We start from the raw sequence: 139,003 nt of genomic DNA on the forward strand, positions 1-139,003 counted from the left end.
CCATCTCACAATAAGTCCCCGGTCTCTCTGAGACCAGGGTGCCGCAGTCAGGACACAACACGTGGGCCCGTCCTGCCCTCGGGCCTCCGGACAGCTGCTAGCAAGGTTCCCTGTCTGTGGGATGGCCTCTTTTCCGGGTTCGGGGAGCCCTCAGTTCTCCCTCACGGTCGTCACTTAGGCGTCATGTCGTCTAGCCTCTGGCCACCCGAGGCCCCGCCCCTCACCCCAGGACCCCAGTTCCTCGGAGACCCGGGTGTCAGGAAATGCCGCCGGTGCTCACCCTGCCCCAAGGCCTCCAATGTCCAACACTGTCCCCGGGTGCAGGAATCCTCCGTTGTCCCTCGGGGTCCTCACTTTGACTCAGGAAGCATGTAGCCTCCCCTTGGAACCCCCGAAGCCACGCCCCTCATCCCAGGACCACAGTCCCTCCGAGACCCGGATGTCAGGAAGTCAAAGCCCCACGAGTGCTCATCACACGCAGGCCCTCCCAGGGCTGACAGCAGGGGAGGGATCTGTTTGGCCACTTCTGTCCTCCGTCAGGGTCCTCAGCTTCAGCCCTGGCGGTTGCTGGGACGCCCCCTTGTTGACCCGAGCCCACACCCTCACACCAAGGCCCTCACTGCCCAGAGACCCCCAGGGGAGTCTGTGGACTCACATCAGGCCACCAAGCCCAGGGCTTCCCAGGACCGTGGACGCCAGGGGCTGAGATGGATTCCCCGGGGGTCCCTCAGCCCTCCCTCTGCTCCCCACCTGGGCTCCAGGCTGGGCCTGGGCCCCTCCCTCTGCCCACCTCAGTTTGCTCCCCTTGGACCCAGGCCCCTCCACAGCCTGGACCCCCGAGAGGGAAGCGGGGGTGGGGGTTGGGGCACTGATCCCCGCCACCCTGCCTGCGGTCTCCCAGGGCTGACAGCGGAACCGACCTGGATTTATCGTGTTCCATTGATCTGTGTCCCTCCACACGGTTCCACCTTGACTCCTGGCAGCGCTGGGCTCCTTCCCTGTGCAGACCTGAAGCCGGCCTCCCTCACCCAGGCCCTCACCTCTCTCACCCCCCAGGGAGGGGGCATCAGCGCCCGTCAGATCCGGACCCCGTGCCCGGGGCTCTCCCAGGGCTGTCGGGGGGGCCGGAGGTGGATTCCCTGTTTGGAATTCAGCCTCGGTGGGTGTTTCCTCCCTGCGATTTCCAGGACCATTCCTCATCTATGGCTTTGGATTCTGACCATCGAGGGGAGCTGACCCATCAGTGTAAGTGTCCAGCAGACAGTTTCCAAGAACACACCCCAGTAAATCCTACCCCAAGTTTGGGGCGGTTTCCAAACCTCTTCAACTATATATGCCAAGACTGAGTACACTGTGAGCCACATTAAACGCCACTCCTCCCTGCAGTTGGAGCATTCTGAGTGTTCTAGCAGCTCAGGCAGGATAAGCAGGTCTCTAAGCATCCCTGAACAAAGTACACCTTCCCTTCTCGCCCAGGAGATGTATCCACGATCCCAGAGGGCTTCTCAGAGCAATCTCCCACCTGACACGTTCCTCTCACCACTAACAAGTGCCGTCTGCACGTCTGCCTGCCGCCAACACCCAGCTTCATTACCATCACCTCCCACAGAAGGAGCCCCGCCCTCCCCCCACCCCAGCTTCCCAAAGCCCTGAACTGCCCTGGCGCTGGGCACTTACACTTGGGTGCTCTCTCCCGGACCCCCACCCCCTCGCCCTATTTTCCTTTGCCCTATGGGACTCAGGAGACATGTCACCAACTTCCCGATGTGACTGCGGCTCCTAGACTATCCTAGGTGTGGGCTGTCCTGCTTTTCCGAGTGTCCCCACTGCTAACACCGAGCCCTCCAGAGAGCAGAGGCTCGGTGTACGTCTGCGGATGAACTGAGATGGTGAGCAGGGATCCTATTGATTCAGGTTGCCTTTCTCCTCCTTTCTTAACTGAGCCAGACAAATCCAGGTTATACACACATAATTATAATTTTATAGACTGACAGAAGAAAAGGGAGGAGGAGCCAATAATTAACTATCTTTCACTTTTACTTCTCTCTCTCTTGACCCCACCGAGTTTAGTGCTGATCACTCTCACATTTCCAAGTAAATTTCTATTCCAGTGCGGTGTTATCTACTTTGGCATCGCGAAGTATGATGGAAGCTTTCCCAATTTGTTTTACAAAATAGCAAAACTCAGTCTTGAGCTGCATAAGTACCAATACATGCGTAATCAATATCATTCACAAACTAAGATACTGAAGCTTATTAAATATTATTATTAATATACAGAAATCTGTTGCATCTTATACACTAACAAAGGAGCATCAGAAAGAGAAATTAAGGAAACAATCCCATTTACCATCACATCAAAGAGAATAAAAAAATCTAGTACTAAAGCTAGCTAAGGAGACCAAAGACCTGTACTCCAATAACTACAAGACACTGATGTGAGAAGCTGAAGATGACACCAACAGATGGAAAGATACACCGTGTTCTTGGATTGGAAGAATCAGTGTTGTTGACCATACAACCCAGTGGCCGTACTACCCAAGGCAATCTACAGATTCAAAGCAATCCCTGTCAAAATAACAATGGCATTTTTCTCAGAACAAGAACCAATAACTTAAAAAAGTGTACGGAAAAGGAAAAGAACCCCAATAGCTAAAACAATCTTGAGAATGAAGAACAGAGCGGGAGGAATCATGCTCCCTGACTTTAGACTATACTACAGAGCTGTAGTAATCAAAAGAGTGCGGTACTGGCCCCCAAACAGACACACAGATCAATGGAACAGGATAAAGAGGCGACAAGTAAACCCACACACTTACCGTCAATGAATCTACGACAAAGGAAGCAAGGATATTGAATGGAGAAAAGACAGTCTCTTCAATAAGTGGTTCTGGGAAAACTGGACAGCTACCTGTCAAAGAACGAACTTAGAACATTCTCTAACACCATACACAAAAATAAACTCAAGATAGATTTAAGATCTACATTCAAGACTGGATACTATAATACTCCTAGAGGAAAACATGGGCAGAACCCTCTCTGACGTAAATTACAGCAATAACGTTTTCGATCCATCTCCTAAAACAAAGGAAATAAAAGGAAAAATAAACAGCGGGGACCTAATTATACTTAAAAGCTTCTGCACAGCAAAGGAATCCACTGACTAAATAAAAAAAACAACCTACTGAAGGGGAGAAAATATTTGCAAATGATACAACTGACAAGGGAGCAATAACCACCATATATAAACAGCTCATACAATTCAACATCAAAAAGACAAATGACCCAACTAAAAACGGGCAGAACAACAGAATAGACATCTGTCCAAAGAGGAAATGCAGGTGGCCTGCAGGCACGTGAAAAGATGCTCAGTATAACTAATCATCTGGGAAATGCAAACCAAAACCACAATGAGATATCACCTCATACCTGTCAGAATGGCTACCTTCAAAAAGAACGCGAAGAGCAAATGTTGGCGAAGATGTGGAGAAAAGGGATCCCTCCTACACTGTTGGTGCGGATGTGAATTGGTGTGGCCATTGTGGAAAACAGTATGCCGTTTCTCACAAAACTAAAAATAGAACCACCAAGTGACCCAGCAATTCCATTCCTGGGTATATATCTCAAAAAAAAAAAAGATACTAATTTGAAAAGATACACGCACCCAATATTCATAGCAGCGTTATCTACAATTGCCAAGATGTGGAAGGAACCTAAATGTCCATCAGCAGATGAATGGATACACACAAACACACACACACACACACACACATACGGAATACTAGTCAGCCATAAAAAACAAAATTTTGCCGTTTGCAGCAACATGGATGGACTTGGAGGACATTATGCTAAGTGAAATAAATCAGACAGAGAAAGACAAATACTGTATGATATCAGTTTATACGTGGACTCTAAAAAATACAACAAACTAGTGACTATAACAAAGAAGCAGACTCATAGAGAACAAACTAGTGATTACCAGGGGGGAGGGGGGAGGGGCAATATAGGGGTGAGGGAGCGGGAGGTCCAAACTATTGGGTGTAAGCAAGGTTCAAGAACGTATTGCACAACAAGGGGTATATAACCAATATTTTCTCAGAACTGTAAATGAAATGTAATCTTTAAAAACACTGTATAATAAAATAAAGTATATTGATATTTATTAAAAGGAATAACATCTGAAGCATCACTAAGGGAAATGAAGATGAATTTCCATATCATTGTAGAGAACAGGAGCCCAGAGATGCTGTACACCGTGTTCCCCCCCACCGGCCCTGGCCCTCACTACCTAAAAGGCTGACTGCTTGCTCTTCAGACACACAGTGAAGAGTCAGCCTCACTTCCTGCCCGGCGGGAGAAGCTGCCGGACAGGGGCCTAGAAGGAGCCCAGCTGCAAGTCTGCCTCAGGCCCCCTCTTCCTCATCACTCACTCGCTCTTCAGACAGGGATGGGAAAGAACTGGGACCCCTTCTATTGACCCTGAGGAAATGTTCCAGGACTTGCAGCTTGCTGGTCTCCGTGTAGGCCCGGGGACCCCACAGGAACTCGTAGCGAGCGGGATCGCTGTTGGCCACCTGCCGGTACTCCACGTACCCCTCCTGCACCCACACGTTGGTGATGAGTTCCCTGGGCTCCCCGTAGATGAAGTGCTCCCTCCCAGCACACAGCCCCATCTTGCTAAGTGCTCGCCAGACTGCCTCCTCAGGAGCAAAGTCGCCCTCCAGGACAATCACACCCAGAAGTATCACCAGGAGGCCAGTGTTGGGCATGCTCTGCCCGTCGTCCTGCATGCCATCGTAGGTGAGGCCCAGGGTGGGGACCAGGACATACAAGTGCTCCCTGGGGGCCACCTCCTTCACATCCACCCCAAAGACCAGCTGCAGACACTCAGAGGCTTGGCTCAAGACCACAGGGAAGTGGTCCTGGTCATCTCTGAGGACCGCATTCAGCATTTCCTCTTTTGAGGTCGGCTGCTTTGTGCGGTACTTGTGGAGCAGGAAGCCCATCAGTTCAGCCATCATTAAGTGTAATGCATCTTGGAGCCGGGACTCGGCATCTGCCGGGTCCTGCCCGGAGCTGGGCCCCTCCTCACCTTGGCTTCTGAGGCCATTGTCTTCCGACTGGCTCCATGGAGGGGCTGCCACGGCTGTGGGGGAGGGGCAGACACCCTGAGGGCTCTGCGTGGGACTGGGTGTCCCAGAATCAGCCGCCTCCTCGCCAGTGCCCAGGAACAGGACTGAGTAGGAAGACGACGAGGAGGAGGAGGAGGGAGACAACGGGGATGCGCCGCCTTCCTCCTCCTCCTCCTCCTCCTCGTCCTCCTCCTCCTCGTCCTCCTCCTCCTCCTCCACCCAAATGTCCTGCTCATCCATGGAATCCTCAGCCGCTCTTGGGTCCTTAAAGTCGGCTTCAGTGTGGTGGAGGTCACGCATCTGAACGGGAGGCACGGTGAGTGGTGTCGGGCAGCTGAGAGGAGCGAGGCCAGGGGTGACAGATGGGGACCCACGGGCCTGGGGAAGAAGGGAGTGTCAGCGGCCCGGGCTGAGAAACCCACCCTGGGGGGCTCTGACAAAGGCCACTTACAGGTCTCCTCTCCAGGGGTGCCCTCGGCCTCACAGGGGCTCTCCTCCTGGTGGACGGTCGTCTGTGAACCTGACGGGGGAAGTAAGGCAGCTCCTCAGGGTGCAGCCGGCACAGCCCGAGGCTTTGGGGGCGACAGGGGGTGGGTGGAGTGGACGTTGGCGTCGTGGGGTCCCCTCTGTTCCAGGAGCCCCCGGGCACACACTCAGGGCCCACACCTCACCTTCAGTCCTGACACTGCCGGCCTCCTGTGCTCTGTGACCCGAGGACACGTGTCTCAGACCTAGGCCTTCACCTCCCGGTGTCTGGAGCCCCTGGGAGAGAAAGGAGGGGAGACCTGGGGTCTACACTGTGGCACAGCCCTGGACCCGCGTGCTGGCAGCAGGCCTGGGCTCTGGCAGGTTCCCACTCTTCTAGGGTGGGAGGTCCTCTCCGCGCTAACTCAGGGTCCTCACCGTGACTCCAAGCGGGACCTGGGATTCTGCGCTCCAACCACCTGAGGGCCCCGTCCTGATAGTAAGTCCCCGGTCTCTCTGAGCCCTGGATGCGGAAGTCAGGACACACCACGTGTGCTCATCCCGCCTGGGGGCCTCCCAGGGCTGACAGCAGGGGCAGGATCGGTTGCGTCCCCTCTGTTCTGGGGTTTCTGGTCCCCTCACTCCTCCCTCAGGGTCCTCCCCTTGACTCCTGGCAGGAGCTGAGATTCCCCCCTCAGCCCACCTGAGGCCCCGCCCGTCATTCCGGGACGCCAGTCCTTCCGAGACCCGCATTTCAGGAACTGCTGCCCGAGGTCCTCCCGCCCCATGGTCTCCCAGGACTGGCTCTGTTCTGGGGTCCAGGGTCCCTGAGTGCTAACTCGCGGTCGGCACCTTCACTCCCAGGCGGCCCTGAGATTCTCTCCTCCGCAGACCTGAGGCCCCCGCCCTTTCACTATGTCCCCAGTCTGTCTGAGACTCGGATGCGGAAGTCAGGACAAACCACGTGGGCCTGTCCTCCCCTCGGGCCGCCGGACGGCTGAAAGCAAGGGCGCCTTTCTGTGGGGTGGCCACTTTTCTGGGTTCAGGGGCCCCTCCTTCCTCCTTCAGGGTCCTCACTTTGACTCAGGCGGCATGTAGCCTCCCCTTGGAACCCCCGAAGCCACGCCCCTCATCCCAGGACCCCAGTCCCTCCGAGACCCGGACGGCAGGAAATGCCGCCTGTGCTTGTTCCGACCTGTGGCCTCCCAGGACCGACTGTGTTTTGGGGTCCAGGGTCCTCACTGCTCGCTCACAGTCATCAGCTTCACTCCCAGTGGGACCTTGGATTCTCTCCTCTGCAGATCTGAGGGTCCCCCCACCCCCCATCTCACACTAAGTCCCCGGTCTCTCTGAGACCAGGGTGCCGCAGTCAGGACACGACACGTGGGCCAGTCCTGCCCTTGGGCCTCCGGACAGCTGCTAGCAAGGTTCCCTGTCTGTGGGATGGCCTCTTTTCCGGGTTCGGGGAGCCCTCAGTTCTCCCTCACGGTCGTCACTTAGGCGTCATGTCGTCTAGCCTCTGGCCACCCGAGGCCCCGCCCCTCACCCCAGGACCCCAGTTCCTCGGAGACCCGGGTGTCAGGAAATGCCGCCGGTGCTCACCCTGCCCCAAGGCCTCCAATGTCCAACACTGTCCCCGGGTGCAGGAATCCTCCGTTGTCCCTCGGGGTCCTCACTTTGACTCAGGAAGCATGTAGCCTCCCCTTGGAACCCCCGAAGCCACGCCCCTCATCCCAGGACCACAGTCCCTCCGAGACCCGGATGTCAGGAAGTCAAGGCCCCACGAGTGCTCATCACACGCAGGCCCTCCCAGGGCTGACAGCAGGGGAGGGATCTGTTTGGCCACTTCTGTCCTCCGTCAGGGTCCTCAGCTTCAGCCCTGGCGGTTGCTGGGACGCCCCCTTGTTGACCCGAGCCCACACCCTCACACCAAGGCCCTCACTGCCCAGAGACCCCCAGGGGAGTCTGTGGACTCACATCAGGCCACCAAGCCCAGGGCTTCCCAGGACCGTGGACGCCAGGGGCTGAGATGGATTCCCCGGGGGTCCCTCAGCCCTCCCTCTGCTCCCCACCTGGGCTCCAGGCTGGGCCTGGGCCCCTCCCTCTGCCCACCTCAGTTTGCTCCCCTTGGACCCAGGCCCCTCCACAGCCTGGACCCCCGAGAGGGAAGCGGGGGTGGGGGTTGGGGCACTGATCCCCGCCACCCTGCCTGCGGTCTCCCAGGGCTGACAGCGGAACCGACCTGGATTTATCGTGTTCCATTGATCTGTGTCCCTCCACACGGTTCCACCTTGACTCCTGGCAGCGCTGGGCTCCTTCCCTGTGCAGACCTGAAGCCGGCCTCCCTCACCCAGGCCCTCACCTCTCTCACCCCCCAGGGAGGGGGCATCAGCGCCCGTCAGATCCGGACCCCGTGCCCGGGGCTCTCCCAGGGCTGTCGGGGGGGCCGGAGGTGGATTCCCTGTTTGGAATTCAGCCTCGGTGGGTGTTTCCTCCCTGCGATTTCCAGGACCATTCCTCATCTATGGCTTTGGATTCTGACCATCGAGGGGAGCTGACCCATCAGTGTAAGTGTCCAGCAGACAGTTTCCAAGAACACACCCCAGTAAATCCTACCCCAAGTTTGGGGCGGTTTCCAAACCTCTTCAACTATATATGCCAAGACTGAGTACACTGTGAGCCACATTAAACGCCACTCCTCCCTGCAGTTGGAGCATTCTGAGTGTTCTAGCAGCTCAGGCAGGATAAGCAGGTCTCTAAGCATCCCTGAACAAAGTACACCTTCCCTTCTCGCCCAGGAGATGTATCCACGATCCCAGAGGGCTTCTCAGAGCAATCTCCCACCTGACACGTTCCTCTCACCACTAACAAGTGCCGTCTGCACGTCTGCCTGCCGCCAACACCCAGCTTCATTACCATCACCTCCCACAGAAGGAGCCCCGCCCTCCCCCCACCCCAGCTTCCCAAAGCCCTGAACTGCCCTGGCGCTGGGCACTTACACTTGGGTGCTCTCTCCCGGACCCCCACCCCCTCGCCCTATTTTCCTTTGCCCTATGGGACTCAGGAGACATGTCACCAACTTCCCGATGTGACTGCGGCTCCTAGACTATCCTAGGTGTGGGCTGTCCTGCTTTTCCGAGTGTCCCCACTGCTAACACCGAGCCCTCCAGAGAGCAGAGGCTCGGTGTACGTCTGCGGATGAACTGAGATGGTGAGCAGGGATCCTATTGATTCAGGTTGCCTTTCTCCTCCTTTCTTAACTGAGCCAGACAAATCCAGGTTATACACACATAATTATAATTTTATAGACTGACAGAAGAAAAGGGAGGAGGAGCCAATAATTAACTATCTTTCACTTTTACTTCTCTCTCTCTTGACCCCACCGAGTTTAGTGCTGATCACTCTCACATTTCCAAGTAAATTTCTATTCCAGTGCGGTGTTATCTACTTTGGCATCGCGAAGTATGATGGAAGCTTTCCCAATTTGTTTTACAAAATAGCAAAACTCAGTCTTGAGCTGCATAAGTACCAATACATGCGTAATCAATATCATTCACAAACTAAGATACTGAAGCTTATTAAATATTATTATTAATATACAGAAATCTGTTGCATCTTATACACTAACAAAGGAGCATCAGAAAGAGAAATTAAGGAAACAATCCCATTTACCATCACATCAAAGAGAATAAAAAAATCTAGTACTAAAGCTAGCTAAGGAGACCAAAGACCTGTACTCCAATAACTACAAGACACTGATGTGAGAAGCTGAAGATGACACCAACAGATGGAAAGATACACCGTGTTCTTGGATTGGAAGAATCAGTGTTGTTGACCATACAACCCAGTGGCCGTACTACCCAAGGCAATCTACAGATTCAAAGCAATCCCTGTCAAAATAACAATGGCATTTTTCTCAGAACAAGAACCAATAACTTAAAAAAGTGTACGGAAAAGGAAAAGAACCCCAATAGCTAAAACAATCTTGAGAATGAAGAACAGAGCGGGAGGAATCATGCTCCCTGACTTTAGACTATACTACAGAGCTGTAGTAATCAAAAGAGTGCGGTACTGGCCCCCAAACAGACACACAGATCAATGGAACAGGATAAAGAGGCGACAAGTAAACCCACACACTTACCGTCAATGAATCTACGACAAAGGAAGCAAGGATATTGAATGGAGAAAAGACAGTCTCTTCAATAAGTGGTTCTGGGAAAACTGGACAGCTACCTGTCAAAGAACGAACTTAGAACATTCTCTAACACCATACACAAAAATAAACTCAAGATAGATTTAAGATCTACATTCAAGACTGGATACTATAATACTCCTAGAGGAAAACATGGGCAGAACCCTCTCTGACGTAAATTACAGCAATAACGTTTTCGATCCATCTCCTAAAACAAAGGAAATAAAAGGAAAAATAAACAGCGGGGACCTAATTATACTTAAAAGCTTCTGCACAGCAAAGGAATCCACTGACTAAATAAAAAAAACAACCTACTGAAGGGGAGAAAATATTTGCAAATGATACAACTGACAAGGGAGCAATAACCACCATATATAAACAGCTCATACAATTCAACATCAAAAAGACAAATGACCCAACTAAAAACGGGCAGAACAACAGAATAGACATCTGTCCAAAGAGGAAATGCAGGTGGCCTGCAGGCACGTGAAAAGATGCTCAGTATAACTAATCATCTGGGAAATGCAAACCAAAACCACAATGAGATATCACCTCATACCTGTCAGAATGGCTACCTTCAAAAAGAACGCGAAGAGCAAATGTTGGCGAAGATGTGGAGAAAAGGGATCCCTCCTACACTGTTGGTGCGGATGTGAATTGGTGTGGCCATTGTGGAAAACAGTATGCCGTTTCTCACAAAACTAAAAATAGAACCACCAAGTGACCCAGCAATTCCATTCCTGGGTATATATCTCAAAAAAAAAAAAGATACTAATTTGAAAAGATACACGCACCCAATATTCATAGCAGCGTTATCTACAATTGCCAAGATGTGGAAGGAACCTAAATGTCCATCAGCAGATGAATGGATACACACAAACACACACACACACACACACACATACGGAATACTAGTCAGCCATAAAAAACAAAATTTTGCCGTTTGCAGCAACATGGATGGACTTGGAGGACATTATGCTAAGTGAAATAAATCAGACAGAGAAAGACAAATACTGTATGATATCAGTTTATACGTGGACTCTAAAAAATACAACAAACTAGTGACTATAACAAAGAAGCAGACTCATAGAGAACAAACTAGTGATTACCAGGGGGGAGGGGGGAGGGGCAATATAGGGGTGAGGGAGCGGGAGGTCCAAACTATTGGGTGTAAGCAAGGTTCAAGAACGTATTGCACAACAAGGGGTATATAACCAATATTTTCTCAGAACTGTAAATGAAATGTAATCTTTAAAAACACTGTATAATAAAATAAAGTATATTGATATTTATTAAAAGGAATAACATCTGAAGCATCACTAAGGGAAATGAAGATGAATTTCCATATCATTGTAGAGAACAGGAGCCCAGAGATGCTGTACACCGTGTTCCCCCCCACCGGCCCTGGCCCTCACTACCTAAAAGGCTGACTGCTTGCTCTTCAGACACACAGTGAAGAGTCAGCCTCACTTCCTGCCCGGCGGGAGAAGCTGCCGGACAGGGGCCTAGAAGGAGCCCAGCTGCAAGTCTGCCTCAGGCCCCCTCTTCCTCATCACTCACTCGCTCTTCAGACAGGGATGGGAAAGAACTGGGACCCTTTCTATTGACCCTGAGGAAATGTTCCAGGACTTGCAGCTTGCTGGTCTCCGTGTAGGCCCGGGGACCCCACAGGAACTCGTAGCGAGCGGGATCGCTGTTGGCCACCTGCCGGTACTCCACGTACCCCTCCTGCACCCACACGTTGGTGATGAGTTCCCTGGGCTCCCCGTAGATGAAGTGCTCCCTCCCAGCACACAGCCCCATCTTGCTAAGTGCTCGCCAGACTGCCTCCTCAGGAGCAAAGTCGCCCTCCAGGACAATCACACCCAGAAGTATCACCAGGAGGCCAGTGTTGGGCATGCTCTGCCCGTCGTCCTGCATGCCATCGTAGGTGAGGCCCAGGGTGGGGACCAGGACATACAAGTGCTCCCTGGGGGCCACCTCCTTCACATCCACCCCAAAGACCAGCTGCAGACACTCAGAGGCTTGGCTCAAGACCACAGGGAAGTGGTCCTGGTCATCTCTGAGGACCGCATTCAGCATTTCCTCTTTTGAGGTCGGCTGCTTTGTGCGGTACTTGTGGAGCAGGAAGCCCATCAGTTCAGCCATCATTAAGTGTAATGCATCTTGGAGCCGGGACTCGGCATCTGCCGGGTCCTGCCCGGAGCTGGGCCCCTCCTCACCTTGGCTTCTGAGGCCATTGTCTTCCGACTGGCTCCATGGAGGGGCTGCCACGGCTGTGGGGGAGGGGCAGACACCCTGAGGGCTCTGCGTGGGACTGGGTGTCCCAGAATCAGCCGCCTCCTCGCCAGTGCCCAGGAACAGGACTGAGTAGGAAGACGACGAGGAGGAGGAGGAGGGAGACAACGGGGATGCGCCGCCTTCCTCCTCCTCCTCCTCCTCCTCGTCCTCCTCCTCCTCGTCCTCCTCCTCCTCCTCCACCCAAATGTCCTGCTCATCCATGGAATCCTCAGCCGCTCTTGGGTCCTTAAAGTCGGCTTCAGTGTGGTGGAGGTCACGCATCTGAACGGGAGGCACGGTGAGTGGTGTCGGGCAGCTGAGAGGAGCGAGGCCAGGGGTGACAGATGGGGACCCACGGGCCTGGGGAAGAAAGGGAGTGTCAGCGGCCCGGGCTGAGAAACCCACCCTGGGGGGCTCTGACAAAGGCCACTTACAGGTCTCCTCTCCAGGGGTGCCCTCGGCCTCACAGGGGCTCTCCTCCTGGTGGACGGTCGTCTGTGAACCTGACGGGGGAAGTAAGGCAGCTCCTCAGGGTGCAGCCGGCACAGCCCGAGGCTTTGGGGGCGACAGGGGGTGGGTGGAGTGGACGTTGGCGTCGTGGGGTCCCCTCTGTTCCAGGAGCCCCCGGGCACACACTCAGGGCCCACACCTCACCTTCAGTCCTGACACTGCCGGCCTCCTGTGCTCTGTGACCCGAGGACACGTGTCTCAGACCTAGGCCTTCACCTCCCGGTGTCTGGAGCCCCTGGGAGAGAAAGGAGGGGAGACCTGGGGTCTACACTGTGGCACAGCCCTGGACCCGCGTGCTGGCAGCAGGCCTGGGCTCTGGCAGGTTCCCACTCTTCTAGGGTGGGAGGTCCTCTCCGCGCTAACTCAGGGTCCTCACCGTGACTCCAAGCGGGACCTGGGATTCTGCGCTCCAACCACCTGAGGGCCCCGTCCTGATAGTAAGTCCCCGGTCTCTCTGAGCCCTGGATGCGGAAGTCAGGACACACCACGTGTGCTCATCCCGCCTGGGGGCCTCCCAGGGCTGACAGCAGGGGCAGGATCGGTTGCGTCCCCTCTGTTCTGGGGTTTCTGGTCCCCTCACTCCTCCCTCAGGGTCCTCCCCTTGACTCCTGGCAGGAGCTGAGATTCCCCCCTCAGCCCACCTGAGGCCCCGCCCGTCATTCCGGGACGCCAGTCCTTCCGAGACCCGCATTTCAGGAACTGCTGCCCGAGGTCCTCCCGCCCCATGGTCTCCCAGGACTGGCTCTGTTCTGGGGTCCAGGGTCCCTGAGTGCTAACTCGCGGTCGGCACCTTCACTCCCAGGCGGCCCTGAGATTCTCTCCTCCGCAGACCTGAGGCCCCCGCCCTTTCACTATGTCCCCAGTCTGTCTGAGACTCGGATGCGGAAGTCAGGACAAACCACGTGGGCCTGTCCTCCCCTCGGGCCGCCGGACGGCTGAAAGCAAGGGCGCCTTTCTGTGGGGTGGCCACTTTTCTGGGTTCAGGGGCCCCTCCTTCCTCCTTCAGGGTCCTCACTTTGACTCAGGCGGCATGTAGCCTCCCCTTGGAACCCCCGAAGCCACGCCCCTCATCCCAGGACCCCAGTCCCTCCGAGACCCGGACGGCAGGAAATGCCGCCTGTGCTTGTTCCGACCTGTGGCCTCCCAGGACCGACTGTGTTTTGGGGTCCAGGATCCTCACTGCTCGCTCACAGTCATCAGCTTCACTCCCAGTGGGACCTTGGATTCTCTCCTCTGCAGATCTGAGGGTCCCCCCACCCCCCATCTCACAATAAGTCCCCGGTCTCTCTGAGACCAGGGTGCCGCAGTCAGGACACAACACGTGGGCCCGTCCTGCCCTCGGGCCTCCGGACAGCTGCTAGCAAGGTTCCCTGTCTGTGGGATGGCCTCTTTTCCGGGTTCCGGGAGCCCTCAGTTCTCCCTCAGGGTCGTCACTTAGGCGTCATGTCGTCTAGCCTCTGGCCACCCGAGGCCCCGCCCCTCACCCCAGGACCCCAGTCCCTCGGAGGCCCGGGTGTCAGGAAATGCCGCCGGTGCTCACCCTGCCCCAAGGCCTCCAATGTCCAACACTGTCCCCGGGTGCAGGAATCCTCCGTTGTCCCTCGGGGTCCTCACTTTGACTCAGGAAGCATGTAGCCTCCCCTTGGAACCCCCGAAGCCACGCCCCTCATCCCAGGACCACAGTCCCTCCGAGACCCGGATGTCAGGAAGTCAAGGCCCCACGAGTGCTCATCACACGCAGGCCCTCCCAGGGCTGACAGCAGGGGAGGGATCTGTTTGGCCACTTCTGTCCTCCGTCAGGGTCCTCAGCTTCAGCCCTGGCGGTTGCTGGGACGCCCCCTTGTTGACCCGAGCCCACACCCTCACACCAAGGCCCTCACTGCCCAGAGACCCCCAGGGGAGTCTGTGGACTCACATCAGGCCACCAAGCCCAGGGCTTCCCAGGACCGTGGACGCCAGGGGCTGAGATGGATTCCCCGGGGGTCCCTCAGCCCTCCCTCTGCTCCCCACCTGGGCTCCAGGCTGGGCCTGGGCCCCTCCCTCTGCCCACCTCAGTTTGCTCCCCTTGGACCCAGGCCCCTCCACAGCCTGGACCCCCGAGAGGGAAGCGGGGGTGGGGGTTGGGGCACTGATCCCCGCCACCCTGCCTGCGGTCTCCCAGGGCTGACAGCGGAACCGACCTGGATTTATCGTGTTCCATTGATCTGTGTCCCTCCACACGGTTCCACCTTGACTCCTGGCAGCGCTGGGCTCCTTCCCTGTGCAGACCTGAAGCCGGCCTCCCTCACCCAGGCCCTCACCTCTCTCACCCCCCAGGGAGGGGGCATCAGCGCCCGTCAGATCCGGACCCCGTGCCCGGGGCTCTCCCAGGGCTGTCGGGGGGGCCGGAGGTGGATTCCCTGTTTGGAATTCAGCCTCGGTGGGTGTTTCCTCCCTGCGATTTCCAGGACCATTCCTCATCTATGGCTTTGGATTCTGACCATCGAGGGGAGCTGACCCATCAGTGTAAGTGTCCAGCAGACAGTTTCCAAGAACACACCCCAGTAAATCCTACCCCAAGTTTGGGGCGGTTTCCAAACCTCTTCAACTATATATGCCAAGACTGAGTACACTGTGAGCCACATTAAACGCCACTCCTCCCTGCAGTTGGAGCATTCTGAGTGTTCTAGCAGCTCAGGCAGGATAAGCAGGTCTCTAAGCATCCCTGAACAAAGTACACCTTCCCTTCTCGCCCAGGAGATGTATCCACGATCCCAGAGGGCTTCTCAGAGCAATCTCCCACCTGACACGTTCCTCTCACCACTAACAAGTGCCGTCTGCACGTCTGCCTGCCGCCAACACCCAGCTTCATTACCATCACCTCCCACAGAAGGAGCCCCGCCCTCCCCCCACCCCAGCTTCCCAAAGCCCTGAACTGCCCTGGCGCTGGGCACTTACACTTGGGTGCTCTCTCCCGGACCCCCACCCCCTCGCCCTATTTTCCTTTGCCCTATGGGACTCAGGAGACATGTCACCAACTTCCCGATGTGACTGCGGCTCCTAGACTATCCTAGGTGTGGGCTGTCCTGCTTTTCCGAGTGTCCCCACTGCTAACACCGAGCCCTCCAGAGAGCAGAGGCTCGGTGTACGTCTGCGGATGAACTGAGATGGTGAGCAGGGATCCTATTGATTCAGGTTGCCTTTCTCCTCCTTTCTTAACTGAGCCAGACAAATCCAGGTTATACACACATAATTATAATTTTATAGACTGACAGAAGAAAAGGGAGGAGGAGCCAATAATTAACTATCTTTCACTTTTACTTCTCTCTCTCTTGACCCCACCGAGTTTAGTGCTGATCACTCTCACATTTCCAAGTAAATTTCTATTCCAGTGCGGTGTTATCTACTTTGGCATCGCGAAGTATGATGGAAGCTTTCCCAATTTGTTTTACAAAATAGCAAAACTCAGTCTTGAGCTGCATAAGTACCAATACATGCGTAATCAATATCATTCACAAACTAAGATACTGAAGCTTATTAAATATTATTATTAATATACAGAAATCTGTTGCATCTTATACACTAACAAAGGAGCATCAGAAAGAGAAATTAAGGAAACAATCCCATTTACCATCACATCAAAGAGAATAAAAAAATCTAGTACTAAAGCTAGCTAAGGAGACCAAAGACCTGTACTCCAATAACTACAAGACACTGATGTGAGAAGCTGAAGATGACACCAACAGATGGAAAGATACACCGTGTTCTTGGATTGGAAGAATCAGTGTTGTTGACCATACAACCCAGTGGCCGTACTACCCAAGGCAATCTACAGATTCAAAGCAATCCCTGTCAAAATAACAATGGCATTTTTCTCAGAACAAGAACCAATAACTTAAAAAAGTGTACGGAAAAGGAAAAGAACCCCAATAGCTAAAACAATCTTGAGAATGAAGAACAGAGCGGGAGGAATCATGCTCCCTGACTTTAGACTATACTACAGAGCTGTAGTAATCAAAAGAGTGCGGTACTGGCCCCCAAACAGACACACAGATCAATGGAACAGGATAAAGAGGCGACAAGTAAACCCACACACTTACCGTCAATGAATCTACGACAAAGGAAGCAAGGATATTGAATGGAGAAAAGACAGTCTCTTCAATAAGTGGTTCTGGGAAAACTGGACAGCTACCTGTCAAAGAACGAACTTAGAACATTCTCTAACACCATACACAAAAATAAACTCAAGATAGATTTAAGATCTACATTCAAGACTGGATACTATAATACTCCTAGAGGAAAACATGGGCAGAACCCTCTCTGACGTAAATTACAGCAATAACGTTTTCGATCCATCTCCTAAAACAAAGGAAATAAAAGGAAAAATAAACAGCGGGGACCTAATTATACTTAAAAGCTTCTGCACAGCAAAGGAATCCACTGACTAAATAAAAAAAACAACCTACTGAAGGGGAGAAAATATTTGCAAATGATACAACTGACAAGGGAGCAATAACCACCATATATAAACAGCTCATACAATTCAACATCAAAAAGACAAATGACCCAACTAAAAACGGGCAGAACAACAGAATAGACATCTGTCCAAAGAGGAAATGCAGGTGGCCTGCAGGCACGTGAAAAGATGCTCAGTATAACTAATCATCTGGGAAATGCAAACCAAAACCACAATGAGATATCACCTCATACCTGTCAGAATGGCTACCTTCAAAAAGAACGCGAAGAGCAAATGTTGGCGAAGATGTGGAGAAAAGGGATCCCTCCTACACTGTTGGTGCGGATGTGAATTGGTGTGGCCATTGTGGAAAACAGTATGCCGTTTCTCACAAAACTAAAAATAGAACCACCAAGTGACCCAGCAATTCCATTCCTGGGTATATATCTCAAAAAAAAAAAAGATACTAATTTGAAAAGATACACGCACCCAATATTCATAGCAGCGTTATCTACAATTGCCAAGATGTGGAAGGAACCTAAATGTCCATCAGCAGATGAATGGATACACACAAACACACACACACACACACACACATACGGAATACTAGTCAGCCATAAAAAACAAAATTTTGCCGTTTGCAGCAACATGGATGGACTTGGAGGACATTATGCTAAGTGAAATAAATCAGACAGAGAAAGACAAATACTGTATGATATCAGTTTATACGTGGACTCTAAAAAATACAACAAACTAGTGACTATAACAAAGAAGCAGACTCATAGAGAACAAACTAGTGATTACCAGGGGGGAGGGGGGAGGGGCAATATAGGGGTGAGGGAGCGGGAGGTCCAAACTATTGGGTGTAAGCAAGGTTCAAGAACGTATTGCACAACAAGGGGTATATAACCAATATTTTCTCAGAACTGTAAATGAAATGTAATCTTTAAAAACACTGTATAATAAAATAAAGTATATTGATATTTATTAAAAGGAATAACATCTGAAGCATCACTAAGGGAAATGAAGATGAATTTCCATATCATTGTAGAGAACAGGAGCCCAGAGATGCTGTACACCGTGTTCCCCCCCACCGGCCCTGGCCCTCACTACCTAAAAGGCTGACTGCTTGCTCTTCAGACACACAGTGAAGAGTCAGCCTCACTTCCTGCCCGGCGGGAGAAGCTGCCGGACAGGGGCCTAGAAGGAGCCCAGCTGCAAGTCTGCCTCAGGCCCCCTCTTCCTCATCACTCACTCGCTCTTCAGACAGGGATGGGAAAGAACTGGGACCCTTTCTATTGACCCTGAGGAAATGTTCCAGGACTTGCAGCTTGCTGGTCTCCGTGTAGGCCCGGGGACCCCACAGGAACTCGTAGCGAGCGGGATCGCTGTTGGCCACCTGCCGGTACTCCACGTACCCCTCCTGCACCCACACGTTGGTGATGAGTTCCCTGGGCTCCCCGTAGATGAAGTGCTCCCTCCCAGCACACAGCCCCATCTTGCTAAGTGCTCGCCAGACTGCCTCCTCAGGAGCAAAGTCGCCCTCCAGGACAATCACACCCAGAAGTATCACCAGGAGGCCAGTGTTGGGCATGCTCTGCCCGTCGTCCTGCATGCCATCGTAGGTGAGGCCCAGGGTGGGGACCAGGACATACAAGTGCTCCCTGGGGGCCACCTCCTTCACATCCACCCCAAAGACCAGCTGCAGACACTCAGAGGCTTGGCTCAAGACCACAGGGAAGTGGTCCTGGTCATCTCTGAGGACCGCATTCAGCATTTCCTCTTTTGAGGTCGGCTGCTTTGTGCGGTACTTGTGGAGCAGGAAGCCCATCAGTTCAGCCATCATTAAGTGTAATGCATCTTGGAGCCGGGACTCGGCATCTGCCGGGTCCTGCCCGGAGCTGGGCCCCTCCTCACCTTGGCTTCTGAGGCCATTGTCTTCCGACTGGCTCCATGGAGGGGCTGCCACGGCTGTGGGGGAGGGGCAGACACCCTGAGGGCTCTGCGTGGGACTGGGTGTCCCAGAATCAGCCGCCTCCTCGCCAGTGCCCAGGAACAGGACTGAGTAGGAAGACGACGAGGAGGAGGAGGAGGGAGACAACGGGGATGCGCCGCCTTCCTCCTCCTCCTCCTCCTCCTCGTCCTCCTCCTCCTCGTCCTCCTCCTCCTCCTCCACCCAAATGTCCTGCTCATCCATGGAATCCTCAGCCGCTCTTGGGTCCTTAAAGTCGGCTTCAGTGTGGTGGAGGTCACGCATCTGAACGGGAGGCACGGTGAGTGGTGTCGGGCAGCTGAGAGGAGCGAGGCCAGGGGTGACAGATGGGGACCCACGGGCCTGGGGAAGAAAGGGAGTGTCAGCGGCCCGGGCTGAGAAACCCACCCTGGGGGGCTCTGACAAAGGCCACTTACAGGTCTCCTCTCCAGGGGTGCCCTCGGCCTCACAGGGGCTCTCCTCCTGGTGGACGGTCGTCTGTGAACCTGACGGGGGAAGTAAGGCAGCTCCTCAGGGTGCAGCCGGCACAGCCCGAGGCTTTGGGGGCGACAGGGGGTGGGTGGAGTGGACGTTGGCGTCGTGGGGTCCCCTCTGTTCCAGGAGCCCCCGGGCACACACTCAGGGCCCACACCTCACCTTCAGTCCTGACACTGCCGGCCTCCTGTGCTCTGTGACCCGAGGACACGTGTCTCAGACCTAGGCCTTCACCTCCCGGTGTCTGGAGCCCCTGGGAGAGAAAGGAGGGGAGACCTGGGGTCTACACTGTGGCACAGCCCTGGACCCGCGTGCTGGCAGCAGGCCTGGGCTCTGGCAGGTTCCCACTCTTCTAGGGTGGGAGGTCCTCTCCGCGCTAACTCAGGGTCCTCACCGTGACTCCAAGCGGGACCTGGGATTCTGCGCTCCAACCACCTGAGGGCCCCATCCTGATAGTAAGTCCCCGGTCTCTCTGAGCCCTGGATGCGGAAGTCAGGACACACCACGTGTGCTCATCCCGCCTGGGGGCCTCCCAGGGCTGACAGCAGGGGCAGGATCGGTTGCGTCCCCTCTGTTCTGGGGTTTCTGGTCCCCTCACTCCTCCCTCAGGGTCCTCCCCTTGACTCCTGGCAGGAGCTGAGATTCCCCCCTCAGCCCACCTGAGGCCCCGCCCGTCATTCCGGGACGCCAGTCCTTCCGAGACCCGCATTTCAGGAACTGCTGCCCGAGGTCCTTCCGCCCCATGGTCTCCCAGGACTGGCTCTGTTCTGGGGTCCAGGGTCCCTGAATGCTAACTCGCGGTCGGCACCTTCACTCCCAGGCGGCCCTGAGATTCTCTCCTCCGCAGACCTGAGGCCCCCGCCCTTTCACTATGTCCCCAGTCTGTCTGAGACTCGGATGCGGAAGTCAGGACAAACCACGTGGGCCTGTCCTCCCCTCGGGCCGCCGGACGGCTGAAAGCAAGGGCGCCTTTCTGTGGGGTGGCCACTTTTCTGGGTTCAGGGGCCCCTCCTTCCTCCTTCAGGGTCCTCACTTTGACTCAGGCGGCATGTAGCCTCCCCTTGGAACCCCCGAGGCCCCGCCCCTCATCCCAGGACCCCAGTCCCTCTGAGGCCCGGATGGCAGGAAATGCCGCCGGTGCTCACCCTGCCCCAAGGCCTCCAAGCCCCAACACTGTCCCGGGGTGCAGGAATCCTCCGTTCTCCCTCGGGGTCCTCACTTTGACTCAGGCGGCATGTAGCCTCCCCTTGGAACCCCCGAAGCCACGCCCCTCATCCCAGGACCCCAGTCCCTCCGAGACCCGGATGGCAGGAAATGCCGCCTGTGCTTGTTCCGACCTGTGGCCTCCCAGGACTGACTGTGTTTTGGGGTCCAGGGTCCTCACTGCTCGCTCACAGTCATCAGCTTCACTCCCAGTGGGACCTTGGATTCTCTCCTCTGCAGATCTGAGGGTCCCCCCACCCCCCATCTCACAATAAGTCCCCGGTCTCTCTGAGACCAGGGTGCCGCAGTCAGGACACAACACGTGGGCCCGTCCTGCCCTCGGGCCTCCGGACAGCTGCTAGCAAGGTTCCCTGTCTGTGGGATGGCCTCTTTTCCGGGTTCGGGGAGCCCTCAGTTCTCCCTCACGGTCGTCACTTAGGCGTCATGTCGTCTAGCCTCTGGCCACCCGAGGCCCCGCCCCTCACCCCAGGACCCCAGTTCCTCGTAGACCCGGGTGTCAGGAAATGCCGCCGGTGCTCACCCTGCCCCAAGGCCTCCAATGTCCAACACTGTCCCCGGGTGCAGGAATCCTCCGTTGTCCCTCGGGGTCCTCACTTTGACTCAGGAAGCATGTAGCCTCCCCTTGGAACCCCCGAAGCCACGCCCCTCATCCCAGGACCACAGTCCCTCCGAGACCCGGATGTCAGGAAGTCAAGGCCCCACGAGTGCTCATCACACGCAGGCCCTCCCAGGGCTGACAGCAGGGGAGGGATCTGTTTGGCCACTTCTGTCCTCCGTCAGGGTCCTCAGCTTCAGCCCTGGCGGTTGCTGGGACGCCCCCTTGTTGACCCGAGCCCACACCCTCACACCAAGGCCCTCACTGCCCAGAGACCCCCAGGGGAGTCTGTGGACTCACATCAGGCCACCAAGCCCAGGGCTTCCCAGGACCGTGGACGCCAGGGGCTGAGATGGATTCCCCGGGGGTCCCTCAGCCCTCCCTCTGCTCCCCACCTGGGCTCCAGGCTGGGCCTGGGCCCCTCCCTCTGCCCACCTCAGTTTGCTCCCCTTGGACCCAGGCCCCTCCACAGCCTGGACCCCCGAGAGGGAAGCGGGGGTGGGGGTTGGGGCACTGATCCCCGCCACCCTGCCTGCGGTCTCCCAGGGCTGACAGCGGAACCGACCTGGATTTATCGTGTTCCATTGATCTGTGTCCCTCCACACGGTTCCACCTTGACTCCTGGCAGCGCTGGGCTCCTTCCCTGTGCAGACCTGAAGCCGGCCTCCCTCACCCAGGCCCTCACCTCTCTCACCCCCCAGGGAGGGGGCATCAGCGCCCGTCAGATCCGGACCCCGTGCCCGGGGCTCTCCCAGGGCTGTCGGGGGGGCCGGAGGTGGATTCCCTGTTTGGAATTCAGCCTCGGTGGGTGTTTCCTCCCTGCGATTTCCAGGACCATTCCTCATCTATGGCTTTGGATTCTGACCATCGAGGGGAGCTGACCCATCAGTGTAAGTGTCCAGCAGACAGTTTCCAAGAACACACCCCAGTAAATCCTACCCCAAGTTTGGGGCGGTTTCCAAACCTCTTCAACTATATATGCCAAGACTGAGTACACTGTGAGCCACATTAAACGCCACTCCTCCCTGCAGTTGGAGCATTCTGAGTGTTCTAGCAGCTCAGGCAGGATAAGCAGGTCTCTAAGCATCCCTGAACAAAGTACACCTTCCCTTCTCGCCCAGGAGATGTATCCACGATCCCAGAGGGCTTCTCAGAGCAATCTCCCACCTGACACGTTCCTCTCACCACTAACAAGTGCCGTCTGCACGTCTGCCTGCCGCCAACACCCAGCTTCATTACCATCACCTCCCACAGAAGGAGCCCCGCCCTCCCCCCACCCCAGCTTCCCAAAGCCCTGAACTGCCCTGGCGCTGGGCACTTACACTTGGGTGCTCTCTCCCGGACCCCCACCCCCTCGCCCTATTTTCCTTTGCCCTATGGGACTCAGGAGACATGTCACCAACTTCCCGATGTGACTGCGGCTCCTAGACTATCCTAGGTGTGGGCTGTCCTGCTTTTCCGAGTGTCCCCACTGCTAACACCGAGCCCTCCAGAGAGCAGAGGCTCGGTGTACGTCTGCGGATGAACTGAGATGGTGAGCAGGGATCCTATTGATTCAGGTTGCCTTTCTCCTCCTTTCTTAACTGAGCCAGACAAATCCAGGTTATACACACATAATTATAATTTTATAGACTGACAGAAGAAAAGGGAGGAGGAGCCAATAATTAACTATCTTTCACTTTTACTTCTCTCTCTCTTGACCCCACCGAGTTTAGTGCTGATCACTCTCACATTTCCAAGTAAATTTCTATTCCAGTGCGGTGTTATCTACTTTGGCATCGCGAAGTATGATGGAAGCTTTCCCAATTTGTTTTACAAAATAGCAAAACTCAGTCTTGAGCTGCATAAGTACCAATACATGCGTAATCAATATCATTCACAAACTAAGATACTGAAGCTTATTAAATATTATTATTAATATACAGAAATCTGTTGCATCTTATACACTAACAAAGGAGCATCAGAAAGAGAAATTAAGGAAACAATCCCATTTACCATCACATCAAAGAGAATAAAAAAATCTAGTACTAAAGCTAGCTAAGGAGACCAAAGACCTGTACTCCAATAACTACAAGACACTGATGTGAGAAGCTGAAGATGACACCAACAGATGGAAAGATACACCGTGTTCTTGGATTGGAAGAATCAGTGTTGTTGACCATACAACCCAGTGGCCGTACTACCCAAGGCAATCTACAGATTCAAAGCAATCCCTGTCAAAATAACAATGGCATTTTTCTCAGAACAAGAACCAATAACTTAAAAAAGTGTACGGAAAAGGAAAAGAATCCCAATAGCTAAAACAATCTTGAGAATGAAGAACAGAGCGGGAGGAATCATGCTCCCTGACTTTAGACTATACTACAGAGCTGTAGTAATCAAAAGAGTGCGGTACTGGCCCCCAAACAGACACACAGATCAATGGAACAGGATAAAGAGGCGACAAGTAAACCCACACACTTACCGTCAATGAATCTACGACAAAGGAAGCAAGGATATTGAATGGAGAAAAGACAGTCTCTTCAATAAGTGGTTCTGGGAAAACTGGACAGCTACCTGTCAAAGAACGAACTTAGAACATTCTCTAACACCATACACAAAAATAAACTCAAGATAGATTTAAGATCTACATTCAAGACTGGATACTATAATACTCCTAGAGGAAAACATGGGCAGAACCCTCTCTGACGTAAATTACAGCAATAACGTTTTCGATCCATCTCCTAAAACAAAGGAAATAAAAGGAAAAATAAACAGCGGGGACCTAATTATACTTAAAAGCTTCTGCACAGCAAAGGAATCCACTGACTAAATAAAAAAAACAACCTACTGAAGGGGAGAAAATATTTGCAAATGATACAACTGACAAGGGAGCAATAACCACCATATATAAACAGCTCATACAATTCAACATCAAAAAGACAAATGACCCAACTAAAAACGGGCAGAACAACAGAATAGACATCTGTCCAAAGAGGAAATGCAGGTGGCCTGCAGGCACGTGAAAAGATGCTCAGTATAACTAATCATCTGGGAAATGCAAACCAAAACCACAATGAGATATCACCTCATACCTGTCAGAATGGCTACCTTCAAAAAGAACGCGAAGAGCAAATGTTGGCGAAGATGTGGAGAAAAGGGATCCCTCCTACACTGTTGGTGCGGATGTGAATTGGTGTGGCCATTGTGGAAAACAGTATGCCGTTTCTCACAAAACTAAAAATAGAACCACCAAGTGACCCAGCAATTCCATTCCTGGGTATATATCTCAAAAAAAAAAAAAGATACTAATTTGAAAAGATACACGCACCCAATATTCATAGCAGCGTTATCTACAATTGCCAAGATGTGGAAGGAACCTAAATGTCCATCAGCAGATGAATGGATACACACAAACACACACACACACACACACACATACGGAATACTAGTCAGCCATAAAAAACAAAATTTTGCCGTTTGCAGCAACATGGATGGACTTGGAGGACATTATGCTAAGTGAAATAAATCAGACAGAGAAAGACAAATACTGTATGGTATCAGTTTATACGTGGACTCTAAAAAATACAACAAACTAGTGACTATAACAAAGAAGCAGACTCATAGAGAACAAACTAGTGATTACAAGGGGGGAGGGGGGAGGGGCAATATCGGGGTGAGGGAGCGGGAGGTCCAAACTATTGGGTGTAAGCAAGGTTCAAGAACGTATTGCACAACAAGGGGTATATAACCGATATTTTCTCAGAACTGTAAATGAAATGTAATCTTTAAAAAAACTGTATAATAAAATAAAGTATATTGATATTTATTAAAAGGAATAACATCTGAAGCATCACTAAGGGAAATGAAGATGAATTTCCATATCATTGTAGAGAACAGGAGCCCAGAGATGCTGTACACCGTGTTCCCCCCACCGGCCCTGGCCCTCACTACCTAAAAGGCTGACTGCTTGCTCTTCAGACACACAGTGAAGAGTCAGCCTCACTTCCTGCCCGGCGGGAGAAGCTGCCGGACAGGGGCCTAGAAGGAGCCCAGCTGCAAGTCTGCCTCAGGCCCCCTCTTCCTCATCACTCACTCGCTCTTCAGACAGGGATGGGAAAGAACTGGGACCCCTTCTATTGACCCTGAGGAAATGTTCCAGGACTTGCAGCTTGCTGGTCTCCGTGTAGGCCCGGGGACCCCACAGGAACTCGTAGCGAGCGGGATCACTGTTGGCCACCTGCCGGTACTCCACGTACCCCTCCTGCACCCACACGTTGGTGATGAGTTCCCTGGGCTCCCCGTAGATGAAGTGCTCCCTCCCAGCACACAGCCCCATCTTGCTAAGTGCTCGCCAGACTGCCTCCTCAGGAGCAAAGTTGCCCTCCAGGACAATCACACCCAGAAGTATCACCAGGAGGCCAGTGTTGGGCATGCTCTGCCCGTCGTCCTGCATGCCATCGTAGGTGAGGCCCAGGGTGGGGACCAGGACATACAAGTGCTCCCTGGGGGCCACCTCCTTCACATCCACCCCAAAGACCAGCTGCAGACACTCAGAGGCTTGGCTCAAGACCACAGGGAAGTGGTCCTGGTCATCTCTGAGGACCGCATTCAGCATTTCCTCTTTTGAGGTCGGCTGCTTTGTGCGGTACTTGTGGAGCAGGAAGCCCATCCGTTCAGCCATCATCAAATTCATTTCAGCCAGCATCTTGGAGCTTGGACTCGGCATCTGCCGGGTCCTGCCCGGAGCTGGGCCCCTCCTCTCCTTGGTTTCTGAGGCCATTGTCTTCCGACTGGCTCCATGGAGGGGCTGCCACGGCTGTGGGGGAGGGGCAGACACCCTGAGGGCTCTGCGTGGGACTGGGTGTCCCAGAATCAGCCGCCTCCTCGCCAGTGCCCAGGAACAGGACTGAGTAGGAAGACGACGAGGAGGAGGAGGAGGGAGACAACGGGGATGCGCCGCCTTCCTCCTCCTCCTCGTCCTCCTCCTCCTCGTCCTCCTCCTCCTCCTCCACCCAAATGTCCTGCTCATCCATGGAATCCTCAGCCGCTCTTGGGTCCTTAAAGTCGGCTTCAGTGTGGTGGAGGTCACGCATCTGAACGGGAGGCACGGTGAGTGGTGTCGGGCAGCTGAGAGGAGCGAGGCCAGGGGTGACAGATGGGGACCCACGGGCCTGGGGAAGAAAGGGAGTGTCAGCGGCCCGGGCTGAGAAACCCACCCTGGGGGGCTCTGACAAAGGCCACTTACAGGTCTCCTCTCCAGGGGTGCCCTCGGCCTCACAGGGGCTCTCCTCCTGGTGGACGGTCGTCTGTGAACCTGACGGGGGAAGTAAGGCAGCTCCTCAGGGTGCAGCCGGCACAGCCCGAGGCTTTGGGGGCGACAGGGGGTGGGTGGAGTGGACGTTGGCGTCGTGGGGTCCCCTCTGTTCCAGGAGCCCCCGGGCACACACTCAGGGCCCACACCTCACATTCAGTCCTGACACTGCCGGCCTCCTGTGCTCTGTGACCCGAGGACACGTGTCTCAGACCTAGGCCTTCACCTCCCGGTGTCTGGAGCCCCTGGGAGAGAAAGGAGGGGAGACCTGGGGTCTACACTGTGGCACAGCCCTGGACCCGCGTGCTGGCAGCAGGCCTGGGCTCTGGCAGGTTCCCACTCTTCTAGGGTGGGAGGTCCTCTCCGCGCTAACTCAGGGTCCTCACCGTGACTCCAAGCGGGACCTGGGATTCTGCGCTCCAACCACCTGAGGGCCCCATCCTGATAGTAAGTCCCCGGTCTCTCTGAGCCCTGGATGCGGAAGTCAGGACACACCACGTGTGCTCATCCCGCCTGGGGGCCTCCCAGGGCTGACAGCAGGGGCAGGATCGGTTGCGTCCCCTCTGTTCTGGGGTTTCTGGTCCCCTCACTCCTCCCTCAGGGTCCTCCCCTTGACTCCTGGCAGGAGCTGAGATTCCCCCCTCAGCCCACCTGAGGCCCCGCCCGTCATTCCGGGACGCCAGTCCTTCCGAGACCCGCATTTCAGGAACTGCTGCCCGAGGTCCTCCCGCCCCATGGTCTCCCAGGACTGGCTCTGTTCTGGAGTCCAGGGTCCCTGAATGCTAACTCGCGGTCGGCACCTTCACTCCCAGGCGGCCCTGAGATTCTCTCCTCCGCAGACCTGAGGCCCCCGCCCTTTCACTATGTCCCCAGTCTGTCTGAGACTCGGATGCGGAAGTCAGGACAAACCACGTGGGCCTGTCCTCCCCTCGGGCCGCTGGACGGCTGAAAGCAAGGGCGCCTTTCTGTGGGGTGGCCACTTTTCTGGGTTCAGGGGCCCCTCCTTCCTCCTTCAGGGTCCTCACTTTGACTCAGGCGGCATGTAGCCTCCCCTTGGAACCCCCGAGGCCCCGCCCCTCATCCCAGGACCCCAGTCCCTCTGAGGCCCGGATGGCAGGAAATGCCGCCGGTGCTCACCCTGCCCCAAGGCCTCCAAGCCCCAACACTGTCCCGGGGTGCAGGAATCCTCCGTTCTCCCTCGGGGTCCTCACTTTGACTCAGGCGGCATGTAGCCTCCCCTTGGAACCCCCGAAGCCACGCCCCTCATCCCAGGACCCCAGTCCCTCCGAGACCCGGATGGCAGGAAATGCCGCCTGTGCTTGTTCCGACCTGTGGCCTCCCAGGACTGACTGTGTTTTGGGGTCCAGGGTCCTCACTGCTCGCTCACAGTCATCAGCTTCACTCCCAGTGGGACCTTGGATTCTCTCCTCTGCAGATCTGAGGGTCCCCCCACCCCCCATCTCACAATAAGTCCCCGGTCTCTCTGAGACCAGGGTGCCGCAGTCAGGACACAACACGTGGGCCCGTCCTGCCCTCGGGCCTCCGGACAGCTGCTAGCAAGGTTCCCTGTCTGTGGGATGGCCTCTTTTCCGGGTTCGGGGAGCCCTCAGTTCTCCCTCACGGTCGTCACTTAGGCGTCATGTCGTCTAGCCTCTGGCCACCCGAGGCCCCGCCCCTCACCCCAGGACCCCAGTTCCTCGTAGACCCGGGTGTCAGGAAATGCCGCCGGTGCTCACCCTGCCCCAAGGCCTCCAATGTCCAACACTGTCCCCGGGTGCAGGAATCCTCCGTTGTCCCTCGGGGTCCTCACTTTGACTCAGGAAGCATGTAGCCTCCCCTTGGAACCCCCGAAGCCACGCCCCTCATCCCAGGACCACAGTCCCTCCGAGACCCGGATGTCAGGAAGTCAAGGCCCCACGAGTGCTCATCACACGCAGGCCCTCCCAGGGCTGACAGCAGGGGAGGGATCTGTTTGGCCACTTCTGTCCTCCGTCAGGGTCCTCAGCTTCAGCCCTGGCGGTTGCTGGGACGCCCCCTTGTTGACCCGAGCCCACACCCTCACACCAAGGCCCTCACTGCCCAGAGACCCCCAGGGGAGTCTGTGGACTCACATCAGGCCACCAAGCCCAGGGCTTCCCAGGACCGTGGACGCCAGGGGCTGAGATGGATTCCCCGGGGGTCCCTCAGCCCTCCCTCTGCTCCCCACCTGGGCTCCAGGCTGGGCCTGGGCCCCTCCCTCTGCCCACCTCAGTTTGCTCCCCTTGGACCCAGGCCCCTCCACAGCCTGGACCCCCGAGAGGGAAGCGGGGGTGGGGGTTGGGGCACTGATCCCCGCCACCCTGCCTGCGGTCTCCCAGGGCTGACAGCGGAACCGACCTGGATTTATCGTGTTCCATTGATCTGTGTCCCTCCACACGGTTCCACCTTGACTCCTGGCAGCGCTGGGCTCCTTCCCTGTGCAGACCTGAAGCCGGCCTCCCTCACCCAGGCCCTCACCTCTCTCACCCCCCAGGGAGGGGGCATCAGCGCCCGTCAGATCCGGACCCCGTGCCCGGGGCTCTCCCAGGGCTGTCGGGGGGGCCGGAGGTGGATTCCCTGTTTGGAATTCAGCCTCGGTGGGTGTTTCCTCCCTGCGATTTCCAGGACCATTCCTCATCTATGGCTTTGGATTCTGACCATCGAGGGGAGCTGACCCATCAGTGTAAGTGTCCAGCAGACAGTTTCCAAGAACACACCCCAGTAAATCCTACCCCAAGTTTGGGGCGGTTTCCAAACCTCTTCAACTATATATGCCAAGACTGAGTACACTGTGAGCCACATTAAACGCCACTCCTCCCTGCAGTTGGAGCATTCTGAGTGTTCTAGCAGCTCAGGCAGGATAAGCAGGTCTCTAAGCATCCCTGAACAAAGTACACCTTCCCTTCTCGCCCAGGAGATGTATCCACGATCCCAGAGGGCTTCTCAGAGCAATCTCCCACCTGACACGTTCCTCTCACCACTAACAAGTGCCGTCTGCACGTCTGCCTGCCGCCAACACCCAGCTTCATTACCATCACCTCCCACAGAAGGAGCCCCGCCCTCCCCCCACCCCAGCTTCCCAAAGCCCTGAACTGCCCTGGCGCTGGGCACTTACACTTGGGTGCTCTCTCCCGGACCCCCACCCCCTCGCCCTATTTTCCTTTGCCCTATGGGACTCAGGAGACATGTCACCAACTTCCCGATGTGACTGCGGCTCCTAGACTATCCTAGGTGTGGGCTGTCCTGCTTTTCCGAGTGTCCCCACTGCTAACACCGAGCCCTCCAGAGAGCAGAGGCTCGGTGTACGTCTGCGGATGAACTGAGATGGTGAGCAGGGATCCTATTGATTCAGGTTGCCTTTCTCCTCCTTTCTTAACTGAGCCAGACAAATCCAGGTTATACACACATAATTATAATTTTATAGACTGACAGAAGAAAAGGGAGGAGGAGCCAATAATTAACTATCTTTCACTTTTACTTCTCTCTCTCTTGACCCCACCGAGTTTAGTGCTGATCACTCTCACATTTCCAAGTAAATTTCTATTCCAGTGCGGTGTTATCTACTTTGGCATCGCGAAGTATGATGGAAGCTTTCCCAATTTGTTTTACAAAATAGCAAAACTCAGTCTTGAGCTGCATAAGTACCAATACATGCGTAATCAATATCATTCACAAACTAAGATACTGAAGCTTATTAAATATTATTATTAATATACAGAAATCTGTTGCATCTTATACACTAACAAAGGAGCATCAGAAAGAGAAATTAAGGAAACAATCCCATTTACCATCACATCAAAGAGAATAAAAAAATCTAGTACTAAAGCTAGCTAAGGAGACCAAAGACCTGTACTCCAATAACTACAAGACACTGATGTGAGAAGCTGAAGATGACACCAACAGATGGAAAGATACACCGTGTTCTTGGATTGGAAGAATCAGTGTTGTTGACCATACAACCCAGTGGCCGTACTACCCAAGGCAATCTACAGATTCAAAGCAATCCCTGTCAAAATAACAATGGCATTTTTCTCAGAACAAGAACCAATAACTTAAAAAAGTGTACGGAAAAGGAAAAGAATCCCAATAGCTAAAACAATCTTGAGAATGAAGAACAGAGCGGGAGGAATCATGCTCCCTGACTTTAGACTATACTACAGAGCTGTAGTAATCAAAAGAGTGCGGTACTGGCCCCCAAACAGACACACAGATCAATGGAACAGGATAAAGAGGCGACAAGTAAACCCACACACTTACCGTCAATGAATCTACGACAAAGGAAGCAAGGATATTGAATGGAGAAAAGACAGTCTCTTCAATAAGTGGTTCTGGGAAAACTGGACAGCTACCTGTCAAAGAACGAACTTAGAACATTCTCTAACACCATACACAAAAATAAACTCAAGATAGATTTAAGATCTACATTCAAGACTGGATACTATAATACTCCTAGAGGAAAACATGGGCAGAACCCTCTCTGACGTAAATTACAGCAATAACGTTTTCGATCCATCTCCTAAAACAAAGGAAATAAAAGGAAAAATAAACAGCGGGGACCTAATTATACTTAAAAGCTTCTGCACAGCAAAGGAATCCACTGACTAAATAAAAAAAACAACCTACTGAAGGGGAGAAAATATTTGCAAATGATACAACTGACAAGGGAGCAATAACCACCATATATAAACAGCTCATACAATTCAACATCAAAAAGACAAATGACCCAACTAAAAACGGGCAGAACAACAGAATAGACATCTGTCCAAAGAGGAAATGCAGGTGGCCTGCAGGCACGTGAAAAGATGCTCAGTATAACTAATCATCTGGGAAATGCAAACCAAAACCACAATGAGATATCACCTCATACCTGTCAGAATGGCTACCTTCAAAAAGAACGCGAAGAGCAAATGTTGGCGAAGATGTGGAGAAAAGGGATCCCTCCTACACTGTTGGTGCGGATGTGAATTGGTGTGGCCATTGTGGAAAACAGTATGCCGTTTCTCACAAAACTAAAAATAGAACCACCAAGTGACCCAGCAATTCCATTCCTGGGTATATATCTCAAAAAAAAAAAAAGATACTAATTTGAAAAGATACACGCACCCAATATTCATAGCAGCGTTATCTACAATTGCCAAGATGTGGAAGGAACCTAAATGTCCATCAGCAGATGAATGGATACACACAAACACACACACACACACACACACATACGGAATACTAGTCAGCCATAAAAAACAAAATTTTGCCGTTTGCAGCAACATGGATGGACTTGGAGGACATTATGCTAAGTGAAATAAATCAGACAGAGAAAGACAAATACTGTATGGTATCAGTTTATACGTGGACTCTAAAAAATACAACAAACTAGTGACTATAACAAAGAAGCAGACTCATAGAGAACAAACTAGTGATTACAAGGGGGGAGGGGGGAGGGGCAATATCGGGGTGAGGGAGCGGGAGGTCCAAACTATTGGGTGTAAGCAAGGTTCAAGAACGTATTGCACAACAAGGGGTATATAACCGATATTTTCTCAGAACTGTAAATGAAATGTAATCTTTAAAAAAACTGTATAATAAAATAAAGTATATTGATATTTATTAAAAGGAATAACATCTGAAGCATCACTAAGGGAAATGAAGATGAATTTCCATATCATTGTAGAGAACAGGAGCCCAGAGATGCTGTACACCGTGTTCCCCCCACCGGCCCTGGCCCTCACTACCTAAAAGGCTGACTGCTTGCTCTTCAGACACACAGTGAAGAGTCAGCCTCACTTCCTGCCCGGCGGGAGAAGCTGCCGGACAGGGGCCTAGAAGGAGCCCAGCTGCAAGTCTGCCTCAGGCCCCCTCTTCCTCATCACTCACTCGCTCTTCAGACAGGGATGGGAAAGAACTGGGACCCCTTCTATTGACCCTGAGGAAATGTTCCAGGACTTGCAGCTTGCTGGTCTCCGTGTAGGCCCGGGGACCCCACAGGAACTCGTAGCGAGCGGGATCACTGTTGGCCACCTGCCGGTACTCCACGTACCCCTCCTGCACCCACACGTTGGTGATGAGTTCCCTGGGCTCCCCGTAGATGAAGTGCTCCCTCCCAGCACACAGCCCCATCTTGCTAAGTGCTCGCCAGACTGCCTCCTCAGGAGCAAAGTTGCCCTCCAGGACAATCACACCCAGAAGTATCACCAGGAGGCCAGTGTTGGGCATGCTCTGCCCGTCGTCCTGCATGCCATCGTAGGTGAGGCCCAGGGTGGGGACCAGGACATACAAGTGCTCCCTGGGGGCCACCTCCTTCACATCCACCCCAAAGACCAGCTGCAGACACTCAGAGGCTTGGCTCAAGACCACAGGGAAGTGGTCCTGGTCATCTCTGAGGACCGCATTCAGCATTTCCTCTTTTGAGGTCGGCTGCTTTGTGCGGTACTTGTGGAGCAGGAAGCCCATCCGTTCAGCCATCATCAAATTCATTTCAGCCAGCATCTTGGAGCTTGGACTCGGCATCTGCCGGGTCCTGCCCGGAGCTGGGCCCCTCCTCTCCTTGGTTTCTGAGGCCATTGTCTTCCGACTGGCTCCATGGAGGGGCTGCCACGGCTGTGGGGGAGGGGCAGACACCCTGAGGGCTCTGCGTGGGACTGGGTGTCCCAGAATCAGCCGCCTCCTCGCCAGTGCCCAGGAACAGGACTGAGTAGGAAGACGACGAGGAGGAGGAGGAGGGAGACAACGGGGATGCGCCGCCTTCCTCCTCCTCCTCGTCCTCCTCCTCCTCGTCCTCCTCCTCCTCCTCCACCCAAATGTCCTGCTCATCCATGGAATCCTCAGCCGCTCTTGGGTCCTTAAAGTCGGCTTCAGTGTGGTGGAGGTCACGCATCTGAACGGGAGGCACGGTGAGTGGTGTCGGGCAGCTGAGAGGAGCGAGGCCAGGGGTGACAGATGGGGACCCACGGGCCTGGGGAAGAAAGGGAGTGTCAGCGGCCCGGGCTGAGAAACCCACCCTGGGGGGCTCTGACAAAGGCCACTTACAGGTCTCCTCTCCAGGGGTGCCCTCGGCCTCACAGGGGCTCTCCTCCTGGTGGACGGTCGTCTGTGAACCTGACGGGGGAAGTAAGGCAGCTCCTCAGGGTGCAGCCGGCACAGCCCGAGGCTTTGGGGGCGACAGGGGGTGGGTGGAGTGGACGTTGGCGTCGTGGGGTCCCCTCTGTTCCAGGAGCCCCCGGGCACACACTCAGGGCCCACACCTCACATTCAGTCCTGACACTGCCGGCCTCCTGTGCTCTGTGACCCGAGGACACGTGTCTCAGACCTAGGCCTTCACCTCCCGGTGTCTGGAGCCCCTGGGAGAGAAAGGAGGGGAGACCTGGGGTCTACACTGTGGCACAGCCCTGGACCCGCGTGCTGGCAGCAGGCCTGGGCTCTGGCAGGTTCCCACTCTTCTAGGGTGGGAGGTCCTCTCCGCGCTAACTCAGGGTCCTCACCGTGACTCCAAGCGGGACCTGGGATTCTGCGCTCCAACCACCTGAGGGCCCCATCCTGATAGTAAGTCCCCGGTCTCTCTGAGCCCTGGATGCGGAAGTCAGGACACACCACGTGTGCTCATCCCGCCTGGGGGCCTCCCAGGGCTGACAGCAGGGGCAGGATCGGTTGCGTCCCCTCTGTTCTGGGGTTTCTGGTCCCCTCACTCCTCCCTCAGGGTCCTCCCCTTGACTCCTGGCAGGAGCTGAGATTCCCCCCTCAGCCCACCTGAGGCCCCGCCCGTCATTCCGGGACGCCAGTCCTTCCGAGACCCGCATTTCAGGAACTGCTGCCCGAGGTCCTCCCGCCCCATGGTCTCCCAGGACTGGCTCTGTTCTGGAGTCCAGGGTCCCTGAATGCTAACTCGCGGTCGGCACCTTCACTCCCAGGCGGCCCTGAGATTCTCTCCTCCGCAGACCTGAGGCCCCCGCCCTTTCACTATGTCCCCAGTCTGTCTGAGACTCGGATGCGGAAGTCAGGACAAACCACGTGGGCCTGTCCTCCCCTCGGGCCGCTGGACGGCTGAAAGCAAGGGCGCCTTTCTGTGGGGTGGCCACTTTTCTGGGTTCAGGGGCCCCTCCTTCCTCCTTCAGGGTCCTCACTTTGACTCAGGCGGCATGTAGCCTCCCCTTGGAACCCCCGAGGCCCCGCCCCTCATCCCAGGACCCCAGTCCCTCTGAGGCCCGGATGGCAGGAAATGCCGCCGGTGCTCACCCTGCCCCAAGGCCTCCAAGCCCCAACACTGTCCCGGGGTGCAGGAATCCTCCGTTCTCCCTCGGGGTCCTCACTTTGACTCAGGCGGCATGTAGCCTCCCCTTGGAACCCCCGAAGCCACGCCCCTCATCCCAGGACCCCAGTCCCTCCGAGACCCGGATGGCAGGAAATGCCGCCTGTGCTTGTTCCGACCTGTGGCCTCCCAGGACCGACTGTGTTTTGGGGTCCAGGGTCCTCACTGCTCGCTCACAGTCATCAGCTTCACTCCCAGTGGGACCTTGGATTCTCTCCTCTGCAGATCTGAGGGTCCCCCCACCCCCCATCTCACACTAAGTCCCCGGTCTCTCTGAGACCAGGGTGCCGCAGTCAGGACACAACACGTGGGCCCGTCCTGCCCTCGGGCCTCCGGACAGCTGCTAGCAAGGTTCCCTGTCTGTGGGATGGCCTCTTTCCCGGGTTCGGGGAGCCCTCAGTTCTCCCTCACGGTCCTCACTTAGGCGTCATGTCGTCTAGCCTCTGGCCACCCGAGGCCCCGCCCCTCACCCCAGGACCCCAGTCCCTCGGAGACCCGGGTGTCAGGAAATGCCGCCGGTGCTCACCCTGCCCCAAGGCCTCCAATGTCCAACACTGTCCCCGGGTGCAGGAATCCTCCGTTGTCCCTCGGGGTCCTCACTTTGACTCAGGAAGCATGTAGCCTCCCCTTGGAACCCCCGAAGCCACGCCCCTCATCCCAGGACCACAGTCCCTCCGAGACCCGGATGTCAGGAAGTCAAGGCCCCACGAGTGCTCATCACACGCAGGCCCTCCCAGGGCTGACAGCAGGGGAGGGATCTGTTTGGCCACTTCTGTCCTCCGTCAGGGTCCTCAGCTTCAGCCCTGGCGGTTGCTGGGACGCCCCCTTGTTGACCCGAGCCCACACCCTCACACCAAGGCCCTCACTGCCCAGAGACCCCCAGGGGAGTCTGTGGACTCACATCAGGCCACCAAGCCCAGGGCTTCCCAGGACCGTGGACGCCAGGGGCTGAGATGGATTCCCCGGGGGTCCCTCAGCCCTCCCTCTGCTCCCCACCTGGGCTCCAGGCTGGGCCTGGGCCCCTCCCTCTGCCCACCTCAGTTTGATCCCCTTGGACCCAGGCCCCTCCACAGCCTGGACCCCCGAGAGGGAAGCGGGGGTGGGGGTTGGGGCACTGATCCCCGCCACCCTGCCTGCGGTCTCCCAGGGCTGACAGCGGAACCGACCTGGATTTATCCTGTTCCATTGATCTGTGTCCCTCCACACGGTTCCACCTTGACTCCTGGCAGCGCTGGGCTCCTTCCCTGTGCAGACCTGAAGCCGGCCTCCCTCACCCAGGCCCTCACCTCTCTCACCCCCCAGGGAGGGGGCATCAGCGCCCGTCAGATCCGGACCCCGTGCCCGGGGCTCTCCCAGGGCTGTCGGGGGGGCCGGAGGTGGATTCCCTGTTTGGAATTCAGCCTCGGTGGGTGTTTCCTCCCTGCGATTTCCAGGACCATTCCTCATCTATGGCTTTGGATTCTGACCATCGAGGGGAGCTGACCCATCAGTGTAAGTGTCCAGCAGACAGTTTCCAAGAACACACCCCAGTAAATCCTACCCCAAGTTTGGGGCGGTTTCCAAACCTCTTCAACTATATATGCCAAGACTGAGTACACTGTGAGCCACATTAAACGCCACTCCTCCCTGCAGTTGGAGCATTCTGAGTGTTCTAGCAGCTCAGGCAGGATAAGCAGGTCTCTAAGCATCCCTGAACAAAGTACACCTTCCCTTCTCGCCCAGGAGATGTATCCACGATCCCAGAGGGCTTCTCAGAGCAATCTCCCACCTGACACGTTCCTCTCACCACTAACAAGTGCCGTCTGCACGTCTGCCTGCCGCCAACACCCAGCTTCATTACCATCACCTCCCACAGAAGGAGCCCCGCCCTCCCCCCACCCCAGCTTCCCAAAGCCCTGAACTGCCCTGGCGCTGGGCACTTACACTTGGGTGCTCTCTCCCGGACCCCCACCCCCTCGCCCTATTTTCCTTTGCCCTATGGGACTCAGGAGACATGTCACCAACTTCCCGATGTGACTGCGGCTCCTAGACTATCCTAGGTGTGGGCTGTCCTGCTTTTCCGAGTGTCCCCACTGCTAACACCGAGCCCTCCAGAGAGCAGAGGCTCGGTGTACGTCTGCGGATGAACTGAGATGGTGAGCAGGGATCCTATTGATTCAGGTTGCCTTTCTCCTCCTTTCTTAACTGAGCCAGACAAATCCAGGTTATACACACATAATTATAATTTTATAGACTGACAGAAGAAAAGGGAGGAGGAGCCAATAATTAACTATCTTTCACTTTTACTTCTCTCTCTCTTGACCCCACCGAGTTTAGTGCTGATCACTCTCACATTTCCAAGTAAATTTCTATTCCAGTGCGGTGTTATCTACTTTGGCATCGCGAAGTATGATGGAAGCTTTCCCAATTTGTTTTACAAAATAGCAAAACTCAGTCTTGAGCTGCATAAGTACCAATACATGCGTAATCAATATCATTCACAAACTAAGATACTGAAGCTTATTAAATATTATTATTAATATACAGAAATCTGTTGCATCTTATACACTAACAAAGGAGCATCAGAAAGAGAAATTAAGGAAACAATCCCATTTACCATCACATCAAAGAGAATAAAAAAATCTAGTACTAAAGCTAGCTAAGGAGACCAAAGACCTGTACTCCAATAACTACAAGACACTGATGTGAGAAGCTGAAGATGACACCAACAGATGGAAAGATACACCGTGTTCTTGGATTGGAAGAATCAGTGTTGTTGACCATACAACCCAGTGGCCGTACTACCCAAGGCAATCTACAGATTCAAAGCAATCCCTGTCAAAATAACAATGGCATTTTTCTCAGAACAAGAACCAATAACTTAAAAAAGTGTACGGAAAAGGAAAAGAACCCCAATAGCTAAAACAATCTTGAGAATGAAGAACAGAGCGGGAGGAATCATGCTCCCTGACTTTAGACTATACTACAGAGCTGTAGTAATCAAAAGAGTGCGGTACTGGCCCCCAAACAGACACACAGATCAATGGAACAGGATAAAGAGGCGACAAGTAAACCCACACACTTACCGTCAATGAATCTACGACAAAGGAAGCAAGGATATTGAATGGAGAAAAGACAGTCTCTTCAATAAGTGGTTCTGGGAAAACTGGACAGCTACCTGTCAAAGAACGAACTTAGAACATTCTCTAACACCATACACAAAAATAAACTCAAGATAGATTAAAGATCTACATTCAAGACTGGATACTATAATACTCCTAGAGGAAAACATAGGCAGAACCCTCTCTGACGTAAATTACAGCAATAACGTTTTCGATCCATCTCCTAAAACAAAGGAAATAAAAGGAAAAATAAACAGCGGGGACCTAATTATACTTAAAAGCTTCTGCACAGCAAAGGAATCCACTGACTAAATAAAAAAAACAACCTACTGAAGGGGAGAAAATATTTGCAAATGATACAACTGACAAGGGAGCAATAACCACCATATATAAACAGCTCATACAATTCAACATCAAAAAGACAAATGACCCAACTAAAAACGGGCAGAACAACAGAATAGACATCTGTCCAAAGAGGAAATGCAGGTGGCCTGCAGGCACGTGAAAAGATGCTCAGTATAACTAATCATCTGGGAAATGCAAACCAAAACCACAATGAGATATCACCTCATACCTGTCAGAATGGCTACCTTCAAAAAGAACGCGAAGAGCAAATGTTGGCGAAGATGTGGAGAAAAGGGATCCCTCCTACACTGTTGGTGCGGATGTGAATTGGTGTGGCCATTGTGGAAAACAGTATGCCGTTTCTCACAAAACTAAAAGTAGAACCACCAAGTGACCCAGCAATTCCATTCCTGGGTATATATCTCAAAAAAAAAAAAGATACTAATTTGAAAAGATACACGCACCCAATATTCATAGCAGCGTTATCTACAATTGCCAAGATGTGGAAGGAACCTAAATGTCCATCAGCAGATGAATGGATACACACAAACACACACACACACACACACACACACATACGGAATACTAGTCAGCCATAAAAAACAAAATTTTGCCGTTTGCAGCAACATGGATGGACTTGGAGGACATTATGCTAAGTGAAATAAATCAGACAGAGAAAGACAAATACTGTATGATATCAGTTTATACGTGGACTCTAAAAAATACAACAAACTAGTGACTATAACAAAGAAGCAGACTCATAGAGAACAAACTAGTGATTACCAGGGGGGAGGGGGGAGGGGCAATATAGGGGTGAGGGAGCGGGAGGTCCAAACTATTGGGTGTAAGCAAGGTTCAAGAACGTATTGCACAACAAGGGGTATATAACCGATATTTTCTCAGAACTGTAAATGAAATGTAATCTTTAAAAAAACTGTATAATAAAATAAAGTATATTGATATTTATTAAAAGGAATAACATCTGAAGCATCACTAAGGGAAATGAAGATGAATTTCCATATCATTGTAGAGAACAGGAGCCCAGAGATGCTGTACACCGTGTTCCCCCCCGCCGGCCCTGGCCCTCACTACCTAAAAGGCTGACTGCTTGCTCTTCAGACACACAGTGAAGAGTCAGCCTCACTTCCTGCCCGGCGGGAGAAGCTGCCGGACAGGGGCCTAGAAGGAGCCCAGCTGCAAGTCTGCCTCAGGCCCCCTCTTCCTCATCACTCACTCGCTCTTCAGACAGGGATGGGAAAGAACTGGGACCCCTTCTATTGACCCTGAGGAAATGTTCCAGGACTTGCAGCTTGCTGGTCTCCGTGTAGGCCCGGGGACCCCACAGGAACTCGTAGCGAGCGGGATCGCTGTTGGCCACCTGCCGGTACTCCACGTACCCCTCCTGCACCCACACGTTGGTGATGAGTTCCCTGGGCTCCCCGTAGATGAAGTGCTCCCTCCCAGCACACAGCCCCATCTTGCTAAGTGCTCGCCAGACTGCCTCCTCAGGAGCAAAGTCGCCCTCCAGGACAATCACACCCAGAAGTATCACCAGGAGGCCAGTGTTGGGCATGCTCTGCCCGTTGTCCTGCATGCCATCGTAGGTGAGGCCCAGGGTGGGGACCAGGACATACAAGTGCTCCCTGGGGTCCACCTCCTTCACATCCACCCCAAAGACCAGCTGCAGACACTCAGAGGCTTGGCTCAAGACCACAGGGAAGTGGTCCTGGTCATCTCTGAGGACCGCATTCAGCATTTCCTCTTTTGAGGTCGGCTGCTTTGTGCGGTACTTGTGGAGCAGGAAGCCCATCAGTTCAGCCATCATTAAGTGTAATGCATCTTGGAGCCGGGACTCGGCATCTGCCGGGTCCTGCCCGGAGCTGGGCCCCTCCTCACCTTGGCTTCTGAGGCCATTGTCTTCCGACTGGCTCCATGGAGGGGCTGCCACGGCTGTGGGGGAGGGGCAGACACCCTGAGGGCTCTGCGTGGGACTGGGTGTCCCAGAATCAGCCGCCTCCTCGCCAGTGCCCAGGAACAGGACTGAGTAGGAAGACGACGAGGAGGAGGAGGAGGGAGACAACGGGGATGCGCCGCCTTCCTCCTCCTCCTCCTCCTCCTCGTCCTCCTCCTCCGCGTCCTCCTCCTCCTCCTCCACCCAAATGTCCTGCTCATCCATGGAATCCTCAGCCGCTCTTGGGTCCTTAAAGTCGGCTTCAGTGTGGTGGAGGTCACGCATCTGAACGGGAGGCACGGTGAGTGGTGTCGGGCAGCTGAGAGGAGCGAGGCCAGGGGTGACAGATGGGGACCCACGGGCCTGGGGAAGAAAGGGAGTGTCAGCGGCCCGGGCTGAGAAACCCACCCTGGGGGGCTCTGACAAAGGCCACTTACAGGTCTCCTCTCCAGGGGTGCCCTCGGCCTCACAGGGGCTCTCCTCCTGGTGGACGGTCGTCTGTGAACCTGACGGGGGAAGTAAGGCAGCTCCTCAGGGTGCAGCCGGCACAGCCCGAGGCTTTGGGGGCGACAGGGGGTGGGTGGAGTGGACGTTGGCGTCGTGGGGTCCCCTCTGTTCCAGGAGCCCCCGGGCACACACTCAGGGCCCACACCTCACCTTCAGTCCTGACACTGCCGGCCTCCTGTGCTCTGTGACCCGAGGACACGTGTCTCAGACCTAGGCCTTCACCTCCCGGTGTCTGGAGCCCCTGGGAGAGAAAGGAGGGGAGACCTGGGGTCTACACTGTGGCACAGCCCTGGACCCGCGTGCTGGCAGCAGGCCTGGGCTCTGGCAGGTTCCCACTCTTCTAGGGTGGGAGGTCCTCTCCGCGCTAACTCAGGGTCCTCACCGTGACTCCAAGCGGGACCTGGGATTCTGCGCTCCAACCACCTGAGGGCCCCATCCTGATAGTAAGTCCCCGGTCTCTCTGAGCCCTGGATGCGGAAGTCAGGACACACCACGTGTGCTCATCCCGCCTGGGGGCCTCCCAGGGCTGACAGCAGGGGCAGGATCGGTTGCGTCCCCTCTGTTCTGGGGTCTCTGGTACCCTCACTCCTCTCTCAGGGTCTTCAGCTTGACTCCTGGCAGGAGCTGAGATTCCCCCCTCAGCCCACCTGAGGCCCCGCCCGTCATTCCGTGACGCCAGTCCTTCCGAGACCCGCATTTCAGGAACTGCTGCCCGAGGTCCTCCCGCCCATGGTCTCCCAGGACTGACTCTGTTCTGGGGTCCAGGGTCCCTGAATGCTAAGTCGCGGTCGTCACCTTCACTCCCAGGCGGCCCTGAGATTCTCTCCTCCGCAGACCTGAGGCCCCCGCCCTTTCACTATGTCCCCAGTCTGTCTGAGACTCGGATGCGGAAGTCAGGACAAACCACGTGGGCCTGTCCTCCCCTCGGGCCGCCGGACGGCTGAAAGCAAGGGCGCCTTTCTGTGGGGTGGCCACTTTTCTGGGTTCAGGGGCCCCTCCTTCCTCCTTCAGGGTCCTTACTTTGACTCAGGTGGCATGTAGCCTCCCCTTGGAACCCCCGAGGCCCCGCCCCTCATCCCAGGACCCCAGTCCCTCCGAGACCCGGATGGCAGGAAATGCCGCCGGTGCTCACCCTGCCCCAAGGCCTCCAAGCCCCAACACTGTCCCGGGGTGCAGGAATCCTCCGTTCTCCCTCGGGGTCCTCACTTTGACTCAGGCGGCATGTAGCCTCCCCTTGGAACCCCCGAAGCCACGCCCCTCATCCCAGGACCCCAGTCCCTCCGAGACCCGGATGGCAGGAAATGCCGCCTGTGCTTGTTCCGACCTGTGGCCTCCCAGGACTGACTGTGTTTTGGGGTCCAGGGTCCTCACTGCTCGCTCACAGTCATCAGCTTCACTCCCAGTGGGACCTTGGATTCTCTCCTCTGCAGATCTGAGGGTCCCCCCACCCCCCATCTCACAATAAGTCCCCGGTCTCTCTGAGACCAGGGTGCCGCAGTCAGGACACAACACGTGGGCCCGTCCTGCCCTCGGGCCTCCGGACAGCTGCTAGCAAGGTTCCCTGTCTGTGGGATGGCCTCTTTTCCGGGTTCGGGGAGCCCTCAGTTCTCCCTCACGGTCGTCACTTAGGCGTCATGTCGTCTAGCCTCTGGCCACCCGAGGCCCCGCCCCTCACCCCAGGACCCCAGTTCCTCGGAGACCCGGGTGTCAGGAAATGCCGCCGGTGCTCACCCTGCCCCAAGGCCTCCAATGTCCAACACTGTCCCCGGGTGCAGGAATCCTCCGTTGTCCCTCGGGGTCCTCACTTTGACTCAGGAAGCATGTAGCCTCCCCTTGGAACCCCCGACGCCACGCCCCTCATCCCAGGACCACAGTCCCTCCGAGACCCGGATGTCAGGAAGTCAAGGCCCCACGAGTGCTCATCACACGCAGGCCCTCCCAGGGCTGACAGCAGGGGAGGGATCTGTTTGGCCACTTCTGTCCTCCGTCAGGGTCCTCAGCTTCAGCCCTGGCGGTTGCTGGGACGCCCCCTTGTTGACCCGAGCCCACACCCTCACACCAAGGCCCTCACTGCCCAGAGACCCCCAGGGGAGTCTGTGGACTCACATCAGGCCACCAAGCCCAGGGCTTCCCAGGACCGTGGACGCCAGGGGCTGAGATGGATTCCCCGGGGGTCCCTCAGCCCTCCCTCTGCTCCCCACCTGGGCTCCAGGCTGGGCCTGGGCCCCTCCCTCTGCCCACCTCAGTTTGCTCCCCTTGGACCCAGGCCCCTCCACAGCCTGGACCCCCGAGAGGGAAGCGGGGGTGGGGGTTGGGGCACTGATCCCCGCCACCCTGCCTGCGGTCTCCCAGGGCTGACAGCGGAACCGACCTGGATTTATCCTGTTCCATTGATCTGTGTCCCTCCACACGGTTCCACCTTGACTCCTGGCAGCGCTGGGCTCCTTCCCTGTGCAGACCTGAAGCCGGCCTCCCTCACCCAGGCCCTCACCTCTCTCACCCCCCAGGGAGGGGGCATCAGCGCCCGTCAGATCCGGACCCCGTGCCCGGGGCTCTCCCAGGGCTGTCGGGGGGGCCGGAGGTGGATTCCCTGTTTGGAATTCAGCCTCGGTGGGTGTTTCCTCCCTGCGATTTCCAGGACCATTCCTCATCTATGGCTTTGGATTCTGACCATCGAGGGGAGCTGACCCATCAGTGTAAGTGTCCAGCAGACAGTTTCCAAGAACACACCCCAGTAAATCCTACCCCAAGTTTGGGGCGGTTTCCAAACCTCTTCAACTATATATGCCAAGACTGAGTACACTGTGAGCCACATTAAACGCCACTCCTCCCTGCAGTTGGAGCATTCTGAGTGTTCTAGCAGCTCAGGCAGGATAAGCAGGTCTCTAAGCATCCCTGAACAAAGTACACCTTCCCTTCTCGCCCAGGAGATGTATCCACGATCCCAGAGGGCTTCTCAGAGCAATCTCCCACCTGACACGTTCCTCTCACCACTAACAAGTGCCGTCTGCACGTCTGCCTGCCGCCAACACCCAGCTTCATTACCATCACCTCCCACAGAAGGAGCCCCGCCCTCCCCCCACCCCAGCTTCCCAAAGCCCTGAACTGCCCTGGCGCTGGGCACTTACACTTGGGTGCTCTCTCCCGGACCCCCACCCCCTCGCCCTATTTTCCTTTGCCCTATGGGACTCAGGAGACATGTCACCAACTTCCCGATGTGACTGCGGCTCCTAGACTATCCTAGGTGTGGGCTGTCCTGCTTTTCCGAGTGTCCCCACTGCTAACACCGAGCCCTCCAGAGAGCAGAGGCTCGGTGTACGTCTGCGGATGAACTGAGATGGTGAGCAGGGATCCTATTGATTCAGGTTGCCTTTCTCCTCCTTTCTTAACTGAGCCAGACAAATCCAGGTTATACACACATAATTATAATTTTATAGACTGACAGAAGAAAAGGGATAAGGAGCCAATAATTAACTATCTTTCACTTTTACTTCTCTCTCTCTTGACCCCACCGAGTTTAGTGCTGATCACTCTCACATTTCCAAGTAAATTTCTATTCCAGTGCGGTGTTATCTACTTTGGCATCGCGAAGTATGATGGAAGCTTTCCCAATTTGTTTTACAAAATAGCAAAACTCAGTCTTGAGCTGCATAAGTACCAATACATGCGTAATCAATATCATTCACAAACTAAGATACTGAAGCTTATTAAATATTATTATTAATATACAGAAATCTGTTGCATCTTATACACTAACAAAGGAGCCATCAGAAAGAGAAATTAAGGAAACAATCCCATTTACCATCACATCAAAGAGAATAAAAAAATCTAGTACTAAAGCTAGCTAAGGAGACCAAAGACCTGTACTCCAATAACTACAAGACACTGATGTGAGAAGCTGAAGATGACACCAACAGATGGAAAGATACACCGTGTTCTTGGATTGGAAGAATCAGTGTTGTTGACCATACAACCCAGTGGCCGTACTACCCAAGGCAATCTACAGATTCAAAGCAATCCCTGTCAAAATAACAATGGCATTTTTCTCAGAACAAGAACCAATAACTTAAAAAAGTGTACGGAAAAGGAAAAGAACCCCAATAGCTAAAACAATCTTGAGAATGAAGAACAGAGCGGGAGGAATCATGCTCCCTGACTTTAGACTATACTACAGAGCTGTAGTAATCAAAAGAGTGCGGTACTGGCCCCCAAACAGACACACAGATCAATGGAACAGGATAAAGAGGTGACAAGTAAACCCACACACTTACCGTCAATGAATCTACGACAAAGGAAGCAAGGATATTGAATGGAGAAAAGACAGTCTCTTCAATAAGTGGTTCTGGGAAAACTGGACAGCTACCTGTCAAAGAACGAACTTAGAACATTCTCTAACACCATACACAAAAATAAACTCAAGATAGATTAAAGATCTACATTCAAGACTGGATACTATAATACTCCTAGAGGAAAACATGGGCAGAACCCTCTCTGACGTAAATTACAGCAATAACGTTTTCGATCCATCTCCTAAAACAAAGGAAATAAAAGGAAAAATAAACAGCGGGGACCTAATTATACTTAAAAGCTTCTGCACAGCAAAGGAATCCACTGACTAAATAAAAAAAAAACCTACTGAAGGGGAGAAAATATTTGCAAATGATACAACTGACAAGGGAGCAATAACCACCATATATAAACAGCTCATACAATTCAACATCAAAAAGACAAATGACCCAACTAAAAACGGGCAGAACAACAGAATAGACATCTGTCCAAAGAGGAAATGCAGGTGGCCTGCAGGCACGTGAAAAGATGCTCAGTATAACTAATCATCTGGGAAATGCAAACCAAAACCACAATGAGATATCACCTCATACCTGTCAGAATGGCTACCTTCAAAAAGAACGCGAAGAGCAAATGTTGGCGAAGATGTGGAGAAAAGGGATCCCTCCTACACTGTTGGTGCGGATGTGAATTGGTGTGGCCATTGTGGAAAACAGTATGTCGTTTCTCACAAAACTAAAAATAGAACCACCAAGTGACCCAGCAATTCCATTCCTGGGTATATATCTCAAAAAAAAAAAAGATACTAATTTGAAAAGATACACGCACCCAATATTCATAGCAGCGTTATCTACAATTGCCAAGATGTGGAAGGAACCTAAATGTCCATCAGCAGATGAATGGATACACACAAACACACACACACACACACACACACACACATACGGAATACTAGTCAGCCATAAAAAACAAAATTTTGCCGTTTGCAGCAACATGGATGGACTTGGAGGACATTATGCTAAGTGAAATAAATCAGACAGAGAAAGACAAATACTGTATGATATCAGTTTATACGTGGACTCTAAAAGATACAACAAACTAGTGACTATAACAAAGAAGCAGACTCATAGAGAACAAACTAGTGATTACCAGGGGGGAGGGGGGAGGGGCAATATAGGGGTGAGGGAGCGGGAGGTCCAAACTATTGGGTGTAAGCAAGGTTCAAGAACGTATTGCACAACAAGGGGTATATAACCGATATTTTCTCAGAACTGTAAATGAAATGTAATCTTTAAAAAAACTGTATAATAAAATAAAGTATATTGATATTTATTAAAAGGAATAACATCTGAAGCATCACTAAGGGAAATGAAGATGAATTTCCATATCATTGTAGAGAACAGGAGCCCAGAGATGCTGTACACCGTGTTCCCCCCCACCGGCCCTGGCCCTCACTACCTAAAAGGCTGACTGCTTGCTCTTCAGACACACAGTGAAGAGTCAGCCTCACTTCCTGCCCGGCGGGAGAAGCTGCCGGACAGGGGCCTAGAAGGAGCCCAGCTGCAAGTCTGCCTCAGGCCCCCTCTTCCTCATCACTCACTCGCTCTTCAGACGGGGATGGGAAAGAACTGGGACCCCTTCTATTGACCCTGAGGAAATGTTCCAGGACTTGCAGCTTGCTGGTCTCCGTGTAGGCCCGGGGACCCCACAGGAACTCGTAGCGAGCGGGATCGCTGTTGGCCACCTGCCGGTACTCCACGTACCCCTCCTGCACCCACACGTTGGTGATGAGTTCCCTGGGCTCCCCGTAGATGAAGTGCTCCCTCCCAGCACACAGCCCCATCTTGCTAAGTGCTCGCCAGACTGCCTCCTCAGGAGCAAAGTCGCCCTCCAGGACAATCACACCCAGAAGTATCACCAGGAGGCCAGTGTTGGGCATGCTCTGCCCGTTGTCCTGCATGCCATCGTAGGTGAGGCCCAGGGTGGGGACCAGGACATACAAGTGCTCCCTGGGGTCCACCTCCTTCACATCCACCCCAAAGACCAGCTGCAGACACTCAGAGGCTTGGCTCAAGACCACAGGGAAGTGGTCCTGGTCATCTCTGAGGACCGCATTCAGCATTTCCTCTTTTGAGGTCGGCTGCTTTGTGCGGTACTTGTGGAGCAGGAAGCCCATCAGTTCAGCCATCATTAAGTGTAATGCATCTTGGAGCCGGGACTCGGCATCTGCCGGGTCCTGCCCGGAGCTGGGCCCCTCCTCACCTTGGCTTCTGAGGCCATTGTCTTCCGACTGGCTCCATGGAGGGGCTGCCACGGCTGTGGGGGAGGGGCAGACACCCTGAGGGCTCTGCGTGGGACTGGGTGTCCCAGAATCAGCCGCCTCCTCGCCAGTGCCCAGGAACAGGACTGAGTAGGAAGACGACGAGGAGGAGGAGGAGGGAGACAACGGGGATGCGCCGCCTTCCTCCTCCTCCTCCTCCTCCTCGTCCTCCTCCTCCGCGTCCTCCTCCTCCTCCTCCACCCAAATGTCCTGCTCATCCATGGAATCCTCAGCCGCTCTTGGGTCCTTAAAGTCGGCTTCAGTGTGGTGGAGGTCACGCATCTGAACGGGAGGCACGGTGAGTGGTGTCGGGCAGCTGAGAGGAGCGAGGCCAGGGGTGACAGATGGGGACCCACGGGCCTGGGGAAGAAAGGGAGTGTCAGCGGCCCGGGCTGAGAAACCCACCCTGGGGGGCTCTGACAAAGGCCACTTACAGGTCTCCTCTCCAGGGGTGCCCTCGGCCTCACAGGGGCTCTCCTCCTGGTGGACGGTCGTCTGTGAACCTGACGGGGGAAGTAAGGCAGCTCCTCAGGGTGCAGCCGGCACAGCCCGAGGCTTTGGGGGCGACAGGGGGTGGGTGGAGTGGACGTTGGCGTCGTGGGGTCCCCTCTGTTCCAGGAGCCCCCGGGCACACACTCAGGGCCCACACCTCACCTTCAGTCCTGACACTGCCGGCCTCCTGTGCTCTGTGACCCGAGGACACGTGTCTCAGACCTAGGCCTTCACCTCCCGGTGTCTGGAGCCCCTGGGAGAGAAAGGAGGGGAGACCTGGGGTCTACACTGTGGCACAGCCCTGGACCCGCGTGCTGGCAGCAGGCCTGGGCTCTGGCAGGTTCCCACTCTTCTAGGGTGGGAGGTCCTCTCCGCGCTAACTCAGGGTCCTCACCGTGACTCCAAGCGGGACCTGGGATTCTGCGCTCCAACCACCTGAGGGCCCCATCCTGATAGTAAGTCCCCGGTCTCTCTGAGCCCTGGATGCGGAAGTCAGGACACACCACGTGTGCTCATCCCGCCTGGGGGCCTCCCAGGGCTGACAGCAGGGGCAGGATCGGTTGCGTCCCCTCTGTTCTGGGGTTTCTGGTCCCCTCACTCCTCCCTCAGGGTCCTCCCCTTGACTCCTGGCAGGAGCTGAGATTCCCCCCTCAGCCCACCTGAGGCCCCGCCCGTCATTCCGGGACGCCAGTCCTTCCGAGACCCGCATTTCAGGAACTGCTGCCCGAGGTCCTCCCGCCCCATGGTCTCCCAGGACTGGCTCTGTTCTGGGGTCCAGGGTCCCTGAATGCTAACTCGCGGTCGTCACCTTCACTCCCAGGCGGCCCTGAGATTCTCTCCTCCGCAGACCTGAGGCCCCCGCCCTTTCACTATGTCACCAGTCTGTCTGAGACTCGGATGCGGAAGTCAGGACAAACCACGTGGGCCTGTCCTCCCCTCGGGCCGCCGGACGGCTGAAAGCAAGGGCGCCTTTCTGTGGGGTGGCCACTTTTCTGGGTTCAGGGGCCCCTCCTTCCTCCTTCAGGGTCCTCACTTTGACTCAGGCGGCATGTAGCCTCCCCTTGGAACCCCCGAGGCCCCGCCCCTCATCCCAGGACCCCAGTCCCTCTGAGGCCCGGATGGCAGGAAATGCCGCCGGTGCTCACCCTGCCCCAAGGCCTCCAAGCCCCAACACTGTCCCGGGGTGCAGGAATCCTCCGTTCTCCCTCGGGGTCCTCACTTTGACTCAGGCGGCATGTAGCCTCCCCTTGGAACCCCCGAAGCCACGCCCCTCATCCCAGGACCCCAGTCCCTCCGAGACCCGGACGGCAGGAAATGCCGCCTGTGCTTGTTCCGACCTGTGGCCTCCCAGGACCGACTGTGTTTTGGGGTCGAGGGTCCTCACTGCTCGCTCACAGTCATCAGCTTCACTCCCAGTGGGACCTTGGATTCTCTCCTCTGCAGATCTGAGGGTCCCCCCACCCCCCATCTCACAATAAGTCCCCGGTCTCTCTGAGACCAGGGTGCCGCAGTCAGGACACAACACGTGGGCCCGTCCTGCCCTCGGGCCTCCGGACAGCTGCTAGCAAGGTTCCCTGTCTGTGGGATGGCCTCTTTTCCGGGTTCGGGGAGCCCTCAGTTCTCCCTCACGGTCGTCACTTAGGCGTCATGTCGTCTAGCCTCTGGCCACCCGAGGCCCCGCCCCTCACCCCAGGACCCCAGTCCCTCGGAGACCCGGGTGTCAGGAAATGCCGCCGGTGCTCACCCTGCCCCAAGGCCTCCAATGTCCAACACTGTCCCCGGGTGCAGGAATCCTCCGTTGTCCCTCGGGGTCCTCACTTTGACTCAGGAAGCATGTAGCCTCCCCTTGGAACCCCCGAAGCCACGCCCCTCATCCCAGGACCACAGTCCCTCCGAGACCCGGATGTCAGGAAGTCAAGGCCCCACGAGTGCTCATCACACGCAGGCCCTCCCAGGGCTGACAGCAGGGGAGGGATCTGTTTGGCCACTTCTGTCCTCCGTCAGGGTCCTCAGCTTCAGCCCTGGCGGTTGCTGGGACGCCCCCTTGTTGACCCGAGCCCACACCCTCACACCAAGGCCCTCACTGCCCAGAGACCCCCAGGGGAGTCTGTGGACTCACATCAGGCCACCAAGCCCAGGGCTTCCCAGGACCGTGGACGCCAGGGGCTGAGATGGATTCCCCGGGGGTCCCTCAGCCCTCCCTCTGCTCCCCACCTGGGCTCCAGGCTGGGCCTGGGCCCCTCCCTCTGCCCACCTCAGTTTGCTCCCCTTGGACCCAGGCCCCTCCACAGCCTGGACCCCCGAGAGGGAAGCGGGGGTGGGGGTTGGGGCACTGATCCCCGCCACCCTGCCTGCGGTCTCCCAGGGCTGACAGCGGAACCGACCTGGATTTATCCTGTTCCATTGATCTGTGTCCCTCCACACGGTTCCACCTTGACTCCTGGCAGCGCTGGGCTCCTTCCCTGTGCAGACCTGAAGCCGGCCTCCCTCACCCAGGCCCTCACCTCTCTCACCCCCCAGGGAGGGGGCATCAGCGCCCGTCAGATCCGGACCCCGTGCCCGGGGCTCTCCCAGGGCTGTCGGGGGGGCCGGAGGTGGATTCCCTGTTTGGAATTCAGCCTCGGTGGGTGTTTCCTCCCTGCGATTTCCAGGACCATTCCTCATCTATGGCTTTGGATTCTGACCATCGAGGGGAGCTGACCCATCAGTGTAAGTGTCCAGCAGACAGTTTCCAAGAACACACCCCAGTAAATCCTACCCCAAGTTTGGGGCGGTTTCCAAACCTCTTCAACTATATATGCCAAGACTGAGTACACTGTGAGCCACATTAAACGCCACTCCTCCCTGCAGTTGGAGCATTCTGAGTGTTCTAGCAGCTCAGGCAGGATAAGCAGGTCTCTAAGCATCCCTGAACAAAGTACACCTTCCCTTCTCGCCCAGGAGATGTATCCACGATCCCAGAGGGCTTCTCAGAGCAATCTCCCACCTGACACGTTCCTCTCACCACTAACAAGTGCCGTCTGCACGTCTGCCTGCCGCCAACACCCAGCTTCATTACCATCACCTCCCACAGAAGGAGCCCCGCCCTCCCCCCACCCCAGCTTCCCAAAGCCCTGAACTGCCCTGGCGCTGGGCACTTACACTTGGGTGCTCTCTCCCGGACCCCCACCCCCTCGCCCTATTTTCCTTTGCCCTATGGGACTCAGGAGACATGTCACCAACTTCCCGATGTGACTGCGGCTCCTAGACTATCCTAGGTGTGGGCTGTCCTGCTTTTCCGAGTGTCCCCACTGCTAACACCGAGCCCTCCAGAGAGCAGAGGCTCGGTGTACGTCTGCGGATGAACTGAGATGGTGAGCAGGGATCCTATTGATTCAGGTTGCCTTTCTCCTCCTTTCTTAACTGAGCCAGACAAATCCAGGTTATACACACATAATTATAATTTTATAGACTGACAGAAGAAAAGGGAGGAGGAGCCAATAATTAACTATCTTTCACTTTTACTTCTCTCTCTCTTGACCCCACCGAGTTTAGTGATGATCACTCTCACATTTCCAAGTAAATTTCTATTCCAGTGCGGTGTTATCTACTTTGGCATCGCGAAGTATGATGGAAGCTTTCCCAATTTGTTTTACAAAATAGCAAAACTCAGTCTTGAGCTGCATAAGTACCAATACATGCGTAATCAATATCATTCACAAACTAAGATACTGAAGCTTATTAAATATTATTATTAATATACAGAAATCTGTTGCATCTTATACACTAACAAAGGAGCATCAGAAAGAGAAATTAAGGAAACAATCCCATTTACCATCACATCAAAGAGAATAAAAAAATCTAGTACTAAAGCTAGCTAAGGAGACCAAAGACCTGTACTCCAATAACTACAAGACACTGATGTGAGAAGCTGAAGATGACACCAACAGATGGAAAGATACACCGTGTTCTTGGATTGGAAGAATCAGTGTTGTTGACCATACAACCCAGTGGCCGTACTACCCAAGGCAATCTACAGATTCAAAGCAATCCCTGTCAAAATAACAATGGCATTTTTCTCAGAACAAGAACCAATAACTTAAAAAAGTGTACGGAAAAGGAAAAGAACCCCAATAGCTAAAACAATCTTGAGAATGAAGAACAGAGCGGGAGGAATCATGCTCCCTGACTTTAGACTATACTACAGAGCTGTAGTAATCAAAAGAGTGCGGTACTGGCCCCCAAACAGACACACAGATCAATGGAACAGGATAAAGAGGTGACAAGTAAACCCACACACTTACCGTCAATGAATCTACGACAAAGGAAGCAAGGATATTGAATGGAGAAAAGACAGTCTCTTCAATAAGTGGTTCTGGGAAAACTGGACAGCTACCTGTCAAAGAACGAACTTAGAACATTCTCTAACACCATACACAAAAATAAACTCAAGATAGATTAAAGATCTACATTCAAGACTGGATACTATAATACTCCTAGAGGAAAACATGGGCAGAACCCTCTCTGACGTAAATTACAGCAATAACGTTTTCGATCCATCTCCTAAAACAAAGGAAATAAAAGGAAAAATAAACAGCGGGGACCTAATTATACTTAAAAGCTTCTGCACAGCAAAGGAATCCACTGACTAAATAAAAAAAAAACCTACTGAAGGGGAGAAAATATTTGCAAATGATACAACTGACAAGGGAGCAATAACCACCATATATAAACAGCTCATACAATTCAACATCAAAAAGACAAATGACCCAACTAAAAACGGGCAGAACAACAGAATAGACATCTGTCCAAAGAGGAAATGCAGGTGGCCTGCAGGCACGTGAAAAGATGCTCAGTATAACTAATCATCTGGGAAATGCAAACCAAAACCACAATGAGATATCACCTCATACCTGTCAGAATGGCTACCTTCAAAAAGAACGCGAAGAGCAAATGTTGGCGAAGATGTGGAGAAAAGGGATCCCTCCTACACTGTTGGTGCGGATGTGAATTGGTGTGGCCATTGTGGAAAACAGTATGCCGTTTCTCACAAAACTAAAAATAGAACCACCAAGTGACCCAGCAATTCCATTCCTGGGTATATATCTCAAAAAAAAAAAAGATACTAATTTGAAAAGATACACGCACCCAATATTCATAGCAGCGTTATCTACAATTGCCAAGATGTGGAAGGAACCTAAATGTCCATCAGCAGATGAATGGATACACACAAACACACACACACACACACACACACACATACGGAATACTAGTCAGCCATTAAAAACAAAATTTTGCCGTTTGCAGCAACATGGATGGACTTGGAGGACATTATGCTAAGTGAAATAAATCAGACAGAGAAAGACAAATACTGTATGATATCAGTTTATACGTGGACTCTAAAAAATACAACAAACTAGTGACTATAACAAAGAAGCAGACTCATAGAGAACAAACTAGTGATTACCAGGGGGGAGGGGGGAGGGGCAATATAGGGGTGAGGGAGCGGGAGGTCCAAACTATTGGGTGTAAGCAAGGTTCAAGAACGTATTGCACAACAAGGGGTATATAACCGATATTTTCTCAGAACTGTAAATGAAATGTAATCTTTAAAAAAACTGTATAATAAAATAAAGTATATTGATATTTATTAAAAGGAATAACATCTGAAGCATCACTAAGGGAAATGAAGATGAATTTCCATATCATTGTAGAGAACAGGAGCCCAGAGATGCTGTACACCGTGTTCCCCCCCCGCCGGCCCTGGCCCTCACTACCTAAAAGGCTGACTGCTTGCTCTTCAGACACACAGTGAAGAGTCAGCCTCACTTCCTGCCCGGCGGGAGAAGCTGCCGGACAGGGGCCTAGAAGGAGCCCAGCTGCAAGTCTGCCTCAGGCCCCCTCTTCCTCATCACTCACTCGCTCTTCAGACAGGGATGGGAAAGAACTGGGACCCCTTCTATTGACCCTGAGGAAATGTTCCAGGACTTGCAGCTTGCTGGTCTCCGTGTAGGCCCGGGGACCCCACAGGAACTCGTAGCGAGCGGGATCGCTGTTGGCCACCTGCCGGTACTCCACGTACCCCTCCTGCACCCACACGTTGGTGATGAGTTCCCTGGGCTCCCCGTAGATGAAGTGCTCCCTCCCAGCACACAGCCCCATCTTGCTAAGTGCTCGCCAGACTGCCTCCTCAGGAGCAAAGTCGCCCTCCAGGACAATCACACCCAGAAGTATCACCAGGAGGCCAGTGTTGGGCATGCTCTGCCCGTCGTCCTGCATGCCATCGTAGGTGAGGCCCAGGGTGGGGACCAGGACATACAAGTGCTCCCTGGGGTCCACCTCCTTCACATCCACCCCAAAGACCAGCTGCAGACACTCAGAGGCTTGGCTCAAGACCACAGGGAAGTGGTCCTGGTCATCTCTGAGGACCGCATTCAGCATTTCCTCTTTTGAGGTCGGCTGCTTTGTGCGGTACTTGTGGAGCAGGAAGCCCATCAGTTCAGCCATCATTAAGTGTAATGCATCTTGGAGCCGGGACTCGGCATCTGCCGGGTCCTGCCCGGAGCTGGGCCCCTCCTCACCTTGGCTTCTGAGGCCATTGTCTTCCGACTGGCTCCATGGAGGGGCTGCCACGGCTGTGGGGGAGGGGCAGACACCCTGAGGGCTCTGCGTGGGACTGGGTGTCCCAGAATCAGCCGCCTCCTCGCCAGTGCCCAGGAACAGGACTGAGTAGGAAGACGACGAGGAGGAGGAGGAGGGAGACAACGGGGATGCGCCGCCTTCCTCCTCCTCCTCCTCCTCCTCGTCCTCCTCCTCCTCGTCCTCCTCCTCCTCCTCCACCCAAATGTCCTGCTCATCCATGGAATCCTCAGCCGCTCTTGGGTCCTTAAAGTCGGCTTCAGTGTGGTGGAGGTCACGCATCTGAACGGGAGGCACGGTGAGTGGTGTCGGGCAGCTGAGAGGAGCGAGGCCAGGGGTGACAGATGGGGACCCACGGGCCTGGGGAAGAAAGGGAGTGTCAGCGGCCCGGGCTGAGAAACCCACCCTGGGGGGCTCTGACAAAGGCCACTTACAGGTCTCCTCTCCAGGGGTGCCCTCGGCCTCACAGGGGCTCTCCTCCTGGTGGACGGTCGTCTGTGAACCTGACGGGGGAAGTAAGGCAGCTCCTCAGGGTGCAGCCGGCACAGCCCGAGGCTTTGGGGGCGACAGGGGGTGGGTGGAGTGGACGTTGGCGTCGTGGGGTCCCCTCTGTTCCAGGAGCCCCCGGGCACACACTCAGGGCCCACACCTCACCTTCAGTCCTGACACTGCCGGCCTCCTGTGCTCTGTGACCCGAGGACACGTGTCTCAGACCTAGGCCTTCACCTCCCGGTGTCTGGAGCCCCTGGGAGAGAAAGGAGGGGAGACCTGGGGTCTACACTGTGGCACAGCCCTGGACCCGCGTGCTGGCAGCAGGCCTGGGCTCTGGCAGGTTCCCACTCTTCTAGGGTGGGAGGTCCTCTCCGCGCTAACTCAGGGTCCTCACCGTGACTCCAAGCGGGACCTGGGATTCTGCGCTCCAACCACCTGAGGGCCCCATCCTGATAGTAAGTCCCCGGTCTCTCTGAGCCCTGGATGCGGAAGTCAGGACACACCACGTGTGCTCATCCCGCCTGGGGGCCTCCCAGGGCGTCCCCTGGGTTGCGTCCCCTCTGTTCTGGGGTCTCTGGTACCCTCACTCCTCTCTCAGGGTCTTCAGCTTGACTCCTGGCAGGAGCTGAGATTCCCCCCTCAGCCCACCTGAGGCCCCGCCCGTCATTCCGTGACGCCAGTCCTTCCGAGACCCGCATTTCAGGAACTGCTGCCCGAGGTCCTCCCGCCCATGGTCTCCCAGGACTGACTCTGTTCTGGGGTCCAGGGTCCCTGAATGCTAAGTCGCGGTCGTCACCTTCACTCCCAGGCGGCCCTGAGATTCTCTCCTCCGCAGACCTGAGGCCCCCGCCCTTTCACTATGTCCCCAGTCTGTCTGAGACTCGGATGCGGAAGTCAGGACAAACCACGTGGGCCTGTCCTCCCCTCGGGCCGCCGGACGGCTGAAAGCAAGGGCGCCTTTCTGTGGGGTGGCCACTTTTCTGGGTTCAGGGGCCCCTCCTTCCTCCTTCAGGGTCCTCACTTTGACTCAGGTGGCATGTAGCCTCCCCTTGGAACCCCCGAGGCCCCCGCCCCTCATCCCAGGACCCCAGTCCCTCTGAGGCCCGGATGGCAGGAAATGCCGCCGGTGCTCACCCTGCCCCAAGGCCTCCAAGCCCCAACACTGTCCCGGGGTGCAGGAATCCTCCGTTCTCCCTCGGGGTCCTCACTTTGACTCAGGCGGCATGTAGCCTCCCCTTGGAACCCCCGAAGCCACGCCCCTCATCCCAGGACCCCAGTCCCTCCGAGACCCGGATGGCAGGAAATGCCGCCTGTGCTTGTTCCGACCTGTGGCCTCCCAGGACTGACTGTGTTTTGGGGTCCAGGGTCCTCACTGCTCGCTCACAGTCATCAGCTTCACTCCCAGTGGGACCTTGGATTCTCTCCTCTGCAGATCTGAGGGTCCCCCCACCCCCCATCTCACAATAAGTCCCCGGTCTCTCTGAGACCAGGGTGCCGCAGTCAGGACACAACACGTGGGCCCGTCCTGCCCTCGGGCCTCCGGACAGCTGCTAGCAAGGTTCCCTGTCTGTGGGATGGCCTCTTTTCCGGGTTCGGGGAGCCCTCAGTTCTCCCTCACGGTCGTCACTTAGGCGTCATGTCGTCTAGCCTCTGGCCACCCGAGGCCCCGCCCCTCACCCCAGGACCCCAGTTCCTCGGAGACCCGGGTGTCAGGAAATGCCGCCGGTGCTCACCCTGCCCCAAGGCCTCCAATGTCCAACACTGTCCCCGGGTGCAGGAATCCTCCGTTGTCCCTCGGGGTCCTCACTTTGACTCAGGAAGCATGTAGCCTCCCCTTGGAACCCCCGAAGCCACGCCCCTCATCCCAGGACCACAGTCCCTCCGAGACCCGGATGTCAGGAAGTCAAGGCCCCACGAGTGCTCATCACACGCAGGCCCTCCCAGGGCTGACAGCAGGGGAGGGATCTGTTTGGCCACTTCTGTCCTCCGTCAGGGTCCTCAGCTTCAGCCCTGGCGGTTGCTGGGACGCCCCCTTGTTGACCCGAGCCCACACCCTCACACCAAGGCCCTCACTGCCCAGAGACCCCCAGGGGAGTCTGTGGACTCACATCAGGCCACCAAGCCCAGGGCTTCCCAGGACCGTGGACGCCAGGGGCTGAGATGGATTCCCCGGGGGTCCCTCAGCCCTCCCTCTGCTCCCCACCTGGGCTCCAGGCTGGGCCTGGGCCCCTCCCTCTGCCCACCTCAGTTTGCTCCCCTTGGACCCAGGCCCCTCCACAGCCTGGACCCCCGAGAGGGAAGCGGGGGTGGGGGTTGGGGCACTGATCCCCGCCACCCTGCCTGCGGTCTCCCAGGGCTGACAGCGGAACCGACCTGGATTTATCCTGTTCCATTGATCTGTGTCCCTCCACACGGTTCCACCTTGACTCCTGGCAGCGCTGGGCTCCTTCCCTGTGCAGACCTGAAGCCGGCCTCCCTCACCCAGGCCCTCACCTCTCTCACCCCCCAGGGAGGGGGCATCAGCGCCCGTCAGATCCGGACCCCGTGCCCGGGGCTCTCCCAGGGCTGTCGGGGGGGCCGGAGGTGGATTCCCTGTTTGGAATTCAGCCTCGGTGGGTGTTTCCTCCCTGCGATTTCCAGGACCATTCCTCATCTATGGCTTTGGATTCTGACCATCGAGGGGAGCTGACCCATCAGTGTAAGTGTCCAGCAGACAGTTTCCAAGAACACACCCCAGTAAATCCTACCCCAAGTTTGGGGCGGTTTCCAAACCTCTTCAACTATATATGCCAAGACTGAGTACACTGTGAGCCACATTAAACGCCACTCCTCCCTGCAGTTGGAGCATTCTGAGTGTTCTAGCAGCTCAGGCAGGATAAGCAGGTCTCTAAGCATCCCTGAACAAAGTACACCTTCCCTTCTCGCCCAGGAGATGTATCCACGATCCCAGAGGGCTTCTCAGAGCAATCTCCCACCTGACACGTTCCTCTCACCACTAACAAGTGCCGTCTGCACGTCTGCCTGCCGCCAACACCCAGCTTCATTACCATCACCTCCCACAGAAGGAGCCCCGCCCTCCCCCCACCCCAGCTTCCCAAAGCCCTGAACTGCCCTGGCGCTGGGCACTTACACTTGGGTGCTCTCTCCCGGACCCCCACCCCCTCGCCCTATTTTCCTTTGCCCTATGGGACTCAGGAGACATGTCACCAACTTCCCGATGTGACTGCGGCTCCTAGACTATCCTAGGTGTGGGCTGTCCTGCTTTTCCGAGTGTCCCCACTGCTAACACCGAGCCCTCCAGAGAGCAGAGGCTCAGTGTACGTCTGCGGATGAACTGAGATGGTGAGCAGGGATCCTATTGATTCAGGTTGCCTTTCTCCTCCTTTCTTAACTGAGCCAGACAAATCCAGGTTATACACACATAATTATAATTTTATAGACTGACAGAAGAAAAGGGAGGAGGAGCCAATAATTAACTATCTTTCACTTTTACTTCTCTCTCTCTTGACCCCACCGAGTTTAGTGCTGATCACTCTCACATTTCCAAGTAAATTTCTATTCCAGTGCGGTGTTATCTACTTTGGCATCGCGAAGTATGATGGAAGCTTTCCCAATTTGTTTTACAAAATAGCAAAACTCAGTCCTGAGCTGCATAAGTACCAATACATGCGTAATCAATATCATTCACAAACTAAGATACTGAAGCTTATTAAATATTATTATTAATATACAGAAATCTGTTGCATCTTATACACTAACAAAGGAGCATCAGAAAGAGAAATTAAGGAAACAATCCCATTTACCATCACATCAAAGAGAATAAAAAAATCTAGTACTAAAGCTAGCTAAGGAGACCAAAGACCTGTACTCCAATAACTACAAGACACTGATGTGAGAAGCTGAAGATGACACCAACAGATGGAAAGATACACCGTGTTCTTGGATTGGAAGAATCAGTGTTGTTGACCATACAACCCAGTGGCCGTACTACCCAAGGCAATCTACAGATTCAAAGCAATCCCTGTCAAAATAACAATGGCATTTTTCTCAGAACAAGAACCAATAACTTAAAAAAGTGTACGGAAAAGGAAAAGAACCCCAATAGCTAAAACAATCTTGAGAATGAAGAACAGAGCGGGAGGAATCATGCTCCCTGACTTTAGACTATACTACAGAGCTGTAGTAATCAAAAGAGTGCGGTACTGGCCCCCAAACAGACACACAGATCAATGGAACAGGATAAAGAGGCGACAAGTAAACCCACACACTTACCGTCAATGAATCTACGACAAAGGAAGCAAGGATATTGAATGGAGAAAAGACAGTCTCTTCAATAAGTGGTTCTGGGAAAACTGGACAGCTACCTGTCAAAGAACGAACTTAGAACATTCTCTAACACCATACACAAAAATAAACTCAAGATAGATTAAAGATCTACATTCAAGACTGGATACTATAATACTCCTAGAGGAAAACATGGGCAGAACCCTCTCTGACGTAAATTACAGCAATAACGTTTTCGATCCATCTCCTAAAACAAAGGAAATAAAAGGAAAAATAAACAGCGGGGACCTAATTATACTTAAAAGCTTCTGCACAGCAAAGGAATCCACTGACTAAATAAAAAAAAAACCTACTGAAGGGGAGAAAATATTTGCAAATGATACAACTGACAAGGGAGCAATAACCACCATATATAAACAGCTCATACAATTCAACATCAAAAAGACAAATGACCCAACTAAAAACGGGCAGAACAACAGAATAGACATCTGTCCAAAGAGGAAATGCAGGTGGCCTGCAGGCACGTGAAAAGATGCTCAGTATAACTAATCATCTGGGAAATGCAAACCAAAACCACAATGAGATATCACCTCATACCTGTCAGAATGGCTACCTTCAAAAAGAACGCGAAGAGCAAATGTTGGCGAAGATGTGGAGAAAAGGGATCCCTCCTACACTGTTGGTGCGGATGTGAATTGGTGTGGCCATTGTGGAAAACAGTATGCCGTTTCTCACAAAACTAAAAATAGAACCACCAAGTGACCCAGCAATTCCATTCCTGGGTATATATCTCAAAAAAAAAAAAGATACTAATTTGAAAAGATACACGCACCCAATATTCATAGCAGCGTTATCTACAATTGCCAAGATGTGGAAGGAACCTAAATGTCCATCAGCAGATGAATGGATACACACAAACACACACACACACACACACACACACACACACATACGGAATACTAGTCAGCCATAAAAAACAAAATTTTGCCGTTTGCAGCAACATGGATGGACTTGGAGGACATTATGCTAAGTGAAATAAATCAGACAGAGAAAGACAAATACTGTATGATATCAGTTTATACGTGGACTCTAAAAAATACAACAAACTAGTGACTATAACAAAGAAGCAGACTCATAGAGAACAAACTAGTGATTACCAGGGGGGAGGGGGGAGGGGCAATATAGGGGTGAGGGAGCGGGAGGTCCAAACTATTGGGTGTAAGCAAGGTTCAAGAACGTATTGCACAACAAGGGGTATATAACCGATATTTTCTCAGAACTGTAAATGAAATGTAATCTTTAAAAAAACTGTATAATAAAATAAAGTATATTGATATTTATTAAAAGGAATAACATCTGAAGCATCACTAAGGGAAATGAAGATGAATTTCCATATCATTGTAGAGAACAGGAGCCCAGAGATGCTGTACACCGTGTTCCCCCCCACCGGCCCTGGCCCTCACTACCTAAAAGGCTGACTGCTTGCTCTTCAGACACACAGTGAAGAGTCAGCCTCACTTCCTGCCCGGCGGGAGAAGCTGCCGGACAGGGGCCTAGAAGGAGCCCAGCTGCAAGTCTGCCTCAGGCCCCCTCTTCCTCATCACTCACTCGCTCTTCAAACAGGGATGGGAAAGAACTGGGACCCCTTCTATTGACCCTGAGGAAATGTTCCAGGACTTGCAGCTTGCTGGTCTCCGTGTAGGCCCGGGGACCCCACAGGAACTCGTAGCGAGCGGGATCGCTGTTGGCCACCTGCCGGTACTCCACGTACCCCTCCTGCACCCACACGTTGGTGATGAGTTCCCTGGGCTCCCCGTAGATGAAGTGCTCCCTCCCAGCACACAGCCCCATCTTGCTAAGTGCTCGCCAGACTGCCTCCTCAGGAGCAAAGTCGCCCTCCAGGACAATCACACCCAGAAGTATCACCAGGAGGCCAGTGTTGGGCATGCTCTGCCCGTTGTCCTGCATGCCATCGTAGGTGAGGCCCAGGGTGGGGACCAGGACATACAAGTGCTCCCTGGGGTCCACCTCCTTCACATCCACCCCAAAGACCAGCTGCAGACACTCAGAGGCTTGGCTCAAGACCACAGGGAAGTGGTCCTGGTCATCTCTGAGGACCGCATTCAGCATTTCCTCTTTTGAGGTCGGCTGCTTTGTGCGGTACTTGTGGAGCAGGAAGCCCATCAGTTCAGCCATCATTAAGTGTAATGCATCTTGGAGCCGGGACTCGGCATCTGCCGGGTCCTGCCTGGAGCTGGGCCCCTCCTCACCTTGGCTTCTGAGGCCATTGTCTTCCGACTGGCTCCATGGAGGGGCTGCCACGGCTGTGGGGGAGGGGCAGACACCCTGAGGGCTCTGCGTGGGACTGGGTGTCCCAGAATCAGCCGCCTCCTCGCCAGTGCCCAGGAACAGGACTGAGTAGGAAGACGACGAGGAGGAGGAGGAGGGAGACAACGGGGATGCGCCGCCTTCCTCCTCCTCCTCCTCCTCCTCGTCCTCCTCCTCCTCGTCCTCCTCCTCCTCCTCCACCCAAATGTCCTGCTCATCCATGGAATCCTCAGCCGCTCTTGGGTCCTTAAAGTCGGCTTCAGTGTGGTGGAGGTCACGCATCTGAACGGGAGGCACGGTGAGTGGTGTCGGGCAGCTGAGAGGAGCGAGGCCAGGGGTGACAGATGGGGACCCACGGGCCTGGGGAAGAAAGGGAGTGTCAGCGGCCCGGGCTGAGAAACCCACCCTGGGGGGCTCTGACAAAGGCCACTTACAGGTCTCCTCTCCAGGGGTGCCCTCGGCCTCACAGGGGCTCTCCTCCTGGTGGACGGTCGTCTGTGAACCTGACGGGGGAAGTAAGGCAGCTCCTCAGGGTGCAGCCGGCACAGCCCGAGGCTTTGGGGGCGACAGGGGGTGGGTGGAGTGGACGTTGGCGTCGTGGGGTCCCCTCTGTTCCAGGAGCCCCCGGGCACACACTCAGGGCCCACACCTCACCTTCAGTCCTGACACTGCCGGCCTCCTGTGCTCTGTGACCCGAGGACACGTGTCTCAGACCTAGGCCTTCACCTCCCGGTGTCTGGAGCCCCTGGGAGAGAAAGGAGGGGAGACCTGGGGTCTACACTGTGGCACAGCCCTGGACCCGCGTGCTGGCAGCAGGCCTGGGCTCTGGCAGGTTCCCACTCTTCTAGGGTGGGAGGTCCTCTCCGCGCTAACTCAGGGTCCTCACCGTGACTCCAAGCGGGACCTGGGATTCTGCGCTCCAACCACCTGAGGGCCCCATCCTGATAGTAAGTCCCCGGTCTCTCTGAGCCCTGGATGCGGAAGTCAGGACACACCACGTGTGCTCATCCCGCCTGGGGGCCTCCCAGGGCTGACAGCAGGGGCAGGATCGGTTGCGTCCCCTCTGTTCTGGGGTTTCTGGTCCCCTCACTCCTCCCTCAGGGTCCTCCCCTTGACTCCTGGCAGGAGCTGAGATTCCCCCCTCAGCCCACCTGAGGCCCCGCCCGTCATTCCGGGACGCCAGTCCTTCCGAGACCCGCATTTCAGGAACTGCTGCCCGAGGTCCTCCCGCCCCATGGTCTCCCAGGACTGGCTCTGTTCTGGGGTCCAGGGTCCCTGAATGCTAACTCGCGGTCGGCACCTTCACTCCCAGGCGGCCCTGAGATTCTCTCCTCCGCAGACCTGAGGCCCCCGCCCTTTCACTATGTCCCCAGTCTGTCTGAGACTCGGATGCGGAAGTCAGGACAAACCACGTGGGCCTGTCCTCCCCTCGGGCCGCCGGACGGCTGAAAGCAAGGGCGCCTTTCTGTGGGGTGGCCACTTTTCTGGGTTCAGGGGCCCCTCCTTCCTCCTTCAGGGTCCTCACTTTGACTCAGGCGGCATGTAGCCTCCCCTTGGAACCCCCGAGGCCCCGCCCCTCATCCCAGGACCCCAGTCCCTCTGAGGCCCGGATGGCAGGAAATGCCGCCGGTGCTCACCCTGCCCCAAGGCCTCCAAGCCCCAACACTGTCCCGGGGTGCAGGAATCCTCCGTTCTCCCTCGGGGTCCTCACTTTGACTCAGGCGGCATGTAGCCTCCCCTTGGAACCCCCGAAGCCACGCCCCTCATCCCAGGACCCCAGTCCCTCCGAGACCCGGATGGCAGGAAATGCCGCCTGTGCTTGTTCCGACCTGTGGCCTCCCAGGACCGACTGTGTTTTGGGGTCCAGGGTCCTCACTGCTCGCTCACAGTCATCAGCTTCACTCCCAGTGGGACCTTGGATTCTCTCCTCTGCAGATCTGAGGGTCCCCCCACCCCCCATCTCACACTAAGTCCCCGGTCTCTCTGAGACCAGGGCGCCGCAGTCAGGACACGACACGTGGGCCAGTCCTGCCCTCGGGCCTCCGGACAGCTGCTAGCAAGGTTCCCTGTCTGTGGGATGGCCTCTTTTCCGGGTTCCGGGAGCCCTCAGTTCTCCCTCAGGGTCGTCACTTAGGCGTCATGTCGTCTAGCCTCTGGCCACCCGAGGCCCCGCCCCTCACCCCAGGACCCCAGTCCCTCGGAGACCCGGGTGTCAGGAAATGCCGCCGGTGCTCACCCTGCCCCAAGGCCTCCAATGTCCAACACTGTCCCCGGGTGCAGGAATCCTCCGTTGTCCCTCGGGGTCCTCACTTTGACTCAGGAAGCATGTAGCCGCCCCTTGGAACCCCCGAAGCCACGCCCCTCATCCCAGGACCACAGTCCCTCCGAGACCCGGATGTCAGGAAGTCAAGGCCCCACGAGTGCTCATCACACGCAGGCCCTCCCAGGGCTGACAGCAGGGGAGGGATCTGTTTGGCCACTTCTGTCCTCCGTCAGGGTCCTCAGCTTCAGCCCTGGCGGTTGCTGGGACGCCCCCTTGTTGACCCGAGCCCACACCCTCACACCAAGGCCCTCACTGCCCAGAGACCCCCAGGGGAGTCTGTGGACTCACATCAGGCCACCAAGCCCAGGGCTTCCCAGGACCGTGGACGCCAGGGGCTGAGATGGATTCCCCGGGGGTCCCTCAGCCCTCCCTCTGCTCCCCACCTGGGCTCCAGGCTGGGCCTGGGCCCCTCCCTCTGCCCACCTCAGTTTGCTCCCCTTGGACCCAGGCCCCTCCACAGCCTGGACCCCCGAGAGGGAAGCGGGGGTGGGGGTTGGGGCACTGATCCCCGCCACCCTGCCTGCGGTCTCCCAGGGCTGACAGCGGAACCGACCTGGATTTATCCTGTTCCATTGATCTGTGTCCCTCCACACGGTTCCACCTTGACTCCTGGCAGCGCTGGGCTCCTTCCCTGTGCAGACCTGAAGCCGGCCTCCCTCACCCAGGCCCTCACCTCTCTCACCCCCCAGGGAGGGGGCATCAGCGCCCGTCAGATCCGGACCCCGTGCCCGAGGCTCTCCCAGGGCTGTCGGGGGGGCCGGAGGTGGATTCCCTGTTTGGAATTCAGCCTCGGTGGGTGTTTCCTCCCTGCGATTTCCAGGACCATTCCTCATCTATGGCTTTGGATTCTGACCATCGAGGGGAGCTGACCCATCAGTGTAAGTGTCCAGCAGACAGTTTCCAAGAACACACCCCAGTAAATCCTACCCCAAGTTTGGGGCGGTTTCCAAACCTCTTCAACTATATATGCCAAGACTGAGTACACTGTGAGCCACATTAAACGCCACTCCTCCCTGCAGTTGGAGCATTCTGAGTGTTCTAGCAGCTCAGGCAGGATAAGCAGGTCTCTAAGCATCCCTGAACAAAGTACACCTTCCCTTCTCGCCCAGGAGATGTATCCACGATCCCAGAGGGCTTCTCAGAGCAATCTCCCACCTGACACGTTCCTCTCACCACTAACAAGTGCCGTCTGCACGTCTGCCTGCCGCCAACACCCAGCTTCATTACCATCACCTCCCACAGAAGGAGCCCCGCCCTCCCCCCACCCCAGCTTCCCAAAGCCCTGAACTGCCCTGGCGCTGGGCACTTACACTTGGGTGCTCTCTCCCGGACCCCCACCCCCTCGCCCTATTTTCCTTTGCCCTATGGGACTCAGGAGACATGTCACCAACTTCCCGATGTGACTGCGGCTCCTAGACTATCCTAGGTGTGGGCTGTCCTGCTTTTCCGAGTGTCCCCACTGCTAACACCGAGCCCTCCAGAGAGCAGAGGCTCGGTGTACGTCTGCGGATGAACTGAGATGGTGAGCAGGGATCCTATTGATTCAGGTTGCCTTTCTCCTCCTTTCTTAACTGAGCCAGACAAATCCAGGTTATACACACATAATTATAATTTTATAGACTGACAGAAGAAAAGGGAGGAGGAGCCAATAATTAACTATCTTTCACTTTTACTTCTCTCTCTCTTGACCCCACCGAGTTTAGTGCTGATCACTCTCACATTTCCAAGTAAATTTCTATTCCAGTGCGGTGTTATCTACTTTGGCATCGCGAAGTATGATGGAAGCTTTCCCAATTTGTTTTACAAATTAGCAAAACTCAGTCTTGAGCTGCATAAGTACCAATACATGCGTAATCAATATCATTCACAAACTAAGATACTGAAGCTTATTAAATATTATTATTAATATACAGAAATCTGTTGCATCTTATACACTAACAAAGGAGCATCAGAAAGAGAAATTAAGGAAACAATCCCATTTACCATCACATCAAAGAGAATAAAAAAATCTAGTACTAAAGCTAGCTAAGGAGACCAAAGACCTGTACTCCAATAACTACAAGACACTGATGTGAGAAGCTGAAGATGACACCAACAGATGGAAAGATACACCATGTTCTTGGATTGGAAGAATCAGTGTTGTTGACCATACAACCCAGTGGCCGTACTACCCAAGGCAATCTACAGATTCAAAGCAATCCCTGTCAAAATAACAATGGCATTTTTCTCAGAACAAGAACCAATAACTTAAAAAAGTGTACGGAAAAGGAAAAGAACCCCAATAGCTAAAACAATCTTGAGAATGAAGAACAGAGCGGGAGGAATCATGCTCCCTGACTTTAGACTATACTACAGAGCTGTAGTAATCAAAAGAGTGCGGTACTGGCCCCCAAACAGACACACAGATCAATGGAACAGGATAAAGAGGCGACAAGTAAACCCACACACTTACCGTCAATGAATCTACGACAAAGGAAGCAAGGATATTGAATGGAGAAAAGACAGTCTCTTCAATAAGTGGTTCTGGGAAAACTGGACAGCTACCTGTCAAAGAACGAACTTAGTACATTCTCTAACACCATACACAAAAATAAACTCAAGATAGATTAAAGATCTACATTCAAGACTGGATACTATAATACTCCTAGAGGAAAACATAGGCAGAACCCTCTCTGACGTAAATTACAGCAATAACGTTTTCGATCCATCTCCTAAAACAAAGGAAATAAAAGGAAAAATAAACAGCGGGGACCTAATTATACTTAAAAGCTTCTGCACAGCAAAGGAATCCACTGACTAAATAAAAAAAAAACCTACTGAAGGGGAGAAAATATTTGCAAATGATACAACTGACAAGGGAGCAATAACCACCATATATAAACAGCTCATACAATTCAACATCAAAAAGACAAATGACCCAACTAAAAACGGGCAGAACAACAGAATAGACATCTGTCCAAAGAGGAAATGCAGGTGGCCTGCAGGCACGTGAAAAGATGCTCAGTATAACTAATCATCTGGGAAATGCAAACCAAAACCACAATGAGATATCACCTCATACCTGTCAGAATGGCTACCTTCAAAAAGAACGCGAAGAGCAAATGTTGGCGAAGATGTGGAGAAAAGGGATCCCTCCTACACTGTTGGTGCGGATGTGAATTGGTGTGGCCATTGTGGAAAACAGTATGCCGTTTCTCACAAAACTAAAAATAGAACCACCAAGTGACCCAGCAATTCCATTCCTGGGTATATATCTCAAAAAAAAAAAAGATACTAATTTGAAAAGATACACGCACCCAATATTCATAGCAGCGTTATCTACAATTGCCAAGATGTGGAAGGAACCTAAATGTCCATCAGCAGATGAATGGATACACACACACACACACACACACATACGGAATACTAGTCAGCCATAAAAAACAAAATTTTGCCGTTTGCAGCAACATGGATGGACTTGGAGGACATTATGCTAAGTGAAATAAATCAGACAGAGAAAGACAAATACTGTATGATATCAGTTTATACGTGGACTCTAAAAAATACAACAAACTAGTGACTATAACAAAGAAGCAGACTCATAGAGAACAAACTAGTGATTACCAGGGGGGAGGGGGGAGGGGCAATATAGGGGTGAGGGAGCGGGAGGTCCAAACTATTGGGTGTAAGCAAGGTTCAAGAACGTATTGCACAACAAGGGGTATATAACCAATATTTTCTCAGAACTGTAAATGAAATGTAATCTTTAAAAAAACTGTATAATAAAATAAAGTATATTGATATTTATTAAAAGGAATAACATCTGAAGCATCACTAAGGGAAATGAAGATGAATTTCCATATCATTGTAGAGAACAGGAGCCCAGAGATGCTGTACACCGTGTTCCCCCCCACCGGCCCTGGCCCTCACTACCTAAAAGGCTGACTGCTTGCTCTTCAGACACACAGTGAAGAGTCAGCCTCACTTCCTGCCCGGCGGGAGAAGCTGCCGGACAGGGGCCTAGAAGGAGCCCAGCTGCAAGTCTGCCTCAGGCCCCCTCTTCCTCATCACTCACTCGCTCTTCAGACAGGGATGGGAAAGAACTGGGACCCCTTCTATTGACCCTGAGGAAATGTTCCAGGACTTGCAGCTTGCTGGTCTCCGTGTAGGCCCGGGGACCCCACAGGAACTCGTAGCGAGCGGGATCGCTGTTGGCCACCTGCCGGTACTCCACGTACCCCTCCTGCACCCACACGTTGGTGATGAGTTCCCTGGGCTCCCCGTAGATGAAGTGCTCCCTCCCAGCACACAGCCCCATCTTGCTAAGTGCTCGCCAGACTGCCTCCTCAGGAGCAAAGTCGCCCTCCAGGACAATCACACCCAGAAGTATCACCAGGAGGCCAGTGTTGGGCATGCTCTGCCCGTTGTCCTGCATGCCATCGTAGGTGAGGCCCAGGGTGGGGACCAGGACATACAAGTGCTCCCTGGGGTCCACCTCCTTCACATCCACCCCAAAGACCAGCTGCAGACACTCAGAGGCTTGGCTCAAGACCACAGGGAAGTGGTCCTGGTCATCTCTGAGGACCGCATTCAGCATTTCCTCTTTTGAGGTCGGCTGCTTTGTGCGGTACTTGTGGAGCAGGAAGCCCATCAGTTCAGCCATCATTAAGTGTAATGCATCTTGGAGCCGGGACTCGGCATCTGCCGGGTCCTGCCCGGAGCTGGGCCCCTCCTCACCTTGGCTTCTGAGGCCATTGTCTTCCGACTGGCTCCATGGAGGGGCTGCCACGGCTGTGGGGGAGGGGCAGACACCCTGAGGGCTCTGCGTGGGACTGGGTGTCCCAGAATCAGCCGCCTCCTCGCCAGTGCCCAGGAACAGGACTGAGTAGGAAGACGACGAGGAGGAGGAGGAGGGAGACAACGGGGATGCGCCGCCTTCCTCCTCCTCCTCCTCCTCCTCGTCCTCCTCCTCCTCGTCCTCCTCCTCCTCCTCCACCCAAATGTCCTGCTCATCCATGGAACCCTCAGCCTCTCTTGGGTCCTGAAAGTCGGCTTCAGTGTGGTGGAGGTCACGCATCTGAACGGGAGGCACGGTGAGTGGTGTCGGGCAGCTGAGAGGAGCGAGGCCAGGGGTGACAGATGGGGACCCACGGGCCTGGGGAAGAAAGGGAGTGTCAGCGGCCCGGGCTGAGAAACCCACCCTGGGGGGCTCTGACAAAGGCCACTTACAGGTCTCCTCTCCAGGGGTGCCCTCGGCCTCACAGGGGCTCTCCTCCTGGTGGACGGTCGTCTGTGAACCTGACGGGGGAAGTAAGGCAGCTCCTCAGGGTGCAGCCGGCACAGCCCGAGGCTTTGGGGGCGACAGGGGGTGGGTGGAGTGGACGTTGGCGTCGTGGGGTCCCCTCTGTTCCAGGAGCCCCCGGGCACACACTCAGGGCCCACACCTCACCTTCAGTCCTGACACTGCCGGCCTCCTGTGCTCTGTGACCCGAGGACACGTGTCTCAGACCTAGGCCTTCACCTCCCGGTGTCTGGAGCCCCTGGGAGAGAAAGGAGGGGAGACCTGGGGTCTACACTGTGGCACAGCCCTGGACCCGCGTGCTGGCAGCAGGCCTGGGCTCTGGCAGGTTCCCACTCTTCTAGGGTGGGAGGTCCTCTCCGCGCTAACTCAGGGTCCTCACCGTGACTCCAAGCGGGACCTGGGATTCTGCGCTCCAACCACCTGAGGGCCCCATCCTGATAGTAAGTCCCCGGTCTCTCTGAGCCCTGGATGCGGAAGTCAGGACACACCACGTGTGCTCATCCCGCCTGGGGGCCTCCCAGGGCTGACAGCAGGGGCAGGATCGGTTGCGTCCCCTCTGTTCTGGGGTTTCTGGTCCCCTCACTCCTCCCTCAGGGTCCTCCCCTTGACTCCTGGCAGGAGCTGAGATTCCCCCCTCAGCCCACCTGAGGCCCCGCCCGTCATTCCGGGACGCCAGTCCTTCCGAGACCCGCATTTCAGGAACTGCTGCCCGAGGTCCTTCCGCCCCATGGTCTCCCAGGACTGGCTCTGTTCTGGGGTCCAGGGTCCCTGAATGCTAACTCGCGGTCGGCACCTTCACTCCCAGGCGGCCCTGAGATTCTCTCCTCCGCAGACCTGAGGCCCCCGCCCTTTCACTATGTCCCCAGTCTGTCTGAGACTCGGATGCGGAAGTCAGGACAAACCACGTGGGCCTGTCCTCCCCTCGGGCCGCCGGACGGCTGAAAGCAAGGGCGCCTTTCTGTGGGGTGGCCACTTTTCTGGGTTCAGGGGCCCCTCCTTCCTCCTTCAGGGTCCTCACTTTGACTCAGGCGGCATGTAGCCTCCCCTTGGAACCCCCGAGGCCCCGCCCCTCATCCCAGGACCCCAGTCCCTCTGAGGCCCGGATGGCAGGAAATGCCGCCGGTGCTCACCCTGCCCCAAGGCCTCCAAGCCCCAACACTGTCCCGGGGTGCAGGAATCCTCCGTTCTCCCTCGGGGTCCTCACTTTGACTCAGGCGGCATGTAGCCTCCCCTTGGAACCCCCGAAGCCACGCCCCTCATCCCAGGACCCCAGTCCCTCCGAGACCCGGATGGCAGGAAATGCCGCCTGTGCTTGTTCCGACCTGTGGCCTCCCAGGACCGACTGTGTTTTGGGGTCCAGGGTCCTCACTGCTCGCTCACAGTCATCAGCTTCACTCCCAGTGGGACCTTGGATTCTCTCCTCTGCAGATCTGAGGGTCCCCCCACCCCCCATCTCACACTAAGTCCCCGGTCTCTCTGAGACCAGGGTGCCGCAGTCAGGACACAACACGTGGGCCCGTCCTGCCCTCGGGCCTCCGAACAGCTGCTAGCAAGGTTTCCTGTCTGTGGGATGGCCTATTTTCCGGGTTCCGGGAGCCCTCAGTTCTCCCTCAGGGTCGTCACTTAGGCGTCATGTCGTCTAGCCTCTGGCCACCCGAGGCCCCGCCCCTCACCCCAGGACCCCAGTCCCTCGGAGACCCGGGTGTCAGGAAATGCCGCCGGTGCTCACCCTGCCCCAAGGCCTCCAATGTCCAACACTGTCCCCGGGTGCAGGAATCCTCCGTTGTCCCTCGGGGTCCTCACTTTGACTCAGGAAGCATGTAGCCTCCCCTTGGAACCCCCGAAGCCACGCCCCTCATCCCAGGACCACAGTCCCTCCGAGACCCGGATGTCAGGAAGTCAAGGCCCCACGAGTGCTCATCACACGCAGGCCCTCCCAGGGCTGACAGCAGGGGAGGGATCTGTTTGGCCACTTCTGTCCTCCGTCAGGGTCCTCAGCTTCAGCCCTGGCGGTTGCTGGGACGCCCCCTTGTTGACCCGAGCCCACACCCTCACACCAAGGCCCTCACTGCCCAGAGACCCCCAGGGGAGTCTGTGGACTCACATCAGGCCACCAAGCCCAGGGCTTCCCAGGACCGTGGACGCCAGGGGCTGAGATGGATTCCCCGGGGGTCCCTCAGCCCTCCCTCTGCTCCCCACCTGGGCTCCAGGCTGGGCCTGGGCCCCTCCCTCTGCCCACCTCAGTTTGCTCCCCTTGGACCCAGGCCCCTCCACAGCCTGGACCCCCGAGAGGGAAGCGGGGGTGGGGGTTGGGGCACTGATCCCCGCCACCCTGCCTGCGGTCTCCCAGGGCTGACAGCGGAACCGACCTGGATTTATCCTGTTCCATTGATCTGTGTCCCTCCACACGGTTCCACCTTGACTCCTGGCAGCGCTGGGCTCCTTCCCTGTGCAGACCTGAAGCCGGCCTCCCTCACCCAGGCCCTCACCTCTCTCACCCCCCAGGGAGGGGGCATCAGCGCCCGTCAGATCCGGACCCCGTGCCCGGGGCTCTCCCAGGGCTGTCGGGGGGGGCCGGAGGTGGATTCCCTGTTTGGAATTCAGCCTCGGTGGGTGTTTCCTCCCTGCGATTTCCAGGACCATTCCTCATCTATGGCTTTGGATTCTGACCATCGAGGGGAGCTGACCCATCAGTGTAAGTGTCCAGCAGACAGTTTCCAAGAACACACCCCAGTAAATCCTACCCCAAGTTTGGGGCGGTTTCCAAACCTCTTCAACTATATATGCCAAGACTGAGTACACTGTGAGCCACATTAAACGCCACTCCTCCCTGCAGTTGGAGCATTCTGAGTGTTCTAGCAGCTCAGGCAGGATAAGCAGGTCTCTAAGCATCCCTGAACAAAGTACACCTTCCCTTCTCGCCCAGGAGATGTATCCACGATCCCAGAGGGCTTCTCAGAGCAATCTCCCACCTGACACGTTCCTCTCACCACTAACAAGTGCCGTCTGCACGTCTGCCTGCCGCCAACACCCAGCTTCATTACCATCACCTCCCACAGAAGGAGCCCCGCCCTCCCCCCACCCCAGCTTCCCAAAGCCCTGAACTGCCCTGGCGCTGGGCACTTACACTTGGGTGCTCTCTCCCGGACCCCCACCCCCTCGCCCTATTTTCCTTTGCCCTATGGGACTCAGGAGACATGTCACCAACTTCCCGATGTGACTGCGGCTCCTAGACTATCCTAGGTGTGGGCTGTCCTGCTTTTCCGAGTGTCCCCACTGCTAACACCGAGCCCTCCAGAGAGCAGAGGCTCGGTGTACGTCTGCGGATGAACTGAGATGGTGAGCAGGGATCCTATTGATTCAGGTTGCCTTTCTCCTCCTTTCTTAACTGAGCCAGACAAATCCAGGTTATACACACATAATTATAATTTTATAGACTGACAGAAGAAAAGGGAGGAGGAGCCAATAATTAACTATCTTTCACTTTTACTTCTCTCTCTCTTGACCCCACCGAGTTTAGTGCTGATCACTCTCACATTTCCAAGTAAATTTCTATTCCAGTGCGGTGTTATCTACTTTGGCATCGCGAAGTATGATGGAAGCTTTCCCAATTTGTTTTACAAAATAGCAAAACTCAGTCTTGAGCTGCATAAGTACCAATACATGCGTAATCAATATCATTCACAAACTAAGATACTGAAGCTTATTAAATATTATTATTAATATACAGAAATCTGTTGCATCTTATACACTAACAAAGGAGCATCAGAAAGAGAAATTAAGGAAACAATCCCATTTACCATCACATCAAAGAGAATAAAAAAATCTAGTACTAAAGCTAGCTAAGGAGACCAAAGACCTGTACTCCAATAACTACAAGACACTGATGTGAGAAGCTGAAGATGACACCAACAGATGGAAAGATACACCATGTTCTTGGATTGGAAGAATCAGTGTTGTTGACCATACAACCCAGTGGCCGTACTACCCAAGGCAATCTACAGATTCAAAGCAATCCCTGTCAAAATAACAATGGCATTTTTCTCAGAACAAGAACCAATAACTTAAAAAAGTGTACGGAAAAGGAAAAGAACCCCAATAGCTAAAACAATCTTGAGAATGAAGAACAGAGCGGGAGGAATCATGCTCCCTGACTTTAGACTATACTACAGAGCTGTAGTAATCAAAAGAGTGCAGTACTGGCCCCCAAACAGACACACAGATCAATGGAACAGGATAAAGAGGCGACAAGTAAACCCACACACTTACCGTCAATGAATCTACGACAAAGGAAGCAAGGATATTGAATGGAGAAAAGACAGTCTCTTCAATAAGTGGTTCTGGGAAAACTGGACAGCTACCTGTCAAAGAACGAACTTAGAACATTCTCTAACACCATACACAAAAATAAACTCAAGATAGATTAAAGATCTACATTCAAGACTGGATACTATAATACTCCTAGAGGAAAACATAGGCAGAACCCTCTCTGACGTAAATTACAGCAATAACGTTTTCGATCCATCTCCTAAAACAAAGGAAATAAAAGGAAAAATAAACAGCGGGGACCTAATTATACTTAAAAGCTTCTGCACAGCAAAGGAATCCACTGACTAAATAAAAAAAAACCTACTGAAGGGGAGAAAATATTTGCAAATGATACAACTGACAAGGGAGCAATAACCACCATATATAAACAGCTCATACAATTCAACATCAAAAAGACAAATGACCCAACTAAAAACGGGCAGAACAACAGAATAGACATCTGTCCAAAGAGGAAATGCAGGTGGCCTGCAGGCACGTGAAAAGATGCTCAGTATAACTAATCATCTGGGAAATGCAAACCAAAACCACAATGAGATATCACCTCATACCTGTCAGAATGGCTACCTTCAAAAAGAACGCGAAGAGCAAATGTTGGCGAAGATGTGGAGAAAAGGGATCCCTCCTACACTGTTGGTGCGGATGTGAATTGGTGTGGCCATTGTGGAAAACAGTATGCCGTTTCTCACAAAACTAAAAATAGAACCACCAAGTGACCCAGCAATTCCATTCCTGGGTATATATCTCAAAAAAAAAAAAGATACTAATTTGAAAAGATACACGCACCCAATATTCATAGCAGCGTTATCTACAATTGCCAAGATGTGGAAGGAACCTAAATGTCCATCAGCAGATGAATGGATACACACACACACACACACACATACGGAATACTAGTCAGCCATAAAAAACAAAATTTTGCCGTTTGCAGCAACATGGATGGACTTGGAGGACATTATGCTAAGTGAAATAAATCAGACAGAGAAAGACAAATACTGTATGATATCAGTTTATACGTGGACTCTAAAAAATACAACAAACTAGTGACTATAACAAAGAAGCAGACTCATAGAGAACAAACTAGTGATTACCAGGGGGGAGGGGGGAGGGGCAATATAGGGGTGAGGGAGCGGGAGGTCCAAACTATTGGGTGTAAGCAAGGTTCAAGAACGTATTGCACAACAAGGGGTATATAACCAATATTTTCTCAGAACTGTAAATGAAATGTAATCTTTAAAAAAACTGTATAATAAAATAAAGTATATTGATATTTATTAAAAGGAATAACATCTGAAGCATCACTAAGGGAAATGAAGATGAATTTCCATATCATTGTAGAGAACAGGAGCCCAGAGATGCTGTACACCGTGTTCCCCCCCACCGGCCCTGGCCCTCACTACCTAAAAGGCTGACTGCTTGCTCTTCAGACACACAGTGAAGAGTCAGCCTCACTTCCTGCCCGGCGGGAGAAGCTGCCGGACAGGGGCCTAGAAGGAGCCCAGCTGCAAGTCTGCCTCAGGCCCCCTCTTCCTCATCACTCACTCGCTCTTCAGACAGGGATGGGAAAGAACTGGGACCCCTTCTATTGACCCTGAGGAAATGTTCCAGGACTTGCAGCTTGCTGGTCTCCGTGTAGGCCCGGGGACCCCACAGGAACTCGTAGCGAGCGGGATCGCTGTTGGCCACCTGCCGGTACTCCACGTACCCCTCCTGCACCCACACGTTGGTGATGAGTTCCCTGGGCTCCCCGTAGATGAAGTGCTCCCTCCCAGCACACAGCCCCATCTTGCTAAGTGCTCGCCAGACTGCCTCCTCAGGAGCAAAGTCGCCCTCCAGGACAATCACACCCAGAAGTATCACCAGGAGGCCAGTGTTGGGCATGCTCTGCCCGTTGTCCTGCATGCCATCGTAGGTGAGGCCCAGGGTGGGGACCAGGACATACAAGTGCTCCCTGGGGTCCACCTCCTTCACATCCACCCCAAAGACCAGCTGCAGACACTCAGAGGCTTGGCTCAAGACCACAGGGAAGTGGTCCTGGTCATCTCTGAGGACCGCATTCAGCATTTCCTCTTTTGAGGTCGGCTGCTTTGTGCGGTACTTGTGGAGCAGGAAGCCCATCAGTTCAGCCATCATTAAGTGTAATGCATCTTGGAGCCGGGACTCGGCATCTGCCGGGTCCTGCCCGGAGCTGGGCCCCTCCTCACCTTGGCTTCTGAGGCCATTGTCTTCCGACTGGCTCCATGGAGGGGCTGCCACGGCTGTGGGGGAGGGGCAGACACCCTGAGGGCTCTGCGTGGGACTGGGTGTCCCAGAATCAGCCGCCTCCTCGCCAGTGCCCAGGAACAGGACTGAGTAGGAAGACGACGAGGAGGAGGAGGAGGGAGACAACGGGGATGCGCCGCCTTCCTCCTCCTCCTCCTCCTCCTCGTCCTCCTCCTCCTCGTCCTCCTCCTCCTCCTCCACCCAAATGTCCTGCTCATCCATGGAACCCTCAGCCTCTCTTGGGTCCTGAAAGTCGGCTTCAGTGTGGTGGAGGTCACGCATCTGAACGGGAGGCACGGTGAGTGGTGTCGGGCAGCTGAGAGGAGCGAGGCCAGGGGTGACAGATGGGGACCCACGGGCCTGGGGAAGAAAGGGAGTGTCAGCGGCCCGGGCTGAGAAACCCACCCTGGGGAGCTCTGACAAAGGCCACTTACAGGTCTCCTCTCCAGGGGTGCCCTCGGCCTCACAGGGGCTCTCCTCCTGGTGGACGGTCGTCTGTGAACCTGACGGGGGAAGTAAGGCAGCTCCTCAGGGTGCAGCCGGCACAGCCCGAGGCTTTGGGGGCGACAGGGGGTGGGTGGAGTGCACGTTGGCGTCGTGGGGTCCCCTCTGTTCCAGGAGCCCCCGGGCACACACTCAGGGCCCACACCTCACCTTCAGTCCTGACACTGCCGGCCTCCTGTGCTCTGTGACCCGAGGACACGTGTCTCAGACCTAGGCCTTCACCTCCCGGTGTCTGGAGCCCCTGGGAGAGAAAGGAGGGGAGACCTGGGGTCTACACTGTGGCACAGCCCTGGACCCGCGTGCTGGCAGCAGGCCTGGGCTCTGGCAGGTTCCCACTCTTCTAGGGTGGGAGGTCCTCTCCGCGCTAACTCAGGGTCCTCACCGTGACTCCAAGCGGGACCTGGGATTCTGCGCTCCAACCACCTGAGGGCCCCATCCTGATAGTAAGTCCCCGGTCTCTCTGAGCCCTGGATGCGGAAGTCAGGACACACCACGTGTGCTCATCCCGCCTGGGGGCCTCCCAGGGCTGACAGCAGGGGCAGGATCGGTTGCGTCCCCTCTGTTCTGGGGTTTCTGGTCCCCTCACTCCTCCCTCAGGGTCCTCCCCTTGACTCCTGGCAGGAGCTGAGATTCCCCCCTCAGCCCACCTGAGGCCCCGCCCGTCATTCCGGGACGCCAGTCCTTCCGAGACCCGCATTTCAGGAACTGCTGCCCGAGGTCCTCCCGCCCCATGGTCTCCCAGGACTGGCTCTGTTCTGGGGTCCAGGGTCCCTGAATGCTAACTCGCGGTCGGCACCTTCACTCCCAGGCGGCCCTGAGATTCTCTCCTCCGCAGACCTGAGGCCCCCGCCCTTTCACTATGTCCCCAGTCTGTCTGAGACTCGGATGCGGAAGTCAGGACAAACCACGTGGGCCTGTCCTCCCCTCGGGCCGCCGGACGGCTGAAAGCAAGGGCGCCTTTCTGTGGGGTGGCCACTTTTCTGGGTTCAGGGGCCCCTCCTTCCTCCTTCAGGGTCCTCACTTTGACTCAGGCGGCATGTAGCCTCCCCTTGGAACCCCCGAGGCCCCGCCCCTCATCCCAGGACCCCAGTCCCTCTGAGGCCCGGATGGCAGGAAATGCCGCCGGTGCTCACCCTGCCCCAAGGCCTCCAAGCCCCAACACTGTCCCGGGGTGCAGGAATCCTCCGTTCTCCCTCGGGGTCCTCACTTTGACTCAGGCGGCATGTAGCCTCCCCTTGGAACCCCCGAGGCCCCGCCCCTCATCCCAGGACCCCAGTCCCTCTGAGGCCCGGATGGCAGGAAATGCCGCCGGTGCTCACCCTGCCCCAAGGCCTCCAAGCCCCAACACTGTCCCGGGGTGCAGGAATCCTCCGTTCTCCCTCGGGGTCCTCACTTTGACTCAGGCGGCATGTAGCCTCCCCTTGGAACCCCCGAAGCCACGCCCCTCATCCCAGGACCCCAGTCCCTCCGAGACCTGGATGGCAGGAAATGCCGCCTGTGCTTGTTCCTACCTGTGGCCTCCCAGGACTGACTGTGTTTTGGGGTCCAGGGTCCTCACTGCTCGCTCACAGTCATCAGCTTCACTCCCAGTGGGACCTTGGATTCTCTCCTCTGCAGATCTGAGGGTCCCCCCACCCCCCATCTCACAATAAGTCCCCGGTCTCTCTGAGACCAGGGTGCCGCAGTCAGGACACAACACGTGGGCCCGTCCTGCCCTCGGGCCTCCGGACAGCTGCTAGCAAGGTTCCCTGTCTGTGGGATGGCCTCTTTTCCGGGTTCCGGGAGCCCTCAGTTCTCCCTCAGGGTCGTCACTTAGGCGTCATGTCGTCTAGCCTCTGGCCACCCGAGGCCCCGCCCCTCACCCCAGGACCCCAGTTCCTCGGAGACCCGGGTGTCAGGAAATGCCGCCGGTGCTCACCCTGCCCCAAGGCCTCCAATGTCCAACACTGTCCCCGGGTGCAGGAATCCTCCGTTGTCCCTCGGGGTCCTCACTTTGACTCAGGAAGCATGTAGCCTCCCCTTGGAACCCCCGAAGCCACGCCCCTCATCCCAGGACCACAGTCCCTCCGAGACCCGGATGTCAGGAAGTCAAGGCCCCACGAGTGCTCATCACACGCAGGCCCTCCCAGGGCTGACAGCAGGGGAGGGATCTGTTTGGCCACTTCTGTCCTCCGTCAGGGTCCTCAGCTTCAGCCCTGGCGGTTGCTGGGACGCCCCCTTGTTGACCCGAGCCCACACCCTCACACCAAGGCCCTCACTGCCCAGAGACCCCCAGGGGAGTCTGTGGACTCACATCAGGCCACCAAGCCCAGGGCTTCCCAGGACCGTGGACGCCAGGGGCTGAGATGGATTCCCCGGGGGTCCCTCAGCCCTCCCTCTGCTCCCCACCTGGGCTCCAGGCTGGGCCTGGGCCCCTCCCTCTGCCCACCTCAGTTTGCTCCCCTTGGACCCAGGCCCCTCCACAGCCTGGACCCCCGAGAGGGAAGCGGGGGTGGGGGTTGGGGCACTGATCCCCGCCACCCTGCCTGCGGTCTCCCAGGGCTGACAGCGGAACCGACCTGGATTTATCGTGTTCCATTGATCTGTGTCCCTCCACACGGTTCCACCTTGACTCCTGGCAGCGCTGGGCTCCTTCCCTGTGCAGACCTGAAGCCGGCCTCCCTCACCCAGGCCCTCACCTCTCTCACCCCCCAGGGAGGGGGCATCAGCGCCCGTCAGATCCGGACCCCGTGCCCGGGGCTCTCCCAGGGCTGTCGGGGGGGCCGGAGGTGGATTCCCTGTTTGGAATTCAGCCTCGGTGGGTGTTTCCTCCCTGCGATTTCCAGGACCATTCCTCATCTATGGCTTTGGATTCTGACCATCGAGGGGAGCTGACCCATCAGTGTAAGTGTCCAGCAGACAGTTTCCAAGAACACACCCCAGTAAATCCTACCCCAAGTTTGGGGCGGTTTCCAAACCTCTTCAACTATATATGCCAAGACTGAGTACACTGTGAGCCACATTAAACGCCACTCCTCCCTGCAGTTGGAGCATTCTGAGTGTTCTAGCAGCTCAGGCAGGATAAGCAGGTCTCTAAGCATCCCTGAACAAAGTACACCTTCCCTTCTCGCCCAGGAGATGTATCCACGATCCCAGAGGGCTTCTCAGAGCAATCTCCCACCTGACACGTTCCTCTCACCACTAACAAGTGCCGTCTGCACGTCTGCCTGCCGCCAACACCCAGCTTCATTACCATCACCTCCCACAGAAGGAGCCCCGCCCTCCCCCCACCCCAGCTTCCCAAAGCCCTGAACTGCCCTGGCGCTGGGCACTTACACTTGGGTGCTCTCTCCCGGACCCCCACCCCCTCGCCCTATTTTCCTTTGCCCTATGGGACTCAGGAGACATGTCACCAACTTCCCGATGTGACTGCGGCTCCTAGACTATCCTAGGTGTGGGCTGTCCTGCTTTTCCGAGTGTCCCCACTGCTAACACCGAGCCCTCCAGAGAGCAGAGGCTCGGTGTACGTCTGCGGATGAACTGAGATGGTGAGCAGGGATCCTATTGATTCAGGTTGCCTTTCTCCTCCTTTCTTAACTGAGCCAGACAAATCCAGGTTATACACACATAATTATAATTTTATAGACTGACAGAAGAAAAGGGAGGAGGAGCCAATAATTAACTATCTTTCACTTTTACTTCTCTCTCTCTTGACCCCACCGAGTTTAGTGCTGATCACTCTCACATTTCCAAGTAAATTTCTATTCCAGTGCGGTGTTATCTACTTTGGCATCGCGAAGTATGATGGAAGCTTTCCCAATTTGTTTTACAAAATAGCAAAACTCAGTCTTGAGCTGCATAAGTACCAATACATGCGTAATCAATATCATTCACAAACTAAGATACTGAAGCTTATTAAATATTATTATTAATATACAGAAATCTGTTGCATCTTATACACTAACAAAGGAGCATCAGAAAGAGAAATTAAGGAAACAATCCCATTTACCATCACATCAAAGAGAATAAAAAAATCTAGTACTAAAGCTAGCTAAGGAGACCAAAGACCTGTACTCCAATAACTACAAGACACTGATGTGAGAAGCTGAAGATGACACCAACAGATGGAAAGATACACCGTGTTCTTGGATTGGAAGAATCAGTGTTGTTGACCATACAACCCAGTGGCCGTACTACCCAAGGCAATCTACAGATTCAAAGCAATCCCTGTCAAAATAACAATGGCATTTTTCTCAGAACAAGAACCAATAACTTAAAAAAGTGTACGGAAAAGGAAAAGAACCCCAATAGCTAAAACAATCTTGAGAATGAAGAACAGAGCGGGAGGAATCATGCTCCCTGACTTTAGACTATACTACAGAGCTGTAGTAATCAAAAGAGTGCGGTACTGGCCCCCAAACAGACACACAGATCAATGGAACAGGATAAAGAGGCGACAAGTAAACCCACACACTTACCGTCAATGAATCTACGACAAAGGAAGCAAGGATATTGAATGGAGAAAAGACAGTCTCTTCAATAAGTGGTTCTGGGAAAACTGGACAGCTACCTGTCAAAGAACGAACTTAGAACATTCTCTAACACCATACACAAAAATAAACTCAAGATAGATTTAAGATCTACATTCAAGACTGGATACTATAATACTCCTAGAGGAAAACATGGGCAGAACCCTCTCTGACGTAAATTACAGCAATAACGTTTTCGATCCATCTCCTAAAACAAAGGAAATAAAAGGAAAAATAAACAGCGGGGACCTAATTATACTTAAAAGCTTCTGCACAGCAAAGGAATCCACTGACTAAATAAAAAAAACAACCTACTGAAGGGGAGAAAATATTTGCAAATGATACAACTGACAAGGGAGCAATAACCACCATATATAAACAGCTCATACAATTCAACATCAAAAAGACAAATGACCCAACTAAAAACGGGCAGAACAACAGAATAGACATCTGTCCAAAGAGGAAATGCAGGTGGCCTGCAGGCACGTGAAAAGATGCTCAGTATAACTAATCATCTGGGAAATGCAAACCAAAACCACAATGAGATATCACCTCATACCTGTCAGAATGGCTACCTTCAAAAAGAACGCGAAGAGCAAATGTTGGCGAAGATGTGGAGAAAAGGGATCCCTCCTACACTGTTGGTGCGGATGTGAATTGGTGTGGCCATTGTGGAAAACAGTATGCCGTTTCTCACAAAACTAAAAATAGAACCACCAAGTGACCCAGCAATTCCATTCCTGGGTATATATCTCAAAAAAAAAAAAGATACTAATTTGAAAAGATACACGCACCCAATATTCATAGCAGCGTTATCTACAATTGCCAAGATGTGGAAGGAACCTAAATGTCCATCAGCAGAGGAATGGATACACACACACACACACACACATACGGAATACTAGTCAGCCATAAAAAACAAAATTTTGCCGTTTGCAGCAACATGGATGGACTTGGAGGACATTATGCTAAGTGAAATAAATCAGACAGAGAAAGACAAATACTGTATGATATCAGTTTATACGTGGACTCTAAAAAATACAACAAACTAGTGACTATAACAAAGAAGCAGACTCATAGAGAACAAACTAGTGATTACCAGGGGGGAGGGGGGAGGGGCAATATAGGGGTGAGGGAGCGGGAGGTCCAAACTATTGGGTGTAAGCAAGGTTCAAGAACGTATTGCACAACAAGGGGTATATAACCAATATTTTCTCAGAACTGTAAATGAAATGTAATCTTTAAAAAAACTGTATAATAAAATAAAGTATATTGATATTTATTAAAAGGAATAACATCTGAAGCATCACTAAGGGAAATGAAGATGAATTTCCATATCATTGTAGAGAACAGGAGCCCAGAGATGCTGTACACCGTGTTCCCCCCCACCGGCCCTGGCCCTCACTACCGAAAAGGCTGACTGCTTGCTCTTCAGACACACAGTGAAGAGTCAGCCTCACTTCCTGCCCGGCGGGAGAAGCTGCCGGACAGGGGCCTAGAAGGAGCCCAGCTGCAAGTCTGCCTCAGGCCCCCTCTTCCTCATCACTCACTCGCTCTTCAGACAGGAATGGGAAAGAACTGGGACCCCTTCTATTGACCCTGAGGAAATGTTCCAGGACTTGCAGCTTGCTGGTCTCCGTGTAGGCCCGGGGACCCCACAGGAACTCGTAGCGAGCGGGATCGCTGTTGGCCACCTGCCGGTACTCCACGTACCCCTCCTGCACCCACACGTTGGTGATGAGTTCCCTGGGCTCCCCGTAGATGAAGTGCTCCCTCCCAGCACACAGCCCCATCTTGCTAAGTGCTCGCCAGACTGCCTCCTCAGGAGCAAAGTCGCCCTCCAGGACAATCACACCCAGAAGTATCACCAGGAGGCCAGTGTTGGGCATGCTCTGCCCGTCGTCCTGCATGCCATCGTAGGTGAGGCCCAGGGTGGGGACCAGGACATACAAGTGCTCCCTGGGGTCCACCTCCTTCACATCCACCCCAAAGACCAGCTGCAGACACTCAGAGGCTTGGCTCAAGACCACAGGGAAGTGGTCCTGGTCATCTCTGAGGACCGCATTCAGCATTTCCTCTTTTGAGGTCGGCTGCTTTGTGCGGTACTTGTGGAGCAGGAAGCCCATCAGTTCAGCCATCATTAAGTGTAATGCATCTTGGAGCCGGGACTCGGCATCTGCCGGGTCCTGCCCGGAGCTGGGCCCCTCCTCACCTTTGCTTCTGAGGCCATTGTCTTCCGACTGGCTCCATGGAGGGGCTGCCACGGCTGTGGGGGAGGGGCAGACACCCTGAGGGCTCTGCGTGGGACTGGGTGTCCCAGAATCAGCCGCCTCCTCGCCAGTGCCCAGGAACAGGACTGAGTAGGAAGACGACGAGGAGGAGGAGGAGGGAGACAACGGGGATGCGCCGCCTTCCTCCTCCTCCTCCTCCTCCTCGTCCTCCTCCTCCTCCTCCACCCAAATGTCCTGCTCATCCATGGAACCCTCAGCCTCTCTTGGGTCCTGAAAGTCGGCTTCAGTGTGGTGGAGGTCACGCATCTGAACGGGAGGCACGGTGAGTGGTGTCGGGCAGCTGAGAGGAGCGAGGCCAGGGGTGACAGATGGGGACCCACGGGCCTGGGGAAGAAAGGGAGTGTCAGCGGCCCGGGCTGAGAAACCCACCCTGGGGGGCTCTGACAAAGGCCACTTACAGGTCTCCTCTCCAGGGGTGCCCTCGGCCTCACAGGGGCTCTCCTCCTGGTGGACGGTCGTCTGTGAACCTGACGGGGGAAGTAAGGCAGCTCCTCAGGGTGCAGCCGGCACAGCCCGAGGCTTTGGGGGCGACAGGGGGTGGGTGGAGTGCACGTTGGCGTCGTGGGGTCCCCTCTGTTCCAGGAGCCCCCGGGCACACACTCAGGGCCCACACCTCACCTTCAGTCCTGACACTGCCGGCCTCCTGTGCTCTGTGACCCGAGGACACGTGTCTCAGACCTAGGCCTTCACCTCCCGGTGTCTGGAGCCCCTGGGAGAGAAAGGAGGGGAGACCTGGGGTCTACACTGTGGCACAGCCCTGGACCCGCGTGCTGGCAGCAGGCCTGGGCTCTGGCAGGTTCCCACTCTTCTAGGGTGGGAGGTCCTCTCCGCGCTAACTCAGGGTCCTCACCGTGACTCCAAGCGGGACCTGGGATTCTGCGCTCCAACCACCTGAGGGCCCCATCCTGATAGTAAGTCCCAGGTCTCTCTGAGCCCTGGATGCGGAAGTCAGGACACATCACGTGTGCTCATCCCGCCTGGGGGCCTCCCAGGGCTGACAGCAGGGGCAGGATCGGTTGCGTCCCCTCTGTTCTGGGGTTTCTGGTCCCCTCACTCCTCCCTCAGGGTCCTCCCCTTGACTCCTGGCAGGAGCTGAGATTCCCCCCTCAGCCCACCTGAGGCCCCGCCCGTCATTCCGGGACGCCAGTCCTTCCGAGACCCGCATTTCAGGAACTGCTGCCCGAGGTCCTCCCGCCCCATGGTCTCCCAGGACTGGCTCTGTTCTGGGGTCCAGGGTCCCTGAATGCTAACTCGCGGTCGGCACCTTCACTCCCAGGCGGCCCTGAGATTCTCTCCTCCGCAGACCTGAGGCCCCCGCCCTTTCACTATGTCCCCAGTCTGTCTGAGACTCGGATGCGGAAGTCAGGACAAACCACGTGGGCCTGTCCTCCCCTCGGGCCGCCGGACGGCTGAAAGCAAGGGCGCCTTTCTGTGGGGTGGCCACTTTTCTGGGTTCAGGGGCCCCTCCTTCCTCCTTCAGGGTCCTCACTTTGACTCAGGCGGCATGTAGCCTCCCCTTGGAACCCCCGAAGCCCCGCCCCTCACCCCAGGACCCCAGTCCCTCAGAGACCCGGGTGTGAGGAAATGCCGCCGGTGGTCACCCTGCCCTGTGGCCTCCAAGGTCCAACACTGTCCCGGGGTGCAGGAACCCTGCGTTCTCCCTCGGGGTCCTCACCTTGACTCAGGCGGCATGTGGTCTCCCCTCTGGCCACCCGAGGCCCCGCCCCTCATCCCAGGACCCCAGTCCCTCTGAGGCCCGGATGGCAGGAAATGCCGCCGGTGCTCACCCTGCCCCAAGGCCTCCAAGCCCCAACACTGTCCCGGGGTGCAGGAATCCTCCGTTCTCCCTCGGGGTCCTCACTTTGACTCAGGCAGCATGTAGCCTCCCCTTGGGACCCCTGAAGCCCCGCCCCTCATCCCAGGACCCCAGTCCCTCGAGACCCGGATGGCAGGAAATGCCGCCTGTGCTTGTTCCGACCTGTGGCCTCCCAGGACCGACTGTGTTTTGGGGTCCAGGGTCCTCACTGCTCGCTCACAGTCATCAGCTTCACTCCCAGTGGGACCTTGGATTCTCTCCTCTGCAGATCTGATGGTCCCCCCACCCCCCATCTCACAATAAGTCCCCGGTCTCTCTGAGACCAGGGTGCCGCAGTCAGGACACAACACGTGGGCCCGTCCTGCCCTCGGGCCTCCGGACAGCTGCTAGCAAGGTTCCCTGTCTGTGGGATGGCCTCTTTTCCGGGTTCCGGGAGCCCTCAGTTCTCCCTCAGGGTCGTCACTTAGGCGTCATGTCGTCTAGCCTCTGGCCACCCGAGGCCCCGCCCCTCACCCCAGGACCCCAGTCCCTCGGAGACCCGGGTGTCAGGAAATGCCGCCGGTGCTCACCCTGCCCCAAGGCCTCCAATGTCCAACACTGTCCCCGGGTGCAGGAATCCTCCGTTGTCCCTCGGGGTCCTCACTTTGACTCAGGAAGCATGTAGCCTCCCCTTGGAACCCCCGAAGCCACGCCCCTCATCCCAGGACCACAGTCCCTCCGAGACCCGGATGTCAGGAAGTCAAGGCCCCACGAGTGCTCATCACACGCAGGCCCTCCCAGGGCTGACAGCAGGGGAGGGATCTGTTTGGCCACTTCTGTCCTCCGTCAGGGTCCTCAGCTTCAGCCCTGGCGGTTGCTGGGACGCCCCCTTGTTGACCCGAGCCCACACCCTCACACCAAGGCCCTCACTGCCCAGAGACCCCCAGGGGAGTCTGTGGACTCACATCAGGCCACCAAGCCCAGGGCTTCCCAGGACCGTGGACGCCAGGGGCTGAGATGGATTCCCCGGGGGTCCCTCAGCCCTCCCTCTGCTCCCCACCTGGGCTCCAGGCTGGGCCTGGGCCCCTCCCTCTGCCCACCTCAGTTTGCTCCCCTTGGACCCAGGCCCCTCCACAGCCTGGACCCCCGAGAGGGAAGCGGGGGTGGGGGTTGGGGCACTGATCCCCGCCACCCTGCCTGCGGTCTCCCAGGGCTGACAGCGGAACCGACCTGGATTTATCGTGTTCCATTGATCTGTGTCCCTCCACACGGTTCCACCTTGACTCCTGGCAGCGCTGGGCTCCTTCCCTGTGCAGACCTGAAGCCGGCCTCCCTCACCCAGGCCCTCACCTCTCTCACCCCCCAGGGAGGGGGCATCAGCGCCCGTCAGATCCGGACCCCGTGCCCGGGGCTCTCCCAGGGCTGTCGGGGGGGCCGGAGGTGGATTCCCTGTTTGGAATTCAGCCTCGGTGGGTGTTTCCTCCCTGCGATTTCCAGGACCATTCCTCATCTATGGCTTTGGATTCTGACCATCGAGGGGAGCTGACCCATCAGTGTAAGTGTCCAGCAGACAGTTTCCAAGAACACACCCCAGTAAATCCTACCCCAAGTTTGGGGCGGTTTCCAAACCTCTTCAACTATATATGCCAAGACTGAGTACACTGTGAGCCACATTAAACGCCACTCCTCCCTGCAGTTGGAGCATTCTGAGTGTTCTAGCAGCTCAGGCAGGATAAGCAGGTCTCTAAGCATCCCTGAACAAAGTACACCTTCCCTTCTCGCCCAGGAGATGTATCCACGATCCCAGAGGGCTTCTCAGAGCAATCTCCCACCTGACACGTTCCTCTCACCACTAACAAGTGCCGTCTGCACGTCTGCCTGCCGCCAACACCCAGCTTCATTACCATCACCTCCCACAGAAGGAGCCCCGCCCTCCCCCCACCCCAGCTTCCCAAAGCCCTGAACTGCCCTGGCGCTGGGCACTTACACTTGGGTGCTCTCTCCCGGACCCCCACCCCCTCGCCCTATTTTCCTTTGCCCTATGGGACTCAGGAGACATGTCACCAACTTCCCGATGTGACTGCGGCTCCTAGACTATCCTAGGTGTGGGCTGTCCTGCTTTTCCGAGTGTCCCCACTGCTAACACCGAGCCCTCCAGAGAGCAGAGGCTCGGTGTACGTCTGCGGATGAACTGAGATGGTGAGCAGGGATCCTATTGATTCAGGTTGCCTTTCTCCTCCTTTCTTAACTGAGCCAGACAAATCCAGGTTATACACACATAATTATAATTTTATAGACTGACAGAAGAAAAGGGAGGAGGAGCCAATAATTAACTATCTTTCACTTTTACTTCTCTCTCTCTTGACCCCACCGAGTTTAGTGCTGATCACTCTCACATTTCCAAGTAAATTTCTATTCCAGTGCGGTGTTATCTACTTTGGCATCGCGAAGTATGATGGAAGCTTTCCCAATTTGTTTTACAAAATAGCAAAACTCAGTCTTGAGCTGCATAAGTACCAATACATGCGTAATCAATATCATTCACAAACTAAGATACTGAAGCTTATTAAATATTATTATTAATATACAGAAATCTGTTGCATCTTATACACTAACAAAGGAGCATCAGAAAGAGAAATTAAGGAAACAATCCCATTTACCATCACATCAAAGAGAATAAAAAAATCTAGTACTAAAGCTAGCTAAGGAGACCAAAGACCTGTACTCCAATAACTACAAGACACTGATGTGAGAAGCTGAAGATGACACCAACAGATGGAAAGATACACCGTGTTCTTGGATTGGAAGAATCAGTGTTGTTGACCATACAACCCAGTGGCCGTACTACCCAAGGCAATCTACAGATTCAAAGCAATCCCTGTCAAAATAACAATGGCATTTTTCTCAGAACAAGAACCAATAACTTAAAAAAGTGTACGGAAAAGGAAAAGAACCCCAATAGCTAAAACAATCTTGAGAATGAAGAACAGAGCGGGAGGAATCATGCTCCCTGACTTTAGACTATACTACAGAGCTGTAGTAATCAAAAGAGTGCGGTACTGGCCCCCAAACAGACACACAGATCAATGGAACAGGATAAAGAGGCGACAAGTAAACCCACACACTTACCGTCAATGAATCTACGACAAAGGAAGCAAGGATATTGAATGGAGAAAAGACAGTCTCTTCAATAAGTGGTTCTGGGAAAACTGGACAGCTACCTGTCAAAGAACGAACTTAGAACATTCTCTAACACCATACACAAAAATAAACTCAAGATAGATTAAAGATCTACATTCAAGACTGGATACTATAATACTCCTAGAGGAAAACATAGGCAGAACCCTCTCTGACGTAAATTACAGCAATAACGTTTTCGATCCATCTCCTAAAACAAAGGAAATAAAAGGAAAAATAAACAGCGGGGACCTAATTATACTTAAAAGCTTCTGCACAGCAAAGGAATCCACTGACTAAATAAAAAAAACAACCTACTGAAGGGGAGAAAATATTTGCAAATGATACAACTGACAAGGGAGCAATAACCACCATATATAAACAGCTCATACAATTCAACATCAAAAAGACAAATGACCCAACTAAAAACGGGCAGAACAACAGAATAGACATCTGTCCAAAGAGGAAATGCAGGTGGCCTGCAGGCACGTGAAAAGATGCTCAGTATAACTAATCATCTGGGAAATGCAAACCAAAACCACAATGAGATATCACCTCATACCTGTCAGAATGGCTACCTTCAAAAAGAACGCGAAGAGCAAATGTTGGCGAAGATGTGGAGAAAAGGGATCCCTCCTACACTGTTGGTGCGGATGTGAATTGGTGTGGCCATTGTGGAAAACAGTATGCCGTTTCTCACAAAACTAAAAATAGAACCACCAAGTGACCCAGCAATTCCATTCCTGGGTATATATCTCAAAAAAAAAAAAGATACTAATTTGAAAAGATACACGCACCCAATATTCATAGCAGCGTTATCTACAATTGCCAAGATGTGGAAGGAACCTAAATGTCCATCAGCAGAGGAATGGATACACACACACACACACACACATACGGAATACTAGTCAGCCATAAAAAACAAAATTTTGCCGTTTGCAGCAACATGGATGGACTTGGAGGACATTATGCTAAGTGAAATAAATCAGACAGAGAAAGACAAATACTGTATGATATCAGTTTATACGTGGACTCTAAAAAATACAACAAACTAGTGACTATAACAAAGAAGCAGACTCATAGAGAACAAACTAGTGATTACCAGGGGGGAGGGGGGAGGGGCAATATAGGGGTGAGGGAGCGGGAGGTCCAAACTATTGGGTGTAAGGAAGGTTCACAACAAGGTTCATTGGGTGCACAACAAGGGGTATATAACCAATATTTTCTCAGAACTGTAAATGAAATGTAATCTTTAAAAAAACTGTATAATAAAATAAAGTATATTGATATTTATTAAAACGAATAACATCTGAAGCATCACTAAGGGAAATGAAGATGAATTTCCATATCATTGTAGAGAACAGGAGCCCAGAGTTGCTGTACACCGTGTTCCCCCCACCGGCCCGAGCCCTCACTACCTAAAAGGCTGACTGCTTGCTCTTCAGACACACAGTGAAGAGTCAGCCTCACTTCCTGCCCGGCGGGAGAAGCTGCCGGACAGGGGCCTAGAAGGAGCCCAGCTGCAAGTCTGCTTCAGGCCCCCTCTTCCTCATCACTCACTCGCTCTTCAGACAGGGATGGGAAAGAACTGGGACCCCTTCTATTGACCCTGAGGAAATGTTCCAGGACTTGCAGCTTGCTGGTCTCCGTGTAGGCCCGGGGACCCCACAGGAACTCGTAGCGAGCGGGATCGCTGTTGGCCACCTGCCGGTACTCCACGTACCCCTCCTGCACCCACACGTTGGTGATGAGTTCCCTGGGCTCCCCGTAGATGAAGTGCTCCCTCCCAGCACACAGCCCCATCTTGCTAAGTGCTCGCCAGACTGCCTCCTCAGGAGCAAAGTCGCCCTCCAGGACAATCACACCCAGAAGTATCACCAGGAGGCCAGTGTTGGGCATGCTCTGCCCGTCGTCCTGCATGCCATCGTAGGTGAGGCCCAGGGTGGGGACCAGGACATACAAGTGCTCCCTGGGGTCCACCTCCTTCACATCCACCCCAAAGACCAGCTGCAGACACTCAGAGGCTTGGCTCAAGACCACAGGGAAGTGGTCCTGGTCATCTCTGAGGACCGCATTCAGCATTTCCTCTTTTGAGGTCGGCTGCTTTGTGCGGTACTTGTGGAGCAGGAAGCCCATCAGTTCAGCCATCATTAAGTGTAATGCATCTTGGAGCCGGGACTCGGCATCTGCCGGGTCCTGCCCGGAGCTGGGCCCCTCCTCACCTTGGCTTCTGAGGCCACTGTCTTCCGACTGGCTCCATGGAGGGGCTGCCACGGCTGTGGGGGAGGGGCAGACACCCTGAGGGCTCTGCGTGGGACTGGGTGTCCCAGAATCAGCCGCCTCCTCGCCAGTGCCCAGGAACAGGACTGAGTAGGAAGACGACGAGGAGGAGGAGGAGGGAGACAACGGGGATGCGCCGCCTTCCTCCTCCTCCTCCTCCTCCTCGTCCTCCTCCTCCTCCTCCACCCAAATGTCCTGCTCATCCATGGAACCCTCAGCCTCTCTTGGGTCCTGAAAGTCGGCTTCAGTGTGGTGGAGGTCACGCATCTGAATGGGAGGCACGGTGAGTGGTGTCGGGCAGCTGAGAGGAGCGAGGCCAGGGGTGACAGATGGGGACCCACGGGCCTGGGGAAGAAAGGGAGTGTCAGCGGCCCGGGCTGAGAAACCCACCCTGGGGGGCTCTGACAAAGGCCACTTACAGGTCTCCTCTCCAGGGGTGCCCTCGGCCTCACAGGGGCTCTCCTCCTGGTGGACGGTCGTCTGTGAACCTGACGGGGGAAGTGAGGCGGCTCCTCAGGGTGCAGCCGGCACAGTCCGAGGCTTTGGGGGCGACAGGGGGTGGGTGGAGTGGACGTTGGCGTCGTGGGGTCCCCTCTGTTCCAGGAGCCCCCGGGCACACACTCAGGGCCCACACCTCACCTTCAGTCCTGACACTGCCGGCCTCCTGTGCTCTGTGACCCGAGGACACGTGTCTCAGACCTAGGCCTTCACCTCCCGGTGTCTGGAGCCCCTGGGAGAGAAAGGAGGGGAGACCTGGGGTCTACACTGTGGCACAGCCCTGGACCCGCGTGCTGGCAGCAGGCCTGGGCTCTGGCAGGTTCCCACTCTTCTAGGGTGGGAGGTCCTCTCCGCGCTAACTCAGGGTCCTCACCGTGACTCCAAGCGGGACCTGGGATTCTGCGCTCCAACCACCTGAGGGCCCCATCCTGATAGTAAGTCCCCGGTCTCTCTGAGCCCTGGAAGCGGAAGTCAGGACACACCACGTGTGCTCATCCCGCCTGGGGGCCTCCCAGGGCTGACAGCAGGGGCAGGATCGGTTGCGTCCCCTCTGTTCTGGGGTTTCTGGTCCCCTCACTCCTCCCTCAGGGTCCTCCCCTTGACTCCTGGCAGGAGCTGAGATTCCCCCCTCAGCCCACCTGAGGCCCCGCCCGTCATTCCGGGACGCCAGTCCTTCCGAGACCCGCATTTCAGGAACTGCTGCCCGAGGTCCTCCCGCCCCATGGTCTCCCAGGACTGGCTCTGTTCTGGGGTCCAGGGTCCCTGAATGCTAACTCGCGGTCGGCACCTTCACTCCCAGGCGGCCCTGAGATTCTCTCCTCCGCAGACCTGAGGCCCCCGCCCTTTCACTATGTCCCCAGTCTGTCTGAGACTCGGATGCGGAAGTCAGGACAAACCACGTGGGCCTGTCCTCCCCTCGGGCCGCCGGCGGCTGAAAGCAAGGGCACCTTTCTGTGGGGTGGCCACTTTTCTGGGTTCAGGGGCCCCTCCTTCCTCCTTCAGGGTCCTCACTTTGACTCAGGCAGCATGTAGTCTCCCCTTGGAACCCCCGAGGCCCCGCCCCTCATCCCAGGACCCCAGTCCCTCTGAGGCCCGGATGGCAGGAAATGCCGCCGGTGCTCACCCTGTCCCAAGGCCTCCAAGCCCCAACACTGTCCCGGGGTGCAGGAATCCTCCGTTGTCCCTCGGGGTCCTCACTTTGACTCAGGCGGCATGTAGCCTCCCCTTGGAACCCCCGAAGCCACGCCCCTCATCCCAGGACCACAGTCCCTCCGAGACCCGGATGTCAGGAAGTCAAGGCCCCACGAGTGCTCATCACACGCAGGCCCTCCCAGGGCTGACAGCAGGGGAGGGATCTGTTTGGCCACTTCTGTCCTCCGTCAGGGTCCTCAGCTTCAGCCCTGGCGGGTCCTGGGACGCCCCCTTGTTGACCCGAGCCCACACCCTCACACCAAGGCCCTCACTGCCCAGAGACCCCCAGGGGAGTCTGTGGACTCACATCAGGCCACCAAGCCCAGGGCTTCCCAGGACCGTGGACGCCAGGGGCTGAGATGGATTCCCCGGGGGTCCCTCAGCCCTCCCTCTGCTCCCCACCTGGGCTCCAGGCTGGGCCTGGGCCCCTCCCTCTGCCCACCTCAGTTTGCTCCCCTTGGACCCAGGCCCCTCCACAGCCTGGACCCCCGAGAGGGAAGCGGGGGTGGGGGTTGGGGCACTGATCCCCGCCACCCTGCCTGCGGTCTCCCAGGGCTGACAGCGGAACCGACCTGGATTTATCGTGTTCCATTGATCTGTGTCCCTCCACACGGTTCCACCTTGACTCCTGGCAGCGCTGGGCTCCTTCCCTGTGCAGACCTGAAGCCGGCCTCCCTCACCCAGGCCCTCACCTCTCTCACCCCCCAGGGAGGGGGCATCAGCGCCCGTCAGATCCGGACCCCATGCCCGGGAGTCTCCCAGGGCTGTCTGGAGGGGCCCGAGGTGGATTCCCGGGGGCCTCAGTCTCCTGTGTCCTCACCTTGACTCCTGACAGGACCTGGGAGCCGCCCTCAGTCCACCGGAGACTTAGCCCCTGAGACCATCTCTCTGACTGCCAGAGTTCGCTGAGGAGGTGGGGGCGGGTTTGTGCTCAGCCTCATAGCACCGCCCGTGGTCCTCCAGGATTCGTGCTCGGGGCCGTTTCATTTGCAGGGACCCTCCGTCATGTGGTCGTTGGACCCTCTGTCCTCACCCAGGAGAGTCCTCACCCACCGTTCTCAGACAGAGGCTGCAGTCCCAGCAAAGATGCTGGAGGGCACCTACCTGCCCGTGACCGTGACCGTGACCGTGGGGGAGCAGATTGTAACGCACATTCTGTCGGGGGCTCCTGGCCCGCCAGCCTGACTTCGGAGAAGGTCTGTTCTGCAAGGTTTCTTCTCTACCTGCAGGAAGCTAAGCAGTGGGATTTGGGGAGGCCCTGCTGTTTTGAGTTTATCTAACTTTACATTGTCTAGTGCAATAGTTGTTGTTTTCTGAACCCTTATTTCTAGTAAACAATACATTTTATATCTCTCCCAAACATATTTTTAGAATATATATTTGTGTATGTGTGTGTATATATTAAGGTAATTTCATGAAAGAATACCCGCCCTTACTTTCTGTGGGTCCCTCGTCATTCTATTTTTCATCTATTCTTTACATTCTCTAATAATTTTTGGCTGACCTGTCCTCACCCACTAAAGGTAGTTTCAGATGGCTGTAGATAGCACAGATTCCAGAATCATATGCCTCAGTCAGCACCATCTTTCCTGCTGTCTGATATTTCCCCAGGGCTACTGGCATGTGTGGTGTGAGAGCCTGGCTCAGATGTGTGCGGTGAAGCAGGAAAGAAGCTGAAGCATTTCCCCTACCCGTCCTGCCATCTGCATCTGTGCAGCCCACAGCATCCCCCCACTTCCCTGCTGCTCCCCACTCCCCCACCACAAACACAAGGACCATCTCCCCATAGTCAGCAGTCTCCCGTAGGGCTTTCTCATGCTTTGTTGTTTGGATTTTGTTGTTGGTTCCCCCCCCTGCTTTTTCCTATAGTTTTCCAGGTTTAATTTGGGGAGCAGATGTCAGCAGTCTGAGCTTGACTGTCATTTTGGTAGCTACAGAGAAGGCACTAAATCTGTATATTACTTAAGCAGAACTGGTGTATTCTGGTCCCCATCGATGAGTATGATACACTGCTCCATTTATTTGGGACTTCTGCTACCTGACTCCATCAGTAAACTTGCATAGTTTACTTGTATTCTGATATGTATTTATATAGCTATATAAAACTATGTAGTCATATATTATCTGGATATATATATATATATAAAATACACGTTATTATACATCGTTATACAATTTTATGTATAGTTACATGGATCTTGTTCGTTTTCATCAGGCTGCTTCATAGGTAATTTTTGGATCTTGTTGCTGTTTTGAATGGGGTCTTTTCTGTTACATGTTCTAATTAGTTAGTATTAGTTGTGTGACAGAACTCTGTATTTTGCTATAATGATCTTCTTTACACTAGGTGAAGTCTCATTCGCTTGAATATCCAATGTGCCTACTGCTTTGAGTTTTTAAAATAGATGACCAGATTGTTAGCCAACACTGTCTCTTTTCAATATTTATACATCTTATTCATGTGACATCCACAGCTCTGGCTTTGTGTTCCAGTACAGTTGTGAATGGTAGAAGTGAGAATATTTATCTCTGTGTAGTTCTTGACTAATGGGAATGCTTCTAATAGTTCACATGTAAGTATGTGTTTATTGTCTATTTTAGGAAATGGAAGTTCTTTCTCATCTTAGTTTGAACTCATCCTGAATTCCTTTAAAAGACTTTCTTAACCCATTGATGTGATCAAATTTAAAAAAAATTTCCCCTGATTTGTTAGCATAGGAATTACCATTGAAGACATTTTCAAATATTAAATCATATTTTCATTCCTCAGACACAGAGTGTTGGTTTAATTCACTGACTTGTTGAATGTGCTATTTATTTAGGATATTTGCTGTTTGAATGAACTTGGTGCATGCATTCTTTTTGTGGTATGCTCACATCTAGTTTTTTTAAATTATTTTTACTGAAGTACAGTCAGTTACAATATGTCAATTTCTGATGTACAGCATAATGCCCCAGTCATGCATATATATGCATATGTATACACACACACACACACACACACACACACACACACACATTTATTTTTGAATGATAGCTAGCCTGGGAGAAAGAGTTGAACAATTGTGCGTCTTTTCACGTGTTTGGAAGAGTTGGCATAAGATGGTGATGAGTGTGCCCTGACCATTTGGTAGAACTGGTCTCCAAAAACTACCTGTCCTGGAACATTTGATGGTGACTTGAGCTTTAAATACAGTTTCAGTTTGTATTTTGGGGGTAAGGTTTTCTATTGCTGTATGGGTAACTTGGTCACTTTTTTTCCTAAAGAGTGATGACTTAGGATTTCAAGTTTAATTACATGATAGTTATAAAGAAATGTTTTCTTACAGGAAGATTAAAACATATACAATAGCAGAGAGAATACAAAATAAACCCAATATACCTATCACTGAGCATGAAAAACCTTAAATACGTGGCAACCTGGCTCCAGTTATTTCCCCACGTAGCCCACATCTCAGTCTCTGGAATAATGGGACACAGACCCAAGACATCACATCATTTTATGTCTAAATATTTCAATATGCATTTCTAAAAGATAAGGACTTCTTTTTAATAAACCATAGACCCAATACAATTACCACTTCAAAAAATTAAATGTCATTCATATCACCAGATGTCCAGTTTTTTTCACATGTACCTGGGAGCCTTATATGTTTTCAGAAACTTGAATTGGTGTCCAAATATGGTCCACACCTTGTGGTTATTCATTATGTTCCTCAAGTCTTAAAAATCTGTGAATTCCTTTCACGTCACCTCTTTTTCCTTAAATTTCTTTTGGTAGGAAAAAAAACAGGTCTCGTGTTCTGTCCAGTACCTCATAGTGCAGATCTTAGTGAAAGTAACATTTCGGTGCCCTTTAACATGTCTTCCAGCCTCTTGTATTTCGTTAAAGTAGTGATTATAGGTATAAGCTTGATCGGACTGAGGTGCTTGTGTGTTTGTTTTATTGTTGCTGTTTTACAAGACCACTCCATAGGTGATGCTGTGTACTTCCAGTAGGAGGGACAATAGTGTCTGGTTGTCTCTCTCTGTGCTGATGCTGGCAGTCATTGATGATCATCACCTTTACCCACAAATCCATTATGGCGTTGCTGAATGGCAATGCTCTCATTCTCTCTTTCTCTCTTGCTTTGTTTATTAGCTGAAAAACTTCTATATGTAGAAACTTTTCCTTGACCACATTCACCATTGGGTTATACTGAGGGAAAGGTATCACATATTTGTCGTGTTGGCTTATAATATTTAAATCTCCTCTGCATTTGTATTTTGTACAATTTATTTAACTTATATTGTTTGCTTTTTTCATTAATAATTGGGCATATTTTCAAAAAAATTCTACTTCATGAGTATTTTGAAAGAACTGGCTTTTGTTATTCAGCTCTACTGTTTTCCGTTTCACTATTTCTGCATTTATATTCATTATTTCTTACCTTCTAATTCTATGTATTTCCCTCTGAGTATCACTTGGGCTGTATCACACAGATGGTTTTATATAGCTTTGTATGTATTGCTTAAGTTTTTGACAAGTTGAAGCTATCACTATTATTTAGTTATTAGACTTTTTTCAACATACGTACAAAAACTAAAGTGAGTTAAATGATTATTTTTATGTATTCATTTATTTATTTTTATTAAGGCATTGCTTAAACAGAAGTTTTAGGTTCACAGCAAAATTGAGAGGAAAGTACGGAGATTTCCCATGTAGCCCCAGCTCCCACACATGCATAGCCTTCCCCAATATCAACATCCCACACCCAAGTGGTACATTTGCTACAACTGATCAACCTATACTGAAACCTCATAAAGAGTCAAAGGTAATGGTTGACATTCAGGTTCACTCTGATGTTGTATATTCTGTGGGTTTGCGCAAATGTATGACATGTACCCATCATTATCGTATCACACAGAGCACTTTCACTGCCCTACAAGTTCTTTGTGCTCAGCCTATTCATCTCCCCCCCAACCCCGCCTCAACTCCTGACAGCACTGATTTTTCTTTTCCCAAAGACTCCATAGTTTTACCTTTTCCAGAATGTCATATAATTGGAATCATACAGTACGTAGCCTCTTCAGATTGGCTTCTTTTACTTAATAATATGCATGGAAGTTTCCTCCATGTCACTTCATGGCTCAGTGGCTCATTTCTTTTCAGTCCTGAATAATACTCTGTTGACTGGATGTACCACAGTTTATGTATGCGTTCACTCACTAAAGAACATCTTTGTTACTTCCAAGTTTGGGCAATTATGAATAAGGCTGCAATAACCGTCCATTTGCAGACTTTTGTGATTTTAGTCCTCAGCTCCTTTGGGTAAGTGCAAAGACTGTGATTGTTGGGTTGTATTGTAGGAGTATGTGTAGTTTTGTAGGAAACCTTCCAAACACTTTGGAAGACAATGTTGAGTCATCTTATCCATAAATGTAGAATATTTCTCCATTTAGCTTTTTGAGTTTGTTCATCAGAGCTTTGTAGCTTCCTATATAAATCATGTGTATATTTTGTTAGATTTATACCCAAGTATTTCATTTTTATAGAGTGCTAATGAAAATTGCATTGTGTCTTAATTTTAAATTTTACTTGTTTATTGTTGTTATCTAAGGGAATTGTTTACATTTGTATATTAACTTTGTAACCTACAACCTTCTTATAATTGCTTACTTGTTCCAGGAGTTTTTAAATTGTTGATTCTTTCATATTATCTACATAGACAAACGTGTCTTCTATGAATAAAGACAGTTTTATTTCTTTCTTCCCAGTCTTTATACCTTTTATTTCCTTTTCTAGTTTTACTGCATTAGCCAGAACTTCCAGTACTATGTTTTCAAGGAGTCTTGAGAGGGAACATCCTTCCTTTGTTCCTGATCTTGGTAGGAAAGCTTCAATTTTCTCACCATTAAATATGATTTTAGCTGTAGGTTTTTTGTAGAGTTTTTTAATCAAGTTGAGGATGGTCGACTCTGGTCCTCCTTTACTCAGAATTTTTATCATGCGTGGGTGTTGGGTTTTTCAAATGTTTATTCTGCATTGATATGATCTTGTGATTTTTTTAGCCTATTAATGAGATGAATTACATTAATTGATTTTTTAATTGAAGTATAGCTGATGTATAACATTGTATAAGTTACAGACGTACAATGTAGTGATTCACGATTTTTAAAGGTTATACTCCATTTATAGTTACTAGAAAATATTTGCTATATTCCCTGTGTTGTGTAGTATATCCTTATAGCTTATTTTATACATAATAGTTTTGTACATCTTAATCCTCACCCCTATGTTGTCACTTCTCTCTTCCCTCTCCCCACTGGTAACCACTACTTTGTTCTGTATATCTGTGAGTCTGCTTTTTTTTTTATTATATTCAGTTGTTTGTTGCATTTTTTAGATTACACATATGTCACATTGTACAGTATTTGTCTTTCTCTCTCTGGCTTATATCACTTAGCATGATGCCCTCCAAGTCCAATCATGTTGCTGAAAATGGCAAAATTTCATTCTTTTTTGTAGCTGAGTAGTATTTCAGTGTGTGTGTGTGTGTGTCTGAGTGTGTGTGTGTGTATACCACTTCTTCTTTATCCATTCATCTATTGATGGACTCAGGTTATTTCCGTATCTTGGCAACTGTAAATAATGCTGCTGTGAACATAATGGTGGATTCATCTATTTTTCCTTGCTATTCTATTAGTTTTTGTCCCACATAGTTTGATGCCCTTTTGTTAGGTGCATACACATTAAGGATTGTTATGCCTTCATGGAGAATTAATGCCTTTATCTTTATGTGACGCTTTTCTTCATCCCTAATAGCTTTCTTTGATCTGAAGTCTCCACTGTCTGAAGTTAATAAAGCCGGTCTTGCTTTCTTTTGATTAAATGTTAGTATGGTTTATCATTCTCTATCCATTTACCTTTAATCTATATGTGTCTTTACATTTAAAGTGAATTTCTTGTAGACAACATATAGTTGGGTCTTCTTTTTGTCCACTCTGACTATCTCTGTCTTTTAATAGGTGGATTTAGACCTTTGATGTTCAAAGTGATTACTGATATGGTTGGATTAATATCTACCTTTTTTTTTTTACTATTTTCTATTTGTTGCCTTTGTTCTTTGTTCCTGTTTTTGTCTCCTACTCTTTTCTTCTTATTGTGGTTTTAATTGTTTGCTTTATATCATTCAGTTTTCTCTCCTTTCTTAGAATATCATTTATACATTTAAAAAACTTTTTTTAAATGGTAGCCCTGCAGTTTTTAATACACATTTGCAACTAATCCAAGTCCACTTTCTAATTACATTAAATCACTATGGGTAGCATGAGTAGCTTATAACAACAAAATAATCTTACTTCCTCCATCCTGTATCATAGCTGACAAATCATTTCACTTATACATAAGCACATATGTGTAATCAAATACTTTGATGCTATTATTATTTTGAACAAACTGTTATCTGTTAGATAAATTAAGAATAAGAAAATTTTAGGTTTTAAAATTTTACTTTCACATATTCTTTCCCCAGTGGTCTTTATGCTCCAGTGCTTTTTAGTTTAGCTCCAAGTTTTTAACCCATTTTCCTTCTCTGTAAATAACTTTATTTAACATTTCTTCAAGGCAGGTCTGCTGGGAACAAATTCCCTCAATTTCTGTTTGAGAGAGAGGGTCTTTATTTCTCCTTCACTTTTGAAAGAGAATTGGATAGGGTACAGAATTCTAGGTTGATGGAATTTCTTTATCTCAACACTTTATTTAATTTCACTCCACTGTCTTCTTGCATGCATGGTTTCTGAGGAAAAGTGAGATGTGATTCTTATGTTTGCTCTTCTGTGGATTAAGTGCTCTTTTTACTCTGGCTTCTTTCAGAATTGTGTCTTCATATTTGATTTCAGGTAATTTAAAAATGATATGCCTAGGTGTGGTTTGGTTTTGTTTGTTTGTTTTACCTTTATCCTGCTTGATGTTCTGAGTTTCCTGGATCTGTGGTTTGGTGCCTTGACATCAATCTGGAAAAATTCTTGGTCATTAGTTTTTCAAAGCTTTCTTCTATTCCTTTTTCTTTTTCTTCTCCTTCTGGTATTCCCATTAGGTATATGTTATGCCTTTTGTAGTCATGCCACAGTTCCTGAATATTCTGGGTCTTTAAAAATCTTTTTCCTGTTGGCTATCAGTTTGTGAGTTTCTACTGAGATAGTCTCAAGCTCAGAGATTCTTTTCTCAACAATGTCCTGTCTACTAGTAATCCCATCAAAGGCAGTCTTAATGTTTTTAAAATAGTGTTTTTCATTTCCAGCATTTCTTTTTGATTCTTTCTTAAAATTTCCACCTCTCTGCTCACATTGCCTGTCTGAACTGCATGCTGTCTACTTTTATCAATTACATTCCTTAGCATATTAATCATAGTTATTTTAAATTCCTGGTTTGGTAATTCCAACATTCCTGCCATATATGAGTCTGGTCCTGATGCTTGCTTTATCTCTTCGAACTATATTTTTTGTTTTTTAGTATGTCTTGTAAATTTTTCTGGATATCGAGGCATGATGTACTGGGTAAAAGGAACTATTCTAAACAGGCCTTTACTAATATGGTGGTGAGGTGTGAGGGGAACGGAAGTATTCTACAGTCTTATGATTAGGTCTCAGTCTTTTAGCAAACCTGTGCATCTGCACTGTGAACTTCAGTGCTTATCAGGTAATATTTTTCCCCTTTCAGTGAGACAGAATGGCTAGAGTGGGCTGGACTTGGGTATTTCCTTTCCCTCTAGGTCAGATAGACTCTCATAATACACCAGCAGATGAGGAATGGGCTTGTTAAGAAGAGCAGAGTGCTCTGGCTATTTGAAAAGTATTCCTTTTGCCCTACCCCTGCCAGAAAAGCAAAGGGATTTTTCTCAGATATTCACTGTGGGAACCTGGGCGGAGGTAAATATTACATTTCCATGGGGACCCACCTATGAATGGTCATAGAAATATGGACGCTAAAGGTGATTCTGATGAGGGTTCACAATGAAAAAGGAGAGCTGGAGAGAAAGCAAATGTCTTCTTTGGGAATCCATAAATAATCATGATAAAATGTTGGCAGAAATCTGGATGGTAAAGGTCGTTCTGGTGATTTCTCAGACCAAAAGGAGGAAGAAGTTATTGAGTACTAAAGGAAAGGAGATCTTTCTTATAAAGGGGCAAAAAACTTAGTCGAATTGTGGTCCACTGTTTCCTGGAAAGAGAATTTTCAAGCAATACAATTGGATATTTAGCAGAAGAGATTTCTGAGTGATGTGGCTTGGATCCTCACTGTTGCTTAGAGTAAAATTCAAGGAGAGAGAGATGAAAGCAAGCAGGAATTACTGAGAAAAAGGGAATCAGACTTGGCAATTTATTACCCAGAGATGGGCTCTAGGTCCCAGTACCCCAAAGAGACCTGGAAGCCACCTGATTTGTGCACATGCACAGAGAGGGCTGGTCATTTGTTGTCAAGCAGAGGTGGACTGATCACAGGCAGGTGGACAACACCCCCCCACCCCGGAGTCCTGCACTGAGGTCCTGGCAGGGGCTTCTGACCTCACGCCTGGACCCTTCTGTGGCCGGCTGGTCCTTGGGACTGCACACGTGACCTCCCTGAAGGATCTGCATGCCCTGAAAACACACAGTGCTACCAGGGATCCTGTGGCTTCGGGTCCTGCCTGCGGTCCCCCCCTCCCCCATCCAACGTGCAACCACTTATTCCTGGGGGCTCCCCCAGTTTCCTGGGACCCAGCCAGCCACTGGCCGTGCCCACAAGTCCTGTCACCTGGCTCCATCCAGCCCAGGGGACCACACAGACCCCCTTGGACCCTGCTCTAACCATACTCCAGTGCTGACTCGAGGTCCCAGGCCACTGTCACCTCCCCCTACCCCCATCCCCAGTAGACCCTTCCTTCAAATGCCCACAGCAGAGGCCAGACTCAGCTGAAACTTTCAACGAAATTTATTAAAGAGAAACATTGACTGAAACTACCGAAAAGAGGGAATGACCACACAGGCAGGAACTTCTAACGGCCACTAAAGCCCACAGATCTCAGCCCCCTCCTCCTCCCAGGGTCCCTCACCAGGTGTCTCAGCTGCCCCCCACCGTGCTGCGGCCCTCCCCACATAGTCTCCCTTCCTGAGGGCCCCACGGTCAGCCTCTGGCCAGGACGGTGGACCCCAGCAATGACCGCTGCCCCCAGGGCACCCCTCCCCCTCTGGCCCACATGCTGGGGCCTGGCCCTGCCCTCTGGCCCCCACAGGACAGTCCAGGACACTGCAGAACACGGCGGGGAACGCTCCCCCAAGCCCAGGACAAGGGGTCACGAGGAACAGCGATGGCAGATCACAGCACGGTCCCCAAGGACCCTCCGCAGCCCCCAACCTTCCCCGGCCCAGTTCTTCCTTCCCGAGGCCACCAGGTGGGCGTCGTCCATCTGTCCATCCCGCCGTCTCCTGGGACCGGGCTGGGGTCTCCGGGCTGGGCTGGGGGTACTGCTCAGAGAAGAACACACACACATCTCCACAGGAACAAGCAGCGTTTGGCCTAAATCTACTCCGACAAAGCGGACGTGGCGCTCACGACACTGGGCCAGAGCGAGCAGAGCCTTGGTGCCCTGAGCTCAGGGCACGTGGCCGGGCCCAGAGGTGGCGGCCCGGGTAGGAGGGACACCCGGCCTGGGTCCACGGGCACCTCAGGGCTCTGCACGTAAACGGGCGCTGGTGTGGGGGGTGGTGAGGAGATCACTATGGGGCCACAGAGACACAGGCTTCCTATGGGCTTCCTAGTACAGGGAGCAGCCTGCCCCAGGGGACGGTGACTAGGGGCCCCTCTTGGAGGCCCAGGCACCTTGACATGGCCCCTGACATCTCCCAGGGCAGTGTGGGGGCAGACGTCTTCAGGTGGCCCTCACCAAGGCCGGGGCTGGGCTCTCAGGGGTGCTCCGAGGACGGCCGCCCGAGTTGACAGGGTCTGGCGGTGGCCTTGGCATTGGCAGCTGGTGAGCTGTGGTTGGCCAGGTCAGTCCCAGGTCGCCTTGCCTGTTCTCTGCACGTCTCCAGTGGCCATACACAAACACAAGAATGAAACACCCCTCCCTCCCACCAACGAATCCTCCACCCTCCTGCTTCTCCACCACTACCTCCTCCTCCTTCTCCACCCTCACTTCCGCCTGTCTCCTCCTCCCCTTCCTCCTCTCCTCCTCCTCCTGCTGCTTTGGAACAAGTTTCCCTGCACACCCACTCACACCAAAGCCTGTTGTGGGGTACTGGCCCACCAGGTACCCAGGAGCCCTGCCTGCCAAGCTGAGCTGCAGCTCTTGTCTGCGCATCTTCTCCTTACAGTCTTGGTGCTCCTTGCCCCCACAACCCTTCTTGGGGGCAGGGGGAGGAGACTGCCTGTAGGCTGGTGCTAGGTCCCCGGGGCCGCTGGGTCTCCTGCCCTCACTGGCGCAGAGGCTCCAGGGTGCTGCCTTCCTGGGGCTCCCCTGGAGCAGTGTAGATGATCCTGAAGATGGGCTGGACCCTACGAACCCCTCTCCGGGGCATCGCCCCTCTGCCACGCAGCTCTTCCTCACCGGTGCTGGCTCCTTCTGGCAGGGATGGCCCCGGGTAAGGCTCCTCTAGGCCCCGCGTGGCCTGGGGGCCTGTCAGCATCATCAGCTGAGAGCCCACGGGGTGGGTGTTTGGGGGTGGCCAGAAGATGGGGCCGAGGCCAGAGCCCTTGGCCGCACCCTCTTCAGCCTCTGCTGCACTGGGGTCTCTGTCTGAGGCTTGGGCAGCCTGTGTGCTGGATGTGGCGGCCCTCTGTTTGCATCGCCAGTACCTTCCTGAGCTGGTTTTGGCTTGGATGGAGTCCTTTCCGGCTGGTGGAGGCAGACGGGGCTCGGCCTGGGCCTGGCTGCCCTGCCCCTCTTCCCCACTCAAGCCCCTTGCTATTTTTGTGCACTGCCCCTTTCCCTCATTAAAAATTTTCCATTGCCTGCAAGGGGAGAGGATGCCTGGATCTGTTGAGCCTAAGCTTCCTAGGGCTCGGGATGGCTCATAGCCCCAGCCCCTGTCCCGTTTCCCGACTCTTCTGCTGCAAGCTGAGGACTCTGCTTTGGCGAAGGTTGGTTCTTGGCCTGAGGACACGCTCCCTGGCTGGGGCCTTCCTCCCCGGTACTGTAGCAGCAGGACAGTCGCCTGCGCTTCAGTGCCGGGACAGCCCCTTTCTGGATGGTCTGAGTGCTCTTCTCACTAAATGGCCCTGCCTGTAGGATGACCTGAGGTGTTGGGACAGTGGCCTCAGCCACTACGTGCCTGCCCGGGGCCTCGCGGCCCCTTCCTACTTGCTTCTGCCCCTCCTTGGTCACAGCCATGGTGGTCTCCCACTCCTCTTCATCCCGAATGAGCTTCATTAACTCCAGGAAGGTGGGAGCGCACCCTCGCTGATCCAGGAGCTCTAGCTTGCCCCGGAGGGCAGCAGTCATGGAGGCCCGAGCCAGGATGTGTTTCAGGCGAATCATGTCTGTGCTTCTCACTGACAAGGGGCTGTGCCGCACGGCTCTCTGCAGCAGGGGCTCTAAGCGCAGCAAAAACCCCGAGATTTTCTCCCCAGACTTCTGAAGGGTCTGGAGGAACTTAAACTGTGAGGTTCTATAGTCCTCTTTATTCCCGAAGATCTGCTTCAGGGCGTCCAGGCACTGCTCCACAGTCATGGCGTCATCATTGGCCTGGAGCACCCGCATGACGGACAGGGCAGAGCCGCGCAAGCTCTCCACCAAACGGCGCCTCTTCTCTGCCTCAGACACTTGCCACATCTGCATCATCTCAGTGACCTGCTCCAGCCAGGCTTCAAAGTTCTCTTCGCCCGGGCTGGGGCTAGTGCTTCCTGAAAATACTTTCAGTTTCCGGTACCACATGCTTTCTGTCACAGGCTGCCAAACGGGTAGCTTGACTTGAGCCAAGCCCTCTGGCTCTATGCCCTCGGTGGGGGTGGTGTACCCCAGGGTCTTGACCACATCGACCATTCTCCGGCCCTCGTCTTTCAGGAAGTAGTTCAGTCTATGGAGAAATTCATCATCCGGGCTACGGGGTTTCACCACCACTTCCCAGGTACCTCCCTTTCCTAGTATCTGACTGGGCATCATAGCATAATTGATGGTGTCAGCTAATTCAATGAAAACTGACTTAGCATTGTCTTCCCTTCTGAACATTCTGCCCAGCACCCTGTAGTTGCACAAGGGCTGTAAGCCTGCCTTCAAGGTCTCCTTAATTTCAGCCTCACTACACTCCACAGGGATCCCCACGATCAGCAGGGCCTTCCTGGAGTCCAGGTCCATCCCCTTGCACCAATCCTCCAACAGTGACAAGGCCATCGCTCCCACTTTCTATGGACCGATCTATCACTGGGGGCAGGAATCAGCTCACAGTGTTGGACCAGGATTCAAAAAATCCTGAGCCAAGGCCAAGTATGAAGGCAGAATCGTCCCAGGTTTCCACAGCCTGTAACGCAAATGGGATGAGAGCATCATTAATGCCCACCGTCCCACCCCCACCAAAAAAAGCCCCTCCTCTTCCCCCACTTCCGCTCACAGGGATCCCTGCTTCTCAGGGCTTCCCCAATCATTTGGTGGAGGGGTCTCTTCAGGCCAAGTTACCCCCAACTCATCCCCTCCCTGCTGACCTCCTCTTGCTGTGGGTTCCTCCTCAAAGTCCGAGAACTCTGCTGTGTGTACTGGAGGTGCCTGTGGTGGAAAGGCTAGAGTCAAGAGGTGGGGCCAGATGCCGAGGAACACAGCCAAAGCCCTCCAAGCAGGAGTGAACAGGAGGCTGTCCCACTCCCTGGCTCAGGGCTCTGCAGGCCCAGGGCACCTGCTACCCTCTTCACTGGGGCGAAGGTCAGAGGATGGAGACGTGAAGTTCCCTCCTTTCTCAGAAAATGCCTGACAAATGAGAAAGATGGCTGGAGTTCTGCACAATGCAACGAAACTGGTGGGTGTGGAGAAGGTGTGACAAGCGGCAGTGTTGCCATGGATACGAAAAACAGCGGGGACCCCGAGTTTCCATCACAGAGGAGATTCAGGTTAGGGAGCAACAGGTGATGTCACCAGCCTCCGACCAAAGAAGTGTCTTTTGCTGTTGTGGGGGGAGGGGAGCTGGAGGGTGGGCAGCAAGGACCAAGTGCTGAAAAACACAAGAGCTTATGGTTTCAAATTGTGTAGACACTAGAATCAGGGGCCGAAAAGGGACCCCAAAAGGGTCTCCAGGACCACACTGCAGGAAACAGACAACTCTCACCCTAGGTGTGACCTTACCCTGCAGACCACCCCTCCCCTCCTGCTTTTTGTCAGTTTTACAGAGGCCCCTCCCAACATAGGTCCACTTCACAGCTGCTCACCTGCTGCTTAGGGCCCCCCTGACAGATGCGGGGATTCCACCCACACACTCAACAGTACGCCTTGCCCTCTAGCTCTGACCACAGTCAGGCAGTTCCTGGTCCCGGGGTGCTGGGTACTGCTTCACTGGATCTGTCCAAGGCAAGGTAGAAGTTTTTCACTATGATTCTGCCACAGACACCCCTGCTCAGGCCGCGCCAATTCTGAGTCTACAGAGGTGCCCACAAGTACCCTGGTATAAGGAGCCAAGAAACGGCTCAACTGGCAATCAGCATTAGAACAGAAGGGATCTTACAGTAAGATTACTGCCCCACCCTCAAGTCCACCGCCGCCCTCAAACCTTGCCCCCACTGTCAAGTTCCACCCCTCCCCAAGCCCTATCCCTGCCACCGAGTCCCGCCCTCACTGAAGCTCAGCCTCTGTCTTAAGTCCCACCCCTCCGGAGCCCAACCCCTTGAGGTCAAGCCCCACCCCCACGGAAGCTCCATCCCTGCCCCCGCCAAGTCCCACCCCTTCCCAAGCCCCACTCCCCTGAGCCCAACCCCTGACGCCAAGCCCCACCCCCCTGAGCCCAACCCCTGACGCCAAGCCCCACCCGCATGGAAGCTCGATCTCTGCCCCTACCAAGTCCCACCCCTTCCCAAGTCCCATCCCCTCCCAAGCCCCACCCCCACAGAAGTTCGACCCCTCCCCAAGCCCCACCCCCACCCTAGCCCAACTTCTGCCACCGAGCACAACCCACACGGAAGCTGGATTCCTGCCCCAGCCAAGTCCCATCCCCCTCCTAAGCCCTACCTCCACCTATGCCCAAGTCTCAAACCCCGCCACAAATCCCTAAAGAAGCCCTGCCCCCACCCAAGCTATGTCGGGGCCTCTTTTTAAGGCCTTTCCCTGCCCCAAGCCCTGCCCACACCCGAGTCCAACTCCTGTCCCGAAGCCTCCCACCCTTATTCCCCTGCGCTCCGCACACACACCTAAGCCCACCTTCCTAAGTCACCCCACCCCTTCACACACCCGCTACCACAAACGCCCCCTATTCCATTGCAGGAATACATCTGGTCAGTAGAAGCTGGTGGAGGCCAGGAGAGGGGTGGGACTGAAGACACTTTCCCTCCAGGGTAAGGCTCAGAGCCACTTGTCCTGACCGCAATGGCTCTGGGCGGGGTTAGGTGTGGAAATGGCAGGGAGCTGGTGGGGTGCCATGCCTGACCCAGTGCGATCCTACTTCCAGCCCCTAGCCCCTGGGATGCCAAGCAAGATGCCGAGGATCACTGGGAGGAATCCCATGCGGTTTGGGTTGCTCTCTGTGCCCCGGGCCCCAACTCATACCTGCTGGAGATGCCTCCAGATCAGAGCGCCGGAGCACCGCAACCACCCTGCGCCTGTCGCCTCCGCTGCCGCGGTGCAGGCTGGGCCAGGAGCTGGTGGCGGGAAGAGGTTGTGAGGTGACAGGACCCCCCCCCGGGACTGCACACGGCCCGCTCGCAGCTGCGCCCTAGCAGCGTGTCACCCACCACCCCCTCGAAGGGGGAACTCCGCGCCCCGCCCTGCGCCCCTGTCCCTACCTTCCCCCGGGCGACAGGGAGTGGGAATCAAGCTGGGGGCGCCTTACGTTACCGAGCTGGGCCGAGTCCAGACTTGGATTAGCTCGAAGAAGCCCGCCAGGCCTGCCACGTGCTGTAGCAGGCCTAGCAGTCCTTGCAGTTCCTGTTCCTCGTGTCTGTTCCCCATTGGACGGGATCTGTGGCGTGACAGTCACCAGCCGCTGTCCCTACTTGAATACTCCAAGCAGTCTGCACAGAGCTGAGTGCAAAAGTAAAGCCCTAGCGGGTGCTCACTAAAGGAAATCCAGATCCCAGTTTATCAAGCTGTTTTCTAGGTAAAAGAATACAGCTGCTTTCTGTGAAACACAAAAGCATGAAAATTTGCAGGGTTCACCAAAAGGTAGAAAACTATCAAAGGAGTTCACTCTCCCATTATACTCTCGACTGCACGACCAAGCATTACCCATCTAGTACCCAAACTGCTTCCCGCCCTTTTCCAGAGGCGATTTCTTCCACAAAAGGACGGCTGCAATGTTTGCCCAGGGGCCCGCGAGACACTAATGCGCTGCTCCGGATAAGGGCGTGGGTGAATCTCAGTTTAGTGCCCTGGAAGGCATGCACAGTCCCCGGGAGATCTCGATAAGAAGCCTAGCTCTGAGTCGGGAAGGCTGGGGTGGGACTGAGATTCTGCGTTTCTCGAAAGCGTGATGACTGATGCCGCGGATCCTTGACGGACGCTTTGAGCAGCACGCCTCCGAAGCCTGTAGTCACTTTTCAAGTTGTGGGACTTTGGTGACAGAATAAATTTCTTTTGCTTTATTTGGGACACAGAAGAAGAGGCTTTTTGATAAAGTCTTCATAAAAATATGAAAAGCAAACCAAATTTTAAATTAAAGATTACTAAGCAAGACATTTGCAGACTCCCCTTTGAGCACAGATACCCGCTACGTCTGGGAAGGGGAGCACAGACCTGAATACACCTTCCTTAATTAGAAGGAACTATTGAGAGGCTGGTTAATCACTCCGGTTCCTGTGCCAAGCAAAAGCGCTTACCTGCTGCTGCCAGAAAGTCGCAGACCCCAAGCAGGGGTCTACCTACCCTACCTACTTTTACCTGAGGACTCTCACAAGCCCCCACTCAGCCCCCTGGCATTACAGGTATCACGAGCTGTCACAGAGGGTGATACCATGGGAAGACGTGTTCTGACTGTGATCCTAGAAAAGTGGAGGTTAAGAAACACCTCTAAAAACATATATTAGTTTCAAGTGTACAACTTAATGATATTTGTATATGTTGCAAAATAACCACCGTAATAAGTCTATTTAACATCTATCGCCACACATAGTTTTTTTTTTCCCTTGTGATGAGAATTTTTAAAGTCTCCTCTCTCAACAACTTCCAAATATACAATATAGTACACTATTATTAAGTATAGTGTCCATGCTGTATATTACTTCCCCGGGACTTTTATTTATTTTATATGCATGTTTTTGTGTGCCCATACGTGTACGTAACATTTCCTACCCCTGATGGTATTACCAAATGAGATTATAAAATCACCCCAAGGAGCTCCATTATTATTGGTTTAGAGATAATTAAGTGCTTTTATAAATTGAATACTCAAACTTCTCAGAAATTAATGAAAGGGAACTCATTCTCACAAAACTTTATTTCAATAGTAATTATATTCCACGTGTAGTACATCAGCCTTAAAGATACTTTCCAAGATCTTTTGGTAACTGAAAACCTTAGACTTTGAGAAAAAATAAACCTTAGATTTAGACTAAATAAAGTATAGAAGGTATGCAGAATGCGTTTTTGTTAAAGAAAAAGAATAATTTTGTCCGAAAGTAAAATGACCGGTTGTTCCAGAATGAGAAAGATGAATGTGTAGGACAAAACCTGGATGGATGTGGTTCTCAGAAAAGGGATTTTATTTCTTGTGGTCAATGGTAGTTAAAGTTCAATGGCTTTATTTATAAGGTTTTAAAAATGAGCTATAATATCAAATAGCACACTGATGCAAAACTAGAATTTCGTTTTCTCTGTTAATAAGGTGACATGTTTCTTAGATTATTGGTGTGCTCTTAACAAGAGTTAATAAAAAGCTTTTCTTTGCTTCTTGAGTAATCTGCCTAGAAAGCAAGGGTTCTTTCTTACCAGAATAATTTTCTTTGCTTTATGTTCACTTTATTATAGCCTTAATTACTTGAGAACCAAGTCTCACTTTTGAAAGAACTAAGGTTCTTTATAACTGCGTTGCCTCCTCTATTTACTTTTAAAATATTTTGTCACTTTGGTAAAGTAGATAGACAAGTAGTGTTTCTCGCTGAGCTATCATCTTATTTAAAGAAATATTCAAAGCTTCTGACAACCTCTTAATTTTACCTTCCACACTCAAATCCTTAGTGATATATCCTTGGTCTCAAGTTTTATTTGTGTTTTCCAAGAGGGATCCTGGAAAATCACAAAAGAGATTTCACTTTATAAAAACAGAGGTGCTACATATAATTAGGCTAATTTGATATGTCGAGTTTCATGGGCAGCTTTATCGAATCACACACCTGGCCACACCCTTTCAGCGTCTGCTGCGTTGGGGTCTCTAAGGCTCGGGCAGCCCGTGTGCTAAATATGGTGGCCCCCTGTTTGGGTCACCAGCACCTCCTCAGAGCCCCGTGCTTGGCCTTCACTGAGCTGCTTGTGGCTTGGCCGATGGAGTCCCTTTCAGCTGGCAGAGGACAAGGAGGCTTGACCTGGGCTTGGCTTCCCTGCCCCTGTGCCTCGCTCAAGCCCCATGGTGTTTGTGTGGACTGCCCCTTCCCCTTCTTCCAATAACTATTTTGTCTCCTGGGCCCACAGTAAGAAGCCTTGCCTTGTTCTCCTGAGCCTACTTCACCTTAGCTTGGGATGGGTCTTGTCCCAAACCCAGCTCTCATTTCCCGACTGAATGGCAGTTTGTCTCTTCTGCTTTACCAAGAGCAGGCTTGCCCGGTTGCTGCACTGTGCCCTCATGTGGCCGTCTTCTCCACCGCTATTGCAGGACATGTGGTGTTTCTGTTTTCCTGAGCCTGGAGTGCTGGCCCTTGGCACAACCTCCTTTTGGTGTTGGCCTCTGCCCCCTCTGCGTCAGGAACCTTGGGAAGGCCTGGCCTGCTGGGCACATCCAGGGGCAGGGAAGGATACTGCCCTGGAACCGCTGGCTCTGGCAGATGAACTTATGCCTGCTTCTGGCCACTCCAGCCTCTCTCTGGCCTGAAAGTGGTCTCCCAGTCCTCCTCCACATGCAGGAGCCGCACCAGTGCCAGGAACCTAGGAGGCTTCCTTTGTTGTTTCATCAGCCTGTTTTGAAGTTTGTCAGTAAGGGTGGCCCCACCCTGATTTTCATTCCTTCGTAATAGAGTGTTTTTTCTCCTTCAGCTCTCTGGAGCAGGTGTTCCAAACGTAACACAAAGATAGAGACTTTCTCACCTGCCTCCTGATATGCCTTACAAAATTTCACACGGGCAATTTTACGGCCCTCCACAGGTCCAAACGCCTGCCACAGGGTTGCCAGGCACTCCTCCACAGTTAGGGCAGCATTGTGGGCCTGGAGCCCACTGACCACCTGGAGGGCAGGGCCCCACAAGCACCCCATCAGCCAACGCCTCTTTTCCCCTTCAGGCACCCTGTAGCACCTCAGTGGTGTGTTGGAACCAGGCTTAAAATACCATCACCCCTGGGATGTACATGGTGTTCCCAGAAAATACTCTCAGTTCTCGGTACCTTTGTTCTAGCAGAGGCTGTGCGGCTGTCCCCGGGGCCTGGGCCCAGGTTCAGAAATCAGGTGACATGGCCACTCTCGGAGCAGGACAGCTGGTGTCTGGATCCAAGGACTCTGTTCATGTCTGACATTGTCCACCTCTCCTCCTCTAAGAAGCAGTTCAGTCTATTGAGAAAGTCGCCATCTGAGCTACAAGGTTTTACAACCACTTTTTAGGGCCCTCCCTTTCCTGGTATTTCCCTGGGGTTCAAAGCATAGTCGGTATCTTGGCTAAGCTCTAGGAGAAACCCTTGGTCATTCTCCTCCCTCCTAAATATCCTGCCAATGACCCTACACCTGCCCAGGTGCCTGAAAGTGTCCTGAAGAGTGTCCTCAAACTCATCCTCACCACAGGCCTCAGGAATCCCCAGAATGAGTATGGACCTCCAGGTGTTCAGATGTCCCCGCCCACCCCGCCCCGACACCAGTCCTGCAACAGGCTCAATGGCATGTTTCCTAACTCTGCGGAGTTTAATTTAGGGGAGAATCATCGGTGTGTGATGCACATAAATCTGGGCCAACTCCCAGAGCAACAGCAGATGGCCCAGGACTCCACAGCCTGTGAATGCGAACCGGACAAGAGCGAGGTTAAGGCCGCCCCGCCCCCGCCCCCGCCCCCGCCCGGTGCTGCCCCTCCTCCCCCCACCGCGCCCCTGCGGTCCAGGGTAGACCCCGCCCCGCTCTCCGCCTGCCCCTCGGGGACCACAGCCCCTCCCCACGCCGTCCCGGTCCCCGTCCCCGCAGGCTGTGGCAGTCCCGCCGAGGCTGGCGGAGGGCGGTGGGGGTCTCCCGGGGCCAAGCGCACCCTCCCGGGGTCTGGTACCTTCGTCTCGGTCGGGCTCCTTCCTGGCCGAGGTCCCAGCAGGACGGGCCAGGGGCAGCTCTGAGCGCCCACAGGGTCCGGCGCCCCACTTTCCCCCGCTGTCTCCCGCTCCCGGCCCCTGTCTCCCCGCCGCACGTGGACCAGCGCTCCAGCGCCTGCTCGCCACCGCTCACTGCAGTGGGGACCCAGGGCGGGGGCGCAGTGGCAGCGGAGCGCGGACCCTCCGCGTCGCCCTGGAGACCGCCGGGCAATTGGAGTGCGCAGGTCACGCTGCCCCGCTGCCGCCACCGCCGCAGACGCCGCCGCCGCAGACGCCCTTGGAACCGCAGGTGATGTCACCTGTGCCTTCCCCCGCCCCCGAGGGGGTGCGGGCACAGGTGGGGACCCCCGGGGCCCAGGACTCGGCCCTGTCTCCTGCCCCTCCCAGAACGTGTCCTCAGGGAGCCAGCATGTCGAGGGGTGCATTCGCCAGGGTTCCCACCACCAGAGAGCAGCTGGGCGCCAGGAGGTGCGTTCATACCGGGGGTGGGGAGCAGTGGAGTGGAGTATCCCTCTGGGCCTTTTTTACCTGCTCTTCCCCTCCCCCTCCCCACCCAGGTCGGGTCCTGTCCTGTCCCAAGGCTAGGTGAGGAGCACCTCGTCCAGGTGTGATCCCCCAGAGCACATGTCACATAGGTGCACACGTGTTCACACACACCACCCCAGTGGAGGGTCCACCGTCCCCACGTTGCCCTCCCAGCTCGCCTGGGGGGCCTGGAACTGCAGGCACCACCTCTGTGGGTGCTTGACCGGCAAAGGAGCTTTGCTGCCCAGGTAGCCAGCCCCAAGGAGCGTGCCAGGTTTTGATCACTGTAAGTCCAAATCTCAAGCGTGGGCTTCTGCTACTTAGAGCTCAACCCCAGGGCCTGTATCTTACTCTGTGTCCTTGGCAAGTCCTTGCCCCTTCTCCAGGCCTTAGCTTAGCAAAAGGACAGAACTGGGGTCTCTGCCTGATGGTGTGTACGGGAGAGCTGGTCTGTTGGGAGTTGGGCGCTTAGTGTGTTCCCTGCCCCCTGTGCCCTTACCAGCCTAATAGACTCTGAGACATCAGTCTCTCTTGGTCTCTGAAGGCAGCATGGGTGTTGGGCTCCTCAGAGACCTCTTGCTGACTTGCCCCTGGTCTCCCATCTTCCATAGGTCCTTCCCCTTTTCCATTAGCACCTAGGCTAGAGAGTGCACCAGACAGTGCTGGCTGGGCTGGAAAGAGAGCCTCCAGTCCCTGTGGGTCTCACCACCCTGCACCTTTATGGGAGTCTGGGGCCATGTGGACAATGTCTCCACCCATCAGGTGGCACGCAGGTTCTCTCAGGGTCACACCTCTGGGTGTTGTTGCTGCCCCTGCCCCCATTCTCTTTCCTTGCCTGGCATCCAGCCAGACATCCTCTTCTGAGACTTATTTTTCCTACTCAAGGTTTACTGGTGGAGGCTTCCCCAAGCATCCAGCTCACTCATGCTCCTGGTTGAATCACAGCCCCAGTTTATTTGTCTATGACCCCAAGGATGGGCATTTAGATGGTTCATAGTCTTTGGTGGTTACAGACACTGCTGCCACTAGCAGCCTGCACATGCCTGTCAGGGCCACTTGCCAGCTCAGAAGTGGTTTTGCTGGGACTGTGTATTCTGTGGTTGTGCCCATGACCAGGAATTGCTAATCTGCTACCTCTCATGAGTGGCTGAATCCATGTTCACTCCTGCCAGCGGCATGGGAGCCGTCTGGTCCTGTGTACCCCACAGCCTCAGCGGCCTTTGGCCTTGTCCAGCCTTGAGCATTGGCCTACCCCACAGGGAGAAGCACTGCCTCGTTACTGTATGCCCTGCATTCCCCTGGTCGGCGGTGAGGTCGGGCATCATCTCAGAAGTTCGCCAGCCATTCCCGGGTCCTCTTCTATGAATCTCCTTTGCTTAGTTCCTCCCCAACACTGAGAAGCGTTGTTGGCCTGTTTCTAGAAGGTTCCTAGCATCAAGGCTGAAGGCACTCTCATTTCTTTTTACACTAACCCATTGCCCAGAAGCAGGCTACATTGGAGCTGGCCTTATAGTTGGATCTTAGCTTGGCCATATGCTCTCACTCTCCCAGCTTTCCTACCTCCTAGGTGCTAAATGCTGGGTAAATGAAGAAACATGGGGGTTCTGTCCCAAACCAGCTTTCCCAGTTGGTCTTGTGCATGGCTCCCTCCCTTTTCCACCCTTGAGTGCCAAGCCCGCCTGTTCTCAGCCAGGCAAACTGCTCCTGTTATCACTGGACTCGAGAACTTCTGTCTGCCGAATCCTGGCGTTAGTCCTGTCATGGCCTGCACCCCCACATTGCCCTCTTTCTTGGTTTCCAACATGATCTGTCTGTGATCCTTCCTCAGAGAGGGTGTTCCCCTAGGAACATATGTGGGACCCATGTCACCAACTGACCAGCTGCTCTTCAGGAAGACTCTCAACTCGTGTCCCCTCTTCCCAGCTGTGTCTCTTCTTGCTCTCCTTCCTTCCATAGGGGCTGACTCCAAGTCCAGGACTCTCGGGCTCTGCCTCAGGGCACTCTTTCCTCTCTCTGCTAGGCTGGGCTGTGATGTCTCCACTGCCTTTCCTTTGTCACCTCTCAGCTTTCCTTTGACTCTGCCTCCCAGCACAGTTGACCCTCCTTCCTTCTCAAAAGCCTTTCTTTTCCCAGCCTCTGTCACACCCTCCACCTTCAGGCTGACCTCCTCCCTCTCAGCCTGCCTGTGATCCCTGCAACAGCCTCCTCCACTACTTAGAGTTCAGCATGCTGGAGGCAAATTCCCAGTCTCAGCTGCTGGACCCTTGGCACCTCTGACACCACTCTCATCCAGGGGATTGTCTGCCTGCCGATGGCTGCAAATGGTCTGTCTCTGGGTGGGACCTCTTCCCTGAGCTTCATGTGTGCTCATTCAACTGCCCACTTGGATGCCCACGGGGAACCCCAGAATGAAGGTGTCCAAACCGGAGCACTTCATCCCCCTCAGTATACTGGCTTCTTCCCCAGGTTTCCCCTAAGGGCTCTGCCTTCTACCTGGCTGCTGAAGCAAAGAAGCCAGGATCCTTTCTCCTCTCTCCTTTGCTCTTCGCCCCTAGTCTAACCCATCGTCTGAGTTTATCTACTCTAGTCGGTGACTGCTGCCCCTCTCCACATCTCCATGGTCCTTAGCCCTGTCTCCTCCTCTCCCTGCCTTCACTCCCCTTTCTCTACTGCACTCCCACCCACGTGACTGCTAGGGCCGACTCTCTGCAACACTACCAGACTGCACTCCCTGGTGTCAGATCCTCCCTGTAGCTCCCCATCTCCTTAGAGTAAACCCCATAGTCCCCCTCCTGGCCAACAGCCCCTCCCCCCTGGGGTTGGCCTCCTTCTTTGCTCTTCTTCCCACGCCACCCACTCCCAGCCCCTCTCACCAGACTCCTGTGCACTGGCCAGCTTGCTTGGCCCCGGAGAACGCCCAGCTCGTTCTCATCTGTGGCCTTTGTCGTTCCTCCTCCTCTGTGTGGGACAGCCTGCCCCAAGTACTTCCTACAGTGGCCTCCTCCTCCTCCTCACTCAGGTCTTAGCTGAAACGTCCCCCCACTCTTGGAGGCCTCCTCTGACTGGTTACCCATATCAGGAGCAGACCCCGGAGCACCCTCCACTCATATTCATGAGAGCAGAGTTGATTTATGTGTCATCATCTGATAGATGCTAGTTTGGGCTTTTGCTTTTGGGCTCAGGGCCTCCCTTCTCCCCTCCAATGGCAAGCCCCACCCCGCCAGGAGAAGGAGCTTTGCTGATGCTTCTCACCCTGGCATCTGTAATGCCTAGAACAGAGTCTGGCCCACAGGAGGCCCTCGGTGCCTCCTTTCTAGCAAGCACCTGAATCCGTCAACCTGGTCCTATCTACCTAGGGCCTAGGACCTTTACCCCAAGGGCTGCAGGGAGCTCCGATGGGTCTGAAGCAAGGTGATGGTGAGGAATGGATCTAATGTGGTAAACTGGATGGCAGGGAGAGGAGCCTGGAGCAGAGAGGGCTTCTGCAGCACTTCAGACCAGAGAGGGAGAAGGCCCAGGTAAAGTTCAAGCAGGGTTCCAGATTTCCCACTTGTGTGTGGACCTGGGGACGAGAGGGCCCTTCTCTGACACGAGGAATGAGACAGCAGTTGCCTTTTCTCTTGCCTTATGGGAGAGAAGGTGTTGAGAAGGGGATGACAGGGTGGGGATGAGTTCTTGCGGCCATGCTCGCATGTGAGAGTCCTGTGTAACACCCAGATAGACACACACTCTGCCCCCTTCCTCCCTTCTCCACCACCCCACCCCCACCACAGCCCCATGGGCGGCTGGTCTCCCTGGCACAGGTGAAGGAATTGTAATTGTGCCAAGCCATTGTGCTTGGTTCAGCCTCCAGGGTCTTTTGGCTTGGCCCCCTTGATTGCCAGCACGGGGCCCTGTGCAGAGCACAGCACCCAACTGAAGTTGACCACGTGGAGGAAGACACACAGAAGCACTTTGCTGTGAGTCTGTGTAGAGATGCTAACTGTTGGGAGTAAAGTCCAGGGAACAGCCAGTCTCACTCACCTTAGAGAACACGGGCAGGTGTGGCAGCAGAGAGAGTCTTGATGTTTCTCTCCACTTGTCTGCCTCCCAGCTGGGTGACCTGGGAGGTGTCCCTCAACCTCTGAGGGTTCAGTGGGAGTGTCATTGGCTCACAACCTGGGAAGGGCTTTTCTGCACCATGATTGCTGGGGGCTCAAGCACAGCCAAAGAGGCCCCTCCTGTCTCCTGCCTGGGAGTTGTCCCACTTACATGCATTTGCCTGTACTCCCAGAGCCAGCCCACTCTGGTCTCTGACTCCCTTTTTATAGGCAGCAGTCTTGACTGCCTGTGTGGAGCACAAGCCTCCTGCTCTTTCTAGCTGTGGTTCCGGCCATTCCCTCCTACTGCTTACTCAAGTCTCTTCTCTTCCATGACTGCTTCTGCGGTAAATCCAGCCCACTCCGCTCTTTCACCTGAATAATTGTTCCCAAAGCAGATTTTTCATCTTAAAGCCTTACTATCATTCGGTACATGATTGCTTACTACATTAAAGCCAATTAGTACCTGGGTAGTAACATGATGCAAACTTAGGTTATCTTCATAACAAACTTGATATTTAAAAATTATTTTTCATATACTTCTGCCCATGGCTCGTTCCCTTGATGTCAGAATTCTACATTTCTACAGGGGCTACAAGATAGAACTCCAGATTGCAGAGCAACCATGTCACTGTGGCATCAGATTAAACAAATGAGTGGATCCGAAAGAGACTATGTGTGGGACTCACACACACGTGTATGTGCACTATAAATAAAGGGAACAGCAATCCTAACTATGGGAGGATGATCAAAAGATGATATTAGAATATTTAGCTATTTGGAGGAAGAATCAGTGAAGATCCTGAACACATGCCATACTCTGAAATATCTATCAAAAGGATTAAAGGCTAAATGTAAAGAAAAATATTAAAATAAAATACCAGTGAATACTTACATCCTTCTGGATAGGAAAGAATATTCTGAGCTTAAAAGCAATGAAAGAAGTTATAGAGCAAAAGTCTCAATAAATTCAACAATATAAAATTAAAGAAAAATCTTTACAATCAAGCATCATAAGCACAACAATGTAAGTGGTAGGTGGAGCAAAACATATGAAACAAATGTAATGGACAAAAGGTTAATATATGAATTGGTCTTAAAATGTGAGAATAAAAGTACTAAGCCTCCAACAGCTAAGTGGGTAATTGATAGGTAAGGGCAATTCACTAAAGGAAAAATACAAATAGCCATTAAGTCCTGCTGTAATTAGTCACCAAAGAAATGCAAATAAAGAGACGATAGCTTTTCCCATTCATAGAAGAGCAATGAAAATGATAATTTGAGTGAAAACAAAGGAGCAATTTCATTTGCTGACAGTAAGAAAGCAAATTGGTATTGTCTGCCAAAAGTCCTGCTACAGAAGATCAACAGTCTTAAAGATGTTCACATTCCCTGACCCTGTAGTAATGATATTTCTGAGATCATCTGAAATGCGAATAAATATTCATGTAAAAATACTTAATCAAAATGTTACAAAAGCACTAAATTGTGCTAGATATGATATGATAGCTTATGACAGAATATATCAATCATGCAAAAATAAAGAGTTGACGAATCCAGGGGAAAAATCCAAAACGTGAAATTAGGCACATATATAGCATAACCTTAACTATGAAAAAACAGCTAAAAGAAACATGAATTCTTATTATGTACCAGGCACTGGGCTGAGCCGCTGGGCCTACACTCACTCCACTGCATGCTGAGTCCTCACAGGAGCACCGTTATGCCCCCTCCTCTCCAGTTGAGGACACTGGGCACAGGAAGGTTCAGAGTCTTGCCCAGGTCCCCCAGCTCCTCAGTGGAGGCCCTGGGATCCAGATCAGGCTGGCAGACCCCACAGTTCAGGCCCTGGAAACACAGCTGTGAGCCTGGCTGGAGACGTGTGGTTAGCAGTGACAGACCCGGAAACACAGCTGGGGGATGCAAGGCAGACTGCGAATGGTGACAACGGGGTGGTGGCCCTGGTCTTCCGCTGCCACCTGCTCCCAGGCACGGCCTGTTGCCCACCCTCTGCTGGGGCAGGTGTTGGGGTGTCTCTCTGGCGTCTCCTGGGCTGTCACCCTTTCCTGGTCCTCAGGGCCCCGCTGGGTATCTCCTTGTGCATCATTGTCTCTGCAGACGGCCCAGCTGGCTCTCAGGCAGCGCCAGCTTGTTTCACCCGAGGCTCCCTCGTCCAAGTGTGAGGACCAGCCGGGGTGGCCAGGTCCTCCCTCCTCCTGAAAATGGGAAGGAAGACAGCGAAAGAGGGTTAAGGGCTAAGGCGGAAACGAAACAGGCCATTGGGCTCACCTTACTGAGCCCCTGTCCTGGAAAGCACACTTGATGCCAGACCGGGGCCAGCAGATGTGGGCTCTGACCCCCGTTCCCAACCCTGGGGGACCCCGTGCCCTCCTCGGCCTGCCGTCTGGTGCTGCAGCTGCCCTCAGGCCGCGAGATGAGGAGACCAGTGCCAGGGCCCTGTGGAGGGAGGCCAGGGGTGAGGTGCGACACCCAGAGCAGGGCGGATTGGGGGTGTGGGTGTGAGGCACAGTTCAGGGAAGACCTGGGCCCCACCCCTCCCCCACCCTTCTTGGGAGTCAGGCCCCACAGTGGAGGCCATGGAGCAGACTGAAGGGGCCTGGCACAGTCTTGTAGTCGGAGGGGTGCCAGGACAAGTGTGGGGGGGCAGGATGAGGCTGTGCAGGGATGTGGAGATCCCCCTGTGGGGCTGGGGTGGGGCTGAGCTTGACTGAGGGACGCCTTTGACCATCTCATTCCAGAGCCTGCGGGGTCCTTCCTGGGGCAGGAACTGGTTCTGGGGGAGGCCTGGGAAAGGCGCCAGATCTGCAGCAGGGCCTGGGGTGAGCAAGGCAGAGCCGCTGCCCACACGTGGGCTCCAGACCCCTTGGCCCCTGCCAAGGGGTGTGGGCCGTAGCCCCTCAGCCTGCAGCACCCGTGTGGTTTGAAACAAGGAGGTCCTGTCCCCCGAGGCTGCACTTGGTGTTCCCAGGACTGTGCCTCCTTGACCCGAAGCCAAGCGCATGGCCTGTCCTTGGAGGCCCTCAGCCTTGCTGGGCACAGCCCCCAGGGCAGCTCCCCCACAGCCTCCCATCGGCATCTGTATCTGCATCCTTGGTGGCTCTGGAACAGCTCCTCCCTCTCCTGGGGCTCTAGTGGCACAGCTCCCAGCTAGGCCTGTGTCTCAGGCCCTGTCCCTGTCTCTCAAAGATTTCCCGAGGGACCTTAAGTTCTTGGTGGCTGTCTCCAGGCCAAACTTGGTGCACACCCTCTCCCCACTGACGTCTGTGTGCGTGCCTGTGGAGCAGGGCGGTCTTCCATTCCTCTGTTATTCAAGTACAGAGGGGTGGGGACAGCATCCACACTGCCTTAGCTCAGAGGCACTGTCTGTCCAGCCCACCTTGACCAGAGCCGAGGCTCCCCTTTCATGTTGCCTTCGCCCCACAGAGGGCCCAAGTGTCCCCTCTGTTGTGGGGGCTCAGGAGTGCAGGGGTCATTGGGCAGTGGGGGCAGGGCCTCTCCCTAAGGCCTCAGAGAAGCCAGCTGGGCCCTGCCACTCATAGGAAGAGGCCGCCCTCCTTCCCCAGGCTGGCAGACCCAGGTTTCTCTTCTTTCACTTCTTTGTCTCCAGCTGTGTTGGGCTCACCCCTTCCTCCAAGACCCTTGCTCTGCATGCAGGAGCCAGTCCTCTTGCTTCTCTCCAGTCTCTCTGCCTTTGCTGTAGCCCTCAGCCTAGTGATTTGGGTGACTTGGGTGACTTGGGGCTGGCAGTGGGGCCAGGGGAGGGGAATGCTCCAGAGGGAAGGCAGAGGACTTCACAGTGGGACAGAGAAACACTCAGATTTCATTCCTACATGAACTTGTCCCACCTTCCCCCAGCCACCTACAAAGAGGCACCATGGTCTGCCCTCTAGTAAGCATGTACATCAAGCATTTTCTACCTTGTCACTGATACTACTCTCCCCTTTCATCCAGAGCCTCCTCTGGACCACGCCTTGCACCAAATGCTGGGGGTTCCACAGTGAATGCCCGCTCCAGTGGTTCTTGCAGGCTATAGGGGGAAAGGACAATAACTCAAGGAAGAAAAAAGTCTGTATAATTACAAATCATGGTCAATGTTCAGGCCATATGGGCATCATTGTAGAAGTGAAGAATTTATAGTAGAAAGACTTTGGAGAAATGACTGTTTGGGTGTAATGGACATTTCTGTGGTTAGATGAACACAACATAATCTGCACGTAATTCGAGTCCTGGATCCTAGACATTGTTATGCTTCAGCTTTCTCTTTGGAATGCTGGGAATGAATGCTGGCACCTACCACATAGGCTTAGGGTGATGATTAAAGGAAATGACATGAGTAACATATCCAGCACGGTGCCTGGCCTATAGTCCTGCCCAGTAAATGTCAATGACAATGATAGTGACAAGGAAAGTTTATGTAAAGAGTTGTTATCTATGCCAGGGTGGTATTTCTAGTCCAGTTATTAGGGTCAGGTGAGTGCATTTCCCTCAGCTAGCAAATGAAATGTTTTCTAAGTTAAAAATTGATTTTTGCCTACTCTTTCTCAAAAAATGTGTATCTTAAAATTATTATAAAACATACCAAAAAGTATACAAATCACGACTATCAGATCAAGGATTCTAAAGTAAAGTATAATTCGTACTCAGGAGAAAACATTTAAAGAAGAAATAGCACCAATATCACACAACCTCCTCAAAGAACAGAAAAAGAAGGAGAATGCTGTCTGACTCATCCCAGGTGGTCAACAGAATGTCGCCAATAAAGCCTGGCTCAGGTATCTTAAGAAAGAAAACCACAGACCAATCTCCACCAGGAACATCCTAAACGCAGCACTCACATTCCCTGTCCAGTGAGTTCCTGAAGAACCCACCCTTGACGATGAAGTTGGGTCTTCTCCAGGAAGGTAAGTTGGCCCACCATTGGAAAATCAGTGTGATTCATCACATCAGCAGGACCACAAATAGAAATACTGTGATAATCTCAATATATGTCTATTTCTTCAACAAAAGTTTTAATGAAAATTTTCAAAAACACAAAAAACTCAGGAGAAGAGCACAATGAATTCCCATTTAACAATGATTAAGATACTGGGTTCTTTTAAATTTCATTTTTCTTTGTGGATATATTTTTAAAGTAAATCCCAGACTCTTAAAATTCTCTTCTTTCCTCTATTCTGTTTCTTTCCTTCTTCACACCCTCCCCTCCCAAGGTCTCAAACATCTGTTACAATTCAGTTAAGATATTGTTCTTCATTGAGTGTATATTCATGATTTAATGCTCATGTACTGTGTGTGCTGGCCCCTGAGCTAGGCTCGTTAGCAGAAAGAGAGATCCCCAAATTGGAAAGACTACCAAATGTGTGGGTCCTTGCCTGATGATTGAGAAAGAATTCTCAGCAGAGGCAGAGGGACAAAGTGAAAGGTTCCTTTATTGGTCACAAGAGGGAAAGGGAGAGAAATTGCTCAAGTGGGGAGCCATCAGCCAAGATGGCGGATCGAGACAGCTGCAGCTCCGGATTGGGCCATGTAGGGCTTTATCCGGGAAGCTTCTGCCATCATATCCTCATTCTGGGAGTGCTGGAGCCAATCTCCTTTTTTTTTCCTGCCCTATTATGGCTTTGTTGGCTGTTGTGATGGCACTGGTCAACTGTCATGGTGCTGGTTGGTGTGTCATTCATTCAACATGCTAATGCATTACATTGAGTGTTCAATGAAGCTTAAGGTCTACTAGAAGTTGAATTCTCCACCATCTTGGGCAATATTGGTTCCAGCTAGTTCTTGTTTCTTCTCTTTACAGCTTTCTCCTGAGACTTAGATAAAGGTCATTGGTTTTTAATTGAGGGAGGGGCAAGGGTATGATCTTGGGGGCAACAGCCTTGTTAACATGAGGAGATGGTGAACTCAAGTCCCCCAAAGACCATCTCCCTAGATTCCACCCTGTCATGAAGGCTTCAAAAGGAAAGAGGGGAGTAATCTCAGTTAATCATTGAGATAGGGCATCGGGGTCATCACCACCCTCCACTGTGTGCAAGCTTGTTGTGTAGGCTTGTGAACTCCTTGTGAATTTTCCCTAGATGCTATCTTGTTCACATAGTTTGTTCATGAGATTACTGAAGGGGAGGCCAGGGAAGACTTCTGATCATCATGCAGTCAGCCCTTTCCTGCTGGTGACAGTTACAGTATCTGTAAAAGGACTCAGGAATGTGCATCAGACAGTGAGTCTGTGACTCTATTGTCTGTATCATCAACTGCTTGGGCTTGCTATTTCATGACTCCGGGAGGCCTGGAAGACTTCTGCTTTTCTATAAACAATAGGCAGGGGTTGGCGGGGGGCGCAGGGTTCTGCTCGGTCTCAGGCTGGGGACACAACAGTTAGTACGACCCACAGGCTCTCATTGTCCATTAGGTTGGGAGCCCCTGCTCCATTCTCCCATAAGTTTCCATGCCTCTAGCAGTAATAACACAGTTGCACAGCATTTTCTTTATGTGTGTTGGTCCCAGTGGACTATCTGAAAGTAGAGGCTGCTACACCTTTTCTGTCTGCATACCTGGGCCTAGTGCAGATTTGGCAGGAGAGTACTCATAAATGCTTTTAGAAGAATAAAGGATGTTTATTTGAGGGGACAAAAAGGCTGAAGGAAGCTGTTTGTTTCTGTTTGGTTTGGTTTTTAGTGGAGTTTAGTGGAGCTCTGAGCAAGATTTTAAGGCAAAGGCTAGAGGTTAGTGAAGGTGAGAGGTTCAGGGTGGTAGAAAGAGGCCAGTAGCATCAGTGATGTTACACCCTGAATTATAATCTGTTAAAGGGGTGAGGTCTGGAGTACAGAGCTCTGGAAGTTGTTAAGGGGGTTGAAGGGGGCTCTCTGGCATCCTAATTTCTCCCTGCTCCCACTTGTCCTTATAGCAGTCATGTGTTATTATTAAGTGTGTCATTCCACACAAAAGCCCCTTCATGTTCAAAGTCTCATTTTATCCTTGCCAATGCCACTGAGGGTACTTGAGTCTAACTACCCAAGTGTCTTGCCCATGTCTCACAATTATTAAGTGGCAGGGCCAGAATGTCCACCCATGTCTCTCCAAAATTCACTCTCAGACACTGAGATATACCTGGATTGCAAGGGAGAAATCTAACACAATCTGCCTAGAGACAAAAAAAAGGAGGCATGGGAGACAGATATCTTATCTGGACTAATGCTCAACACGGCCCACCCTTCCCCCACTCCAATCTTTCATTTCCAATAGTGAAATGCCAAGATGATGGAGAGCAATCTTAGGAAAAGTTTACCAAGAATAAGGAAGTGAAATGATACTCTTCAGTGAAGGTCACTGCAGGAAGTCAAGATGCAACTCTATGATGATAGAATGGGTGGTTTTGTAGTACAGGAAGGAATCTGGGAGTTAGTCATTCCTCACCCAAGACACTGGTGTTTTTACATGAGTCAATGGAATGCTGAAGGCATAAGGAGAATAATTATTCAAAGTAAATAAATAGTAAATGGCATCCTGGTACTTAAACCAGGCAGTGTGAAAGCATGATCAGAGTCAATAAAATCTTGAAGACTTTGTTTGTCAACCTTAGATAAAAGACGGAAAATGTATGATTAGAAACAGAAATAAAAATTGCAGAGCAGGCAGTGAACCAAGGCAGGTAGAAAAGTTACAATGATGTAGGGAGAGTCTATATCTCTATTTCTAACCAGATCTCTATAAGTATATCTTTATATCTATATCTGCATCTCTATCCAGGCAGCCGTCTACTTATCTGTCATCTATCTATCTACCTGAGTAGAGAGAGAAGGATGAAAGGAACTGGTACCCCCAACTGAAAGTGGTACATTATGTCTGAGTAGTGGAATTATGTGGGAATTCCATTCCCTTCTTAAATTATATTTTTCATGAAAGTTTTTACACTGAAGATCCATTTATTATTTTAGTAATTGGGACAAAGACTTAAAGGTAGAAGTTCGTTTAAATCAGAGTGCCTCCTATTAGATTATTAGTGGAAAGTAGAATGCTTTTCATTAGCCAACTTCTGGAAGGCTAACCTTAAAAATTCATTAAATGTCCTTGGTACATTATAAGAAATAAGAAACTTGCTATAATGATCTACAGATAGGAGTCATCCGATGCAAGTGTTTTCTGTAGTTGGATGAGAAGTGAAAGGCACCAGTTTAATTTACCCTTAAAACTTTGATACTGAAGGCTCTAGCTCAGTGCTAGAAAAGTCAAAAGATGATATAATTCAATCTTGATTATTCGTCAGGCAGATACTCCATTCTTACCCTTTGTTCTTTTTTTTTTTCATCATTTTTTTCTCTTTTTCACATTTTTGATCCTTTCTTAATATCCATGGACTACATTTGCGAAACCAAGACACTAGTGTCAGGAAGCCAGTAGATGGAGATGTTGAGCTGCGTCTGTTGATGTCAGCCAGGCTGTCCTTCCTTGACAAATACAGTGGTTCCCACTTCAGTGGGGTTGAGAGCAACCTGGAGAATTAGTTTAAAATGGAGATTCCCAGTGCCCACCCACAGAATTAATTCTATAGGCCTTGGATAGTGCTAAGGAATATGGATTTCAGCATGCCCTCTGTCCTATGATCCTGATGCAGGCTGGCCCACGAACCACACCTTGAGAAACTCTGATGTAACTGGCAATTGTCCCCTGGGCGGGCATATATGGAAACGCTAAGAGAAAGAGCATGAATCAAGAAGGGAACCGAGTAAAACCAAGTCCTGGGGAGCTCTGCCATATAATTTCCCACTGGAGGAGGCAAACCTACTGAAGATACTGAGAAGTGACCAGAAGGACAAGAGGTAACAGAAGAATGTGTAGTTGTGGGAGCCAAAAGAAGATAGAAGGAGGGGAAAGAAAACCAAGGGAGTAGTCCACAGTATTGAATGCTGCTGTGAATTGAGTGAGATGAAGACCAGAGAATATTCATTTGATTTAGCCACATGTAGGCATTTGGTGACTTTCGGGTGAGGGCCATTTTAAGAGATGTGAGGGCCCACATTGGCTTACAGTATGTTAGAGAACACCTGGGAGGTGAGAAAATTGAGGTAACAAGCATAGACAAGTCTTGGTAGACCTTGGACTGCTAGGAGGAGGAGGAGGACGGGGGAGGTAGATTGGTTGGGTGTAGGGCCCAGGGACATTCATTTGAGTTGAAGGAGATTTGAGTATGTGAAAATGTTCATGGGACGGGTGGAAAAGAGAAAGAGAGGCCCAAGACAGAGGACGGAGAGAAATTAAGGATGAAATATTGGATGAGGTTCCTGGAAGACAGGAGGCCATGGGACCTAGAACACAGGGGCAGGGCCCTCTCTCCTCTGTGGGACAGGTTTGATAGCAGAAGTCTCTAGGGTTTCTGTCTGAATTGTTTGCTCAGAAAAATTAGGTTGAGTGAGTGGCTAAGCATGCGGAGGATTTGTGAAGGGAGGGAGAAGGATTAAATGTGGAGCAGAGTGGAAGAGGTTGAAAATGGCAAGTGGAGAGAGTGGGTTGACCACACAGAAATGGGATAACTTGGGGACAATTTGAGGGCCTAGTTGAGGCTGTAAATCGTCAATCCACTGTGGTACATGTTGACCATATTAGGCACTTCTCTGCACTGTGGCAGGAGCCAGCAAAGGAAGAGAGAGCTGCGTTTTCAGAGAAATTGGATTTTACCCAACAAATGCAGCAAAAGCCCAGGAAGTTATAGAGAAGGGGCTGACTGAGATGCTAGACTTTTACTCATGAGAAGACAGGAGGGGCCCTTCGATAGAGGAAAAGGAAAAAGGGCAGTGGAGTGGAACTTCTGATGAGGCTGGCAAATGGTTACAGTGGGGACAACCAGTCTAAAAGCGAGCTGGAAGGATAGGAGGTCGTGGTTCAAGTGCAGGATATCTGAAGGAAGGGTTTGGAAGATGGAGCCACTTCCAAGCATAGCCCTAGAAGTTGATGGACTTTGAATGGAGTAATGCAGGAGCAGTTTTTAAAAGACGACATTAAAGGAACTGAGATACCAGGGAATATGGGCAGGAGCTGGGGTGAGAAAATGTTCCAAAGTGTTCAGTGAATGTACACAGGTCACCAACAGGTAGATGGGAAGGCTGCTTCAGAGGTCTTCCTAGAAGATGAACGTGGCAAATTATGCCTTTGGTTCTTTTAAAGATAATTGTAAAAATATCAGTTAGCTATGTACAGTTGTGTCCCTGTCAAATCTTCTGAAGGTTGCTGATTTGTTTTGATGAGTGCAGTTATGTATGGAGAAGCAACAGCAGCAAGAGAAGGTCATGTTGTTTGTGCATGTAAAGGCTAGACAGACCAGAAAGGGAAGATTCCAGGCAATGGGAAGGATGGAAACTGGAGGAGAGGAGATGTGTAGTGGGGAGTGAGCAAGTAAGAGAGACAGTGGGGGAGAGCAGGCAACCACCACAAGGCTCTCCTTTGGGGACTTGGGGGAGAAACAGAGCTCTGCTTACAGGGGAGGTCTAGGAGGTTTTGCTTGGTGGCTTAAAATAAAAATAGTCTTTTAGCTATTTTTTTTTTCAGGGCTTGGCAGGGATGAGTCATCATGTCTGCTCTGAGTGTCGCCGTCACATCACCTGGGGTTGCTCAACTTGAGGGTAGAGAGGATTCCCATTCAAGACGTCTCGCTCACATGGCTGGCAAGCTGAGGCTGGTTATTGCCTGCAATCTCAGCTGGGGCTGTGGGATGGGAGCATCTGATTCTATCCCTGGGTTTCTCCATGGGCTACTTGGGCTTCCTCAAAGCATGGTACGTAGGTTGCAAGAACGAGCGTCCCAGAAAACCAGGGTGAGATTTCGTGACACTTTTATGACCTAGTCTCAGAAGACACAAATTGCCGCTTATGCTATACTGTCTTGGTCAAGGCAGTTTGAGGCCGCCTAAGTTCACAGAAGGGTATGTGGGTTCCACTCCTTGATGGAAGCAGAGCCAGAGTCACACTATGAGAAGAGCATGTGGGAGAGGAGATGGTGCTGTGGCCAGCTTTAGAAAATGCAATCTCCCACAAGCAGTTAAGTGGTCAACAATAATAACGGTATAACTTTTTGAATAACATAATTGAAAAGGTGGAACTAATTAGTACATATTAAAAACTACAGCATGATACTAGAAAATACACATTCTAAGGGATACAAAAAGCATTTACAAAAATTGAACATGTATTAGGTCACAAAGAAAACATCACTAAGTTCAACAAAATAGAGATGTTACAAACCACATGCTCTGATCATAGCACAGTATAACCAGAAATTATAAAAACTAAAAGATCCCTTCTCCGAAGACATTGAAAAATCTTCCATTAAAGAAATACCAGGTCAAACTGGAGATACGTGCAGAATTTATACAAATTATAGGAAGACTACTACATTTCAGAATAAATGAGCTATATTTAAAGCATTGGTCAGAGTAAATGCAGTCTTGAATACTCACATGTATGAAAGTGAAAGAATAAAAATAAATGAATGTAATTTTCAATTCAAGAGCTCAGTATGAAACACCAAATTAAGACAAAAGAAAGCACAAAGAAGGAAACAACACTAATATATAAAAGTAGACGTTAATGAGGGAGAAAAAAACCTAGATCAAGTGAATAAGTCAAAATTCTCTTTAAAAATGAATGAAAGCACTAGGCAATTTAATCAAGGGAAAAACATACATATGTATGGTACAATGGAAATAACAATACAGAAGAAATTTTGCAAATCAAAGGGTTTACTTTACATGTGTCTACTGAGATGAATCTGAAAAACTAAATGAAACACATAATTTTTTGAAAAAACACAATTTGCTGTAATTGACCCCAATGGGAACAAAGAGCTTCTTGAAGAGATAATGTCTAAGAAGAAAGAGAATTATGAAGAATTTAACCTACATGAGATCACTAGGCACAGGTAGTTTCATAGAGAATTTCTTCAAAATTTTAGGACCATACAGTCCCAACACTATGTGAGTTGATTTAGAGCAAAGAAAATGAAGGAAAACGTTGGATTTATGCTGACAATGTCAGCGGCATAAATTACAATTATTGTTCAGTGCCCCTTAACAAACACTAATGTAGAAGCCCCAAAATAAAATACTACCAAACAGACTCCAAAATCACGAGAGGAAAATGCACCAGGTTCCAAGCAAGGTTTATTCTGGGACTGCAAGGTGCAACACTAAGAAATCTTTTAATTTAGCATTTTAATAGGCCTAAGGGAAAAATTATGTAATTATTTGCAGAGATGCTGAACAAATCTTTGACAAAATCAGACAAAATTATAATAAAATGGAATCATACATAATTGGGAAAACCTGAGGCATTCCAACCACAGTCAAGAACAGTCTAAAAATGCCCAAAATGTCCATTACCACTTAATACTGTCCTGGAGGTTTTAAGCTATGCAATGAATGAGATGATCGAAATAGAGACTAACAAATGGAGAAGAAGGAAAATTATCTCTAGTCCCAGGTGACATGATAATATACCAAAAGAACCCTAGGGAATTGGGGGTAAAACTAACTGAAACACTAAAAGATTCTACAACGATGTAGGGTATAAAATGAAGATGCAGAAATCAAAAGTCGCCACATGCACACACACAAAAATGAGTTAGAAGATACAATGAAAGGCAAAACAAACTTCATTTATAAGAGCAGCAAAAAAGGAAAACATATTCAGGAATAAAATGAAGGCTTATCCAAAATCTACATTTTAAAATGCTGTAAAATGCTTCTTAAAGACACAAAAGTAGAGTTGGACTAGTGGGAAGAAATGCCTTGTTCCTTGTTAGGCCTTTCCAATCATCCTCCATGTGTTAGTTCTTGCAAAGCTCACTTATAGATTTAATGCAATCTCAATACGAATATCAAAAGTTCTCCCTACTTCACAATGACACCTGCACCCCAATGTTCATAGCAGCACTATTTACAATAGCCAAGACGTGGAAACAGCCTAAATGTCCATCAACAGATGACTGATAAAGAAGATGTGGTATATTTATACAATGGAATACTATTCAGCCATTAAAAAGAATAAAATAATGTCATTTGCAGCAACATGGATGGACCTAGAGAATGTCATTCTAAGTGAAGTAAGCCAGAAAGAGAAAGAAAAAATCATATGAGATCGCTCATATGTGGAATCTAAAAAACAAACAAACAAACAAACAAAAAACCCAAAGCATAAATACGAAACAGAAATAGACTCACAGACATAAAATACAAACTTGTGGTTGTCAAAGGGGTGGAGGGTGGGAAGGGATAGACGGGATTTCAATATTGCAGAATAGATAAACAAGATTATACTGTATAGCAGAGGGAAATATACACAAGATCTTATGGTAGCTCACAGAGAAAAAATGTGACAATGAATATATATATCTTCATGTATAACTGAAAAAGTGTGCTTTACATTGGAATTTGACACAACATTGTAAAATGATTATAAATCAATAAAAAAAGTTACAAAAAAAAGGTTCTCTTTTGCCCTGCCGGACATATCAAGATGATACAATACCTATGGAAAAATGCAAGTATAGGTACAAAAATGATGAAAATAAAGAGCTTCGAGGGAGAACTGCCCAACAAGATATTACAGTATGTGCCAAAGCCTCTATAATTAAGACAGTGTGGTGTTTGAATATGAGTAGACAGACGAACCAATGGAAACAAACAGCAAGTCCAGACTAGATCCAATAACATATGGAAATCTAGGGTATGATAACAGTGGTATTCTGAATCAGTGTAGTGTGGGCAAACACGGACGTTTTACTAAATGAACCGATCGTGAGGAAATTAACACTTTCTAACTTAAGTTTAACATTAACACTATTCAGTTAACGAAGATGTGAAGAGCAAATTTCCCCATAGAGGACATAATACAATTGGATCTCTATCTGATAACAACCAAAAAACAAATCAGTTCTACATGAACAAAGATGTTAAAATGCAAAATAAACTTTAAACAAGTGACTTACAAGAAAAAGAAGGAGAAAGATGTTATGCCCTGAAATAACTAAAGTTATTTTAGTTTTTTTTCTTTGGTGGTGGTGGGGAGATAATATGGTTTATTTATTTATTTTTAGAAGGGGTACTGAACCTTTTAGAAGAGGATTGAACCTATGACCTGGTGCATGCAAAGCATGCAGCTCTACCACTTGAGCTATAAATGACAAAGAAAGAGACAGGAAACCACAGGCATAAAGATTAGTATCCCAATATATAAACGACTTCTGTAAATGTATAAGAAGGCCATCCTACCGAATTGAAAAAAGGTCATGACAGCCAGCGAGACCTGTCCTGGAAAAGGAAATTGAAATGGCCAATAAGCATCAAAAGAAAAAAGAGCTCAACCTTATAAGTGACTGGAGAAACGCAAAAGAATACCCCCACCCCACCCCACCCCACCCCCACACACGGAATTTCACACCCACTAAAGTGGCAACCTGAAGTCTGACTGCACCAAGTATTTGGTGAGTCTAGGGAGCCAATGAGCGCTCAGCCAGCCGGTGGAGGAAGGGAGGAAACAGTTTCGCCGTACTCACTAGCCTGCGACGACGACCCAGCCGTCCACTCCCTTAAGCTTGCAAAACATGTTGCGCGTGGGCCGGACATTAGAATATCCCCAGCATCACTGCTTTTCGGGGCTCTAAAGCAGAAAGTATCCCGACGTGCAGGAACCAGAAAACGGAGGAGCGAACTGAGGCGTGGTTCCACAACGGTCTAGGATGCGGCGGGGGAAATGAAAGCACTGTGGCTCCAGGTCCTAATACAGGTAGCGCTGGTGACACCACGTTGAGTGAAAAGAGCAAGGGGCAGAATACCAGAGAGAATGGGCTGCAATTTAGCGTCACACGCAGACAGCGCCAGAGTAAGCAAGGATGGTGAAGGATGCACACACGTGTCCTTAAAAGACGAAAACCCAAACCTGGAAGACGGGGGTGGGAGGGTTCCCCCAGTACGCGCCTGCGGCTGGGCTATTCCTCCGCAAGGGGAAGGGGTGAGTGGAGAGGACCCCAGGAGGAGGGTGACTAGGAGTCACCAGGGGGGTGGAGGCTTGAGCACCTGTTCCTGGCTCCCGTGTCCTCTTGTGACTTCCCAGGAAGAAGGCCCGGGAAACGCCCTCTGAACGGAGGTCCTGGAACCCCCGGCGCAGGTCCCCAGCCTGGGCACCTTCCGCGGAGGGCGGTCCGGCCAGGGGGCGGGGGCTCGGGCGAGGCCCCGCCTCCCGCGTGCGCGCTGTGCCGGCCAATCAGCGCCGCTCCCGCCCAGGAGAGGCCTGCTGGCTCCTGAGGGCTGTCGGGAGGCCCTCAGAGGAGCGTCGCGGAGGTCGCGGTGTGGAGGTCTTGGTGCGGCCGGGGGCGGGGCCGGGGCCGGGGCCGGGGCCGGCGGCGGGGGCGGGTGGTGGGATGGAGGGAGGGGCAGAGAGATGGAGGGGCCGCAGGGAGGCCTGGAGCGGGGGTGGGGGCGGGGGGGGGGGAGCGGGGCGGGCGGGGTGAGGGGAGGCCGGCGGGCCGCACTGTGCGACCTGGGCCGGCCGGGCGGCGGGGGGACGGGGCGTCTCCTCAGACGTGAGGGGACCCGGCTGTGGAGCGGGGGCGGCCAGGCTGGCCGGTGAGGTGGCGTCCCCCGGGGCTGCCACAGGACGGGGCGAGGCCCCTGAGGGCGGGGGCGGGTCGGACGGTCCCCACGTCCCGGGAGGGTGCGGGCGGGTGCACAGGGGCCGTCCGCCCGCGGCCCCCGTCCTTCCTGCCCGGTGGCCCGGCGGGTCAGTCCGGGCCCGCGAGGTCGTCCTGGGGCCCACTCGGCGTGTGGGGAAGCCTCCCCCTCCTACCTCCCCCCCACCCCCCCGCCCCGACCTGACCGTCCCGGGCCAGGCGCAGACTGGTTTATCCCCCATCCGTCCCGAGGGACCCTTAGTTGGGTCCTGCCCGTGGCCGGGCCTCCCGCCGGGAACCGAGGGCCAGGGGCGGCCTCTGTCCCTCCCTCCGTAGGGGCCAGAATCTGGCGGAGGGGCCCGGCGCTCAGATGTCCGCGGGCGCGGGGTGGGTTGTGTGTGGGGCGCAGGCGCCAGCCCTCCGTCCAGCCCCGGAGGAGGGGCTCGCAGTCACCACCTGCTTTGTCCGCTCCTGGTCCAGCCGGAGACACGCGGGCACGCACACTCTGATGTGCGCAGAGGACCCTTGCCGGGCATCGCTCGTTGACCCTGTGCCCGTTTCTTTAAGTTTGTGCTCACAAGGTGCAGGAGAGCTGTCTCTGCCTGGGAAGAGACACTTAGGGATGGCGCCGGCTGAGAGGAAGCGCCTGGGGAGGGCTGCGAAGGCCCCGGTGGAGGCTCAGGGTATGGCAGCCTGTGACTTCGGGAGACAAGAGAGAAGAGAGCCGCGTGGGTCAGAGGGTGTTCCGGAAGGTACGTATGGTCCATCGGACGCCTTTGCGGATAACAGCGCACGGGGGCAGGGGCCGTGTCCCTCAGGTCACTGCTCTGAGTCCTCGACATTGTAGCCAGTGAAATCCATGTGCCTGCAAAGCCGTGTCGGGTCCTGGGGGTTGCCCACTCCATCCTCCTATTGGACACCCGGATTGCAGAAGCTTACATGGCAGCTCTTCCTCATGCTTGCAGGCCCTTCTTTCCCAAATATCTCTTCTGGGCTACATGATTTATGCTGACATTAAACCCTGAAAGGCTTGTAACAGTGTCTCCATAAAAAGGACCCGGTCCCTGATCTGACTTCATCTGACCTGCACATACGTGAGTCCTTTCATATGTCTGCTTTAACAGCTCTTGGTGGCACTAAGCCTGAAACCCTCCCCACTGAGGATATTTCTCCGTGAAAACTGATCACAATACCATGCTTCGTTTTAAAGTGTTTTCCATTTTTATTTCAATGTAGGAAACAACCGAGTCACTGATAATTATGGGGGAATAAATCCTTCTCCAGGAACATTGGAGGAAGACTTGCGGTAATGTTTTTATGGCAATTTTCACCTGCTAGGTAAAGTCCACTTGGCTCATGTAACAAGTATTCTCTGTGAAGTCCTTGCATGGGGCATTTCTTTCATAACAAGTATGGTCTTTCATGTATCTTTATTTAATAATGTTTGATATAACTTCTTCACAGGAATGAAGTACGGGAGATGCTGGAAGGATTTCAAGGTACGTTTGAGTGATATTTACAACTAGAGAACATTGTTTTAAACTATATAGCTTTTATAAATGGAAATGTTTATCCCTGGATTACATCCGTTGCCCTCAGATACTTTTTTTTTTTTCTAGACAGGTATTTAGTGTGATTCGACGTTACAGGTTTCCGTTACTTGCCTTTTGAGTTGTTGATGTGGGAAGTGAAAATGATACTAACAGTGATGCCAGTCTTGCTTTTTGAAATGATGCCTGTCTTATACCTTTTAAATGTCTTTGCATATTGCTGAGGCGGCATTTACCCATTTTGATTTGAATATATGGGAAGAAAATAATTTTCAACATTAATCTTTAATGAATAAATATTTTCTATGTAGATGACATTAAACGGGCTCTTCTTGCAAAGAGAAAAATGTTTGAGATGAATATGAAAGCTTCTATCAGCACCACTAATGCAAAAATTGGGCATGTTTGGAAAACACAACTAGAACAAAGGTAAAGTTGGTGGTTTTTTTCAGCCACAACAACATTTGTATAATTTCTTAGTGTTCACTGGTGCAGATAACCTAAGGCAAATACTATCATATTGCATTTTCCAGTGAAAAACACATTTTGCTTGATTTTTTCCCTAAGCAGATAAATTCTTTAGTTCGGTAACCTCACTCCTTAACAGAATTGAGATGTATTTCCTAGAAGCCACTAAAGATGACCTTTTCCCCCCTTTCAAATAACAATTGAGTTTTTGTCAGATGAAATTAATTTATATTCATTCTACACCCATACTAGCTGAACGTAAGGTAAATGTCTTCAATCATTATCCTTGTGATAGTTAATTGTATTGTTATGTAGAAAAGGTTAATCTTATATTGTGAAAAGTTCGTCAATTTTAGCGGAACTGTGTTCACAGTTCTTTTTTCAAAATCATTGTTGTGCCAAAGAGGGGAAGTATTTGAGTGAAATATTCCTGTTTGGACATCTCTGATGAATGGATGTAGTAACCTCATCGAATCTACTTACTGTATTAGAACACACAAGTTACTCAGTAAGAAGAAGTGAAAAGTAAACTGCTTTCAGATGAATGAATTTTTATGGGAAATTTATAGTACAGTAAATCTTCATTAGTTTTCAGGAGGTAGAGAGCACGTGACATAGCATTTGTGTTATTCAGTTAGGAATAGTCATTTTGGAATTAAAGAGTAAATCATCTACTTAACCTTTCTGTTTCCCATGAGACTGTTTTAGCTGCTGTTATGCTGTCACTGCCTTCTCCTTGTATAGTGTAAATTGTGTCAGGTCAGTTTTGTTTTGAGTGTGGTTAATGTTTTCTCATATCTTATGAAGTATGACAGTGCTCATTGTTACGTTTTACAGGCAGAATCTTCATCTCCGATATTCTCGGCAGCTTCGGACTTTGCTTCGGGAGTGGAATATAGACGTGCAGAAAGCCCAGGAACAAGAAGAAAAACTAGCTGTTGGTATCAGCCTTAGCTTTCACATTAGCTCGTTGTATCAAAGTCTCGAGTAGCAGTAGCTCAGGCAATAATACAGGAGAGAAGGTAGAGCCCATGAACCCAGAGTGGAAGATGTAGTGATGGGAGCCTGAATGTTCTGTTTCGGTTGCTTCTGTCTGTTTAGTGGAAATAGTAAGTTTACCAGTTGGGAGTTAGGACGGTGGAGGAAGTTGTTGCCTTTTGAAGGCAGAGAAGGCGGGTTAGAATTGTTTCCCCCCCCCCCCCCCCGAGAGGACTAGGGAAATCTTGTTGCCAGGCAGCATTAGGGATCTAACTTAGGTTAGTGTCATAGTGACCGTGAATTTAAAGTGTGAGACGACTTGGCATAGTTGTGGCAGAGCAGCTGGAGAGGTGGATTTTCCCCAGGTTGGGGTTTAGCCGTGCAGATTGACAGAGTGAGAAGGGGCCAAGGTACGTGTGCAAGGGCATAGGTATAATGATTGACCATGGAATTTAAGCTGGGAAGGAGGAAAGGGGAGGTCATGAGAGTCGGGGCTGGGGACAGTGAAAAGTCTTAGGATCCCGACAGAGTATTGATTGAACTACATGTAGCAAGGAAGGGAATGAACTACAAGCTGGGAGGTAGTGATTGAACGCTGGGAGACATGGAGAAACAGCATAGTGCAGTGGTCAAGAGCCTGGACTCTGGAACCATACATGTTTGGGATGCAATTCTGTTTGACCAGCGGTAGCTGTGAAACCAAGGACAGATTGTTTGCCTCTCTGCCTGAGTCTCCTCATCCATGAAAGGGGACACACTAAGAGTCCCTACCTCGTAGAGCTGTTTTGAGGTTTGGTGGGGCTTTTTTGAATTTTTTTTTATTGATGTATAGTCAGTTTACAATGTTCTGTCAATTTCTGGTGCACAGCACAATTTTTCAGTCATACATGGATCTACATATATTCATTTTCATACTCTTTTTCACTGCAAGCTACTACAAGATATTGAATATGGTTCCCTGTGGCATACAGAATAAATTTGTTTATCTATTTTATATATACCAGTCAGTATCTACAAATCTCGTACTCCCAGTTTATCCCTTCCCACTCCCTTCCCTGCTGGCAACCACAAGTCTGTATCCTATGTCTGTGAGTCTGTTTCTGTTTTATATGTGAGTTCATTTGTCTTTTTTTTTTCTTTTTTAGATTCCACATGTGAGTGTTATCATATGGTATTTTTCTTTCTCTTTCTGGCTTATTTCACTTAGAATGACATTCTCCAGGGACATCCATGTGGCTGCAAATGGCATTATTCTTATCATTTTTATGGCTGAGTAGTATTCCATTGCATAAATATACCACATCTTCTTTATCCAGTCATCTGTCGATGGACATTTAGGTTGTTTCCATGTCTTGGCTATTGTAAATAGTGCTGCTATGAACATTGGGGTGCAGGTGTCTTTTTGAATTAAGGTTCCCTCTGGATATATGCCCAGGAGTGGGATTGCTGGGTCATCCAATAAGTCTATTTTTAGTCTTTCGAGGAATCTCCATGCTGTTTTCCACAGTGGCTGCACCAACCTGCATTCCCACCAACAGTGTAGGAGCGTTCCGTTTTCTCCACAGCCTCTCCAGTATTTCTCATTTGTGGACTTTTGAATGGTGGCCATTCTGACTGGTGTGAGGTGATACCTCATTGTAGTTTTGACGTGCATTTCTCTGATAATTAGTGATCTTGAGCATTTTTGCATGTGCCTATCGGTCGTATATTATGTCTTCATTGGAGAATTGCTGTTTTGAGTTTTAAATGAGATCATATATAAGAAGTTTATTTTAAATGGTTTGGGAAAGTACCTGACGAATAGTTCCCATGTAAGTGTTTGCTCTTGTTAAGATCATGTAGATGTTGCAGTTACTGGGAAAGACAGAATCCAGGGTATGACTGTGTAATGACTAGTGAGGGGCTAATGTAGGGAAGAGGTCAAGATTATTGTTGGAGATGAGGTCAAAGGGCAGAAAGGCTAGCATTATTGGAAGGGCCATCTGTGTGCACATTGAAATGATCAAGAAGTAATACATGTTTTGAGTATTGTTAAGAAAGAATGGTCCTCTGTAATTACTGATTGGAAGGATCATTAGGTGGCGTTTGCCTACCTGTGGTAAACACATTATTGGAAGGGTCATTTGTGAGTTTTGAAATCAAGAATCAAAACATGTTTTCATGATTGGTAAGAAAGAAATTCTCCTACTCAATGACTGTTAAGATAGGATTATGATATGGTTTTGTAGAGAAGTAGTAAGCACAATTATCTAAACTTGGTCATAAAAGTTGTTAAAACGGGAAATGCTAACAAGCATTGAGTTAAAGAGTGTTCCTTTTAAATGTAATGTATAATTATGCTCTCCAAATATTAAATGTTACCCACATTTTATCACTTTCCTATTCTGTTGTATTTGTAGAACATGTTTCGAGAGCAACGAAAGATTCTTCGACAAGCTAGAATTGTTCAGTACCAGAGACTGAAAAAAATGAAGAATTTATATGAGCAGTTCTTAAAGGTCTGTTTTGTTTGGTAACACACTAGATTCTTATAAAAATAATCTGTGTGTAAAAGTAGAAGATAGTATGTTTCTTTCCATATGTATGGGAAATGAACGTTTAGGTTGTTCTGTTAAATTGTTAACCGTTTTACACTTTGAATTCATTGTTCTGGATTTAACAAAATTAGTAAATGTGTTCTTGGTTTTAGGATTCACTAATAGTTTTGGGGGAGTCAGTTAAAACAGGAAACTGTGAACTGGGAATTTTATCTAAGCATATATGTAGCATGAAGAAAACTGATACTTTATTTACAGTTTAATCATAACCTTATTGTTCAACAATCAGTTTTTAAGAGATCAGCAACAAATATATAGTGGAAAGTAGGAAGTTTATAAATCATTCCTAGATGTCTTTTGCTTGTCTTATGTTAACAGTTACTGCTAAATATGAAGCAGGCAATTGTAATTAATGAATAACTCTTCTATTTTCAGATGTATTATATGAGTGTTTATGCCATATCTGCTTTTAGAATATGTGACTAATAATGACCTTCTATATAAACTTATAATCATATGAGGCCTAAGTGTACAACTGAATGAAAAACCCAGA

The 139,003-nt window shown here is 52.3% G+C and overlaps 11 protein-coding genes across 30 annotated transcripts in view; 1 reads left to right on the top strand and 10 right to left on the bottom strand.

The window, feature by feature from the left end:
- Positions 1 to 4,177: 4,177 nt before the first annotated feature.
- LOC140691873 (melanoma-associated antigen 8-like) lies at positions 4,178 to 7,871 on the bottom strand. 5 transcript variants are annotated; one of them, XM_072956190.1, is made up of 4 exons: positions 7,840 to 7,871; positions 5,804 to 5,894; positions 5,584 to 5,652; positions 4,178 to 5,510 (listed from the first exon to the last, which is right to left on the bottom strand). In XM_072956190.1, exon 4 carries the CDS (start codon positions 5,430 to 5,432, stop codon positions 4,404 to 4,406), a length of 1,029 nt encoding a protein of 342 aa, XP_072812291.1. In that variant the 5' UTR covers positions 5,433 to 5,510; positions 5,584 to 5,652; positions 5,804 to 5,894; positions 7,840 to 7,871; the 3' UTR covers positions 4,178 to 4,403. The 5 variants fall into 5 exon arrangements, with proteins under 5 accessions (XP_072812291.1, XP_072812287.1, XP_072812288.1 ...); XM_072956186.1 differs by lacking the exon at positions 7,840 to 7,871 and adding an exon at positions 7,200 to 7,320; XM_072956187.1 differs by lacking the exon at positions 7,840 to 7,871 and adding an exon at positions 6,450 to 6,656.
- A 3,225-nt stretch (positions 7,872 to 11,096) lies between these two features.
- LOC140691907 (melanoma-associated antigen 8-like) lies at positions 11,097 to 14,240 on the bottom strand. Of its 4 annotated transcripts, none has more exons than XM_072956339.1 (4): positions 14,120 to 14,240; positions 12,724 to 12,814; positions 12,504 to 12,572; positions 11,097 to 12,429 (listed from the first exon to the last, which is right to left on the bottom strand). In XM_072956339.1, the coding sequence occupies exon 4, from the start codon at positions 12,349 to 12,351 to the stop codon at positions 11,323 to 11,325; it is 1,029 nt and encodes a 342-aa protein (XP_072812440.1). In that variant the 5' UTR covers positions 12,352 to 12,429; positions 12,504 to 12,572; positions 12,724 to 12,814; positions 14,120 to 14,240; the 3' UTR covers positions 11,097 to 11,322. The 4 variants fall into 4 exon arrangements, with proteins under 4 accessions (XP_072812440.1, XP_072812441.1, XP_072812442.1 ...); XM_072956340.1 differs by lacking the exon at positions 14,120 to 14,240 and adding an exon at positions 13,370 to 13,576; XM_072956341.1 differs by lacking the exon at positions 14,120 to 14,240 and adding an exon at positions 13,221 to 13,452.
- A 3,776-nt stretch (positions 14,241 to 18,016) lies between these two features.
- On the bottom strand, positions 18,017 to 21,346 carry LOC140691894 (melanoma-associated antigen 8-like). Of its 5 annotated transcripts, none has more exons than XM_072956263.1 (4): positions 21,226 to 21,346; positions 19,644 to 19,734; positions 19,424 to 19,492; positions 18,017 to 19,349 (listed from the first exon to the last, which is right to left on the bottom strand). In XM_072956263.1, the coding sequence occupies exon 4, from the start codon at positions 19,269 to 19,271 to the stop codon at positions 18,243 to 18,245; it is 1,029 nt and encodes a 342-aa protein (XP_072812364.1). In that variant the 5' UTR covers positions 19,272 to 19,349; positions 19,424 to 19,492; positions 19,644 to 19,734; positions 21,226 to 21,346; the 3' UTR covers positions 18,017 to 18,242. The 5 variants fall into 5 exon arrangements, with proteins under 5 accessions (XP_072812364.1, XP_072812365.1, XP_072812367.1 ...); XM_072956264.1 differs by lacking the exon at positions 21,226 to 21,346 and adding an exon at positions 20,627 to 20,771; XM_072956266.1 differs by lacking the exon at positions 21,226 to 21,346 and adding an exon at positions 20,290 to 20,497.
- An 18,090-nt stretch (positions 21,347 to 39,436) lies between these two features.
- LOC140691880 (melanoma-associated antigen 8-like) lies at positions 39,437 to 42,637 on the bottom strand. 4 transcript variants are annotated; one of them, XM_072956215.1, is made up of 4 exons: positions 42,543 to 42,637; positions 40,962 to 41,052; positions 40,742 to 40,810; positions 39,437 to 40,667 (listed from the first exon to the last, which is right to left on the bottom strand). In XM_072956215.1, exon 4 carries the CDS (start codon positions 40,587 to 40,589, stop codon positions 39,561 to 39,563), a length of 1,029 nt encoding a protein of 342 aa, XP_072812316.1. In that variant the 5' UTR covers positions 40,590 to 40,667; positions 40,742 to 40,810; positions 40,962 to 41,052; positions 42,543 to 42,637; the 3' UTR covers positions 39,437 to 39,560. The 4 variants fall into 4 exon arrangements, with proteins under 4 accessions (XP_072812316.1, XP_072812315.1, XP_072812318.1 ...); XM_072956214.1 differs by lacking the exon at positions 42,543 to 42,637 and adding an exon at positions 41,944 to 42,088; XM_072956217.1 differs by lacking the exon at positions 42,543 to 42,637 and adding an exon at positions 41,607 to 41,814.
- A 4,034-nt stretch (positions 42,638 to 46,671) lies between these two features.
- Positions 46,672 to 48,458, bottom strand: LOC140691808 (melanoma-associated antigen 8-like). The gene is made up of 4 exons (XM_072955942.1): positions 48,305 to 48,458; positions 48,073 to 48,163; positions 47,853 to 47,921; positions 46,672 to 47,778 (listed from the first exon to the last, which is right to left on the bottom strand). The coding sequence occupies exon 4, from the start codon at positions 47,698 to 47,700 to the stop codon at positions 46,672 to 46,674; it is 1,029 nt and encodes a 342-aa protein (XP_072812043.1). The 5' UTR covers positions 47,701 to 47,778; positions 47,853 to 47,921; positions 48,073 to 48,163; positions 48,305 to 48,458.
- Positions 48,459 to 53,649: 5,191 nt separating this feature from the next.
- On the bottom strand, positions 53,650 to 56,874 carry LOC140691866 (melanoma-associated antigen 8-like). Of its 4 annotated transcripts, none has more exons than XM_072956163.1 (4): positions 56,754 to 56,874; positions 55,183 to 55,273; positions 54,963 to 55,031; positions 53,650 to 54,888 (listed from the first exon to the last, which is right to left on the bottom strand). In XM_072956163.1, the coding sequence occupies exon 4, from the start codon at positions 54,808 to 54,810 to the stop codon at positions 53,782 to 53,784; it is 1,029 nt and encodes a 342-aa protein (XP_072812264.1). In that variant the 5' UTR covers positions 54,811 to 54,888; positions 54,963 to 55,031; positions 55,183 to 55,273; positions 56,754 to 56,874; the 3' UTR covers positions 53,650 to 53,781. The 4 variants fall into 4 exon arrangements, with proteins under 4 accessions (XP_072812264.1, XP_072812263.1, XP_072812265.1 ...); XM_072956162.1 differs by lacking the exon at positions 56,754 to 56,874 and adding an exon at positions 56,155 to 56,299; XM_072956164.1 differs by lacking the exon at positions 56,754 to 56,874 and adding an exon at positions 55,817 to 56,023.
- Positions 56,875 to 67,806: 10,932 nt separating this feature from the next.
- Positions 67,807 to 68,797, bottom strand: LOC140691776 (melanoma-associated antigen 8-like). The gene has a single exon (XM_072955877.1). The coding sequence runs from the start codon at positions 68,598 to 68,600 to the stop codon at positions 67,983 to 67,985; it is 618 nt and encodes a 205-aa protein (XP_072811978.1). The 5' UTR covers positions 68,601 to 68,797; the 3' UTR covers positions 67,807 to 67,982.
- A 13,562-nt stretch (positions 68,798 to 82,359) lies between these two features.
- On the bottom strand, positions 82,360 to 83,193 carry LOC140691809 (melanoma-associated antigen 8-like; the record flags this gene model as incomplete). Its single annotated transcript, XM_072955943.1, has 1 exon — positions 82,360 to 83,193. A coding segment is annotated over one exon (834 nt), but the record flags the coding sequence as incomplete, so codon positions are not given.
- A 6,398-nt stretch (positions 83,194 to 89,591) lies between these two features.
- Positions 89,592 to 90,306, bottom strand: LOC140691853 (melanoma-associated antigen 8-like). Its single transcript, XM_072956124.1, has one exon. The coding sequence runs from the start codon at positions 90,248 to 90,250 to the stop codon at positions 89,633 to 89,635; it is 618 nt and encodes a 205-aa protein (XP_072812225.1). The 5' UTR covers positions 90,251 to 90,306; the 3' UTR covers positions 89,592 to 89,632.
- Positions 90,307 to 102,002: 11,696 nt separating this feature from the next.
- On the bottom strand, positions 102,003 to 109,097 carry LOC140691977 (paraneoplastic antigen-like protein 5). Its single transcript, XM_072956558.1, has 5 exons — positions 108,050 to 109,097; positions 107,767 to 107,858; positions 106,440 to 106,569; positions 105,726 to 105,786; positions 102,003 to 105,544 (listed from the first exon to the last, which is right to left on the bottom strand). The coding sequence occupies exon 5, from the start codon at positions 105,415 to 105,417 to the stop codon at positions 104,083 to 104,085; it is 1,335 nt and encodes a 444-aa protein (XP_072812659.1). The 5' UTR covers positions 105,418 to 105,544; positions 105,726 to 105,786; positions 106,440 to 106,569; positions 107,767 to 107,858; positions 108,050 to 109,097; the 3' UTR covers positions 102,003 to 104,082.
- A 23,432-nt stretch (positions 109,098 to 132,529) lies between these two features.
- LOC140692065 (synaptonemal complex protein 3-like) overlaps positions 132,530 to 139,003 on the top strand; it is an 8,920-nt gene continuing 2,446 nt past the window's right edge. Inside the window, exons 1-7 of one of the 3 annotated variants that reach the window (XM_072956857.1) lie at positions 132,530 to 132,608; positions 133,485 to 133,669; positions 134,154 to 134,223; positions 134,382 to 134,416; positions 134,779 to 134,896; positions 135,773 to 135,872; positions 138,313 to 138,411. In XM_072956857.1, coding sequence (XP_072812958.1) covers positions 133,540 to 133,669; positions 134,154 to 134,223; positions 134,382 to 134,416; positions 134,779 to 134,896; positions 135,773 to 135,872; positions 138,313 to 138,411 — 552 coding nt within the window. In that variant the 5' untranslated portion in view covers positions 132,530 to 132,608; positions 133,485 to 133,539. Of the gene's footprint in view, positions 132,609 to 132,815; positions 132,874 to 133,484; positions 133,670 to 134,153; positions 134,224 to 134,381; positions 134,417 to 134,778; positions 134,897 to 135,772; positions 135,873 to 138,312; positions 138,412 to 139,003 lie in introns of those variants that run through there. The other 2 variants (XM_072956858.1, XM_072956859.1) reach the window with 2 other exon arrangements.

The sequence above is a fragment of the Vicugna pacos genome, chromosome X (assembly GCF_048564905.1).
Source record: "Vicugna pacos chromosome X, VicPac4, whole genome shotgun sequence".
Lineage (NCBI taxonomy): Eukaryota > Metazoa > Chordata > Mammalia > Artiodactyla > Camelidae > Vicugna > Vicugna pacos.

Excerpts from the sequence above, each read along its gene's own strand:
- LOC140691894 (XM_072956263.1), bottom strand. The coding sequence starts at position 19,271 with ATGCGTGACCTCCACCACACTGAAGCCGACTTTAAGGACCCAAGAGCG.
- LOC140691880 (XM_072956215.1), bottom strand. The coding sequence starts at position 40,589 with ATGCGTGACCTCCACCACACTGAAGCCGACTTTAAGGACCCAAGAGCG.
- LOC140691853 (XM_072956124.1), bottom strand. The coding sequence starts at position 90,250 with ATGATGGCTGAACTGATGGGCTTCCTGCTCCACAAGTACCGCACAAAG.
- LOC140691977 (XM_072956558.1), bottom strand. The coding sequence starts at position 105,417 with ATGGCCTTGTCACTGTTGGAGGATTGGTGCAAGGGGATGGACCTGGAC.
- LOC140691808 (XM_072955942.1), bottom strand. The coding sequence starts at position 47,700 with ATGCGTGACCTCCACCACACTGAAGCCGACTTTAAGGACCCAAGAGCG.
- LOC140691866 (XM_072956163.1), bottom strand. The coding sequence starts at position 54,810 with ATGCGTGACCTCCACCACACTGAAGCCGACTTTAAGGACCCAAGAGCG.
- LOC140691776 (XM_072955877.1), bottom strand. The coding sequence starts at position 68,600 with ATGATGGCTGAACTGATGGGCTTCCTGCTCCACAAGTACCGCACAAAG.
- LOC140691907 (XM_072956339.1), bottom strand. The coding sequence starts at position 12,351 with ATGCGTGACCTCCACCACACTGAAGCCGACTTTAAGGACCCAAGAGCG.
- LOC140691873 (XM_072956190.1), bottom strand. The coding sequence starts at position 5,432 with ATGCGTGACCTCCACCACACTGAAGCCGACTTTAAGGACCCAAGAGCG.